The 140,724-nt window shown below is 38.8% G+C and overlaps 6 protein-coding genes and 1 long non-coding RNA gene across 7 annotated transcripts; 3 read left to right on the top strand and 4 right to left on the bottom strand.

The window, feature by feature from the left end:
• Positions 1-21,619: 21,619 nt before the first annotated feature.
• On the top strand, positions 21,620-70,429 carry LOC105703948 (AF4/FMR2 family member 4). Its single transcript, XM_023431710.1, has 8 exons — positions 21,620-22,575; positions 28,242-28,350; positions 40,192-40,299; positions 46,669-46,989; positions 54,597-54,863; positions 60,244-60,495; positions 66,146-66,304; positions 70,047-70,429. Exons 2-8 carry the CDS (start codon positions 28,258-28,260, stop codon positions 70,110-70,112), a joined length of 1,266 nt encoding a protein of 421 aa, XP_023287478.1. The 5' UTR covers positions 21,620-22,575; positions 28,242-28,257; the 3' UTR covers positions 70,113-70,429.
• Positions 70,430-72,931: 2,502 nt separating this feature from the next.
• LOC105703943 (GRB2-associated-binding protein 2) lies at positions 72,932-78,218 on the bottom strand. The gene is made up of 6 exons (XM_012432751.2): positions 77,892-78,218; positions 77,134-77,449; positions 76,776-77,057; positions 75,988-76,704; positions 75,755-75,894; positions 72,932-75,589 (listed from the first exon to the last, which is right to left on the bottom strand). The coding sequence occupies exons 1-6, from the start codon at positions 77,970-77,972 to the stop codon at positions 75,344-75,346; spliced, it is 1,782 nt and encodes a 593-aa protein (XP_012288174.1). The 5' UTR covers positions 77,973-78,218; the 3' UTR covers positions 72,932-75,343.
• A 10,472-nt stretch (positions 78,219-88,690) lies between these two features.
• Positions 88,691-108,354, bottom strand: LOC105703884 (CREB-binding protein). The gene is made up of 25 exons (XM_012432635.2): positions 107,419-108,354; positions 105,256-105,411; positions 103,101-103,309; positions 102,642-103,019; positions 102,129-102,417; positions 101,709-102,020; positions 101,303-101,626; positions 100,999-101,211; positions 100,559-100,919; positions 100,252-100,424; positions 98,317-100,166; positions 98,064-98,221; positions 96,456-96,536; positions 96,141-96,275; positions 95,580-96,056; positions 95,306-95,471; positions 94,760-94,936; positions 94,441-94,674; positions 94,129-94,359; positions 93,918-94,037; positions 93,526-93,827; positions 92,981-93,439; positions 92,558-92,888; positions 92,063-92,465; positions 88,691-90,818 (listed from the first exon to the last, which is right to left on the bottom strand). Exons 1-25 carry the CDS (start codon positions 107,498-107,500, stop codon positions 90,343-90,345), a joined length of 8,097 nt encoding a protein of 2,698 aa, XP_012288058.2. The 5' UTR covers positions 107,501-108,354; the 3' UTR covers positions 88,691-90,342.
• Positions 108,355-121,252: 12,898 nt separating this feature from the next.
• On the bottom strand, positions 121,253-126,317 carry LOC105703889 (membrane-associated progesterone receptor component 1). The gene is made up of 3 exons (XM_012432643.2): positions 125,197-126,317; positions 124,636-124,782; positions 121,253-123,526 (listed from the first exon to the last, which is right to left on the bottom strand). Exons 1-3 carry the CDS (start codon positions 125,531-125,533, stop codon positions 123,411-123,413), a joined length of 600 nt encoding a protein of 199 aa, XP_012288066.1. The 5' UTR covers positions 125,534-126,317; the 3' UTR covers positions 121,253-123,410.
• A 288-nt stretch (positions 126,318-126,605) lies between these two features.
• On the bottom strand, positions 126,606-134,133 carry LOC105703888 (WD repeat-containing protein 19). Its single transcript, XM_012432642.2, has 20 exons — positions 133,881-134,133; positions 133,325-133,704; positions 132,804-133,014; positions 132,580-132,692; positions 132,097-132,514; positions 131,757-131,990; positions 131,403-131,528; positions 130,726-131,023; positions 130,454-130,652; positions 130,292-130,389; positions 129,883-130,165; positions 129,459-129,687; positions 129,137-129,389; positions 128,738-129,048; positions 128,518-128,667; positions 128,346-128,442; positions 128,048-128,254; positions 127,701-127,987; positions 127,550-127,626; positions 126,606-127,389 (listed from the first exon to the last, which is right to left on the bottom strand). Exons 1-20 carry the CDS (start codon positions 133,893-133,895, stop codon positions 127,266-127,268), a joined length of 4,110 nt encoding a protein of 1,369 aa, XP_012288065.1. The 5' UTR covers positions 133,896-134,133; the 3' UTR covers positions 126,606-127,265.
• LOC105703890 lies at positions 127,272-127,715 on the top strand. The gene is made up of 2 exons (XR_001104406.2): positions 127,272-127,417; positions 127,575-127,715. It is a non-coding gene; the product is annotated as an uncharacterized LOC105703890 (long non-coding RNA).
• Positions 134,134-134,480: 347 nt separating the features above from the next.
• LOC105703945 (caseinolytic peptidase B protein homolog) lies at positions 134,481-139,281 on the top strand. The gene is made up of 10 exons (XM_012432760.1): positions 134,481-135,169; positions 135,246-135,298; positions 135,364-135,553; positions 136,073-136,323; positions 136,413-136,503; positions 136,662-136,869; positions 136,979-137,111; positions 137,180-137,392; positions 137,462-137,759; positions 137,824-139,281. Exons 1-10 carry the CDS (start codon positions 134,809-134,811, stop codon positions 137,967-137,969), a joined length of 1,944 nt encoding a protein of 647 aa, XP_012288183.1. The 5' UTR covers positions 134,481-134,808; the 3' UTR covers positions 137,970-139,281.
• The last annotated feature ends 1,443 nt before the right edge of the window (positions 139,282-140,724 follow it).

Raw genomic sequence — 140,724 nt, forward strand, 5'->3', positions numbered from 1 at the left:
ATAGTATCATTCCCATTAAGGGAATATTATCTTCTTGAATTATTGACAAAAATGTAGAAAGTAGGATCTTGAAGTTGAGGACATCCTTAAATTAAAAGTATTTCTACTTGCTAATTAATAACACTTATTTACATAAAATGTGCTCGGTATTTATTTTCTAAGCAAGACGTTTCACTTTTAAATGACGACAAAGATTAATGATAATATATTTTAGCGGGTGGCTTTTACTGTAGCTTTATGCAAATTTTCAATCTTGCATTGATACACCCTTTCCTTTTTGGGACATCTATTAATTCTGCATCTCCCCTTCTCTTTCGCAATTAATACTTGGTTGACAGTCAAAAATAGCGTTCCGTTCGTTACGTAACTTTTTATTTTACCGCTGAAACCTGTCGATGTTTTATATGGGATTACATAAACGATTGTATACCATGAATACAAGTCATGTTAAAACGTGCTGGAATCGACTTTTAATCGATGATTGACAAACAATAGCGTCAGTTTGACGCTATATACATGCATTCCAATGAGCTTTTATTCCACTAATTTCCTGACAGGTTAACATTCACTGTTAGTTATAAAGAATTTCATCGATATTTCTTTGTTTTTGACCCCCTTTTGAATTCACCTAACGTCAATGGCAAAGAATTCCGTTTAGATTTTCTCATGAGTTTCTTATAATGAGAGGTAAATTCTTGTAAAAACGGTAATAAAGACCATTAATAGTTTCACTTTACGTTCCAACAATATGTACACACCATTCGGAATTCTTGGTAAGACTCCTATCACCACAGAACACTATACACGTTATTTTATATCATACAATATTATGCACTTGAAAATAACTTTCGTATATAATACATTACAGGTTTTAAATAATACTCGCACATGTCGTTAACTACATATTGTAATACATAGAATTGATATTCGACAAATAATAAAACGAAAGTCCAGATGAGGTTGATCACCTTAAAAAAATTAATCATGTATATTAATAATATAAGTATAATATAAAAATAGTATAATATAATATAAAAATACAGGTATTGACCATAAAAAAAAGATTAACCAAATGCATTTCATTACAAGAAAATAAATGCCTGGCAATTACCACACATTATGTAGATAATATCTGTTTAGATCAACGTAGTCAACTTATCAACGTTTTTTAATTACTTGCCATTGCCACCACTTAAACAAAACGGAGAATTCTTATATACGTGCAATAGATGTTACGTAGCATTGCATCTTTTTACCATACCGTTTATGGAATTTAAATCTGAACCATTCAAAAGGTGTAATATCACGACTCCGAATACTTAAAAAAAACTAAATCTTATTTTGTAACTATAAGGATTTCAATTCCAATGAAAATGTTGATATTGATATCTACATTTATTTATTCATACAAAATAGCCTCGTAAATGCGTCGTGCAATTTGAACAACAAACAAGAAGAAACTTGTAAATTTTTAAACTTGGAAATTACTGAATGGCAACCTTGACAGCATTTCATCAATGAACTCCGACCACGCCGGTTGTGATACTCAGCTGCTACAAACGGTACCGTTAGATCATTCGGACGCTGACCTACCTCAGGTACAGTTGCGTGTAATAATCATCTTGACTTATCTCAACTGAATCGGTAAGGTCGAACTCCCCACCCAAAGTGGATTCCACGAAGGTCGCCATCTCTCGAAGTTAGTATCAATGATCTTTGTAACCTGACATAACTCTTAACATTGGAGTTAACGAGGGATTCTCGTGTAACATTTTTTTCAAAAATCGATTTTTTCAATAAGTACATCTCTAGTTTGGACAAAAAACTTCCCTAGTAGCATAGAAAGATTTCTAAATATTTGCTTGTAATCTTTGCTAAATATCTCAAGCGACAGATTTTTTAAGATTTCTTATACATTTTATTCGAAGATATCTGAAATATTAATTAACNAAAAGTTTGTAAAAAAAAAAGACAATCTTGTCCCCAGAGACGAATATTAGATTAGAATTCAAATTACATTTTTGATTATTAAAAAAATCCATTTAATAGATGGAGGATCTTAATCTCAATTTATATTTAATAATACGTCGGTATGATAAGATTGCGGGTCTTGGAAAGAAACTTTGGATTACGGTACGTTACAAGTGTTGTAACGTCGCTTCGTTTCATTCCTTCAATGTGGAAACTTTGTCACCTGAGAATTAATCATTAAAACGTAACGCAATCCAACATTTCGCACCAAGACTTTCGGTTACGTCCTTTCATCGCTAGAAAATGAAAGTCGTTGTTAAGCGAATATGATTTTAGGAAATAAGAAATACTTGAGAAATAAGAAATGCTTAGGAAATCAGAAGTAAGAAACGTAAGCGGTCATTGACAAACGTATATACCGAAGAATTACAACAAATTTATCACCTCCTCTTTGATACCCTATAATTAGTGAATCGTTACATTTTTTTTTAGTTTTTAGGTTTACTACCCAACACCAAAATGTAGTCAAAGTCTGTATAATTTATCTAATACTTCTTACGAATTAATAAACACACTGAGACGTGAAATTACGTATCTCCAAAAATGCGGATTTAAGATTTCAAAATTAACCAAGAAAAAAAAACTTTGCGGCATAGCTTTGGAAATTAGCTTTTGGCCAAGTCGACTATATATTTTATACCTCGTAAACTTTTTATCATATTAATTTCAGGTGACTCATTCTTGAAATAAAATGGATAACCTAATCGCCCAAGCTCATCGTGAAACGTCCCGTTCCAAAAGTGTTTCGCAAGGATTGCAAAGCAAGGACAGCAAGGTGCAAGTAATGAGTAACAGTTTAAAAGGCCCCCAGTAAACTCATAAAAACGCAGTTGCCATAAATCTTGGAATCGTTCACCAATAAATCATTTAAAACGAAAGAATCCCCGATTTTTTCTCTTTTACGCGTATCTTAAAGCGAGCCATTATTACAATTGAGGAACAAGAATATTCCACGTGGTTAGGAAACTTCAGTAGTAAAGATAACGAGACGTACCAATTACACAAAAGTAATAAATAAATTATGCATCTTTTTAAAGTAATTAAATACAGACGTAATGACTGCAAATCGTAGGAATAACTAGCAAAAGACTTCAATGAAGTTTCATGTTCACTTAGCGAAAAAATTACTTTCTAAGTGAAATGAATTACTTGCGACCATCGAAACGAGTCTTGAAAGAAATTTCTTAGCCCTTCTAAAATTAGTTTTATAAGAATCATCGGTGTTGCATCCTTAATGATGGTTAGTATCGAGAGGACATGATTTCCCGAAAAACATGTTATGCTCAAGATTGTTCTCAAGTATAGAAAATATTATTGCAAGTTGTACCACTTTTTGAATAAAGTGTGGTATTTAACTCAAACTACTTATTATTTTGATATAAAAGATGATAATAGAGATAATGGTAATTCCATTAAACTTCAGTCTGTCAAGAATATTATTAACTTCTTTGAAGTCTTTCTCTCTTTGAACCGATCAATTACTCATTTGTATATAGAGTTACTATAACGAGTAAAACGAACTCGGTGAACTTCAGTTCAAGAAAATTGAGTCTTGTTCAAAATTTATCTTAATTTCGTATGATCGACCCTATAACTGATCTTGTCATTGTAATCAGTAAAGTATTTATCCGACTCAACAATTTATTTTCTGTTAAAAAGTGATTTTTCTCTCGGTGTGCGTAACCATGACTGTTTAATTACTATTGGCATAATTGATTGGTATTATTACTACTAGTATTATTACAATTTTTTCAACCTTTAATGTATAACTTTTTTATGCATCAAGAGACATCCAAGACCGCAAATAGCTTTTCAGACTCCATATATATGACACACTTGATTTCCCTGAACGTCTTATATAGAATTCCCTCCACAGAACTGCACGTGTCCAAACATTTCCGAGGACATAAAAGTGACAAGTCAGAACATCGCGTAAAAATCGCAGTGAAAAAACGTTAAAAGTATCTATACTTAACTTTAAACACAGCCGTGTCTAAAAAACCGGAATTCCCATGAATATCGGTGGCAGGAAGCTTAGTTCCTCCCAGCCGCGTCTACGTTTCCAATAACCCCCGTCTAACGGCGCTGGGATCGCGCCTTTTTCTCTCCTCCTCCTAGAACAAAAATCGGACACTGTGAGGTAAGTGTCGGAAAGGCCGAGTTACTCGAAACGCTCGCAATATCGTTAACTTTCTTGCCGATCGAAGTGACTCGAATCTCCACGAACGAGTTTTCTCTGAAGGAGCGACACGCGAGAAACCTCGAACCGAGCCAGTATTTTCATCGAGAACGACGATTCGCCCTGGACTTGTTTCTAAAACCCTTACGAGTCCCGGCCGACGACAGAGGGTGTTTCGGTCCCTCGGACTGGTGCCGATTTCGAATCGCGCCGACAGTGTCTCCTTCTAGCGACGACTCGGGAAACCCGGAACCCAACTCCCGAGACCCGGATAGAGGACGCGAGCCGTCGGTAAAATCGACCGGTCAAGGATTCAGGAGGAATTAGTCCCGGGGAATCCCGGGGAAAGATTTCAGAAAATGAACGAAAGTCGACTCCCTCGTTTCCGCGGTTCCCTCCAAGGGGGAAACGAGGAACATCACGCGAACTCCGCCATTGGTAGTGGGGCTCGGCCAATCGACGATCTCGCATCCGACACGTTCCGGTCGCGCTAAAATCTCCTCTCTTATGTAAAGAGTCACATCCTTGAGGAATTTTAAAAGGCGATCCTTAAAGGGGCGACCACTTTTTTATATACCCTTCTGCCACACCTTCGGTGCTCGTCGTGATTATATTAGTATTCATGTTATTCGGGGTTATGCAAGAGTTTGGGAAACAATGTATTTTCTTATCTGTTTTCAAGAACTACGGATAAATTAACGCGACACGTTTCTTGTTGTTAGTGACAATATCGCATTTTACAAATCACGGTTTCGTCCATTTTTCTTATGCCAGATTTATTGACATTAAATCCGTACGAAGTTAAACACGTTACTTACCCCTTTTGGTAGAATGAATTTATTTTTATTTGAGTCAACTTTGTGAATGTAAGTTGATACGTTTTCATGAACTACGGATAAATTATCGTGACACGTTTCTTGTTGTTAATAACAATATCGCATTTTACAAATTACGGTTTTGTCCATTTTCCTTATTTATTGACATTAAATCCGTACGAAGTTAAACACGTTACTTACCCCTTTTGGTAGAATGAATTTATTTTTATTTGAGTCAACTTTGTGAATGTAAGTTGATATGTTTTCAAGAAATACGGATAAATTAACGCGACATGTTTCTTGTTGTTAGTGACAATATCGCATTTCACAAATTACGGTTTTGTCCATTTTTCTAATGCTAGATTTATTGACATTAAATCCGTACGAAGTTAAACACGTTACTTAACCCTTTCAGTAGTAAGAATAAATTTTTATATGAGTCAACTTCGTCAATGTAAGTTGATATGTCTAATATGTCAAATGATGGGCGCTTTTACGTGCACCTAAAGCACCGGTAGAGTTAAAGCGACATGTACTTTATTGTTATAAAGTTGAATTTAATATGCAAATTTATTATATTTGTTTAAAGTACTGAATGTCCTGATTTAATGTTGAAAATAAATAGGTTCTATCTATTTCTGAATTGGAAGGTTGATAATCGTGAAATAGACGTTCATACAAGAACATACAAGAGTCAAGGGAAGTTGAAGACAGGATTTTGCAAAATGCGTGAGCCTTGTAAGCACATGTGCACACACGTTAGGTTCTGTCACGCTAAATTGACATGTGACCCTGCATCGAACATAGGCTAATACTCACAGTAGTAAGCAAGGTTAACAACATTCACAATATTATAATGCAATACCGGCAATACATCGTAGGACTTATGGGCACTGGTATCGATCGCAATTTTCAGAACCGGTCGCTCTCAAAACTTGTCTCGCAAGGTATTAAATCTTCTCCACGATCTGAAGAGCAAATAGATAATGATAAAAAATTGTAAAACGGGGCCAAAGGCGGAAGCAACGAAGGTTCTATGAGATAATTCTCATAAAAAGTACCCGTGAAACATTAAATTCTTGATCTAGCCATTCATGCACGTGCAATATTCGTCGAGACCAAACATTATCATAAATAAAATGGCTCCCGATTGCAAAACTAAATGATATGCACCATGCCAAAATTACCATAAATTTATCTACTCAAATTGAAGGAACCTCGAATCATTCGCGTGGGCAAGTATATAGCGACATTTTCTGTTAAAGAAACTTCGTCAGAAGTAGGACGAATCTCGATTGCCGTAACATTATGCACCAGGATTCTCCTCCAGGATCTACGTTAAATATTCTCAGACGCCCAAACTCGTTTATTCGGGTTGCCAGGATCGCATATGCAGATTTATTTCACGTGGCATTTCGCAAAGCACTTTCTATGGAGGCGTAAGCATCAAAGGAGAAATACCGATCTCGATCGACCAGGACACGTGAATCAAAGGGTTAACGCTCTCTGCCGTAACGCGGTTCCTGTATTCGCATTAGCGTTAATGATCCTGCATGCAACCGGTGACAAATGGGACTTTCTCCGGGACCGGGAGAGAATTCTCCTGGATACGTTTTCCCTGAAGTCCAAGGTGACACAACCGGATTTCGTTATCCAGAATATTGCGAGCCTGTCGTGGACCGTTCCCGGTAACATTAATCCCAGAAAGAGTAAACTCATCCCTAGATTAATTGAAATCCAACAAGGAAGGTGTCCCAGATCGATCTCTCCGATTTGATTTCTTTTACAATATGTAATAGTAGACTAAAAACTAAGCTACACGTATTTTTTTTTATCTGCCATTAAACACTTTAAGGGGGTGAAACCACCATCCAAAGTAAGGCATGTCAAGGGGTCATGAAATCCAACAAGGAAGGTATCCCAGGTCGATCTCTCCGATTTGATTTCTTTTACAATATGTTATACTAAACTAAAAATTAAGCGACACATATTTTTTTTATTTGCCATTAAACACTTTAAAGGGGTGAAACCACCATCCAAAGTGAGGCATGTCAAGGGGTCATGAAATCCAACATGGAAGGTATCCCAGGTCGATCTCTCCGATTTGATTTCTTTTACAATATGTTATAGTAAACTAAAAACTAAGCGACACGTATTTTTTTTATTTGTCATTAAACACTTTAAGGGGGTGAAACCACCATTCAAAGTAAGGCATGTCAAGGGGTGATTTGGCAGTTTCACCCACAAGAACATAATATTTTTTAACCAATCCAATAGGAAAAGCTTCCTCATAACGAGAAATGAAAAATATAATTTTCTGAATTAAAATAAAAAAATATTAAGGGGTGAACCAACCCTCACAGGCCTTACTTTGGATGGTGGTTTCACCCCCTTAAGGTGATGTGGAAGTGACGTCGAAGAGGTTTTGTTTATAAAACTTTACTCCCAACTCGGTATATAAACGAATGAGCTTTTGGATGGCACTTTCACATCCCCTTAAAGTGTTTAATGGCAGATGAAAAAAAATACGTGTCGCTTAGTTTTTAGTCTACTATAACATATTATAAAAGAAATCAAATCGGAGAGATCAACCTGGGATACCTTCCTTGTAAGTAGATTGGTAAATCCGAAGTCGTTTAATATACTTACGTTTCATAAATCTCAATTATCGATTTTAATATGCAGGTTGTGCATACCAAAAACAGGATATACGTAAAAAATGCTGTTTTTCCGTTCTCTCGTGAGAAACACTAGCAACTTAGACTTTTCAATTCCATAGTTTCTTTTTTTTTTAATATCCTATATAGTATTACTTTTCGAATTACATAACGTACCATGGGATGCAGCTATTCAATGATATGGTAAAACGACTTAATAAATAAATATTTAAAAATCGGTAGGCTTGGAAAACCTTAGACACTATCGAACCCTTTAATATGCAGGATGTGTATGCCAAAAGTACGATATACGTAAAAAAATGCTGTTTTTCCTTTCTCTCGCGAGGAACATTAGCAACTTAGACTTTTCAATTCCATAATTTCTTTTTTTAATATCGTATATAGTATTACTTCTCGAATTACATAACGTACCATGGGATGCAGCTATTCAATGATATGGTAAAACGACTTAATAAATAAATATTGAAAAATCGATAGGCTTGGAAAACCTTAGACACTATCGAACCCTTTAATATGCAGGATGTGTATGCCAAAAGTACGATATACGTAAAAAAATACTGTTTTTCCTTTCTCTCGTGAGAAACATTAGCAACTTAGACTTTTCATTTCCATAATTTCTTTTTTTAATATCGTATATAGTATTACATTTCGAATTACATAACGTACCATGGGATGCAGATATTCAATGATATGGTAAAACGGCTTAGTAAATAAATATTGAAAATCGATAGGCTTGGAAAACCTTAGACACTATCGAACCATTTCTGACATCTGAGTCAGTGTCAGTATCACGATTCAAGTGCGCGCGGTATGTATATCTAAATTCTCTCGTTACACGAGAATCACTCAAATCGATAGCCACGAATCGATCACTGCAAATGCGGTAGGACATTGGACTTCGGCCTAGTAACAAGCAGGAGGTATCGTAAAATATCTCTCGAGGGCAAAAAACTTCGGTGGTGTTGTAACTCTTTCGACATGGGAGATTTTTACTCCGGAAAGCGTAAGGTCTACTACTATAGATATCTTGTACGGATATAGGTGCATGTAAGTGCACTTTGGATCTAATAGAGAACACCGTTAATTGCTGGAAATTTTTTAATGGTTTCCTGTTATAAATATGTACGTAGAGGCACACTATATTTCGGACGGTACTCCGAGCTAGTCCTTGATATAGCATACATATAATTCTGGACACTTGAAGTCATTGGATCGGAATAATTTGATATAAAACTGCATAATGATTGATTCCATTTTACCAGGAAGAAAAGCTTTTAAGTAATGCTATGGTACATTTGGATTAGGTATGAAATGTGTTGCAGTGACCTCTTTTAATTTCGAAATATTTAAATTTGAATTTAGGTCGATAAAAGTTAATGACGTAGTATATCAACCATTAAATCATTTTCATAATGTAGTATCTAAACCTACTTCGACTTATGCTATTATTTAGTAAGACTTACGTCACATTTGTTACGGACGGATAAGTCTGTCACAAATTCGGCACAAATGTTTCGACACCGCTCACATCGTGGAATTTAAAAACGCCATTTAGCGTTACTGTCTTATCATTCCAGGCAAATTTAAAAGGTTTTTATTTTAAGAATGAACGGCTGATTGGGAAATAAAAGCAAAATTGCACAACAAATTCATCGGGCAAAACTTCATGTAATTTATAGAGAAGACTTACATAAATATTGTATTTCTCCGTCTCGATAGTCTTATCAAGGACCTCGGAGGATACATCATAATTACAATTACGGTATATTTTCAACTACATTATCAAATCAGTATTAAGACATGACACCTGTACACAAATCTGCATAAGGAAATATAACATCAATGGCGTTCTAATCCAATGAAAACATCGCATTTATGATGAATTCAATAATAATCATAATTAAATTTTCTAAAATAAGTACATAATTACAATGACGGTATACTTTCAACTACATTATCAAATCAGTATTAAGACATGATACCTGTACACAAATCTGCATACAGAAATATAACATCAATGGCGTTCTAATCCAATGAAAATATCGTATTTATGATGAATTCAATCATAATCACAATTAATTTTTCTAATATAAGTACATAATTACAATGACGGTATACTTTCCACTACATTATCAAATCAGTATTAAGATATGATACCTGTACACAAATCTGCATACAGAAATACAACATCAATGGCGTTCTAATCCAATGAAAATATCGTATTTATGATGAATTCAATCATAATCACAATTAAATTTTCTAAAATAAGTACATTCTTCGTTGTTCATGTATCAAATTAAATCCTGCATTTTTGGGGGGATAATTAGACTAGCAAGAAAACGTAGGACAGTTCCAGAAATATGAAATCATTGTTAAATCGTGATAATTGCAAAATTACTCAACGAAATATTTATTCCTGAAATTGTGGATATTCCGGAACATGTGCTACTTACATATTGTATAAAAGCTGTAAGGATATTTGTACTCTTACATCATCTACAAAACAAGCCCTTGGCCTACCATTGCGATTTCATGAGATGAATACTAATGAAAGATCATTGAACTTGGATCACGAATTGCCGAGCAATTCATATTCCTTTGGACACTAGTAGAATGCTATCAACGTATTGTTAGCGTACTGTCAGGATGTCAACGGTCAATGACGTAAGTAAGCCTCGGTAACAGGAATTATCGTAATACAAACTTGCCGAGCAACAAGTTTGTTCTACCCAACTAAATGTCGACGACATGACGAACGTTTGAAACGTTTTATGAATAAAAATATTAAAGCGCGTACATTCTTCTTACTAACAAAACATCATACATTTGGAATATTTCCGTATAACGACAGGTAACCAACTTCAATTACCAAAAGCTCATTTACAGCGTTTTCGAACGTGGGATTACGTTTCTGTCGCAAATTAATTATTCATAATTCCATGCAGTGTTCGATTCAATATCTAATTTGCATTTTAATACACCACATCGCATACGCTACACTTACGAGCTCGCAGATATTTTACAACATAATTTGTCGATGGAAACAGTTACGGTCTAATAAATGAAATTTTAAAAAATCGTTCATGAAACATTTTCAATGTTTTGGAATTATTATCACTCTTTTCTGTAGCGCTGTTGATTGTTTCTTTATGCGTACGTAACGAAATGTTCATCGCGGGATTTGAAGTACTTTGGTAAATATCAATTATTATTTTTTTTTTGGATCGAGCCCCACTGATTTCAAAATCATGTCATTGCAATTGTTACGTTAGCCACTGAGTCATTTTAGTGTTTCTCATTATGCGTCAAAGACCCAAGGTCGCGAAATGGTACTTCATTGCGTTTTTCTTTTTCACCTTAAATTTGTTCACCTAATTACATAGTTCTTCATAAAGCAAAGTTTCGTAATATTTAGGATGACGGGAACTTCCCTTCATGGTCAACCGAGCGTAACAGTATTGCAAAAAGAACTTGCTAAATTAAAATTCAAGTTCATTTCAAACTTAAACCATATCATCATAGGCGAGTGCAGTTCAAAGTAATTAATAAAACTATATTTCTCAATATCTTTTTTTCTGGATTAGAAACATGTTTCATCAACGATATTACACATACGCGCTACTTAACAATTAAAGGATTCTTACCAATGCAATTCACCTAGGATATAAAATGAACAAAATATATTTGAGAAATTAAGTAATGGAGATTTCCACTACAACTTTATTGCATGTTATGACCTATTTCTCAAGGATATGAAATAATTCTGAAAATACACTTCTCCTTTATGTGAAGTGCGACTATCTATCTACCATGATTTAAATTATGTAACGACTTGTTTAAATCCGTGTAAAATATTAATTTCGTTACCGGACAACCTTATTGCGACCGGATGTTGCCGTCATCTCAGGGAACAGAAATAAAAATGAACGAAAGATTTTAATGTTATTCCACGTACAGGTGAACGGATTCCTCGAATTTCTCTTTGCAGGACAATATGGACTTTCAAAAGCATATTATTGCTCGTCATAACCAACGGGTTCCAAGAAAAAGTACCCCATCTGACGTAGATCCGCTCTGGACGATTACATAACTAGATATATTGTGTAACATCAAAAAGAATTCCAACAAATTCAGTAGAGAATGTTTTACATTTTAATGGTCGCAGTTATGTATTTTTCATATTTTGAAGAAAAAAATTAAAGAGGATAATGTTTTCTATGGAAGAGATCGACGAAATTCGGTATTGAGGCTGTTTCATAATGAAAAAGTAAATGTTATTTATGTTATTATTAATAAGGAACGGAATAAATGGTTCAAATATGTCGTCAAGTAGCAAAGAATCAGTACTGATAATAACAACAACAATAACAACAACAATAATAATCATATACATTTAGTAATTAAAATCCATCCTTAGCTACATATGGGAATATTGTCATTGGAATATAATTTTTTAACTTTAGTTAACTAATGTAGTTCTTGACTTTGCTTCTAATTTTATTATGAATACATCCACTTTAAAAAGAAAAGTTTGCTTCTTATAATTAAATAATCCAAAGTGAAAATACACTAGAATATTTAGTAACGTTCATGGAGAAAGTTACATATGACGTGGGTTACATAACAATCTACTGACGTCGGTCATCCTTAATTTTGATAGTCATTACGCCTATGGCTACTGATTCACATACTCTCCATTTGCAGTCACATTTCTAAACATAAATTTACGTAGAATGATGCTTATCCATACATCGTTGGATTTCGTATAACTTTTTTATTGTAGAATTTCACAAGCAGCGTCATCGGTGCACTTACGACAGATTATTTGAATAAATGAAATGGCATTGTTGACGCAAATTAAAGTCTTAACTGTATCAATTGTGGGAAGTTTATTTAGACCATGGTTAATACGTAATATGAGTGACTTGAATTGTGTAAAATATTATATTTAAAATTCTGGAATTTTTCGGAGTATTTAAAACACACAAAAAAGACAGATATCAACGTAACAATTATATCATACACATGTAGACATGTCTTGTATCATACATATATTCATATTTTCACAAATCCATTTTAACTGTGAAGGATGAATTACAAATTATATCCTAGACCGTCACGCATTTTTCAATGATTTCACTTCTAATGGCACACCTCAACATTCCTTTTATTTTTTCAAAAATGAGATCAAAAGACTCCGTATCGTTCATAAAGGCGAATGAACGTACGATTTTTCAAAAACAAATAGAACATACATTTTATTTTTTCAAAAATGAGATCAAAAGACTCCGCATCGTTCATAAAGGTGAGGAAACGTACGATTTTTCAAAGACAAATAGGACACTGAAAGTTTAAAACAAAAGAAAAATGAAGGTCAGAAATATTCTACGACAATGAACAATCTCTTACTGTCGCAAGATTGCGCCACTTCCAACGAGCAGAGAATTGAGAGAATGCATCATTTGCAAGTAACAAGTGAAATTAGCTAGTCGCGTTACAATGTGCGCTGTACAGAACGTGCAGAAAAATTGCAGTTTCTGTTGCAATGTGTACTTACAGTATGCCACTAAGTGTCTAGAAACGTCTGGAAAACTTTTTATTGTCGCACTTAGCAGTTAAAAAGCACTATGACTCATTTTGAAACGTCAACGCCGTAGGATCACTCTTTAATACACAAGTTACATCTGTTAACGGCAATAAGATAAATTAAGTAATTACCTACAGTCAGTTTTGTAAAGATGCTGTAAAATAAACCAAATGTAGAAGTTAGATGTGTACTACACTTCAATTCAACACAGATTTATGTGTAACTAAATAAATTGCATCTGAGCGTAGTAATTGCGGTAATTGTAGTAGTCATTGTTGTAGTAATTGAAACATAACAATTGCGCTTCTTACTGAAATATAAACTAACATCATTCTAACGATATAGTTAATTCATTCACATCATTTTAGTACATGCTACATTTTTATGTGAATTTAATTGCATAAAATATTGCACAACGCCATTACCTCCTCGTCTCCCTAAATGAGGAACGATTTTAATTTAGAAAAAAGAGATGAAGTACGTGTAAAAAAAATTAATTAAAATTCTGTGGAAAACAGATTATCGCGTCAACGATGATACGCGCCACAAAGAACATTGCGTACAATTTAAATGGCGCTCATTGTCAGTCGAGCGATTCGAAACGACTATTTCCCCTGCCTCATCCAGGGTTTTTCCGAGCAGAATTATCGGTTAACATTCTATGGAAAACGGATTAACACGTTTGTCATGATTTTGCGGTAAGAAAAGCATTGCGTCCAGTTTAAATGGCGCTTATTTTTATCGAAGCAATTCGAAATAGCTGTTTGTTCTCCTTATCCATACCTTTCCCCAAATCATCGAAAAACAGAATCGGGTTCATAAAAACCTTGCTGAATTATTAGATTTTTAAAATACACGTTTAATAAACTTAACGAGTCTTGATATTAGCCAGGTCGGTAACACCGATACCTAACTGATTGGCACAAATTTGCAATGCACTTGAAATCCAACAAGTTCGTGAGAAAATCGATTGAAAAATCGACGATTGACTAAACATTTATTAATTATTATTCACCCCCAAAATCCACCCCGTTAGCTTCAAATAATGTCTCCCTAGAAATACTTTCTGCTTAGGAATCCGGATTTGGTAAATTTCCCATTACACGATACTTAGAAATTCTCTAAACTGGGAAACTATGACGGAACGTCGATAATTTCATACACAAATTCGAAATTCATCGCGTCGTACATGGTATACTAATGCCCGGTTTCACTAACCCTCGGTCAAAAAATTAATCCTCGGTTACAATGAATTGTACGTTCCACATTTTAACGATGCGTTAACTTCAATTAACCGCCGTTTAGATTAACCAGCCAAATTCGATCGTTTATCCCCAATTAATCGCACGTCAACCTAGAAACTACACAAACGTCAGGAATACATGGATTACCATAAATATAAATTAATATCTCCTGATGACAAAACAGACGATGTCGTTTTTTATTTTATCTATCATTTCTTAATGATCAAAATACGCTTGAAAATATTTTACATTAATTCTTAATCGATATATTTATAACCGCTTCGAGAGTCCCGGCATTCGTCTTATCCAAAGATCGATAAAAAAAAAACAAAGGCGTGTCAGTTCTATCAGTCATGAATAGTCTATTCCCAGGCAACTCATGAAGTGGAACATACGTTAACTAATCGTCTAAATTAGGTCTATATGTATAGCAATTGTATATCATCTATCATCCAGCTAAAAAAAAAATACGACTCGCAATTTAGTCGAACGTCTGTCTAAATGAATGATTAACGAGCAATTGTCAGTTCATTACTCCAAAGGCTGAGGAATCTCAGAAGAATCTTTTCACTTCCGGCAGAAAAGACTTACTATGCGTCGCCACGACCATCTTTTCAAAGTGTCGAAGAGCAACCATCCGACTGCCACCTCCATCAAGACATTGACAAGTACCTAGGTGCTATTTCAATGAAAAATTGAGGTACATGTTCTTCTCTTGTAGAAGGATTGAGTATTACGAAAGACATTTACTGAGTTTTGTTCCTTAAACTGAATAATTTAAATGGGAATATTAGTTCACAAGGACGATACTAGTTTCGGAGTCGATATCGGATACAATAATAATAATGCAATATAGTTGGAATAACAACAGAAGTAATATTATTCGTGATTTCGCCAAGATATATATATTATTTGTTAGTATAGCGAAAATGCCATGACATACTTGCTTCAGCGCATTGGTGAACATTAAAATTTTATCCTTGACAATCTGCATACTTCAACATCCATGTACTTCATTATGCACGCAGAGATGAGGTTAAACCAATTATTTGCATAGGATACAGTTTTGTTTAAACAAAAAAAGATGGAACCACTTTTTGCTCCAGGACCCCAAGGTCAACCTGCGAAAGAATGGTGTGCAGATACATCAGGCATTACTGAAGAGAAAGAGGGTGACGGATAAGATCTGTTGTATACTGCACTAGAAAACTGTTCTTACATCCAAGGACAATCGATAAAAAATGCATAACAGTATATAGAAGAAACGAATCCAAAAATCTGTCATTGTCAACCGATGGATTAATTAATGATAAAATAATGTTTCCACGTTTCAGTGATTGTTCTTAACTAACACAGCCTAGCCGACCATAAGGTAAACAACTGCAAATCAGTAATTCCAAATTGTAAGTCATAACTTATCTTCCGAGCCCCAGCGTCGTTGAGAACCTAAATTCAATTCTTAAACCATGAATCTTTTTGGGAATGTAACGCAGTTTTAAATTTTTCCACAAACCCAAAATAGGAGTGACCATGAAGATTTTGTGGGAGGGAGTCATCAATTAGTCCCCTCCATGACTGACAACTGTTACCTGTGGTAGTGAGGGGAATAACGCACTACAGACCACCTTCAGTTGCGTGGCGGGTGTGAAGGGAAATCTTGTCCACCCACTCATGGACAACGCACGACACACCCACCTGAACCGCCTCTAATCTGTAACCGACCAGTGATAAGCATGCAATGACACTAAGGAAAATAACGCATGAAGTGTCTGCCCCAAACACTGGTTCAACTATCACCTGTGGTACTGAGGGAAATGGCACACTACAGATATCAACTTCAGATGCGCATCGGGTATGAAGGGAAATCTTGTCCACCGTTTAGTGGACAACGCACGACATACCTGCCAGAAACGTTTTTATTCAGTAACCAACCAGTGATGGGCGTGCAACGACACTAAAGGAAGCAACACACGAAGGGTCCGCCCTAAAAACTGGTCTCGTGGTTGTTTGTGCGGAAGGGAAATCTTGTCTACCCACTGGTGGACAACACACGACCGCACTCAAGGGGGCCAGGTGGACTGGACGGTCATAACCCGCCCCAGTCAGATGTGCATCGGGTATGAAGGGAAATCTTGTCCACCGTTTAGTGGACAACGCACGACATACCTGCCAGAAGCATCCTTATTCAGTAACCAACCAGTGATGAGCGTGCAACGACACTAAGGGAAGCAACGCACGAAGTGTCCGCCCCAAAAACTCGTCCACCCACTGGTGGACACACACGACCGCACTCAAGGGACCATGTGGACTGGACGGTCATAACCCGCCCCAGTCAACATGATGCCACAGACCTCAGTATTCAAAGGCTCCCATATAGCACTCTGTCTTATCACCTCAGTTACCACTTTACTCTAGTCACTTTGTTCACCCTCCTTGGGTCACACACACACTCATTGTCCGAAGTCCATTGAAGCACACACCAACTGATTTCCTCCTGGTCATCCCCATAAGGCAGGGGTCGCCTCCCAAAGAGGAGACGTCTCACAGGTAATCTTTAAGAACTTGCGTTACATCAAGCACATGCATTAAGCCAGATTAATTGACACACTGACAGCTTTCTTAAAACGTCAACAAGGAACTGTACATCGATGCAAGGAAACATCCGCAAGGTTGAAATGATGGATAAATGCGATAACCATCTGTAGCTGAACTTTTATCCAGACATTAATCAATTGTGCATGTATTGCCAAATCCTTTCAACTTTACCTCTGTGATGAATTCCATTTCGTATAAACCAACCTGAAAAGCAGCCCTAGCCGCAGAGCCGATGACAGATCGTAAACCATACCCCTTTTTTGGGAGTTATTCAGGAATTCGCGCTACGTCGATCACGTGCAACGAGATCGGCTGGCCGTCGCGTGGCCAAGCCGTAAAACCGAGACGGTCGGCCATTTTGAAACGAGAATAAAGAACGCCAAGTAACAAAGAAATCTGAAAGTCCACGACAGTCCACTTGATCGTGGGATGGGCCGAGTACGGTTCTTGAAAGACAACGCTTTAACACTTGACTTGCCTCGAAACTCGGCTTAAGCTCGTTCCATTTCGGCGGCGACTAACGATTGAGAAGGCTATGCAAAAAAGGACTCGATAAATCACGCCTTTCCTAGTCGTCGTCCGACAGTATCCGTCTTTTTTCCCCGCTTTTCCGTCCACCAAAATCACTGCCGCGCGAATCACCGGGTCGTTACTTCTGCTGGTCGTTAGACGATCCACTGATCCGCCATGGGCGTTTCTTTAGACCAGAACCTTCGTTTTATGTGTAGTTCAATGTTGAGCATAAACCCCGCTCCAGGTTAACCCTTCAAGTAGATGAAAACAAAACTTTCAATTAGTAACCAAAATACACACCTACTCTGTGATTGATAAAAGTCTAGGAAGCATAAAAAGTACAATGATCCGATACAGTTTGGCAGAAGGGTGACAACAAAGTGATTAACGATTTAATAAGAAATGGAAAATTTCAGAAGCTTGAAAAAAAATTATGACACTGCAAAGAATTTTTTAGATGTCTTTCCGAAATCCAAAGTACTCAGGCAGCCCATGAAGTGGAATATACGTAAATTAATCGTCTAAATTAGGTCTAAAGGTATAGCAAATGTATATCGTGTATCATCCACCTAAGAAATATCTAAAGGATATATATAAATATATATGTCCATTGTGGATGAAAATGATATATCCACTATTGATCTACATGTATCTACTTATTTCTTGACGCATACGAAATATATAATAGCTCTAGTAGACATCTACCAAAGGTTAATCAACATTGAAAATACGTTTAGAAAAATAAAAATACACCTCATGTAACCTAACATTTTTCATACGTACTTAATGTTTATATCTAAATTCCAACTTGATAAAAGTGTTAATTTCGGCCATACTCTGATTTTTTATTTACTTCCTCTTTGACTGGTGACCATACATCATGTTTTTTTACCACTGTGTAAATTATGATGTGATGAAATTATAATTTCTGTACAAATATATATGAATATTCATATATATTATATGTCATATCCGGACATCTAGCCTTTCAGTGTATCAAAAATAGAGTTCATAGATATCTATATATGTCTTACATACGTTCAATAAACATTTATATACGATTAATTTACGGATATTCCACGTTTTGCGGTGCCTGAGTAGTGACACGATATCGTTGATACGATTCGTTTGCAAAATCCTGAAAATCAATAACATCAGTGTTGAACAAAATATTAAAAAAATATCCCAGAATATTTTCCAGCAATTCTGAAAATTTGCACGATGAAAAGAATAAATATTATCACGGTCTCTTCGTTTTCTTTTCTTTTTTATTGTAACCACCAATAGTGTAGCAAACTTCGACGACGTAGACTGCTGTAAATAACAGTTAAAACATTCCGATTTAATCTCTGTATAATTGTTTCGTACTCAGGGCTTGAATGTGGCATGGTAATGACCTTACCCTCGGGGCCTGTCACGCGAGGAAACAAGGTTGAATGAATCACTAGAATCCCATCTTCCTAGAGAAACCTCTTGCGACACTCTAACACAAGTAAATAGTCCTCCGAGGCACGTATGTTCGATTTATCTTTGATAATAAAATCTTGTTAAACATTTTCTAGAAACGTCTTATTAATCGTACAAAACAAAGTTTAATAAGAACTTTATTAATAATACATTTCCAACATTTCTCGATACAGCGACTCTAAAGAGATTCATGAAGTATAAACGAGTACAAAATTCGACACGTGATTACTTAATCCGTAAATGCAAATTTAAACAATTTTTAATAAAACGACGTTACAAAACTTTTTCCAACAAATGTATATGAAAGATTAAGCGTAAAGGTATCTAATTCATAAAGAGCAATACCATCAATTTCCCTCAATAAATGACTTGACCTATCCTTACTCTGGCCAGATTTTTATGTACATTTATTGCTCTAAACGATACAGTAAATGATCTCGGTCGAACTTTTGGCATAATTTTCTTGAAACTACCGACAACGAAGAAAATGATAAATCATTCGTCTTATAAGGTAACGCAAGGACTTGCAACAGTCGGGAATAATTTATTCGGTCAAAGCTCCGGGGTGTACCTACGGGGAATACGGTTCATGTGACCTAAGAGCATATCATTTGAACGAAATAAATTGCAACGGTGTCTTGTGTCAAGAGGACATTTATCTGGACATACTTCTTGTCAGCGCAGGCCCGGTCGACACCGACCTTCCATCGGTACTCAATTGTCCGGCGTAACGACTTTTTGTCGTGGTACTGTCGCAGGGTAAGCGCAATTCGTACTTTCCTAAGCGACGACATGTCTGGAGTAATGGGCATTCTCGCGGTGGCACGCGCACGAAACAAGTGTACAGTCATGGTGGAATTGCCAGACGGGAAAGAGTTGCCGACGACGGTTCTCCAGAGATTTTTCCGTTGCCTCATGTGCGGGAGAACCTCGCCATGCTCGAGTACATGCGCGACGGTCTTACTCTGAAACTCCTCTTAATAACACCCCAAAGGGGACACGAGAATCATCAGAGATGCAAGGACTGAATCGCGGGACATTTACGTAGAAATTAGAACTTAATGACAAAAATGAATGCACCTGTTCCTGCGTCGGCTCTCTTGTACAGAGCACGCGATACCCTCTGCCAAGAGTAACAATAGTCCACTTTCTATACCCTGCTTCCCTACGTCATTTTATCTAATTATATAATAAAAACATTGCACCGAAATCACGCTACCTGTGCGATGATACGCGTTTGGTAAAACTCCTGGCCCATATCGTTTTAAAATTCATCTCGATGAATAATATATTCTTTTCATTGATGTAGATATTCCCATATATTTTATAACGTATAAGATGTAATTAAAATAGCCCTGGTAACACAAAATATTTCTGCTATATTTTATATATATTTAACGAATATCGTACATTTCGTTTCATTTGAATACAAGTATTTTTTAAATATTATCTTCCGAATAGATTATAAACGTATTAAATATATTTAAAATCAAAATCACACGTTTTGCTCCCATAACTGTTTTAAAAAATATGCATTTTTCAGAAAATGGCATCGATTTGAATGGAAAGATACGTATTTTGCTTTAAATTTCGTTAATCAATGTTGCATAAAAAACGCGAATATAAATACATTGAAAAAGCTATACGTATTTCGCTAGATAAACATATCACGAATAAAATAAAAAAAGAATCAAGACGATTGATTGAAAATTGGCGGAGCTAGAGTGCCCACCGATTTTTAAAATGCAGTTTTAAGAAAAACGCGTAAAATAAACGCGCAAAACAAACGCGTAAACATTTTTTTTATTTTTTGAAAATTTCAAAGTGGTATAACTCCTTAAAATGTAGACCGTAATATGACGATTATCATTGATTTCCTCTTGCGATTTCCATCTGATTTCCACGTGACTTCTCGCATTAAAATCCAGGATTTCCTGAATAAATACCCGAAACCGTGGGTTGGTTTTCCGATGGATCGCAATCGCACCTCTTGTTCCTTTGAGAACCTATTATCTTTCATTTCCTATGATAAATAACAATGCGATTCGGTAACAAGGGATGTTCGGCCTTAAAATGTTGACAGTACCATGACGATTTCCAACTGACTTCCACGTGATTTCTCGCATTAAAATCCAGGATTTCCTGAATGAATACCCGAGACCGTGGGTTGGTTTTCCAATGGGTCGCAATCGCACCTGTCGTCCCTTTGAGAACCGATTGCCTTTCATTTCATATGATAAATAACAATGCGATTCGGTAACAAGGGACGTTCGGCCTTAAAACGTTGACAGTGCCATGACGATTTCCAGTAATGTCCTCTTGCGATTTCCATCTGATTTCTCGCATTAAAATCCAGGATTTCCTGAATGAATACCCGAGACCGTGGGTTGGTTTTCCGATGGGTCGCGATCGCACCTCTCGTCCCTTTAAGAACCTATTGCCTTTCATTTCATATGATAAATAACAATGCGATTCGATAACAAGGGACGTTCGGCCTTAAAATGTTGACAGTACTATGACGATTTCTATCTGTTTTCCACGTGATTTCTCGCATTAAAATCCAGGATTTCCTGAATGAATACCCGAGACGTGGGTTGGTTTTCCAATGGGTCGCAATCGCACCTCTCGTCCCTTCGAGAACCGATTACCTTTCATTTCATATGATAAATAACAATGCGATTCGGTAACAAGGGACGTTCGGCCTTAAAATCTTAACAGTACTATGACGATTTCTATCTGTTTTCCACGTGATTTCTCGCATTAAAATCCAGGATTTCCTGAATGAATACCCGAGACGTGGGTTGGTTTACCGATGGGTCGCAATCGCACCTCTCGTCCCTTCGAGAACCTATTGCCTTTCATTTCATATGATAAATAACAATGCGATTCGGTAACAAGGGACGTTCGGCCTTAAAATGTTAACAGTACCATGACGATTTCCATCTGATTTCCACGTGATTTCTCGCATTAAAATCCAGGATTTCCTGAATGAATACCGTGGGTTGGTTTACCGATGGGTCGCAATCGCACCTCTCGTCGGCCGCGGCGCGTCTGGACGGTCTGGCGTCCGCCTGAAGTCGAGGAGTCTCCCTTCTTCCCGGGTTCGGCGGGACAGAGTTAAGTGTAGCGTGGAGGTGGCGCAGGCCCCTCCTGCTAATAAAAGCCGCTCACCTAGCGCCGCCACACAGACAGTCACAGAAAAGTCGAACGAGCAGGAGCGGCGCGGGCTCCCTCTAGGTCCTTAAGTCGAGTTTTAAGTTAACACGAGTGACGGACCCCGTGTGGTGAGTTCCCCAAAGTCTCGTCATCTCGCGGCAGACCCACGTGGACTATGATCTAAGTGCCGCAAAAAGGAATACGCGAGACGAAGTATACCCCCCGCGCAGGAGAGGCGTCAAAAACGAAAGCCTTTTTCCACGCAGGGGAAGCCCGAGAAGTAGCTAAAGAGGACACGCGGTATCTACTCGTGAGTAGTCCTGCTAGGAGAGGAAAGTGTGCGAGAGCCGGTTCCCTCGCGACCGAGGAAAGTCGACTCGCGTCGCGGAATTCTCTGCCAGAGGGCAAGAGGCCGGAAGAGGGTCCTTCGACCCCGGGGGCGAGATTCGGTCGCGAGTCGTCCTTCGACTCCTCTAGGCTTCTTCTGGCTCTTTCCGCTTCCTTCCGATCGCTTTCCGGCGAGACCAATAGGGCGATACGTATAAAGCGATCGCGGGCTCGTTCGCCTGCCGTATGCCGACTTTCCTGGCGGAATAAGTGCGGTTCCTCGATGGCTCGCTGAAATTTTCGAACAACTCGAAGCTGCACTTACCGCCCTGACGAGAGCTGCGCATGTCGGGTGAACGGATCTAATGACGACTGCGTTTATGTCGGTGGTGACGTGGGGTGAAACCGCGGCGTGGAAGTGCAACCTGGGTCGGGAGCAAAACTCGTACCTTGGGGCATTTTAAGATACCAGTGGGAAACTTTTACTTGCCGGAAGTCCCGATAGTTCGCCTGTGGTCCCTCTCTGGGGTCGAAACTCAAGCCTTGTATTTGTATAAAATTGTAATGCGCCGGATTTTCTTTTGTCGGTGTGTCCGCGGTGAATGCGTTTCGTCCAGTTAATTGCAATCCGTCACGGTGCTGAAATAGTTTGTGAGCCGTCACCCCGTTACCGATCTCCGTCTTGTTGCGATTTCACCGTAGGTATATGCGTACTCGTGGAAGTTCTCGTCTGCACCTAGGGTCACCGATTTCTACTCGCTGCCCAGATCTCTATCTCGCGAGGGAAGTGTCCCTGGGGCCCCAGTCCGTTTCCGTGATAATTTGGCGGTAAGTAGAGAGAGTCGAGAAACGAAATACGTATGTTTTTTCTTTGTCGGTGGGATAATTCGTGTTAAGGAGACGTAACCCTTCCTGATCTTGAAGCGGTATCTTTCTAATAAAAATGTTCAATCCCGGGAATCGTTGCAACGACTCGTCCAACAATATTACCAGCAGCTTGGTATCGTTGGAACGAACAGGTGGAATTACATTTTTACGAGATCTTGAACGGGTTTTTGTGCAAATTTGGAAATTATACATTTTGGTCCATCGTCCATCTTCCGGAAGTTGCTTGCTTAAAACCGCAAATGAACTTTTAATTCGAGGAAAGTATCGCTCCTTAATGCAATTTTTACCCATCACGATCACATACGTTTTTGTCTTTTAACTCCCTCTACGTGCGTAAGGTGATGTGAAAGTGGCACCCAACCCCTTTGCCAAATTGTAGACTTAATATTTCATCTTCGCATGCGTACTGTTTTATTTAGATCTGTCTAATGTGACCATTTTCAAAGCGACCTCGAATTACCTTGTCGTGCGTTTCGTTCATCGCTTCCGGGAGCACTTTGGAAGATTCCACATCTTCCACTTTCACATCCCCTTAACGAATTTCGATCAAATTGGAAAGGGGAACCCAAGGAATCTCTTTACCAAATTGTAGACTTAATATTTCATCTTCGAATGCGTACAGTTTAATTTCCATCTATCTAATGTGATCATTTTCCAAGTGAGCTGGAATTCCCCTGTCGCGCGTTTCGTTCTCTTCCGGGAGCACTTTGGAAGGTTCGACATCTTCCACTTTCACATCCCCTTAACGAATCTCGATCAAATTGGAAAGGGGCACCCAAGAAATCCCTTTGCCAAATTGTAGACTTAATATTTCATCTTTGAATGCGTACAGTTTAATTTCCATCGATCTAATGTGACCATTTCCAATGTGACCTCGAATTACCTTGTCGTGCGTTTCGTTCATCGCTTCCGGGAGCACTTTGGAAGATTCAACATCTTCCACTTTCACATCCCCTTAACGAACTGGAAAGGGACACCCAAGAAATCCCTTTGCCAAATTGTAGACTTAATATTTCATCTTCGAATGCGTACAGTTCAATTTCCATCTATCTAATGTGACAATTTTCCAAGTGAGCTCGAATTCCCCTGTCGCGCGTTTCGTTCTCTTCCGGGAGCACTTTGGAAGATTCGACATCTTCCACTTTCACTTCCCCTTAACGAATCTCGATCAAATTGTAGACTTAATATTTCATCTTCGAATGCATCCATCTATCTAATGTGACAATTTTCCAAGTGAGCTCGAATTCCCCTGTCGCGCGTTTCGTTCTCTTCCGGGAGCACTTTGGAAGATTCGACATCACCGACCATATCGGCAACCAATCACGGGGACACCATCCCCACCATGTAGCCGATAATTTTCTCTTTCTCTCTTCAACGGATCGTCCCTCGTATTAGTCAGGATTTTTATGTCTCCCGCTTTCACGATTCATCTCGTGCTTTCGTTACACTCGCTCGCCTTATATCACTGCGCGACCGTTCTTTCCAGTCCGAGTGTTCAGTTGGAGGATTGCCATTAAGTGTTCTTTCTATTCTTTCTTCCTTCTCTTTCTTCCGTGCACTTTCTCCCCACGGCGACTCTTCGACTACGTACAATCTTTGGGAAAATCGTTTTTTAGCCCCTTCGTTGGCTCCGATTTAATTAAGTGTCCTTAAAATCCAAAGTGGAGTGGAGTTGAATTTTGAAGAACGGCTGCATAATATCCACAGAAGTTCTCAGGTTGTAAACAATGGTTTAATTCGTATGTAAATCATTTTTATAGTTACCGTTTAAGTCATCTCTCTCGTGTACGTGCATGTTACAGAAATATACTTGCTGGCATTGAATGTATACAGAAAACAATGCCTTCGGATAATTTCAATAAGCGGGATCTTTCTCGCAGGATTTCATAAGTACGGATGTCCTTCGTGTTAAGGATTCAATCCGTTCGGTCTTGGCAATCCAGTCGAAGGGCAAGACCTTATTTTGTAATTACGCAACGCGTTTCTCAATGATTAACCCATTTTATGTAAACATCTCGAGAATTTCTTTGTACATGCAAATTGACATGTTTATTTACGTAAAATACATTTTGGTACGAATAATGGCCAATTAATTTTTTTCACATGGCCAATTAATCCCAAGTGTCTATTATTAAATGGTAACTGAATGTCTCGAAAGACTTTGTTACAAAATCTGTCTAAAAAATATTTTCTGACAAATACATCGTTTCTCATCTAAGTAAAGCAAATTATAGCAATTAGCGACCGGGATCAGGATTTTATTTCAATCTGATATATTTATCTGTTACAATTTTCACGACACCGATTAATAAGATCTCTGAATTAATTGCGTCTTTCTTCGATCCACGTCGTCCATTTATTTTTCCAAATATTTACATGGACATATTTTTATTTTACGCTTTAATTCTCACTAAAGGCTCTTTAACGCACTAACAGAATTGTTCTATACCGAGGACAAATAAAAATGCTCTTTGATATCCCGTTCCGCATTTTGAAAGGCGGTTTTAACATAAACAGTGTCCGTTCTCCTTGACACTTTCGCACTCTGAGTTTCTCTCTATCTATAGGACGATGTTAGTTTAGAAAACTGCGATAGAACCACGCAATTCAGTCCTCGAGGTACCGTCTGCCAATGAATACTCCAAGACAAGACATACAAGTACTTGACCTCCGAATTGCAACATGCATTACGACTCGTTCTTGTGAGTCGTGCGTGCTGAATCCATATTGAGTCTTACCTCTATTATCCCCACGTATATTCTGCCAACCACGTGCTTCCTGATAATGTCCAGAAAAATCAACCTCGAGGTCGAAAGTTAATTTTAAAGGAATTCTCTTAAAACAACCTGCGACAGACAAAAAGAAATGTTGGAGATTTTACCAATAACAGGAACAAATTTTAATACATCATTTTCTCAAAACAACTGGATCTAATAACCGGGGTACATTTTTTTTTACTTGCCTGATAAAGAACTTAATAAAAGGGTATAATGTCTAAATTCATTGATAGACTTGTCTCAATTTTTCCAAGCAATCATTCTATCAAAGTACCTGTCAAGGCATATCGATGTGATTAAATTCATGGAATTTTAGAAAATTTATATTCGATACGCGTATTCTATTAAGACATTTATTACGCCCAGCAAATTTGCTTATTTAATGATACGTGTTACCTTAATCCTAATGTATGTACATGTAAGGCAATGTCCGTATGCGATGATCTCGGAAAATTCTGAACCTATTATCTTTTAGTTTTTAGGAACATCTAGAGGCAATATGTGGGAAGATTTTAGGTAACGACATTTCGGGATTACAAAAAGTGTCTGAGAAACAAAGGAAATAGTGGAACGAGACAGGGAGCAAGTTTTATAAAGCAGGTACCAAAAATGAACCCGGACGAAGCCAGATATAAAAAACTAATGTATTATATATTAACAAAATTATTTAGCCAAATCAAAGATTTTATTACCAGGTTTTTAGTGCTTTGCGTAATAGATTCGGTCCCTCTTTATCAAACCTATAATGCAATTGACCCAATGTCATCGATAAACTCCCATGTCAGCTACAGTAACAAATGCAGAATCGTATCAAAGGAGAAATACAATGCAATCATGTTATCAATCTGAGGTTTTTAAATAAACATATGTCGTTGCCTAGTCTGTCACATATGTTCTTAACGGGCTTAAGTTTCTTCCGTCATTCGCTACAATTTCACTTCCTCGGGTGATGTTGGATTACATTGTTGGATTAGGTTAGGTTAGGTTAGGTTAGGTTAGGTTAGGTTAGGTTAGATTAGGTTTGGTAGACAGGGGACGCGGGCCGTTCAAAGTCTTATCCGAGAGCGAAGCCAAAAGTCCAGTTTCGAGCGGCGCAAGACGGCCGAGTCGACTTTCGACTCGTCGAAAGTGATAGTTGTGAATCCGCGCTCGAGAAAGGAGCGCCATGTCTCCCAGCCTCTCCTTTTTCAGAAGCGCCGAGTCCTTTCGAATCACTTCCGGCCAACGGCGCCAGTCATCGCGTCCCCAACCTCTGCCAAAATGGCGCCCAGTCAAAATTGGGCCAGGTTTCGAATCTCAGCACACCAACCCGAAGATGAAACGCGAGAGCAATCTTTTTACACGCGTCCGGAATCGTTAAATGTATAATTGCAACTTGAGTTATAGCTTTCCCCGTGGCTTCGAGACGTACCCTTGCAAGAAAAACGTCGATAAACGAGGAAAATCCTGTAATTTCAGACAAATAGCTGCGCGACTTCTTTGCCGGCATTATATTGCTACATGTCTTTATTTACTTTAAATTCCCTATTTTTGTTTTCGGACTTTCATTCCGAGCAGAGTCTTGCGGGTTTTCTACCGCGAGAAAACGATACGTCTTTTATAAGAATTATGTACCTAATGATTACGCACCGATATCGTGATTGAAAATTAGAAGACATGATTTTGGATCGAGTTATTTACAAAATCGGACAAGATATTTTTTGCGCATATTTCGACAGAATTTAACCATCATTAAAACACGAATGTTGACTTTTTCGGCACTCTCTAAGCGTTTGTTAAAGACAGACTTTGACAAAGGGAGGAAATATCGTAATTCCATTAAGTGGCTGGACATGTATACTCTTCCATGTTATTAAATATTCCTATTTGCCTACACACCTTTGTGATCGACATAAATTTCTTTTTTATTAATATAGTGAAATAAATAAGTAGGTCTACCGACCTATACAAGCTATTAATCAATTGTGTTTCTGTTTGTTTACAGAAGAATTTAAGGGAAGATGAAGTGCACATCGGTAGCATTAGTAGCAGCGCTATGCGCCACGTTGGTGCACTCACTTCCGGTACCGGAAGAACAGGGTCTTCAGTCACAGGTCAGTACACTTACAAAAAAACTCAGTATTGTTGTTGTCGGTCCTTGAGATTCATCGCTCCAAGTCTTCGTATCTTTATTTTTTATACTGTCGGTCATTTATCTTAAATATATATAACTTGAAAGCGAAGAATATAGGAAAAGACCTCGAAAGAGTTTAATTAACGCTTCATTAGATAGTGCACTTGATCAGGAACCGAATAAAAAAAATGTAAAATTTGCTATGGGAAGTTTACAAAATTTGTGACATTAATATGAATTCTTATGAAAACGTGGAACAGTTTTGCAGGTTTAGACGATGATACTTTTTTCATAAAAACATTTGTTCGTAGTAATTTATTAAGGATAAAATAGAATTGTGGGTAGAGCTGTGGTTGTAGTCGGATGAGATAATGGACTTCAATGAAGTTATCACGGAATCACTCAAGTCATCTAATTACCGTATTTTATTTAAAGGAGTTTGAAGCGTTCCAAATTGATTCGAAACTCTGAATGCTGCAGAATCTCTTACTTATCCCTTGCTAAATGAACAGTAAATTGATTGGTTTCCGGAATTTTTCTTATGTAACATAATGAGGGATTAATTCGTCCTTCAAATCAAGAAATATTTATAAATCATTCTATGCTACTAGGGTTGCTTGCGACTTCCACGTGATTTCGGGCATTAAAATCCATAATTTCCGGAGTGAACACCCCCTCGCTTCGGGATGCATACATAAATCTCATATTTCGCACCCTCGAATTTTTAATCATCATGGAATTCGAACATTTTCCTGTCATCAGATTTATAATTTTACTACAACCTTTAGTACTAAAAGTGTATGATATTTATGAATTGTTTTAAGTGTATACAGAATACACTGTAGCCAAGGATAAATATCTATCTTGAAAAATAAGTGAAAATCTATTCTTTTTATTTTTTATTTAATTAAAATTCTGAAGAAGGCGAAAGTTACGGGGGGAGTAGATGCGACGAACATTTCGAACGGCGCGGCGTTTAGGTGTATGATATTTATGAATTGTTTTAAATGTATACAGAATACACTGTAGCCAAGGATAAATATCTATCTTGAAAAATAAGTGAAAATCTATATATTTTTTTTATTTTTTATTTAATTCAAATTCTGAAGAATGCGAAAGTTACAGGGGGAGTAGATGCGACGAACGAACATTTCGAACGGCGCGGCGTTTAGGTGTATGATATTTATGAATTGTTTTAAATGTATACAGAATACACTGCAGCCAAGGATAAATATCTATCTAGAAAAAATAAGTGAAAATCTATTATTCTTTTTATTTTTTATTTAATTAAAATTCTGAAGAATGCGAAAGTTACAGGGGGAGTAGATGCGACGAACGAACATTTCGAACGGCGCGGCGTTTAGGTGTATGATATTTATGAATTGTTTTAAATGTATACAGAATACACTGCAGCCAAGGATAAATATCTATCTAGAAAAAATAAGTGAAAATCTATTATTCTTTTTATTTTTTATTTAATTAAAATTCTGAAGAATGCGAAAGTTACAGGGGGAGTAGATGCGACGAACGAACATTTCGAACGGCGCGGCGTTTAGGTGTATGATATTTATGAATTGTTTTAAATGTATACAGAATACACTGCAGCCAAGGATAAATATCTATCTAGAAAAAATAAGTGAAAATCTATTATTCTTTTTATTTTTTATTTAATTAAAATTCTGAAGAAGGCGAAAGTTACAGGGGGAGTAGATGCGACGAACATTTCGAACGGCGCGGCGTTTAGGTGACAGTCGGCTGCGACCAAGCGGGTTACAAAACTTAGTAACTCGAGCAAGCCAGAAAGTCGACCATTAAATTTCCAGCCGGTGTACCGAAACGAATGGCGAGCCGAATCGTCGGGATAGTTCCCAACCGCCGTTCACTTTCGGCGAGTAAACTGGAAAGACCGAAAGGACGCGACGCGAGAACGCAGTGTCACTACATGACGACTTCACTTTTGCCCCTTATCAAATCTCGACTCATCGCACATCGACTCGTGAAAATAGATTCACATTCCATTTCAAAATACAAAGTACGTCAGGGAACGGCACGTATTACCTGGACTCTTGGAAAGATAAAAAGTAATTAGAGCGCTTAACGAATATCCGAACCCTGCGGAGCAGTTCAAAGGGAGGGGAAAAAAAATGACAAAAGTTAATAAGAAGTTAGAGAGGTTTCCTTTCCACGATAATCACTTACCTTAAGGAGGCTTTCTTTGGGCAATTGTAATTTATTTTAAAGACGCATGGTTTTTGCGGGAATTACGAAACGGTATTAAGCTCCTTAACGGTGGCTCGAAGAGTTATGGCGCCCATGCAATGCTTCCGGATTTCGTGAAATATTTCCAATCGCCTAGGTAACGCCATCATGTTCTTTATGTTCGATGGTTCAAGGGTATGTACATATATGACTAATTGTTTGATCATAAATTCTTTGGAAATTAAAATCCGGGAACATGACGGGTTTGAGGAAACAAAGAGACCAGACTTTAAATAAACAGCTGATGACGTACCTATTCACAAAGCACCCCGGTTTAACCGCAGACTTCTTTGTTTGCGGTGAATCTAAAGGATGCTCGAAGTATTTATCGTCTGGACGGTAAATCTTGGAATTCTGGGTGTTCTCGGAATCTTGCGTTATGTTTGTATCGTTTTCCTTTTTGTTCGCGCTCGTGTGAAAGCGAATGTCAAATATCATAAATGGTTTTTTGATGGTAATGAACAGAATGGAATAACGGGTGGTCCTGGGCGGATTTTTCAGGTTTTGCTTCTTTTTGTCCGGGAATTTGTCCATAACGGACGAAATCGTGTCAACTCTGACACGGCTGAGTAGCTGAGTTGACATGAACAGCATTATTTGGTCATTGCTCAACCAGATCACTCGACCGTACAACCACTAAATTATTTGACGATTCGATTTCTCTACGTTGCTTAATGTCCACATTCATGATTCATATCGCTTAAGAAAACCACGCGTTTCACGTAATCCCCAGCGAAGTTGGAACGAAGTCGACAGTTGCGAAATTCTGATCAACAGCTCCTAATTAAAGTGCTCCAATTATACAAAAGAGTTTTCCATTGCGTTCAGAATGTGTAATTAGTTGAGGAAGGTCGATGAATTTCTCGTAATCTGCATTCATCACCGCTTCTGTGAATTTTAATTCCTAATCTCTTTACCACTTTCGAAACGCAGCCACGCGAAGCTCTCTTCGTGGTTAAACGGGACTTGACTTTGCTAGTTTTCCCTCTTAAACTAGACATTTCTTTCCTACCATTTCTTTCAAATGTTCCCTTTGAATACGTGCCAGTCGTCAATCAGGCGTTACTATTGTAACAGAGATTGTAGAAAAAGTTTAAAGGCGAATGAGTGACGTTGCTACGTATGAACTTCAATTGTTACTTTGCGGACCGAGCACTTTACTCTATAACACAGCAAAATGATCCTTATCAAAGTCCTCGTTGTTTGCAACCGTGGCTACGAAACATTAATCCGGGTTCGTAAAATAGATCGGAAATAACAAATACTATCTCTCCCGATCTGATTTTCAAAGCAGACTTACATACGGTTCTTTTAATTTCCGTTTATCTTTATCAGACTAATTATCACACAAACGGTGGTGGATAGAAAACGAATTCCTTATCAGTCTGAGATTGTATGATCACGGTATAAAAAGAAAGGTAAGAGAAAGGATAATTTACAGTTAGATAAATGTGGAAAAGTATATGAATAGCTGTGTAGGTATAATTACAAAGTTTATAAATCACCTACATTAAAATCTTACATATAATTTACGGAGGCCAAAACTTCTCTGGATTTTTAGTTAATATTAAAAAGTAATTGAAACAGCTGATCGGATCCAAATCGCTCTGGATTATGCTTGACTTTCGACGTGGCATGTCCAATCAATTCAATATTTCACTTTATTTGTTGCAATTGCCAAGAAATATTAATGCCACTACCCAAACGAATGAGTGATATACAATTTGTTGTTGGTAGAGAAGAAAATTGCAGCTAAGAACGGAATTTATGTTACCCCAGTGAAATGATCGGTTTTTTGATTGTCGATATGTGCCCATAATTATGAAAGTGGTCTACGTCAAAATTAAAAAAAAAATGAGTTTATCAGTTATTTCACGCCATATTATTTCAAACGAAATTAATTCAATGTAATTTCGAAACAAAAAATATATGACTTAGACCACTTTCATAATTATGGGCACATATAAGAAAAATGTTAGGTCGTATTAATACATCCCAAATTCATTTTAATCTTCTCAAAGAAATAGTACTTTTTTCAGTATCCAGGAAATAAACCTTTCCCATCTGAAACGATCCTTTAATGAATTTTTTCAATATGGCGGTGCAGATGCAATTCCCGAAATTAGAAACGTCAAAGACAATGAACCTCTGTAAGCGATAAAGTACCTTTAAAACGTCACTTTTTCGGCAGGACTGTATATAAATGAATAGTACCTAGAGAAGGAAAGTCTAGTGACGAAAAAGCGGCGCAATGAGCGTTCCTAGATAAAAAAGGGTCGTAGCGACACTCGAACTCACGTCTCGTGGCAATCTCTCGTTGTACAATGTTTCCTTGAAAACCTTCAAGATATACCAGCTTTCGTAATAGGCTTGCCAACTTAAAGAAACCGCTGGTGTGCGTCATCCATAGACTTCGTTACCGTTGCCGTGTTATTTTCGCGTATGGTGCATGCAGTAAAATGATCCCATTACAACGTGACATTTGCGAAGTGGTTCAGTCAGCTGGCCAGCGGCCAACAGCACTCTGGACCCCTTATTATTGGTTTTTGATACTTACGAGACTTTTTAAGAGATTTGTTACAAATTCAGGACTAGGCTTATATATCTTTTTAACCACTGATTATCCTCGACGAACAATGTTACGGCGTAATCTACGCGAAGGTATTAATTTAGGGTACGGGTCAGTTGTTTTTAGAATGTTAAATACCATTTTTATGAGAAATTTGTATGCTCAAATCGTGCACTATATTCCGAGAAGCTATACATCATTCACAACGGTATAATGTTCGTTGACATTTTTCTGTCATGTTATTTTGATGATATGTGGTGATGAAAATATATCCTGGATATTTTGGAGTACTTGATAAGTGTATTCGTAGAGATTCATTTGACAACTTCAAGTTCACTGCATTACCAGAAGCAAGATAGTTATGTTTTTGTTGTCGGACGCAGTCGCGGTGATGGGTTTCCGTACGACCGAGCACGTCATTGGCCAGACTAAAGGAATCGACCGGTCACTTGAATCCTTTAACGCGGATGTACATACCAACAATTGATATTCCGATTAAAAAAATATAAGCTGAAATGAAATTCCCATCCCCGATAAAAATCCTTTCTGATATAATTATCAGTCTGCTGATTGTTCATAAAAAGTTTATAGGAAATGTGCCTCTCTACAGGAGTCTTTTGCGATATGCATACAACATTTTTTTTTACCTTTATCTCGTTCAAATCCGAGTTTATCGATTACCAGAGTGTTCTAAATTGTCGTAAAATTCTCCTGACCCTTTCGTTTCTCATATCAGAGTCTTCGATAATTGTATATCGATCGAAATATGAGAGCTCGACGCCATTTTGGTTCTGATCTGAACTAAGTTAAAAAATTTGTTCCAAAAATCCAAATTTTGAATGTGTCAGGACAATTCTTAGATGATCGGGAGTGATGTGTCAAAGTTTCCGACAGTTTGGTATAATATCCTTAAAAGAAAAAGTGTTGTGTTCGAATCGACTTCACTTCACCTTAAGTTCTCACTGGAGTTCAAAGGTAGTTTCTGGGAAAGTCTGGTTGGCCCATGGCAGAAAGGAAAACGAAATTTCGGGCAAACGTATCCGCGGGGCAAGTTGAAATCCCGGCGTATTCGTTGACCCGGCTCTCGACACTTTCACTGACGTCGAGCACTCGAACACTTTCTTTGGTTGATCGATGCCCAATGGAAAGTGCGCTCCGGACTAATGCGGACCAACGCGAACTAGTCCGTCGCCAAGGGCTTACCAAGACCCGTGTGCGCCTATGAACCATGTCTTAGAAGTGACACACTTTAAACATTCCGGTTTCTCGGGATAAATCATACGGAAAAACATTATTAATCCATATGCACTTATGCGTAATCATGTACTTATACGCACGGAGAACTTCTACCTGCTCGTTAATTGAAGACTTTCCAGTCAAAATCGGCTGAGAATAAACATAAAAAGGAAAACATCTTACCATTCTTCGCAAGGAATGAAATGTTATCTTTCAAGTTATAAGAAAAGAAATACAGATTATGACATAAGCAATAATGTACATTTAGGTAACAGAAGGGCGGAATGATCTTCACGAGGTCGATAGGTTAATACTATAAGGGAGAAGTTCGGGCGCGAAACATATTCATATGCCCTAGTAGCATAGAATAATTTCTAAATATTTCATTGTAATCTTTGTTAAATATCTCAAGCGACGGATTTTTTAAGATTTCTCGTAGATTTCATTCGAAGGTACCTGNTTTTTACAAATATATATGAATATCTATAGACCATCTATTGCAGATATCTACAATATATATATTACGTGCCATATCCGAACATCTAGCCTTTTTGTGTTTCAAAAATAGAGTTCATAGATATCTATCTGTATATTACATACGTTCAATAAACATTTATATATGATTAATTTACGGATATTCCACGTTCCGCGGCGCCTGGGTAATTGTACAAGCCTATAAACAGCTAATCAGTTGCTCTTCAAATGTAAATTAAAATCATCACATAGGGCAAATAGCTTTACTTTCAGTTCACCGGCCTAGACATTTATGATTATCTTTACTTAGCATTGTTCTCCCGCTACCGGTAACCGTCATAATTGCACCAAAGTATTACTCGAGGTAACGAGAACTAAACAATTAGAAAGGCCAAGAAAGGAAAATCCCTAGAGGCGTCGACAAATAAACGGGAGTAAATTATCTGAGCAAACGTTGTCGTAACGTCGACCTTTTTTCAAAGGAAAAAATTAAAACTTTATAATCCCATCCATTTATAAGGACATCCAGGTAACCCTGACCACCATTTTTTTCGGCGGTTTATCATTTATTTTTACCTGTTAAGTTTCTTCAATTGAATTCAATCTTGCCAAACAATGAATCCCTACAGACTGGATAATCAATGGTGAACTTTTAGATAATACTTTGAAGTGATGCTCAAAAAGTAGGTAGGAACTAGAGTGTGAATATACACACAATCAGCTGTTTAAAAGTCTATTTTGAACTGTCTTCAATGGTGTTCACATGATCATACATACACTTGCAAGTTTGAACGATTATTGAGGGAAAGTGAACCGTGAATTCAATCTTCCCAAACAATGAGTAATCCCTACAGACTGGATAATCAATAAAATGAATACTAATTACAGGAGATTAAAAAAGAAACTTAAATAATAAAAGTCATGGGTGCAACTACCGTTGACTTTATTCGCAAAACCAAAATGCTCAAATCAGTACGCGACTTCATGTTATTGAACAAACGTTGATGTAAACTCGTTCAATTAATCCTTAAACAAATAAAGATGCACAGTTTATGTTTAAATACCTCGCAATATTACAACGCAATTTTAACGTAACTTTAGAGATAATGTAGCATGACTGTAGCTGCATTACTTCCTAGTAGTTAAACTATTTTTATTCAGACAAGATTTCAACTTGTGTAGTTACAGCATAATGCAGATACTGTTATTAAAATCGTATCGAGAGCACCAGAAAACGGAAATGCCTTTCCTCGTTTGAGCTCGACTGGTATCGCAAAACAGACACATAAAATTATTTTAAAAAAGGATCCGCAATAATATTTCCCACCACCTTTACGAAATAATTCGTAAATTTTTTCCTCTCCGGATATTTAAGACTTTTGTGACTAGTTTATTCGAAGGTACATGAGGTATAACTTTGCTACTTCTGGCGCATTTCATTCAATGAAAACGACGGAATGAAGTTCAAGAAGAGCAGTGGAAAAATTTAAGATAGATTCTACTTCCGTAATTCCGGTTTCTTACCGTAAGTTCTTAGAGAAACCCGCGGAAGTTTTAAAACTTTTCAACCATTACTTCTGCGGTCTATTGCTTCGCTGATGAAAAAGCGGGAAGTTCGATGCTTGGACCGATCGAGGATAATTACAGATTATCGATATAATTCGGGTCAATCCAGAGATGCCTTTAGACAAGAAGCCAAACTTACATGAAACGCCTTTATGTTATTAACTGACGAAGGTTGGTACTGATTGAAGCTTACTTAGTAATGTATAATTACTTCCTTTTCTCTTGATGTTCCTTTCTCGCCTGGAAAAAATATACAATTTCATTAATTTTTTCTGGTGATCTACTAGATACCTGTAATTACTTAAATTTCCACTGGATATATTTTATATTATATGAACATATATTTGCATATATTTAAATTATGTGAACAATATTACACAGTTTAGAAGTAATTCGTACTCCATGCTTAAATGGAACCAGTAATGTTGAATGTATTGTAAACGAGTTCTGATAGATGAAAATAAAATGATTTACTATTACTTTACCTGCTACTGGAAAGGTAAATTATATTCTGATTTAGGGGAGTCTATATGCAACTGTTATATACATACGTGTTTATTAGAAACATATTAAAAATAGCAAATAGCTTTGGCATAAAAAAGACAACTATATCCTTTTTTTGAACAACTCGAACAATGCAATACTATAATCTATAACAGTACATTAGTCACTTTACTACAATAACATTACAATGATGTAGTGATATTGAAAGACGTTAGAAGTCGTTATTGAAGAGACATTTTCATAGTACCTTCATCAGAAATATATCATTACATTTCATTACGTTTACACATCCTACCCAGGCAACCCATGAAATGGAAATACGTAAATTAGATCTATAGGTAAAGCAAATGTATATTGTCTATCATTCACCTAAAAAAATATCTAAAGGATATATATAAATATCTATGTCTATTGTAGATAAAAATTATATATCCACTATTGATCTACAAATATCTACTAATTTTCTTGACGCATACAAAATATATAATAGCTCTAGTAGACATCTACCAAAGGTTAATCAACATCGTTGAAAATATGTATAGATAAATAAAAAGACACCTCATGTAACCTAACATTTTTCATAGATACTTAATGTTTATATCTAAATTCCAATTTGATAAAACTGTTAATTTCGGCCATACTCTGATTTTTTATTTACTTCCTCTTTGGCTGGTGATCATACATCATTATTATTTACCACTATATAAATTATGATGTGATGAAATTATAATTTCTGTGTCAAAAGCAGCAGGATTTGTCTGCATAGCTGTACTAAACAAGTTCTCAAACAGACTCTGCTCAAAAAGTGTTATGAATTTAATTTTTTTACAAATATATATGAATATCTATAGACCATCTATTGCAGATATCTACAATATATATATTACGTGCCATATCCGAACATCTAGCCTTTTTGTGTTTCAAAAATAGAGTTCATAGATATCTATCTGTATATTACATACGTTCAATAAACATTTATATATGATTAATTTACGGATATTCCACGTTCCGCGGCGCCTGGGTAATTGTACAAGCCTATAAACAGCTAATCAGTTGCTCTTCAAATGTAAATTAAAATCATCACATAGGGCAAATAGCTTTACTTTCAGTTCACCGGCCTAGACATTTATGATTATCTTTACTTAGCATTGTTCTCCCGCTACCGGTAACCGTCATAATTGCACCAAAGTATTACTCGAGGTAACGAGAACTAAACAATTAGAAAGGCCAAGAAAGGAAAATCCCTAGAGGCGTCGACAAATAAACGGGAGTAAATTATCTGAGCAAACGTTGTCGTAACGTCGACCTTTTTTCAAAGGAAAAAATTAAAACTTTATAATCCCATCCATTTATAAGGACATCCAGGTAACCCTGACCACCATTTTTTTCGGCGGTTTATCATTTATTTTTACCTGTTAAGTTTCTTCAATTGAATTCAATCTTGCCAAACAATGAATCCCTACAGACTGGATAATCAATGGTGAACTTTTAGATAATACTTTGAAGTGATGCTCAAAAAGTAGGTAGGAACTAGAGTGTGAATATACACACAATCAGCTGTTTAAAAGTCTATTTTGAACTGTCTTCAATGGTGTTCACATGATCATACATACACTTGCAAGTTTGAACGATTATTGAGGGAAAGTGAACCGTGAATTCAATCTTCCCAAACAATGAGTAATCCCTACAGACTGGATAATCAATGGTGAACTTTCAGATAATACTTTGAAGTGATCCTCAAAAAGTAGGTAGGAACTAGAGTGTGAATATACACACAATCAGCTGTTTAAAAGTCTATTTTGAACTGCCTTCAATGGTGTTCACATGATCATACATACACTTGCAAGTTTGAACGATCATTGAGGGAAAGTGAACCGTGAATTCAATCTTCCCAAACAATGAGTAATCCCTACAGACTGGATAATCAATGGTGAACTTTCAGATAATACTTTGAAGTGATCCTCAAAAAGTAGGGAGACACTAGAGTGGATATACACACAATCAGCTGTTTAAGTCTTTTTCGAACTGCCTTCAGTGGCGTTCATATGAATGCTCATACATACGCTTTCAAGTTTGAACGATCATTGAGGGAAAGTGAACCGTGGAGTCCAGTTAAGCAATACAAGTCTGCTAGTCGCGGTGACCATTACATCTGGATCACTTTATTTGCGATTTTATGTGAGCATTGCAAAATGCAGTTAGAGGCTCCACGCTTCGTTTGCTTTGCTCGCAGAGAAGGTACCGTGATCCCTAACAAAAGTGCCCGTGGCACTTAACAAGGTACCAACCGCAAGGTTCACGGTAACTTCTTCTGGGCCCAACCTAAGCGTAGCAACACTTTCCATCCAAAGAAACTTCCAGACAATCGATTGATGTTAGGGGATTTCGAATCGCTAATGTGACGTCAAATATTAAAGAACAATAATGTCATATCGTTATAGTCATGACTAATTGTATCTTAACAACATAAGACACATTTCATTAAGTTTTCTTCAGACTCCTCAGTTTTGACTTAACTTGTTGAGAACGCAAAATAATTGTCATAAAAGGCTTGATTTTGAAAGGAATTTATCGAAAATTAACAGACATCCCGAATGAAATTGAAAAATTAATAAACCATAATTATAATACATTTGTTGATTAACGAATTTGGACATAGGTACAAACTCTAAAGGATTCGAAGTAGGTAAACATTTTTTTTCCACCGTGTAGTTTAATTCCATTGCATACCGATGTCCTTTTTAGGTAACAAAATCCGATATATGGCAGAAGTTTATATATTATAGATTATTATAGAAAATATTTGGAAGATTGACTTGTGGTATTTGTATATAAATAAAACCAAATTTAAAAAAAGATAAAACTTTTGCATACTCCCAATACATTGTTCAAAGCCTCAGTTTCGGAAATGAACAACAAATTGGGATCGCTTCTAATAATATTTATATACATGTCTAATGAACGGTAGGGTAAGGTTAAGGAAGTCTCAATTGGAATAACACCTGTGTTAGGATTAAACTTTAAATTAATTAAATTGAAAATTGAAAATATAGTGAAATGTTAACTGGAGATTACGAAAATGTGGAGCGTATGATTCTTGAGGAATAATTAGAATAACTCGGTTAAACTGAGCGACTGGAATTTTTGTATAATAATTGACAGGCCGTAGAAAAGATGTGTATACAAACGTTTTAACTTAAAAATATTTTTCAGGTCCTCGATCGATTAGTAATGGTCGAAGGCGCAGCTGATAACGAAGAAGCTCTCAGGAGCAAAAGGACAATTGGGTTACTACGGCAGCTATTTCCGGGAGTGTCTCAGGTAAGCCAATCCTTAAAATTGTTCTAGTTAATATTTACATTAATAGTGATAGTCGATCTGACAATCAGACGTTACATATGATCGTTTCACAGCCATTTCTTGGACATCGTACTAAGACCACCTGAATGTTATCATAGTAATAAGGACTGCTCAGACGTGATACTCTATTCTGACGTTTCACGCCTTACTAATACAAATTAACAATGTTTTGGTAATATTGATATCAAAATTAATGTAAGAAGTATATGCATATATACACAATATGGACATCTATATTTACTAATTTATTACCGACTTTGACCCGACTCTTAAACATTGCACTTATCTCAGCTATTTACTCTACCTTCACATATGATAACGGTTCTATAAAAACCATCGTTTTTTAACACCAACAAAAACTTATCGTGCATTTCACATGAATTTCAAAATGAGTTATTTTAATACAAAATTTAATACTTCTTGTTCAGTTAACTCTGACAAATTTCACGAAACAGATTGTTCCGAATGTTGAATTGTAATTTTGCTAATTGATAATTTGCAAAGACGCATTGTCAGGTTGTTGAAAAAAATTGACGGAATCAGTTTAAACTACAAATCGATGTACAAGACTGAATTCATCTGAATCTTCACATGATAAAGAAATAGAACTTTTATTTAATGTCAAAAGCATAATACGATATTCAAATCATGCAACTTTTTGTACTTCACTTCACCTATTATTGAGTGTGTGTGGGGGGAGGGGGCATTATCAGCCATTTAAAAAGTCTAATCATTGTCTTCTCATTCATGATGGATTAATTTCCTACATCGTCATAGATGAGTCATTTGAGTTCTTCATGAAATCTCTAATTTTGAGATAAAATAAATTGTGATCTATCGATCCCTTACGAACTCCCGGACATGAGTCTATTTGACATAATCCTAACTAGACATGTACATTTGGAAAGAGAATTTTGTTAATTCAATAAAGGTGTTTAATCGGTGACTTTAAATTCCACAATATTTCCAGAGAAAAGCTCACTTAATAACATTTAATCGCGCACCTCAATTAAAAGAAAGACACGAATCAAAACAAATTTTTATGAATTTACATAAGGAATACATGCAGCTGAAATGAAAGAAATAGTTGCTGAAAGTAAATGTTACCTTTAATAACTGAAATTGTAATTTTCAAGTTCGATGACTTCTTGGATCATAGTTTTGTTGGTACAATTTTTCCATTATTCTTTATTTCTGAGGAGCGGCAAAAAATTGAAGGACCATAAAAAATAACACATTGTGAGAGTATTCAGAAGAATTCCTTTGTCAGACAAAGATTGCATTAAGTCGTGACTGTCAGCAGACATACATTGAATTAAGTCTTGACATAAACTATGATAAGACAAGTGCTATTATCCACATGCGAACGTCAGGTTCGATTCAACTTACACATATAACCGCTACGATACGTACAAGTCCGTGCAAGGACTTGTAACAATTATTTAAACATACGCAAGAGTCGCATTTAGAGTTCCAGCTGCTCTTCAGGCCCAAAAAATTAAATAGACTTTTTTAACTTATTTATACATATAAAAGAATTCCATCGATGTTTCCTATTAAAAGTGTAGAAAAGTGTAGAAAATGTTTAAAATTCCCATTAAATCTAATTACACCACACTATCTCGGTATACTCGTTTTTACAGTTCCTGAAGGCAATATTTACAATTTCGTATAGGGACTTATAACTACCGCGTATGGGAGCATAATTTGGCCTCAACATGTAGCAAGTGCGCAAATAAACAGCCCATTGTCAGCCCGAATTTGAATGCATTTATTACTGGGTTCGAGATAATTAGTACATACATTAAACGTCAATCACCGTATGTACTTGTTACAGCCAGTCTGTTTTCATACAAGAACTTTTTAGTAGACATAGTTCCCTAGTTACTGTTTAGAGCCTTGAGAAAATCATTAAATTAGCATTTCGGTGCATATTGCACCGTTAAAAATAATATATGCGTACACTAAATATCACGGTTTTCAGGTCGTTACTGCTGCACGGTCCGTTTTAAAAGAACACAGTTGAATTTCTTACGTAGAAGTCTAGGTACATACTTAATTGCCATAATGACATCTAGATATTTTGTGAATGTCGTACATTGACAAATGAATTACATAATTTAAATTGCACATATCAACAAATCGGGTGCTTCGGATCGTGGTTCATGATTATTAAAAGCACGTATTACGTGTAAAATAATGAGAGTCTTGTGAAAGGTCCAAAATGTGGTCGGACTTATTGTTAGTTGTTGCGGAGACACATCTATTCTTTGTTGAACTATAAATCGCAATCAATAGTACAATCCGCTCTGCTACAATTGTTCGTCATGATTGACTGTCAAACTTATGATCAAGCATTGTTTCTTTTGCCCTCATCTGTACTACTGCTCGCCAAACAGACATGTCTTCTCCATCAACCATCAAGTCCCACAGATTTTGGACCTTTCATAAGACTCATCTTAAATACTTCTAACAATAAGCTATTCAGCGTATGACGGAAAAATTCGTCCTACGAAATCGCCATATTTTCATAATACACTCGCGCATATTCAAGTAATACGTCACATATCAGCTTTATACTTTTTATGTCACTCAAACCCAAAACGAGGTTATCTTTTTAATTCTTCCTTTCTATACGTTTACTTTATACGTGACATGCGAGAAAACTAGGTTACTTAGGCGTGATATAGGGAAAGTCGTGGCACAACTCGCAGTGAAAGACTCTGTCTTTTGATTTGTCTGCTCCAAATGCAGCATGGCATAGCGCCTGTCAAACGAGGCAACTAACGAGCAGATGAAACATCCCTTATTAGAAAATATATCATTATAAAAATTTCTCTTAAGAACCCTGTTCATCAATGCTTTTAATCACGGTTATTAATAACGAATAAATACCACTAACGTGCATTTCTAACCATTTAACAGCGTCGACATTAATTGAAATGACGAAGCGTCTTGCCGTCCCTAAACGCAAGACCTGAAAAAAAGATCTCTAGTTAATCATCCTTTCATCGAGGCGGGGGTAAAGACCCTAATGACCAAGTGATGTTTCATCTCTTAAATGCCGCTAATAATTATTGCAAAACCTCCGCTATCCATTTCAGATCCCGTCTATCCGAAATGATTGGCCTACATTTTTAATTCCCAAGTTAGAAGTATACCAATGATGACATCGATCACCTTAAATTAATTTGTTTCTTTTAGTAAACATAAAAACCCCGTGAAGAGTTGCTTTTTGATGTTTTCGATCTAGTTGGATTAATTAACGGCAACCCGGAAAAATGAAACCTCTTGAGGTAACAAATGGTATTTTCTAAATCCCGAGCACCACTTCGCCAGGGCCAGACTTAACACATAACGCGTCAAACTCATAATCGCATCTCGTTAAGCCGACATTCTTCCCGTGAAAGTCACCAACACACCGTGAAGTTCTCACTCGCTCACTAGTTGCATTCTCTTTGTTCGGTTGCACCGTGCGATCGTCTTGTAGGTACGTACAACGGAAGACATGAATGCCGCCCCTGTAGATACGGCATCGCCTGTGCAGGTTGGGAGGGCATTGATGTCTCCCAGTGTACCTTGCTTACGCGTGCGATCGTCACGCATCGCAACGTCATCAACGGACCGAGGAGGGCCGATGTTGTGCGTTATGAAGGCGGAAGAGAGAGAAACATAAGCTTCCGCCCCATTCGAATTCCGGAAAACATCCCGGTCGATTTACTCACGGATTTTCCACTCGTTCGAAACTCTCTTAAGTTTACGATCTCCTGTGAATAAAGGCTAGCGATCTTAGTAGAACTTCATCTTGCGGAAACAACAAGACGTTAGGATGACGATTTCTGAGAAAACTACCGCGAATTTCAGAGTTTGACAATTTTATAACGCTCCTTATAACGTTTTTTTTTTTTATTGTCTTACAATATCGTCCTGTAGGAGAATTGTTTTGCCAGCAAAACTGCCTGACAAACAGAAAAAGTAGGTAAAGCAAGTAAAAAATTGACGGGTTAGGATAATACTACGGATGCATATGTAAACATTTGAGAAATAGGAACTACGTGAAATTTTATACAGGACTTATTTTCAGTCTCTACAATTGTTACCTATATCAATTTTCTTACTTACATAGAGGAATATGTTCGGAAAGATATGAAGACTGAGCAGCGTTGTTAAGTTAAACTCCATTTCTATTTTATTATATCCTAGTGCGTATTCCGATGGGGCGAGAAAAAAGAATCTTATCAAAGCCTTATCTGGATTTCGGATATTTCCTATTTGCCCATCGTTGATAAACTTGCACCTTGTCGAGCGGCCAGACACAATAAGTGAGACAGAAAGACGAGACAAGACAATGGAAGTCGATGGCATGCAGATTATCCTTGGCTGGAGCTCCATACTCGAACGAAGTGAAAGCTAATTATTTTTACGACATGGAAAATAAAAATGTACAGGACCGCGCAGAAAGAGCTCGATAGCCGAGGCAGGTCGTCGGAAATTTCTGAATCAATATGAGAAAATTTATCTGTGAGACTTCGTCGTGATAGCATCGTGCAATCGACATGATAGGTAATTCCATCTAGCCGGTCGCGGATTATTAGGGTAGAAATCGAATACTTTCCAACGAATTATAAGAACCCATCATCGTCGATATTGACGACGTACTGAACTGTACATACATGCCTGAAATGCATATAAGGGGAAAGTTTATGCTGCCGTCCTAAAATTAGCTCCAAAAACTTCCAATTATTAATTACAAAAAATCAACGGAGGGAAAAAAGAATGCTAGGACTATGTCTTCTGTAAATAATGTATTTAAATTGCAATATACTATCTATAACTGCTAGTAATATTTCAAATGTAGTCCAGCTATTTGTAAATAGTCCGTAATTTACCGCTTTCTTGGAGTTTCAACAGTTGTAATTATGCCCTATTAAGTAGCCAAGGTGCCAGCTATTGCACATAATTATGTGCATGAAGAAATTATGAATAAGGCTATCAGACCCACATGCATTAACGTCGGTATTAGATTTAGATAAACATGCCACATTTGAATTCTTTGTCCCTATATTTGCAAGGCGTCATAAGACTATTTCTTCTGAAATGAAGCATAAACATATCAAAGTTATTCTAATTTGTTAAATAGAAAGAGTGGGATTGATTGCACTTCATGTCATAGAATTCGAAATAATGCTGTACGTACTATTAAATTGATCGTTCTTCAAGATAATATGGAAATTATGAGGTCAAGTCTTACTTTCATAGCATGTAGAAAGTTTACGACAGAATTCCAAACCACGATATGCAAATATGGAATGCTTAAAATTTCGTTGTATATTTCAGTCGAGATTTGTCTAAACTCTAATGCGTTATGTAAATTGATGGAAGTAATACTATTATAAAAATGGTAATTATTGATATCTTATAAATGAATGTACCATCCTTTAAGCACCAAAACGATGTTATAGGTCAACAAGATATTTATGTCATGCATTTATATCAATATTTACCTAAACACTGTGTCTCAAAATTCGTCATGGACTCATTTATCACGCTGGATATTCAATTACCATAACCATAGCTTTGCATTAATGCACATCAATGGAATCGTAGTCAGCACGGAAAAGCACCTTAAACCTACTTACATATATTGGGTTCAAATATCGCATAACCCGAATTTCCAAATTCACAGAATCTCACAAAACCGGGTAGAATCTTTAAATCTATGAACTTTACCATTCGTAGCTTACCACGTTTTAAACGCAGCCTTAATAATCGTAATTACCCACGATAACAAGGAACCCCTACGAGATCACAATTCGAGTACCACGTAATTCTAAAATTGAACGAATTGGAAGTAAAATTAGAAGTGGTAAACCACATTCCGAAGTTCACGATCACCATAAACGTGAACGACCTAACGATTACGCGTAATTGAACGGAGACCTATAGAACGAAAAGATGGACCAATCCTCCTGGACTTTACACATGTATAAAATGGCAATCTTCTGAAGTAGACGTCCCCATCAGGAGGTTGAAGAACATATTTAAATGCTTCGCCATACCGAGCAATTAGTATCAATCCATCGATCACAGTTTCGATCATCTGGAGGATCCGCCGCATCGATACATTGGGTTTTATCAGATTCGTTGTCAGTCAGTCATCTGGATCGACCTAAACCTGTCGAAATAAGCATAGAAACCCCCATCTGTATCTTCTGGTGCACCTCCATTACCGCTCGTACATTTCCATGAGAAAAGTCACGACAACCGTGACCGCCATGACCGACCAACAGACAGCCTTGACCAGGATAGTTAAGTCCTCTTGTTTTCTAGATAGTCGAACAAAAGGTCAGCGCGATTACATCGGAGGTCATCCGGATCCTCGGGCCGATCGTGCTGCGGGGGGTCTTAGGAGGAGGCGGGGGCGGGGGCTTAGGGGGCGGTGGCGGGCAAAGTGGCGGGCAAAGTGGCGGAAACAGCGCCGGAACCATTGTGACGGCGAAGTCGCCGTTCGACGATGACGACGGAGACGATGCCAATGGCAGCGATTTATCCGCCGTCAGCCGAGGCGGCTCCAAGGTCTCTATATCCTTGCCAACCTTCCCGCCGGACGAGGCCGAGGACGAAGAGGGCGAAGACACTACCACCCCTGGCGCTGCCACTACCAGTAGCGGTACCACGACAAGTGCTACCGCCACCACCGATGCTACAGAACCCTCGGTACATTTGTCCTTGATTACCTCGAACGAGGCTCAGGAACGTCGAAGGCCTCCGCACTTTTGAGACTGCTGCGAGAGCTGCTGACCCTAAGAACCTCCTTTGGCATGATCCAGCTCTGTCTTCTTTCGTCTTACTCTCCGGGCTTCCGTTGACGTGCTTTCACCTCGGCTTACGCTTACCTCGCTTTTGCTTACAAGAAACTTCGCGACGTCGTAAGTAGCTTCGGATTTAATGCTGGGAAACGAAAAATGGTACCTTCGGGCGACGAACCTGGGGGGCGATCTGTACATTGTCACGACACCTCTTGTATGAAACTCTTGTTATATCTGATCTTCGTTGCCTTAAGGTCAAGAACGTCGAGAATCTCTCGAGCTGAAAGGTGGGAACTTCTTTCCAAGAACCGTCGTTCACCAAACGCTCTTCGGTCTTTCTCTCTTGGTTTCTCTCGACGGCATCAAAGGCGGCGAAAGTTGACGAAATAGGAAAACTATTATCGCGTTATCGTTAATCCCGTTCTGCCTCTGCTTTCTCCGGGTGGACTTATCTTCACTTAGAAGCTCCACTTTCTTATACTCATCTTGACCTTCTGAATGTTTGGCGCAGTTTTGAGGGCCACGTGATCGCTTCTTACGACTTCGCGTCGATTCTTACGCGTCTTTAATCGACACTTCATTTACCTAGTTACCTGTCTTCCGTCCCATATGTTGTGTAGGAGAGCATGAGAAAGACGATGAAAGGGAACGTTGAAATGAAATCTCACCATCACTGCTATTACTGCGGAATCCCTGGTACCGGTGACCTCGACTATCTCGGGACAGTGTTCATGACCTCGAACAAGGTCGAAGAGGAAGACCTCCACGTAGAATGAGTTGCTGTGAGAGTTCCTGAACCAAAGAATGTTTTCACGTGAATGAAACTTTCCTTTGTTTAACCTATTCCGTTTACGTCGACGCCCTGATCATCACTTTGTACTTTGTACTTCGTGCTTTTTACTTTGCTTTCGTATACTTTACCGAGCGCTTTTCTTCCTGCTATCGCTACCTGGTCTACGTTTTAACACGTTTTCTAATAAAGGTAAATAATAAAAATACAAATATGTCCCCAGCGGTTACGTGGTAACCTGAAAAAAACGTATCTTTACGTCACTGGCACTAAACGTGCTAAGAGCTTTTCATTCCTTCTCATAAAGAAGATTAGGATTTGTAAATTAAACACGTCTGGAGATGTGTACAAGAAATATCGAAGCATTATTGCTAAAAAAATCAGCGCAGAATTATGCTTAATAATTTTGCAGATGCATGAGCGGATTCTAATCAAGATTCGCTAACTTTGGATCGCATTCGTTCTTCGTATTGGTATCAATGACTGTAACCTTGTAAATAATCTTTCGACAAGTTAAAAAATTTCTTATAGGAATTACCAAGACTTTTAACGCACTAATCGTACGTACAAATCATAAAAGATATTGGATTTCCCCTTGTCAGACCGCAATTGTGCGTACCGCTGTAATATTGCTGAAAGTAGAAGCCTTTTCTGGTGCAATAATTTGTCCAATTTCTTTCTTCTTTCATCTTGTGCACTCAACTATCGACTCAGTAACCTAACTACACTTACCTGTCACTCTATATAACGTGTACACCTGTGCGACGCGTCTTAATAAAAAAGTATAAGGTACTGGAGGTAACATGGTAATTGTAATTGCGGTATAATTATCAGAAAGATCATTGAAAAAAAAAAAACGGCAAGACTTTGATCCTTGTTATTAGCGCCGTTATTTCTACGTAATCCTTGGTAGATTTGATCTTGAGCACGGTGGAGTCGTTCTTGGCCTCGATCAAGTCGGTTAGCAATTGCTATTAGCATTGTCTGTGGAATCTGCTCTGCGAAATTGCAACAAAAAGCAAGAAAAGCGTAAGTTCCTATTTTTGTAGAATTCTCTTTCTCATTATGTCTCCATTGATTTACCTATGTTTTCTTATGCACATTTACTCTTCAATTACCTGACGCATCTCTGTAAGCGATTTCCTTTAATAGAGCCAAAAGTGGTCATTAAGAATAGGAAATAATCCGGAACGAGGTCTTTAATATTATCTGTTGGATGCAATGCACCAATGTTAATTCCAATGACTTAACGTAATTCCGTTTATTATTTAGGGTATCGGACTAGGTTTTCTTATTCTCACTCATTCATTGAGTTTCGTCGTTAGAAAGAAGAAGAAACGATTGACCTCGGTCTATGAACTTATGAAGTTCAAAGATCTTAAGGTGAAGTGAAACACGTCGAGCAACTTGATCGACGTCGATAAGGAAAATTTTTCTAAATGCCTACGTTGCCGACGTTGGTTTTTATATTGACAGCTGTGTCGAATTATATTGGATATTGTACCAAATGGTATACTCCACCTGTCGTTTTCGTACAATAAATATCAAGAAATCAAAGTAAAACTCCAGAAATCCTCTGGATTCGTGCTTTCTGGGGCCCTAATTGACTGCAGAGGGACCCCCTGCGCCATCTGTGATTTCAAGGTCAATTAAATTTTCGCGCCAGGACCTCGTATTCCCATCGTTTTAGCATAGAAGCGCATACAACACTTTTTTTGCCTTTATCCCGTTGAAATGCGAGTTTATCGAATACCAGAGTGTTCTAAATTGTCGTAAAATTGTCCTGACACTTTTGTTTCTCATATCAGAGCCTTCGATAATTGTATATTGATCGAAATATGAGAGCTCGACGCCATTTTGATTCTGGTCTGGGTTGTTAAAAAATTTGTTTGAAAAATCCAAATTTTGAATGTGTCAGGCCAATTCTTAGATGATCACGAGTCATGTGTCAAAATTTCTGACAGTTTGGTCGAGTACCCTTAAAAAATAAGTGTTGTATTCGAATCGACTGATTTTAAGGGGGTTTCACTTCACCTTAACGAGTCTATTTTTACGCTTACCACCAACAATCGGTAGGAACCAGTTCAATTTTACGGTTCGGATGAACCGTACAATTTTTGGATATTAATGAAGGAATAGAATGTCTTTCTTTTCCCGCAATGTATCTGAATTAACCTCAAGAATGTACAAAATTAACACGAAACAATAATTCCTAAGGAAACATTGCTTCTCGTATACCATTCGAGCAATACATCGCGGAAAAATCTTGGTTCTGGTCTGGGCTAAGTTAACAAATTCTGTCCAAAAATCCAAATTTTGAATGTGTCAGGACAATTCTTAGATGATCAGGAGTGATATGTCAAAGTTTCGGACAGTTTGGTCTAATATCCTTAAAAAAAAGTGTTGTATTCGAATCGACTGATTTGATGGAAGTTTCACTTCACCTTAAAATTTGTTCTGACGTTTGTCCAACTGGAACCATTTCTGGAATAGGCTTCCGAAGTAATGGAGTGATTTCCCTGACGTGGATGACAATTCTTGAAGCTTTCCTTCCATTTTGGATGGCTTCTTCCTCTCTTTCTCTGTCTTCTTTTAAGCTGACTGCAATTCTTGTTACACCGATAACCAACCTTTTCCGCAACAAGTTAATTACAAGGTGAAACTGCTGATAATGGCGCCTGATATTACCGAGGAAAGGCCATTGCATCACCCCAAGGCTAGGATTATCCTTGAGAAATGTTCTCTGATTACAAAGATAACTTATAACCTACAACAACCGAAACCTACAAACAACCATCTTGTGTTTTTATATTTTCGGGAACACGAAAATAAATGTAATAAAGTCTCCAGGTTTTATTTCCTTAACGGGAAAGTTTCATAAAAATTGTACGCTTTCAGTGTATAGGAACGTATTAATATGTATTTTATACATACAACGTAAGACTTGCTTACGCTTTTGTTTAAATCAAAGATCTTCGGGGAACTGGTGCCAAAGTCGGTCTCTTCGAAATTTGTTGATCTCTTTACGATGTTCTTATCTCTAGCTCTAATTTATTCCTTTAAGTACTCATATTAATGAATTTTACGTAAATTAACCGTCATTGTACTCTATACTCTCATTCTTATTTTACTGGGAACAAACTCTTTTTGCGTCACGAACGGATCTGCGACTGTCCACGTGATGCATCCCTCCCAGACTGGGGGGGACGTAACAAAACAAATTGGAATTGGAAATAAAACTTCCTACATATGCGCGAAAAAAATGCTTGGTAACTACCACCTTTACGTACCTCCGAATTATTTGAATTTGAGTGTAAAGACAGAACAACAGAAGCAAAGTATGATTGTCATACTTGAAATGTATTTGCTTTTAAAGCGAAGTTTTAATATCTTCCAAATTAATTAAATCGAGCACAGCTATAGAACGGCGAATCTAAGAAAATTGAACCGAACATTTTTTTTCGCCTAATTTCTACCACGTTACCTTGGAACCGTCAATACGCATAAACGTATGTTCATGTAAATAAATAAATGGCTCCGCCAAACATGTCATATTCGGTTTGTTTGCCAAGACTATTTTTAATATCGTCTAATATTGTAATGATCAATCACTGGAAATTGATCATAAGTTGTAGAGTTCCGTTAATACTTCAATTGTGAATTTTGAAATCGTTATTTTTAATAGATTTTATATTACATTTACTTCAATTTGCACATTGTAAGTATTTACCGCTGTAGTTTGAGACATCTTAGAAATAAATTGCTCTTCTCCTTGGTTTCATTTTGCGCGTTATGAACGGTAATGAATTTTGAAATCGTTACTTTTAATAAATTTCATATTACATTTACTTCGATTTGCACATTTTAAGTATTTACCGCTGTAGTTTGAGACATCTTAGAAATAAATTGCTCTTCTCCTTGTTTCATTTTGCGCGTTATGAACGGTAATGAATTTTGAAATCGTTACTTTTAATAAATTTCATATTACATTTACTTCGATTTGCACATTTTAAGTTTTTACCGCTGTAGTTTGAGACATCTTAGAAATAAATTCTTTTTCTCCTTGGTTTCATTTTGCGCATTATGGACGGTAATGAACTTTGAAATCGTTACTTTTAATAGATTTCATATTACATTTACTTCAATTTGCACATTTTAAGTTTTTACCGCTGTAGTTTGAGACATCTTAGAAATAAATTGCTCTTCTCCTCGGTTTTATTTTGCGCATTATGGACGATCTTAGAAATAAATTCTTCTTCTCCTTGGTTTTATTTTGCGCGTTATGGACGGTAATGAACTTTGAAATCGTTACTTTTAATAGATTTCATATTACATTTACTTCAATTTGCACATTGTAAGTATTTACCGCTGTAGTTTGAGACATCTTAGAAATAAATTGCTCTTCTCCTTGGTTTCATTTTGCGCGTTATGAACGGTAATGAATTTTGAAATCGTTACTTTTAATAAATTTCATATTACATTTACTTCGATTTGCACATTTTAAGTATTTACCGCTATAATTTGAGACATCTTAGAAATAAATTCTTCTCCTTGGTTTTATTTTCCGTGTTATGGACGGTAATGAATTTCGGGTTATTGACGGTAACCACGTAATGTTGTTCATTCTTTTTTTTTTCAATTAACTTTATTAAGCGGCAATCAGCTAACATTCGCCTCGGAATTGTACGAGCCCGGATTCTACGAAACAATATATGACTTGTTACCCAACAAATCCGGCACAGCTGCAGTTGCAAGGAAAGGCACCCGTACAGCGAATGCCATTTAACAAACTGTTACACTTAACCACAGGTTGGGTATTATGTTATTCCGCCTAGGTAAGCAGGCGATTACGGAGAAACCAAGATACTCGTCTCGAAACAAAAAACAGTATGATACCCCCACAGATGGGTTCCCACTGTACAAGAATTTGTAACTGCCTCTGGGAATCGATTTATTTGACGCAGTGCTATGTAGGTAACAAAGGGCAATGGAATTTATGACCCATTTGCAATTGTTATATTATCAAATACAGTTATTAATTGCTAGTTGCAATATGCTCATTTTCATAATTTTTATTAAATTCTTGTATATACAATACTTCAGTTCTTTAGTTCTCTTTTAATTTTGTTTAGTGGAGGAAACAATAAACTGAATGATTTATTTAATACAACTGTAAAAGCAGTTATAATTCTTGTACGGTGAGAAAAGTATTATTGTTGCACTGAGAGCATTTAAGTATACGGGACAGTGATTTAATTTAAATTTCATTCAGTCACAATTGTACTTTAATGGTAGTTTAAAGTACAATCCGTACAATTATTCTGTTTTAACAACACATTTCATAAACAAATTGACTTAAATGCTCTAAATACCTGTTACGTAAAGTGAAAGGTTATATGTTTAATTTATCAAATATATGATTAATGTTTTTACGAATACTGGATTATATTTTAGTATTATTAAAGTGTCCAAATCTATACTCGATTGAAGATGACAAGTACACATAGGAAATATATTCAATCACTTTAATTCGTATGTGAATCTAATATATTTATTCGTTTCCTTTAAATCGTGGAAAACAACTATACTACTTAATGTACGACTATTTCAACACTTTGAAGCAGTATTTAAAATCTGCCTTATGATTTTGTATTTTAGATAACCCACGCAATGTAATTAATTTAAATGACGTTAAGTAGTAATGGTATCCCCACGACACGTCATAAAATCTTTGTAATTAATAAACATAAATATTTCCGTCCCCCTCTTCGGCAGTATTACACAAACTTTCTAATGTCACCAGGGTCGAGAGTCGAGGCTTATATCTTATCATTCTGACAGAATAAACATTAGATTTCCTATTTCAAATCACGTAGAGTCTAGGGAAAGCTATTTTGTTAAAGCTGATTCCATCGTAAAAATTACATAACAACATTAAATGCGGATAATTAAAGTATCCATTAAATCACACAACACTAAACACACTACAGTAAAACAAAACTATAAAATGTTTGTCTTTTGATTCATCCAATGTTTTTCGTTAAAATCTTAACTAATTTTGTTCTACATCTTGAATCGAGTGTTAATTTGCACCTATACAATATTTAGTCGGATAACTGTCCTTACCAAAGAACATGTAGACATACCATGAAATGCATAAAGTATCATGGTTAATTTCAGGACAGAATAAACATTAGATTTCCTATTTCAAATCACGTAGAGTCTAGGGAAAGCTATTTTGTTAAAGCTGATTCCATCGTAAAAATTACATAACAACATTAAATGCGGATAATTAAAGTATCCATTAAATCACACAACACTAAACACACTACAGTAAAACAAAACTATAAAATGTTTGTCTTTTGATTCATCCAAAGTTTGTCGTTAAAATCTTAACTAATTTTGTTCTGCTTCTTGAATCGAGTGTCAATTTGCACCTATACAATATTTAGCCGGATAATTGTCCCTACCAAAGAACATGTAGACATACCATGAAATGCATGAAGTATCGTGGTTAATTTCAGGACGTAAATCCGCAATCGTAAAACCTCTGCATCTTGAATCGAGTGTTAATTTTCACCTATACAATATTTAGCCGGATAATTGTCCCTACCAAAGAACATGTCATGAAATGCATGAAGTATCGTGGTTAATTTCAGGACGTAAATCCGGAATCGGAAAATCAAGTCCAGGAAGCTGCAGCGGAATCGCAGAACAACGAAGTTAGGGTGCAGTTCACCGACGACCAAGAGGGTGCGGCAGCAAATGATAACGCGGCGCCAGATTTGCCACCATTGGACGATATTGACATCGTTGATGAGAATCGCAACAAGAGGTTCCTCAACTTCGGTCTTTCGGGGGCCACGGGGGCACAGGCTGCCGGGGGAAGTGGTGGATCTGGGAACTTCCTCTTCGATATTATCAGGGTGAGTTCGAGTTTCTGGAAACAGTCCGGAAGCTCTGTCTTTCGGGATGGTTTCTTTTTCGAATTTCAGGGCAGAATCTCAAGGAGCAGTCCAGAAGTGAAGTAAGGACTCCCAAATCGTTGACTTCGGACCTTTTTCGCAATCCTGAAATGAGATAATATCCTACCTTCATAGACCCCTAACCTTCGAATCCCTGTAAATAGGAACTCTGCAATGATAGAGTAAATGTACTTCCTTGAATGTCGATGATGTTGAAAAGGATTGAATGCATAATTACTTTTTTCAACGGTCCGAACGACTGCAGGCAGTTTATTGAAAGGTCTTTCCTGAATCTGGTTCTTAATTATTCTGATTTGATTTTAAGCCAATAGAAAGAGTCTCTAGTAGGGTTTGTTTTAAATGAAATCTGATCTCAGATCTTTTCTATAAAGGAAAGGATAAATTCATTGTGCAAGCTTTAGTTGGTTCGGGGTGGTCGATCATCTGTTCGAAATCGTGTTCCTGTTTCTCTTGGCGGAGGAAGGACATTGATCTTGAATCTCTTACAAACGGGACAGAATCTTATAGTTAGAGAGTTCTTTCTCAAACGTTGACGATTCTACGAAAACATTTCAGTGAGTTGCTGTATCTAAAAAATTACATTTTTGTTTAATATTCTCGCAAAGGAGTTTAGTTAGATTATTTTTATTTTATTTTGAATACGTGTAATGAATATTAATAACAATACTTATGAAGACTTTAATCCCGAAATACCCTCGAAAGAGTTTCTCGGTCAAACTTTTAAAAAAATTGATAATATGTTTCTTTCTAAAATTTTTTTAAGTATTGGTTTGATATGTTAAATTGATGTTTCGATGGGAACGTACTGAAAGTATTAATTTAAGAAAGGTGTAGTCAAATTAAAATTGAGAGTCGTGAAGTAAAAAATGTCAGGAAAAAAAAAGAAAATTAAACGTTTTTCAAAGAATCTTGCGATCGAATCTGTGTCCGCGCCAGGAAAGAAAATCTCAGACTGTTCTCTTGATAAGTCGTTCCCAGCACGGTTGGAATTTTATAGCGCGGATTTCATGGAAATACCAAATTTTCGTTTTCTCCACGCTTGCGTCGTTTCTCAAAAAAAAAGAAAATCGCCTGTTACGTCCGAAGTACGTTTCTCTTTACGAACCTCTCCGGTAATTTTGATATTTACGGAGAAACTTCACGAAGGGTCCCCTTAGGCATGCCGAATCGATTCTAGCTATCGATCGAGAAATCAATAAGTCTAACGAGCCGTCGTGTGCCGCTCGATCGGCAGAGTAAGAGGCCGACGCGTAGACCGCAAGCGCACCTGGCGTGGACGGTGAAAGTCAACTTAGAATCGGCGCACATGCTCAAAGCTGTCTCATGATTGCTTATTCGAAGGTATCCGACCTCCGATCGCCGAAACTTCGCGGTTAATTACGACTATGGGGATGCTACTCACGCCAAGCCGACGTCGCGTCTACTTGGACCTCGCCACGTCGCCAACATGGCCGCCAAGAGAAGCGTCATCCGGTTGCTAGGTAACGAGCGCCGTCAGCCAATCGGACGACGCGATCGAGAAGTGGCTAAACTTGAAATGCACCTGTACTTCAGAAGTGTGTACTAAGAATTGTAGCCAATAGATGGATGAATACAATAAGACTTTTATATTAAACTTTCCTTTATGATGTTAAAGAGATGAATAAACGAAGATTGTTAGAAAAACATGCAGATTCAAAATACAGTCAAAACGTAACATTCGAGTCACGTAACGAATTATCATTGCATCTATTAACTTCACTCGTTCGCTTTCATTGAAGAAAATGGAGGGGTAAGACGGACAGGAAATATAACTCCGGTTAGTACTGATCTTACGGATAAAGATAAATAATACTCCCCGGGGAATTATTTAGAGAAACTGAATTCGTCTCTTCAAATTTTATGTTTAGTTAATAAAAAAGCGAATTCGACCATTCTTAGATGATCAGATGAATCAAAGTTTCGGACAGTTTGGTCTAATACCCTTAAAAAAAAGTGTTGTATTCGAATCGACTGATTTGAAGGGGGTTTCACTTCACCGTAAATGCCGTAGGATTCGACTGACCCGAGTTTAGAACGGTGGAACGAGTTTTTGCCGTCTCTGGACTAGACGTTCTCGCCGTCTGCCCGCCTTTATGACAGTCAGCCGTCTCCTGGTGTCGTTCGCTAAAGAAACAGTACGCGATTATCAAATCCCCAGTCGAAGGTGCGATACCTCGAAGCGATTACCGAGCGGGAGCTTGCAATTTACATTAACCACTTAGCAACTGCCGAGTTTACACGTTTGACCCGTTTCTTGCATTCCTTGTCGAGTTCCCCGTTATTCGCTTCAATTTGCACGCTGCTGATAACAGCGGGAAATTCGCTTTGGGCTCCAATCACCGCGAATATAATTTTTAAAGCGTAATTTAAAAAAAATTATAGGATACCCGTAACCGAATGAGAAACGAAGAATTAAAGAATATCGTTGGTCCGGCAACACGTCACGGTGTGAAAACGAAAAATTGTAAGCATGATAAATCTATCGGTGGTTTTTATTGTTTTGTAAAAAAAATGGGGTGGAGTTTTATCGGATACTCGTAACCGAATGAGAAACGAAGAATTAAAAAATATCAATGGTCCGGCAACGCGTTACGGTGCAAAAACAAAAAATTGTAAGCATGATAAATCTATCGGTGGTTTTTATTGTTTTGTAAAAAAATGGGGTTGGAATTTTATCGGATACTCATAAGCAAATGAGAAACGAAGAATTAAAAAATATCGTTGGTCCGCCAACACGTCACGGTGTGAAGACGAAAAATTGCAAGCATGATAAATCTATCGGTGGTTATTTTTGTTCTGTAAAAAATGGGGTTGGAATTTTATCGGATACTCATAAGCAAATGAGAAACGAAGAATTAAAAAATATCAATGGTCCGGCAACGCGTTACAGTGCAAAAACAAAAAATTGTAAGCGTGATAAATCTATCGGTGGTTTTTATTGTCTTGTAAAAAAAATGGGGTGGAGTTTTATCGGATACTCGTAACCGAATGAGAAACGAAGAATTAAAAAATATCAATTGTCCGGCAACACGTCACGGTGCAAAAACGAAAAATTGTAATCATAATAAATCTATCGATGGTTTTTATTGTTTTGTAAAAAAAATGGGGTGGAGTTTTATCGGATACTCGTAACCGAATGAGAAACGAAGAATTAAAAAATATCGTTGGTCCGGCAACACGTCACATAAATACACAGTGTCTAATAATACATAGTAAGTAAATACAAAGGAAAGTTCGAAGCCGAAAAAAGTTAAAACGCTAGTTACTTCTCAATTACACAATAAGGCCGCAACATGGTCGAGCTTGTATAAAATATAAATAACATTTATACCTTGCACAGTTCGAACATTCCATGAAAAAATGAAAAGGGAGAGAATGAACGATACGCTTCTTGGATAATAGAATGTTTCAATGATAAAACGTCCAAATAATTAAACATTCGGATAACGAGAATTCTCATTTTTACCATACGATAGAAATTCTGGCATTACAATGGTTAATGTAACCAGAATTCTGCGGCATTTTTTATTACGCTTGTGGAAATTTATACGTGGTAATCCTTAAAACTACTTTCCGAAGATTAAATTCATTTGTTGCTCAACGGATTTATCGTTAAACGGCAGGAGGTTAGTTGCGTTAACCTAATTGCATCCTCTCCTTAATTTTACTCGGACCGTTTCAACCGGCTTCTTCGGTCTTTGTCGTTCCACACGGAAGGAAATTTATCGCTACATTACCGATAATGGACCACCACGGTGCCTTGAAATCAGCCGTGTGCAACTGATTTCGCTAAATTTGCTGTGCAATTGTTACGAAATGTTACCATTGCTGATATTACAAGAAATTACTTTAGTGGTTAGAAACGAAACCTAGAGCAGTTAGGGTTAATGTTCTGTAAAGTTATGTTGCATATAGCTCTTTGAAGATTGATAATACCGTGTTTGTCCCGTGTTGATCGGGATAAATTAATAACATCCGAAAATTAGTATATCCGTGCCAACAAACCAGTTATACATTCTATATCGTGACTGCAGAAGCAATGGCGCTACAAAGTGACTTACGATAAGCTAAACAATAACCGACTTTTATAATATATTAGAACGACAAACTCGGTAACCTACAACATCTGCAAATGAATAAAAGTTGTTACATCGATATGAAAGTAGATAGCATGAAACATGACGTGTCAAGTCATCGGAAGATCTTCGTCTAGGACTTTTCGCAACATAGTATTCATCTACGTTCAGTCCACTTCAAAAGTCACTTCTCGTCTGCCCTCTCGTTAACTGCATTAGCATCCTCTGCGAGGCGCCACTTCGCCTCTCGTACAATTCTCATAACGTCGAATTTCTATTCAAGACATTATTTAATGTAATCAAACATTTTACATCGAATACTTATGCGTTCATTCCTTGACTCATCTACGTTCACCGAAATGCGTTCTATCAAGCAGATCTCTATCGACCATCATCGAGTCCCCAACCACTCTCGATATCACGTCCAGAATGACCAGAATTCCATATTAGGCATAGGAAAACATGAAACCAATTACATGCCATAAGATAATCTATATCCACCTTTCTCCTCTTTACAGTTAATGAAATTACATCGAAGATCACCCTCTACCATCTAACACATCCCCGCATCCTCACATGTCCCTAGCGATCTCGCTTCGTCGTCCACCCACCACCACCACTCCCGATATCAGGTTCAGAATGACCAGAATACCATAATAGGCATAGGGAAACATGAAACCAATTACCTGAACCATGAACCAGTTAATGCAATTACATCGAAGATCACCCTCTACCATCTAACACATCCCCGCATCCTCACATATCCCAAACGATCTCGCTTCGTCGTCCACCCACCACCACCACTCCCGATATCACATCCAGAATGACCAGAAAACCATAATAAGCATAGGGAAACATGAAACCAATGACATGCCATAAGGTAATGTATATCCACTTTTCTCCTCTTTACAGTTAATGCAATTACATCGAAGATCACCCTCTACCATCTAACCTAACACATCCTCACATGTCCCAAGCGATCTCGCTTCGTCGTCCACCCACCACCGATCCCCCTTTCGGCTCCAAGCGGCTGCGGTCCAGTTAACCAAACTTTTCCAGCAAGCCGGAATTCGAAGGTTTGCAGCAGCGAGGTCGCAGTCGCAGTCGCAGTCGCAGCCCCCAGGCCAGCGCACCTCTCAAGCCCCGGGAGCGATGCCCGGTACCCACGCGGCCCCGAATCGAGGAGCGTTGAATAAAGAGAGAAACTCGTGTGTGTTCCCTAGCAAGCAGCCGACGGGGCGGCAAGAGCGGCGGGCACGGTGTACCGAGTCGTAGCCGGTACCCAGAGCCTGGGCCTGGGGCTTAGCGCCTCCCGCGAAGTGGGCCCCGCGCCCGCGTCCGCTCCCGCTGCCGCCCCTGCCGCGCCTGCTGCCGCCGCCGCGCCCGGTGCCCCAGCTGCCGCCCCCGCCCCAGCCGCCCCTGCGCCCGGAGGCGCCCCACAGCCACCGGTACGCCAACCCCGCAGCCTTCCGGCCGTCGCCGTCGCCCCGCCGCGGACGACCGACGCGAACGCCGCGGCCGGACCGTCCCGAGTCGAGGCTCGGCTTTCTTTACCTTCTTTACCGACACACCGGACTTACCATTAGAGAGTACGGCCCGAGCTGACTCTTGCGGTGGCTCGCTCACCGTTGCGTTTCCATTGGGACTTTGATCTTGGACTCGGATTTTCGATGACGCCGCTTTTAACACTTTGACTGGTAACTGCTCCAAGTTGGGCGGTATGCGGCCCGCAATAACGATCGCTGGGGACTGAATACTTTTTCGCCGAGCGCGCATTTGCGTCCATAGTGTACACCGATGGCTTGCGCTGGACGCACATTTGCGTCCATAGTCTACACCGATGGTTCTTGCTGGACGCACATATGCGCCCACGGGCCATACCGGTGGGTTTTGCTGGACGCATATATGCGCCCCTAGGCCACACTGATGGTTTGTGCTGGACGCATATATGCGCCCATAGGCCACACCGATGGTTTGTGCTGAACGCATATATACACCCATAGGCCACACCAATGGTTTTTGTTGGACGCATATATGCGCCCCTAGGCCACACTGATGGTTTTTGCTGGACGCACATATGCGCCCACAAGCCACACCGATGGTTTTTGCTGGACACACATATGCGCCCATTGTTTTATTTTTAACATTTCGCGTCACATATTCTATAAAACATTCTTATATGGTATATGACTTTAAATAAAGTCCCTGAAATTGTTGTTTCACGATTCGGCATGTCGTGAATGTGCACAAAAACAGGCGTTTTTAACAGATTTCTGTGATGCTAATTAGATCACTGATTACTAGGTTAACGCTAAGATTGCTAGGCACGATAATGTACATTATATGTATACATATCTACGTGTAAGAGCATTCATATACGATCAAGAGACCGGAATTAAAGTCCGATGGAAACGTAACTAAACTTCTCTACGTTGGGAATACTTTCAAATGATATTTTTTCTATTAAAAAGTTTACAATATTTATATTGAGAACACCAGCGTATCCTTTATTGGATCATTGCCTTAATAATTGATTTTGATCTTCATTGTTCATAGACCAACTACGAGAAGTATGCGATACTCCGTTGAGAGGACCGTCAAAAACGGACGTACACAACTGCACTGCATCTTCTATTTTCTGTACTTGCACCTGCAAGAACGTCTTTTCTTCAATCTGCTTACTAATCGTAATGGGCTAATGCATGCTACGCTTGTTGGGTATTTGAAATTCTAGATCATCCGGTAATAAAGCTGTAATGTACTTTAAAAACAAACTATATTTTGATGGGCAAACATTCTATCATTAAATGCGCATGTATCCAAAATTATAGTGCAATTTATTGAATTTTCACCAGACGCACCGTACTGGTGAATGGTATCATTTAGATATTTTTATTCTAGTAGTATATAAATAACTTGAATCATTGACAAATCATTTGGGACTAGGCGCATACTTAGCCTTGAGTAATCCCTTCTATTAATGTAGATACCACTTGGAAAATTATTTTATTCCGATTTATTTCGACGTGCACATTTGGACAATCATTCTTAATTATTATAATTTCTTATCTAAAAATCGCCCTTGACAATAAATTCAAGTAGGTAACTACGCGACCTTGCTGTACCAATTAAATTCCAATTTATTTTCCATGAATTTTTATAACTATATTTTCAAGAAAAGGAACTATTTCAAATGTCAAATTTGCATCTTTATCATTCTACTTGAAAGTCTCATAAGAATATTCAAAATTCAAAGCAATTGTTCTGAACTTCGTAGTAAAGTAATGTCGCCCAATCAATTTTTCGTGACTTGCTCTAATACACTAAAATTGACTATTTATTGCTAAACAAAAGTCTACTATTTACTACTGAATCAGCTCACCAATCTGAATTGATTCATGGGTACTTCTGCAGATTTTGCTACTGAAATCTATCCTACTCAAATATTTACTAAGATCTCTTTTTAACCTTTATCCACTATCCTCTCCTCTACGCGCATTGCAACTTTTTTCTTTCTTTCCTTTCTTACGCGCAAAGCTCTATTTTGAATCTGCCTCTTTCTCCACTCTCTTTTAAATACTCTTGCATGGATTGCACATCAAGATTTCCAGATTTTCTGACAATTTAAGAAAAATTCAGTTATCTTCCTCTGCAACGTAATTCCTCCCCTCTGTTACAGAGGTTAGTCTCTATTATTTCCAAGAAATTAATTAATACAAACTGAAGCTATCGCTATTTATTTGGCTGTGTGTTTATGTCTTGGAAGAGGCTCTACGAATCTGAATTCTTGATTAAAAAGAAATACATGGCACGGAAAAAATTTTCTTCTAATAATTATAAGTCGAAAGTTCTAATAACATTAGAGAAATTCGTGTTATATCCAAGTTTTTTTGAAAACCATGAATTAAAGCTGTCACAGTCAAAACTTAAACAAAAAAACAATGTAAGTAAAACTACTTCATATGTTTTTAAGGCTGCGCAATATATATTATCTGAGAAGCTCTATTTAAAGAAAAAAAAACTTAGAAGCGTGTAGGTAATGAGTTAAAATGACAACATGTCAGTAATTGCTTAGTACTCTATAACCGGGTAATTAATATCCATTGTTTCCGTTCAAAAGTCAAAATGAAAAGACTTTTGTTTCTTTATCAATGATACGCTGTGATCTGTGTCCTCTTTTTGAAGCATACGTTTATAATAAAATTGAGTTCATGCATTCAATTCTGAATAATTTCGACATCTTTTGACGTAAAAACAGAAAAGAAACTAATCGCCACTTACATTCATACGTTGCATAGTACTCGCTTTCTAATTCTCATTGAAAATCTTAACGTTTTATATAAAGGTATAGATACTGAGTGCATGAAACAATGAAGTCATAGTTTTTATACGACTATTTTACGTTCTCGAATTACTATGCACTACAAACCAAAGCATCTCAGATAAGTATATTTCAATTGTGCTCAACGGGTGACTTCTTTGCTCTAAACAATTCAGGCGTCCAGCAATTGTGAATATGAAATAAAAAAATTATCATTAATTTTTATTTCGTATTCCATGAGCTCAAAAGTGACTGCGGCATGATACGTAACTTGAATAATGGAATTTCAGTGGTACACGTTCATGGAACATTTTTTCCGTGCATTTAGCAGTGGACTTGTATAAATTTCCACAACTTTTCGTTGAACAACTCAGAGGTCTAACGAGATCTTGATATGCGATGTTGAGTGGTGCATTCTTAGCATCGAAAATTTTCCTATTCCGCCCGCTGATTTCCCCTCCACAACAGTACGTCTCTTCCATGTTCAAACCCGATCATTAATCGGAAATTTCCTTTCTTTTCCACATTTCTATCCAATCGTTCCACCCGGCCAACGGTCCCGACGCGACACCGACATCCGACTTGATACATTCGACGAGCCGATCAACAGACATCTCGACAATAATTATGAAACAATAATTAGAAACGGTAGTGAGACCTCGGAAATGTCCGCTTTGGTAGAAACTTCTCTGCGATATGATTTTCTCTTCATTCATGCTTGCCGCCTCTTCGATGCATACGGAGAAAGAACCCTCTCGAAAAAGACATTTCCTTAAAACGAGAAAGTTTTAGAGAACAAGGAAGGAAGAACAAACATTATGGCAATTCATTGATTGTGGGAGATCATATACACGTGCAGTAATTTTATCCCAATACTGTGAAATATGTCTTATAATTAAAGGGACTGATTTTATAAAGCTCAATTAAGGGGACGTTAGCAAAAGTAACATGTATGTGAGAGCATTCGTAAATGTTGCTTTTAATTAAAAACCGAATTTTTTAATCGAATATATATGTATATGGATTTTGTACAAAAACCATTGTACACAATTTCAGAGTTTTTTTTATAATAGTTTGGGATGTTTAGCAAATTCGGTCGAATTGCCCTTCCTTCCGTTTAACAAGGAGACGTAGCAATTATTAATAACCGAGTAATTATTTTCTGGTACGTCTTTTCTCCGTGCATTGTTGGGTTCATAATGGAGCTATCGAATTTACTAAAATGGGGCAATTGTTGCTGTAATTCATGCTTTGCCAGGTTCCATAAAACTTCAAACTCATCGACCTGAGATTTACGAGGTCTCACTATGCTGCTTTTTGGTTGTTGCATTGCAATTGCAATGGAAATATGGATCTCTAATTGATTATTACAGTCGTTCGTAATGCATCGCCATGTACAATTGTTGACAATTAAAACTTGTCAGACACCGTATCACTTCAAATATATAAATGGGTTTCTGACCAAAGAGTATGAAACACTTAAATTTGTATTGTTCTACGTAGCTGCAACAAAATGGCGATTCACGAAACATGCTTTTTCCCTGAATATTGATTGTACTGTGATGCCGTTAATAATTGCGGTTCTTGCTTTAATATGTTGGCATTGTAATGGTACATACACGGATTTTATCCAATGAAAAAAGCTCCAAATGATCAGACAAGGCTCGTCGAATTAAACCGAAATGCTTGTCCACCTCCGACAGTAATGATGGCATAGCAAGAATACAAACTACAATGTACGAACTGCGACGTCGAATTTGGCAAATTTTCAATAATTTCATTGTCTTGTAAAAAATAACTATCAAACCTTATCTACCACGGGATAATTCACTTAGATTCGGTGTTACGTTTCATCGTTAATTCATAAATCTGGAAAAAAAAAACTGTCATTCGATCGCCACTCTTTTAGTAGGAAATTATCTAATCTAATATAACAAATATTAATATCTGTGGTCAGTTTAAAAGTCAAAGTATCCATTCCAAAGTTTCCGATATTTCTATAAAGAGAGGTGGTACCGTTACAAATAATACGTGCATTCTCTAATTACGTGTCAGATAAAACCTTGTAGAGCGTCCGGAACCACTGTAAGCATCTGTTTGATACTAAAAATTGGTTACCAAAGAGAATAATAGTCTTCAGATATTCTAATTAACCGCCTATTAAATTTCATAACGATGAACACAGAACGAATTCCGACGGAAGAAATTTCAGGATTTATCTACGCTCATCCTTGCCGCAATACCTAAACCGCAATGGCATGCAACGCTTTCGCGCAGTCGAGAATGACTAAAATCAAAGTGCACGACGTAAATCGGGATGTTTGAAAGTCTGTCAAATGGACGTCGGGGGTCGTACATTGATTCATCAGCGAGGGCGATTCTCGTCTAAGACTAACTTACGGAAGTACAAACTTACGGCACTAGGAAGCGAACTCTCATCCACGCACTCGACCACTTGTACTTAGAGACACGAAGAGAGCCGAAAGCACACGCACTCGTAGGCAGAGAACGGTTCGTTGATGCAACGTAAAAAGGTCCTGGGGAAGATCTTTACCGGGATGATTGTTGGATGGATTGGATCGAGGAGCGCGTAATGGATTAGTCACAGGATCGGCGGATTTAGCCAGAGGAGTATTTAGCCGGCTCGATGGATTAGCACCCACAGTTAGCAGTAGTGTCGGGAGCGCTGGAGCTGGACGTGGAGCTGCAACTCCCAGTAAATCCCGAATATTCCTGGCCTTGAAACTACACCCAGCCGACCTCGATCCCCCGAAACTAATGGCAGGCTAACGCTGTTCTTGCAGCTTGTGGCCGGAAGTGGCAGCACGGAGCAGGCGGATGCGGCGAACGCGGCGGCGCCCGGAAGAGCCGACGGCACGCAGGAGGCGGTGCCAGGACCGATCACCAGGCTCTTCGTCATAGCCAACCGTGGCATCTCCAATCTCGTCCAGGACCTCATTCTCGTGAGTTCATTTCGATTCATGTACTTTTTTTTTATATATAACGTATCGATCAGGATCGATCACCAGGCTCTTCGGCATAGCCAACCGTGGCATCTCCAATCTCGTCCAGGACCTCATTCTCGTGAGTTCATTTCGATTCATGTACTTTTTTTTTATATATAACGTGTCGATCAGGATCGATCACCAGGCTCTTCGGCATAGCCAACCGTGGCATCTCCAATCTCGTCCAGGACCTCATTCTCATGAGTTCATATCGATTCATATACTTTTTTTTATATATAACGTATCGATCAGGATCGATCACCAGGCTCTTCGGCATAGCCAACCGTGGCATCTCCAATCTCGTCCAGAACCTCATTCTCGTGAGTTCATTTCGATTCATGTACTTTTTTTTTTTATATATATAACGTATCGATCAGGATCGATCACCAGGCTCTTCGGCATAGCCAACCGTGGCATCTCCAATCTCGTCCAGGACCTCATTCTCGTGAGTTCAATCCGATTCATGTACTATTTTTATATATAACGTGTCGATCAGTACCGATCGCCAGGCTCTTCGTCATAGCCAACCGTGGCATCTCCAATCTCGTCCAGGACCTCATTCTCGTGAGTTCATTTCGATTCATGTACTATTTTTATATATAACGTGTCGATCAGTACCGATCGCCAGGCTCTTCGTCATAGCCAATCGTGGCATCTCCAATCTCGTCCAGGACCTCATTCTCGTGAGTTCATTACGATTTACGTACTTTTTTTTTATATATAACGTGTCAAACAGGACCGATCACCAGGCTCTACGTCATAGCCAACCGTGGCCAAAAACTTTGTGAAATGTACCTTTAGAAATGCGAGGGACAGTTCCGAAGAGATTTGCTTCCCGGAGTGCTCATTTCTCCGAATAGGAACTTTTCAACGGCACGATCGGGAAAAATGCCACGTAGGACAGCGTTTTTAGAGAATCAGGCTTCACAGATGATTAAACAACACGACTCAATCGTATCGAGAAGAATTTTCTTTCTCTTATTTGATTGCGCGTTTGTACAATGGCGGACATGAATGCCTCCCCTGCAGGTACGACATCGCCTGTGCAGGATGGGAGGGCATTGATGTCTCCCAGTGTACAATGTGAACATGAATGCCTACCCTACAGGTACGACATCGCCTGTGCAGGATGGGAGGGCATTGATGTCTCCCAGTGTATACGTTACATATCATTACGAATCATTTGGATAACGCTTACCCAATGTGCCCTTTCCAGCCATTTAGCGATCAAATGAGAAATACGTAATTCAGTTCGTCGTTGAAATTAATCCCGACGTTTTGCGATCAAAGTGCACAATTCTTTTTTTATTTCCTAGTTTAATTGCGACAACTACCTGCCTTTCTCTTTCCAGCTTTGGCACATAAAACGGGTTTAGTAAGTAAAATTCAGTATGAATAATTTCATGATTACCGGTTGATAAAGAACATTCCACATGTTTACATCTCGCGGCAAACGAAGATCGAAGTAAATTGTTTAGATGTTCAGAAATTGAAAAATGCTAAAAATCAATAATAAAATCGCATAACAACTAGGAAACATTGAGGGTTATAAGCTGCTTAAAAATGCAATTAAAAATCTTCCAAATGTTCAATCATTTACTTGTGCCCGTAATCACCGACATGTAGACCATGCTCAAACTGTTGTTTTAACTTAATAAGCTGTTAACTTTAACCATCCGTTGCCAAGGCACAGAAAAAATATAATTGTTCCCACTTTTGGAGTATTATACACTTATTTACCCTATATACAATTCCGGAAATTGTATTAATTCAAAACACAACCACTTACAAATAAAACCTAACACCTGAAAATTTCGATACTCCTCATAATAACAAAAAAACGGTTTTCCACCATCTCGGCTTCTTAACGGATAGAGAAAATTGATTAAGTACAGTACTTATACCACGTATCCACTAAGCCAATATATCCATTGACATTTCAGTTCTTTTATTCATTTCATTTTATCATTCTTTTCATTTTATCATGTTCATTTTAATCAACTTAATGAATATTGACGATTTATGGAGCCTCATTTTCATTAAGTTGATCAAGACAATTGGTTCATTAAGATTGGACCCTGATTACGGAAAATTTCGAGGCAATCGAGCATCTTCGGAGAGACGGTTATTCGGTGTTCCAGATATAACGAAGAATTATGTAATGGCCTTTGAATCTCGATGGAAAGCAAAAATACTACACTACTTTCTCTACGAAATAGCTCCTCCGTTTGCCGGCTGACTTATGCAAGCGCTGCGACCGTCCGCTCCTGGCACGCGAGTCCAGCCAAGAGGCACGAGGGGTAATCGGGTCGTTCTACTGACAATTTGAGACGGATCACTTTTCCACTTCTATATTGATCATTTCGCCTTTGCATTGAACATTGAGCATATAGAAATGAAAAGAATAATGGTATATAGGTATGTTAAGGTGAAGTGAAACCCTCCTCAAATCAATCGATTCGAATACAACACTTTTTTTAAGGGTATTGGACCAAACTGTTCGAAACTTTGACACTTAGCTCGTGATCATCTAAGAATTGTCCTGGCACATTCGAAAATTGGATTTTTCCAAAAAAATGTCTAACTTACGATAAAATACTACGATGCAATTCTATAAGCTCTAGGGAATTAAAATCTACTAATGAAACTTTGGAAGAACAAATGATAGAAATCGTATTGTTAATAAAGCAGGAAGGACATCCGTTATTGATCCGCCATGATAAGTAGATTGGAAAGGAGGACTTGCTCTAATAAGAAATCTTTATTCACTTTCGCGATTGAATCCCTTGACGGATTCCTTGACGTAGAACCGACCAAAATATTTCTGCATTTAATTTCCGAATATATCAGAACTTTCTCCTTCAAAGTAAAGCAGGTACAGTGGTACACTGGGAGACATCAATGCCCTCCCATCCTGCACAGGCGATGCCGTATCTGCAGGGGAGGCATTTATGTCCGCCATTGTACACTGGGAGACATCAATGCCCTCCCATCCTGCACAGGCGATGCCGTATCTGCAGGGGAGGCATTCATGTCCGCCGTTGTACCATCCGGTTAACGTAAATCACTTCCATACGCTCGGTAATAATTATGCGGTCACGCATTTGGTCATCTAGAACCAAATTGTGATCCAACTTTCGAAATCGTCACGGTTGCATGAATCGATTCGAATCCTAGCCTCGCAATTAGACAAGAACGATAAAGTTAATAAGAAAGATGCCGATACTGATTTGCTTCTACAGGATAAAAAGCTTCCGCTCGCGTATCCTTTTGCAATATTACATAGTGACTCATGGTTTGCCTGACGAAATTTTACAAGTGTCTAAAATTTCGTCAGGCAAATTCTCTGCTCATGGTCAATCTCTGAATCACGTGAAGTAAGGAAATTAAAAACTTCATTTGCGGTAATACTTATTCTCTAGGTCAATATCGAGATCGTTCGGTATGGTCAATTCTTCGTTCAATAAGCCCCCAACACCCATTATTCTTTCGATTCAATCAATATATTCAATTTTAACCCCAGCGCCCTGAAGGTTCACTATTTATTAATATCCTCTTGTCAAATGACTTAACAGATAAGGATCTTGCGAAAAATATACTCCGTTCAAACAGAACATCTAAAACCGATAATTAATTATACATATCCAGCTGTATCAATAATGGAAAAATTAACTAATTAAGGAACGTATTGGTTTTCCAGCGCCTCGCAGCCACCAGCGAACGCATCGTCAACTTCAAGGCGCGTCTGATCACTTCCATCATCTAGGAAAATTGGTCTCGAAGAAGTTCTGGGAGGCCAGAGAATGAAGCCGGGGTTCCCTGAGGATCAGCTACTTTTTCCGTATCTGGACCACGGGTACGACGTCGACGGCCCTGGGTAAACCTCTCGGCCGCACCTTGTCCCCGGGATCCACGCAGAAGATCGTTCCGGAAGAGCCTCAACCGAGATGACCGAGCTTCACCGCGGACTCCTTTATCGTAGGACATTCACCTCTGTAGCTGCCTCTGCGATCTGCCTTACCCTGCCTCTCAGCAAAGAATTCAGAACTCTCCATAGAAGCCCAGAAGGATACGGACGTTCGATGCTCGACAAATAGTACGTTAGCCAATGGATGGCGGCGCTGTAATCATCTCTCCATCTCTCTTAATCTTACGGCGATACACGGCGAATTGCATTCTTTCTTTATCTTACCCGCAATACTCGCCTTTCTTTATGCGTCTCTCTTCTTCCCATACATGAGACATCGTTGGTTAACACGTGCGATGCTCGACAAATAGTACGTTAGCCAATGGATGGCGGCGCTGTAATCATCTCTCCAACTCTCTTAATCTTACGGCGATACATAGCGAATTGCATTCTTTCTTTATCTTACCCCCAAACTCGCTTTTCTATATGCGTCTCTCTTCCTCCCGTACATGAGACATCGCTGGCTACACATGCGATGCTCTACAAATAGTACGTGAGCCAACGGATGGCGGCGCTGTAATCATCTCTCCAACTCTCTTAATCTTACGGCGATACATAGCGAATTGCCTTCTTTCTTTATCTTACCCCCAAACTCGCTTTTCTATATGCGTCTCTCTTCCTCCCGTACGTGAGACATCGTTGGTTAACACGTGCGATCTCTCTTCAACCCCCTCTTCTGGTTTGTAGCCAACTTTTAGAGCACCAAGCGCTAACATAGGATCTGGGCTTCTATGGGACTTCTGAATTCTTAGCTCTCGGTCCTTTCCTTCGATCACCTTGAAACTCCCGTCTTTTGTCTCGAAGTGTCCATAGACCTTGCTTCCCTCCACTCGCTCTTGACTTCCGCTTCACCCGGTCTGGTGGTTGGCTCCGACCACTGGCAACCGTCTCGAAGCGCATCCGCAGGAGTGAGTCCTCCGTGAGAATACTTGCAAACTCTGTACATAATCCCCTGCATAGTAACGTCGGATCCTTTTTACAAGTTAACGCAATAATCTCACGAGGCGTCTATCTCCGCTGTCATTCCTAATGGGCTGTCTATAAGTCGAGGCGTCACCGCGAGATGCCGTCCGAGCTCCCCCAGGACAGGGATCGGCGAGGAAGATTGAAGGAAGAATCCGTAATCCGTTGATCGACCGATCAACCGTCGCCCCCTGGTGCCAGAAATTAAAACCCACTTCCTGCGCACCCTCCCGAATGCGCGATCCTTTCCCCGGGATTTCGTCGACCGCCAAAATCCCGGAGATGGGAAAACGTTCCCTCGTGCTCGCGAGTAACGAGCAAATAAGGCTTCGTCATTGGGTGCATTAAGAGGAGACAACTGTTGAGTGATCGGTTAGCGCTCATCTGCTAAATGGGTACGTTTACTCAACATGTTTACTGATCAGACCATTCTGATCGCCATTTTCGGTAGAAAATCGCAACATGTTCCCAACTCATCGGTCACCGCTTTTCTCCTCTGAATGCACCCATTCGAATCGAACGAGCTGACCTTTTATGTAAATCAACCCTGTTATTTTCTAGTGTAAATAAATATTATTGTAATAATAATCCTGTTTCTTAGAAAAGGTCGATCGCGTTTTCTTCCAATCCCATCCAGTTATCGGGGGCTATGGGAATGTTTCTAGCCTTTCCTATGGTAAGTACCGTGTAACAATGTCCAAGATGAAACACGGTACCTCAGGAGATAAGATGATAATCGTAGGACATCCCAAACCTGTTCAAATCTACTTAGAATAGGATAATGACCTCATAAAGTCTGAAAATTCTAACGTGACAGGGACAGGGTATGCCAAAGTGTACGTATATACAATTAAGGTGATACGAAAGGGTCATTCTATATATGTAAAACAAAAATATGTATTAAACTTTTCTCCATATTGGGTGCACCGAATCATTTGAAACATCAGCAGGTGATTATGAAGGCCCTAAGGAAGAACGTAGTGCTCATGAAATGTGATTTTTTCTCCCCAAAAAATGTATTCTTGGTTCTAGTCTGGCAAGGAAACATTCCCAAGTGTCCGGCGCCGATCTTACTGATTTTTATATATGTTGAAGAACACAAAAATCTAAGAGACACGTGTTTTTTTTTATCTGCAATGGTCCACATTTAAAGGGGACCAATATAGTGACAAAGAATACAGGAGACATCTGTATTCTCTGATAGTGACCAATTCACTGTACATAAATCGTGTGAACGTGCTAATTCATCAAAACATCGTAGGTTTTCATAACATGCAATTATTTATAAATAAATTTAAAAAATAGTTTCAGATTGAAATTATTTCGCAACAGATTCGATGACGATATAACCCAATAAAGATAGTCGGGATATACCAATATACCACTTACATCCATTGTTTTTAACCGATATATAAATGTTTATTGGCAAAAAGCAAAAAACACGTATTTCCTCATTTTTCGTGAGCAATCACATGGCGTAAGTGGAGCTTAAGTAGGAATGCTTGTTCAATAGATGTCACAATAAAATTTCGCCTGAAGGTTAGTTCACCCCCTTGAGGTGGTGTAGCATTCCTGGACAATAATTTTACTATGTATATATCACACTTTCATATCACCTTAAACATCATGATTGGCACATTTTTCTAGGTCACTGATTTTTCGTAAAAAGTGCTATATATTTTTATTGCAACAACTTTATAGCTAATATTTAAGACGCGTTCAATAATTCCAACAATATCGATGTCACAAATTATAGATTACTTATTTAAACGGTACCCTAATACATAAGAAATATTAATAATAATGAGAGCAACCCCTAGTATTGTACACGGTTACAATATATTTCTTTCGATTTTAAAGGTTTAATAAAGTAGAATCAATGTTTTAAAAAATGTCGACGTAACATTCAATAACGAAATAGAGAAACAAGAAAATGAATGAAGTGTCACCTTGGAGACAGCTCAATTTTTACCTTTTTATTTTAATTTATGAAATACTCAGGTTGCTCATACAATCCTGAATGTTCTACATGTCATCCAATAAATTATCATAGATGTAATAACATTTGTACTGCAATAGTGCAAACAAGTTTCCTATGAAAGGAAATAGAAGTATATCTCAAAATGTCTTTAAAGTATTCTTCTTTTTTTACGATCTTAGATTATTTGTATAGTATGATCAAACATACAGAAATATGATTTTCAACAATTAATTAGATTAAGACATGAACTGCGTAACCATGCAATCTCCTTTTCTCAGTCATTACTAATCAAGTAGTTCATTAATACTTCACAAATAATGTTCTATCAACCATGCAAATAGTAAAGAAATAAAATATACATGAATATGAAATCGTTCTTCAAGCCAAAAAGTAAATGAAACCTATTATACTCATATTCATTAAAAGAATACTTTTAATAATATCAGATTGTTGATATTTTGACTGAATACCTCTAAATCGAAAACCCTATGTGTTAGAATCATAAAAAGTTCGCAATATTGCCGCTATAAAAATAAAAAATGAATATATACATATATATGTGTGTATATACATATATATTCGTTCATATGCGTATGACACGAGCGGATATATTTTACCGATAATATTACTAAGTTAATAAATGTTATTCTCCTTCGCACATTTAATACGAACTCGTATTATCTTGTAAATTGTTAATTCCTAAATATAATTGTCGGTAACTGCTGAACACAGCGAGATCGTTGTGCTTGCGCCTATCATAATTTTCAAAACGAGCATTAAAATATATTACATACAATTTCAGGCGTGGACTGGAATTTGGCTACTCCGTAATACTACTTCACATGTTCGTGCATTGTAAATTGTGCATAAAATATCTGTCAAAAAATAAAATCATCTAAAATTACAAGTTTCATTCTGCATATAATTTTACAGCACATAACTGCGTTTTAATTACTCCTATAAACGTATTTCATCCTGTAAAATACAATGTCGTATGATTCGTCAGATGAAATAACCACTAAAAATATAAAAATACTGGGAATAGAAATACTCGGCAAAATATCAATTTTAAACATGCGCAAGTAGGTGACGTAAATAAATCTCATTAATATAAATACTAAGTCGCAAACGTTTTTACAATGATATAATTGAGATTAAAAATCCCACGATTTAAAGAAATTAGAGTATGTATTGACTGGAGTATATAGATCCTAAATATAGGTAAAAATCCACTTAAGCTCGTGTACAATATATCATGTGTACAATTTATCTAACCGTGAAAGTCTATATTTTCGATCAAAGATTCGAGTAACGACATATAAATAGACTTTTTAATTCGTTGCACATTCAATGATAATAAAATGCCGTTATATTATATTGTATAAAAATTCGGTGTATAAAAATGCGTAACTTCCCGCCACTAATCTTACTTATGATTCTGTAATGTCTTCTTAAATTATTTTCCATACGAAATGTTTTAAGAATCTCATCGTGGGCACTTCCGTATTGTGCCTAGTTTTACACTTAAGCCTAACATTAAATTTTTGGTCCTTTAAAGTATTGCTATTCATCGCTACATAACCTATATTCTTCCCTTAGACTCTGATATTTCTAAAAAATCTTGAGTAAATCCCAACAACATGGTAAAATTGAGTTTTCATTGAACATCATTAAATTTCTTCTAATGTTACTTTGCAAAACCTCCTAAAATTGGCAGTTTATTAACTTCAAATATTTATGAATATACGTAATAAACGTAATTCGTAACCCGACACAGCAAGCTAAGTGTTACGAGCGAAGTTCACTAAGCAGGCCTAAATTTATAACCCATAGCATCTTGGACAATCATCATAGATAGTCTATTTCTCTCAGAAATAAATCGTGATATTGCCGATTAATTATGGATAAAAACAGCATTCAATTCACAAATCACATAAATATTTAAATAAAATATTTCCCAGATAATAAAAAATCATTACCAGCGTTACATCTATCAGTGTCGATGCCCTGCTTCAATGATTACCTAGGATGCCTGCTTTCTAATTCCAAAGAGCAAAGGGAATAGCTCTACATAAGAAATCTCACGCTACGTCCGCTCGTCGGAACATTGTTTCCGCTCCTCTTCGACACGTTGTCTAGTTCGATTAAAGGCTTCAGTTTTCAAAAAATCCACAGTCTTGTAAACCGTGGTATTCGGAGGTGACTGAGCTGGTGACAAGGTTGAGGAAGAAAAACTCTCTCTTGATTCCAGATCGAGATCTAAGTACTGCAGAACTACCAAGCGACGATTGGAGGCGGGAATAAACGTGTTATTATCCTGGTAATAATATATCTGTAAAATATAACATTACGAATTAATATTCCAAAGCAAGAAACGTCATATTGTTGCCAAATATTGCAAGTTTTAATGGCTCAGTAGTAAATAAATTTTTAGAATTATTCATGCATTAAGGTAATATTTTACACTCCTTAAAATGTTCAAGTGCAATAAGCATACCTCCTCCTTATCCTCGAAGGTATTTGTATCCTCATCGGATGTGGATTGATGACGAGTCGATAAGGAATGTGATGGAGGTGTAGGACTGGGAGCTGCTCGCATTCTACCCCTCCCAGGTGGAGAAGCGAGTTGTAGTGGTCCTGTAATCATAAAGAAAATCATTAGCAACACAGATAAAGTATGACTTACGCTTTACCTATAATTTTAATTAACTGCATGTAAAAAGCACTTACCTTCTAATGGGGATTTATTTAAAGGAGGTTTCAGCTTTCGATTAATACTAGGTGGTTCAGCAGGAGAATGTTCAGTAGAACTCGGATCTGGCACAGGCAAAACAGGGCCTGGTGATGGTTCGTTACTTATAATAGACGTAGAATCACTAGTTTTTCTTCCTGGTTTCAATTCTCTATAGACTATGGGAGGAGGTGGAGCCACTATTGTTGGTACAGACCCAGAAGCATCTTTAATAAGTGGACTTGGCAAGTTTAAATATGTAGCTGTTGTTGAGCTTTCCGAGTAAGGACTGGATGGTTCATCTTCATGAAAATCATACCGAAATACACGATCATCTACAGTGGATGGAGCAGCATTAGTATAACAATGCTTGCCCGGTCGTCCTATTGTATTAGTGTCTGAAATTGTTCCAGGTTGATGAGATCTCGGAAAGTCGTATGTTTCATCCGTTAATACAGCACTTGCAGGAGTCGTAGACGCTGGAGTAGCAGGAGTTGTCGGTTTAGAACTCTCTGTAGCACCGTCTAGATTCAAATAATTATGACCAGGATTTTCTGGTAACATGTGAGGTGGTTTTGGAGGTCTTGGAGGTGCTGGTATTTTTTCCACAACAGGAGGTGTAGCAGAATCCACAATACGAAGTTTCCCAAATCTTTTCCTCACGCTCCAAGAACCAATTTCAGCATCACTTAAGCTATGGGATGGTTTAGACTCACCTGCAACAAGTCTTGTAATTTAGATTAAACTAAGAAAGATGATACAATTCTTTGCGTACATTGACAATTACCAGAACAAGGAAACGTTTCCCAATTAACGCTAGGTACAGGAGCAGCCCACTCATCATCTGTAAAAACACTTTCCGCATCAGTCGTTGTCGGAGATCTAGGTGGAGAAGGAGCCAATCGTCTAGGCGCATCATAATGTTCAGGGCCTTGCCCAAAGGCAGAACTGAGAGAACTAGTATCGTTCAGTCGGCGACCAGAAATACATTCACTGATAGGAATATAAGGTCCAGATATCGTACTAGTAGGTGAAATAGGTGGAGACTCTTGCGATTCAAACTGAAACACTGTAAATTTCGTCAATAAATTACGGTTACACGTTAAAGGAAATCACGTCATAACGATCGGGTACATTTAACTTACTCTGACATGGTTGTTCTTCATCTTGGGTGTACGCTTTTAGCCCACAAACTTGACAAACAGCATCAACCCATTTATTCATATCCATCTCACTTTCAGCGACTAAATAGTACGTTCTCTTGGGCGTTTTAACATTAAACATATATTGATATTTTTGTTTCCTATTCTCAAATCTCAAACCTGCATCCACTTGCTCACACTGATCGAGATCTATGCGACCCTTTAGTTTCCGGCAACGCCTATCCGTATAATATTCAAGAAAGTACTGTCCAGGCAACTCCCCACTGTGACGCAGAGCAAACCATCGTTTTCTCCATCTCTACAACCCAAAGAAAAAACCCCTCTAAATACATAAACAAAACCAAAAGAAACCTGATAAAAACAAAGACCAGTAACGGAGATGCAATGTTATTGATTCGACTACATTAAATCTGACCGTTAAACTATTTCAAAAACATCACTTAAACCGCATTCTCTTTTACGAGCAACCATGAGATAAATTTCATAAAATTCGGATACTGAACTATAAGAAAACTGTCAATGAGCAAAAATTTTGAGGTTAGGAAGATCTTATTATTAAAAAAATTGGTCGAAACTCGTGTGATGAAAAACAGAGCATTGACTTCCGAAATAGGTTAAACCAACGATATTTGGTACTTTACATCAAAATACGCGTACGAAGGAGCCGCGTAACAATCGCGGCTTTGTACAACGTAAACAATAGCATCTCCTCGAGAAGAAATCTTGCCAAGATTACCGACCGCTCGCCAGAGTTTTGTGGGCGGTGATTTGATCAGCCATCCTTCGTGCACAATTTCTTGAGTGGTTTTGAGCACCTCCATGTCCTTCTTCCTCCTTAATTGCACATCAAACTTGCTTAGACATTGTTCTTGGACGATTGACACCCAACCGACAGAGACATGGCACTCATGATCATACTCTTTCCGTCTACCTATCTATTTTTAGACGATACACTCGCAGTCCACTTTCACGGACATACCGTTGCAAATCTCGCTTTCCATTCCCTATCACTCAATTGCTGCTTCATGCATTTGTCTCTTTCTTCACCCCACCAATGTAACGATATGGGTATACTTCAGACGAAAGGACAGTCTTCAAACTATGCTCCAAACCCTGTGAAATACTGTGAAATAATCCCGAAACGATCCCCTTCCTAGTTGAAGTCTGGTTTATGCTTCCGTCCTAACCTTAACTTAACCCTTACTTAAGGACTGTGTATCCACGATAAAGAACTCTATTGAAGTCTTTGTCAAATCTTTTATGACGGAGTCCTACTGAACGCGTTTGATATCACACAGACCGCGTCGCGTTAACGCGTCGAAGATGAACAACCAATAAGAACTGTGCTTAATCAGGTGCGTTATTTCCATCGCAGTTTTCATTGGCTTTTCATCTTTGACACGTGACGCGCCAGCTCGTTGGAATCATAAACATAGGATATATGGACCCTGAACATGGACGTTAGAATATATGTCCAGAGAATAAACTAGCGGACGAATGCCGAAGTAAGAGAGGAACACGTTGACACAATAGAAGGTAGCCATATTGTTGTGCCAAAAGCATCAATGCTTACTGAACTCTGTGTGGCAAGGATGCAGAGACAGCCAAATCTATCTGGGACAAAGCTTGCCGTGTATTCTAAAACGTGATGAGCGTTTTAGATTACACTATTAAATAATTCATGCTTACATGACATGATACAAACATTATATTGTTGAACTTTTAATTATAGTACATGCAAATATGAATGTAATACACATTTAAAAAATATAGATAGACTAGAGTCATTTTTTTTACTTTTAATGGCTTTCCCTGCTACCTATAACCCACTACCTCTCAACAATTTTCAATTTACAAGGTATGTACCTTTATTTAAAATATTACTAGACCGGAAGTACTAGTGATCTCGTTTTTTCGTACAGCGAATACGTACTTCAGCGTATACACCCACGTGAGATGAAAGTGCGAGAAGTGAATGCTCTCGTCAAAAATACATAATAAACGCCCTGTTCCAGAGTATGCTATGGACGTAAAAATACATCCATGGGATATACTTTGGGGTATACGAAATCGTTAGTTCTTGGTCCATGATGGCGCTGATATCCTGGCAGCCTGTGTGAAGTTGGCAACTAGCCGTCTATACTTTTATAGTCAAAGCCCCCAAGCATCTCTGGTAATAAATGTTATTAAAATATATGAATTAGAGTTCCATTTACTTCCAGCTAAAAATGTTTACGTACAACTTCACGGGAATTCACGTGATCTTGCCGAGAACAGGGCCGAATTTCATTAATCCGATAGCGTCGTTCGAGGAAACGAATAAGAGGTTTCGATTGACCATAGAAAACGTAAAACAAGAAGTTCCTCCTCTCCGGTATTTCTCTACAACCAATCCACCTCTCATTTACTCCGTAGCAAATATTGAAATTCTCATAATTGCTCTAAAAAAAACGCTGTGGAAAAATTACCGATAAATTACCAGGAATTTTTCATCGTTCCTGACGTAACTTACCACGTTTAGAACTCTATCCACGAGAGCAATGACGTATTTCAGTCTCTATTTTACAGACCTTAACCTACCACAGCGACTCTGGTGGTCAACAGTTGTACGAAAATCGTAATGAAATATCGATCGCTTTATAACCTAACAACCGTCTTGTTACGACAAAGCAAATATGCCAGAAAAAGTTGTCATATTTTATAATTCTAGTTCCCACACTTGAGAACTTTTCTGCGCCTGGAGAAGAGAAAATACAGTATAATGATTGCGTAGAGTAGATAGAATAATGCAACAGATGAATGATTACATAGCATAGGAATTATACAGCAGTATTTTTAACTTTCAAATATTTTATACATATCATTGAGATATGTATAAAAGGACATTGATCTTTAAAATATTTTAGAAGCTATGCCGATTCACATGAAATTTAGCACGTAATGTATATCGACATGAAAAATTAAATATATATATTTTTTCAATAATTTTTGTTCAAAATTAAGACAAAGACATGTATGTATGAACAACCAGTGTTAATTTTTCGACGGTACAAATATTGTCGACCTAATAGAGTATTAATCATCGAATGATCATTTTGCCAATACAAGCTGCTCATATATAGGATCTATTCAGTTTATCTGAACATTTTTAGTGTATTTTTTTTTATAATAAAATAACCAATGAGGAACTTCTACCGCTCTCTACGATGTTCCCAAATTATAATTTTGTAGTATTAATAACAAGAGAAATTACCTTCAAGCAAGCCTTTTTAAAAGCTTTTATATACATCATTCTAACATATTCCTGGATCTAATAATTTCCCTACGTGTCATCACCTAATAATGCTTAATCCAATTTTTATGTAAATTGAAACATTTACACATACTGGTAGAAAATGGCAAGAGTACTCCATCAGTCTTTTCTTAACATGTACCATATTTTGAATAATAAACTCACGATAAGTATCTTGACATATAGTGCGTACAATTGCGTTAAATTACCGTTGACTCAAAATTGTCATATTTTGAATAGTGCATTTTACAGCAACAGTATCCAAATTGAAATTCATTGCCTAAAATTTGAAGAAAAAAAAAAAAAAGAAAAGTCAAAATCAGATCCACTAATTTTCTCAATTCACAGAATAAAATGTCAATTACCGTCAAACTCACTATACTCAAAAGTAATAAAAGAAACTAAGGACACTTAACATTTTATCTCCTGGAAGCCTATTAATCGACTAATCGAATATCCGTGATCGGCATTTACTTCCACATTCGCCGGTAGATAAAGGGTAAAAATAACATAAATCCCATAACATGTCGCCTCCACCTCTGCCAAAAGAGTTTAAAAAAAGCGACAATATGATTGACATGCATTCGATGCAACAACTCTGAGAGCATAAAATTTCGCACCGTTTATTGTATAAAATCATTAAATGCCTTGGCAATAATACTACAAGAAGACAGTTATCTAGTAGCGTGATCCTTGTAAATTGTACATTGATAATCAGTAATAATCGACATCACTATAATTATCATTATTGTTGTCCTCGTTAAAATTATTACACATCGCTGTTAAATTGCTCAACGTTCAAAACAGCGCATCCCTTATACACACTTAACAACATTTGTGTCTTAGATTCTCCGCATTTATACATATGTATATATTCATATATTTATACGTCGTGTCTTATATATTTTCTACATAGGGTAATAATAGATCGGTAATAATAATCATTTACTATCTATCCTCTCCCTGTCCGCTTGACTCTACCTCTCGTTTCCTTGCACTCATGGGTTCGTTCGATTTTTTACGAAAGAGGACGCTGCGTTCGTGAGAAAAAAAAGGGCTTCCAGAAGTACCGGAGAACAAAGTAGAGTCGAGCATATCGAAGAACGTTTTATTAAATAATTACTTTACAGTCCTAAGTAAAGTAAGATCGTCCAGGGTCGTTGAGACGAAGGTCAGACCGAGCGTCCAACGCGTCACAGTGTGGGGTAAAAATCGCTAGGGATTTATGGGGCTCTATAAGGGTAACGAGCAAATCGTTGATCGTACCAGAGATGATCCCTGATCGTACGCATCGGAGGGAACGTCTAGGGATCTTTTCAATTTGCGCTTAATACACTAGGTATACCTAGAAGTTCCCTCCCGGCTGCCTAGAAAAACACGACGCGCTGCTCTTGGGGTGGCATATCCCCCAAATCGTCGCGTTCCGATCGATAGCTTTAGCCTCTTAGAAATCCGCTATGGGAGGAGATACGTATAAAATGTTACTCCACCGTCGAGTAAGACCGCGATGCCCGACAACGACTCGGACGGCCCCGAGATCCACTTACAAGGAAGGTATCCCATGTATCAATCTCTCCGATTTCATTTCTTTTACAATATGTTATAGTAGACTAAAAACTAAGCGACACGTATTTTTTTTTATCCGCCATTAAACCCTTTAAGGGGGTAAAACCACCATCCAAAGTTAAGCCTGTGAGGGGTGGCTCACCCCTTAATTTTTTTTATTTCAATTGAGAAAATTATATTTTTAATTTCTCGTCATGAGAAATCTTTTCCAGGTGGATTGTTAAAAAAAATAATATGTTCTTGTTGGTGAGATTGCCAAATCGCCCTTTGACATGCCTTACTTTGGATGGTGGTTTCACCCCCTTAAACTGTTTAATGGCAGATAAAAAAAAATACGTGTCGCTTTGTTTTTAGTCTACTATAACATTATATAAAAGAAATCAANCACCCCTCGCTGGCCTTACTTTGGATGGTGGTTTCACCCCCTTAAAGTGTTTAATGGCAGATAAAAAAAATACGTGTCTCTTAGTTTTTAGTCTATTATATCATATTATAAAAGAAATGAAATCGGAGAGATCGGAACCTGGGATACCTTCCTTGATCAGAGCATAAGGCGACGAGGCTAAGTTTGTTTTTTTTATTACCCCTTCTCTCCTTTTGATACGTTCGTATAATCGTTACCGCGCGATATTTACGGCTTAACTTTTTAAATCGATTCTTTGATACAAGGTCGAAGGCCTTGTATCAATATATCACCCCTAGATCGTCCCCCTAGCGACACGAGGTTTCCTAGGACTTCTTTTCGACATTTCGGGGCTCTCCGAATTCTTAAGTACACGGAATTTTGGTGCCATCGGGCAAGAGCAAAGAAGTAGAGGGAGCGAGAGAGAGGAAGTATGGATTTTTGTCGGGGCGGCTTTCCGTTCCAGTCCCCTCGCTTCTGCGTTTTTAACCCGTAATGGCTGACTTCGAGTCTCCCTCCGCCGCCATTACGGAGTTCGCGTCGCTCGGCTATTTATTGCTTATTATTACAAAAAGCAATTCTCTTTACTCTCTCTTTAGAAATAATCACCCGGATATGATAATGACTCATTCGATTCCCCTTAGAGGACTCGATGGGATTTTACATATTCACCAATGACTCGTTACCCGCTACTTGACTTCGCAATGACTGTACAAAGAGCGAATGGGAAAACCAGAGGGACCGTTTTAGCGGACCCGACTCGACTCTTGGATTTGCACTTATAAACTTTTAATGCTACTTTACGCACTTTACCGATTAGAAGTTTACCTAACAGAATCAAACCACAGTCTCGAGATAAAGGCGTAACGAATTTAACCACGTGTGTACCATGCAAGCTTATTTACAGGAGCGAGGTTTTTGCGAGGATTGCTTAAATCACATTTCACGATATTTTAAGTCTCTTTTTGCCCTCCGAGCAGTTGTAACTTTTGCTTAAATATTCATTAAATATGAGACATTTCGTTTTCCTTCCCGAATATTTTCTAAGTTATTTACGTTATAGTCTTGTGGACCGATTGTAATAATTGCTTTAATCAGTGGTAATGGCATCTGAAGTAGGAAATATCTCGAAAATTGAATAAAGAATAAATAAAACGTTAAAGCACATACCCAGTGACGGATGAATAGAGATCAAAAGGAATTAAGATTGATAGAAAAGTACAAAAGACACTTGCACTTGTTGCGCTCCTTTTTATAAAGCGGTTCATGCGAAGGCATTATCTGAAAAGTAAAGGCAGTGAGTGTTCTTCCTGTCGAAAAGATGTCGAACAATACGAATTGTTGATGGCCAATCACTCGTACATTGTGGACGCGTTAATGTAAATGTAATCCGACAATTAACGAATATAAAAAGTAATGCGCGGGATGAATGTGTGGAATAACATTTTCGATTCTTGACTTAATTACATTCCTTTTATCATTAGATCCGCTCTGAATCACTGTAGTAAAAGGATTCTTTTTCAAAATGACAAAAAGCAAATTCCAAACTTTTAAGGAAAATAAAATGTATAAACATTTTCGTTAGGAAATGTCTTAATAAGAATACTACTAAAATTATTAGAAATTCAGTAACTCTCAGGGAAACGCAGTATAAACCACTAGATATATTAATAATAAGTTATGATATTAATATAAAAATACTTAGATGAAATTGAATTTGAAGAAAAGTTAACTCACTCTGTTAAGAAAATTCCAAGACATTCGTTTAAAAAACTAGCTCGCAAGCCGAACGAATAATGAATGCAAAAAGAAATTGGCCCTAATTGATAGTTAACAAACTATCCGGGGACATTCGATTGTTACTGCTAATTTTACAATAACGTATCGTGGATGTTTATATAAATACTGCTCTAAACACAGCCATGATAATTAAAGTATGTTTGGGTTCGTCATCACGGGCACTTCTTTTGCTAGTAAAATTGTTTATTAATTTACACTCATTGCCGTTCATCGTTTTACGGAGCATTCTTATCGATAAGGATAGGTACACCGGATGCGCGATTAATGCTTTCGGAGTGGTAGGAAAATGTCGACGCGCGAATAAAACATATTCGAGGATGTTAAAATTGGTTAATTGAACAACCACATATATCGCCAAAGGTCTCGTTAAATGTACCAAAAGCTTGAATCGGTCACTTTCCTTTGATTAACCTGCGACTTTATCTCTTACACCAATGATCATTAATCGCCTGACTTCGGAGCCGGCCAAGAGATATCACCAAATAACGAATAAAAATTATTACTTAAATATAAAATAAAAAACCATTCTGAGAAACTCCACGCCTCGTTCACGCATCAATCTTTCAGCCGACGATTTTCTCCAGAGAAATATCAAAGTACGAAAGCTCCTTCGAACAAACTCCACCATAAAAGAAAATCCGATTCTTTCATTCATTATTCGTTATTTGTTATTCAATAGGTTTTTCTAATCTTGACATACCGGACACGGTACGTCGAGGTTAAACGTAAACAGCAGCCTTTCTGTTGCATTTTTTGTATAAAAAAAAATAAAAGAAAATATTGTCAAGCAGAATGAAGGAGAAATAAGGTGTCGGCATTGATTTTTGAGGAAAATCGACAAAGTTTCGCGTCAAGTAATTTTTTGTATTAAAAAAAAATATAAAAAAATCAAAGAAAATAATGTCAATCAGAATGAAGGAGAAATAAGGTGTCGGCATTGATTTTTGAGGAAAATCGACAAAGTTTCGCGTCAAGTAAATTCCGACACGCGAGTTCGACCAAGGTCCTTGTATTTTCTTTTACAAGATACGAACACGCGTTTCGTTTTCGTTTCTCATGAAAGGCATTTAACAAGTTTTTGCAACGAAGAACCATTTATACAAAATCCATGGCTCAAAAGTACTCCTACATTTGTATTTCACTGTCTGCACGCCATTCGGATCATTGAATGTGTTTCGCCCGATAATGTAAATAAAAAATCAAGGAAAAGATCTACATAAGAATCTCGTGAACGAGAAATCGTGCAAACGAAAAAAATCGCACAGACGGCTTATCGATACTTTTGACTTTCATCAAAATCTTCTTCTGGGCAAACGCAAGAGAAAAGATACTGCTAACGTCTACCTCGATTGTTGCGTATGTGGCGTGGGTATTATTTACAGAACATAGTAGCATGCATTTAGCGAAAGAAAGAGAGGAACGTTAGGATGACAGAGGCGGAAAGAGAGAGACTGCATACCGTCAGAGAAAGAATGTCAACTTATTGCACTCTTCCTCCTTCCATCCAGTGCTCACTTAACACATTCGCGACCGCTGACGTGAATTCACGTCTTTTCAAGTTCTATTCCTGGTTGCCGATGACGTGAATTCACGTCGTTTTAAATTCTATTCCTGATTACCGCTGACGTGAATCACGTCCTCCTTAGTTGGCTAATTGTTACCCGGCGTGGCGCACAAATTTTATTATTTTTATCCTTGCTTTAACAATACAAATTTGCGGCCAATCAGTTTCAGATTTTCATTATTTTCGCCGGTACTTAGTATTTGAAACGGAAAAAATTTGCTGCTGACGTGAACTCACGTCATTTTAAATTCTATTCCTGATTGCCACTGACGTGAATCACGTCCTGTTTACTTGGCTAACTAATTGTTACCCGGCGTGGCGCACAAATTTTATAATTTTTATCCTTGATTTAACGATACAAATTTTCGGCCGATCAGTTTCAGATTTTCATTATTTTCGCCGGTACTTAGTATTTGAAATGGAAAAAATTTGCCGGTCCGTGAATTAACGTCTTTTCAAGTTCTATTCCTGGTTGCCGCTGACGTGAATTCACGTCGTTTTAAATTCTATTCCTGATTCCCGCTGACGTGAATCACGTCCTGCTTAGTTGGCTAATTGTTACCCGGCGTGGCGCACAAATTTTATTATTTTTATCCTTGATTTAACGATACAAGTTTGCGGCAACCAGTTTCAGAATTTCATTATTTTCGCCGGTACTTAGTATTTGAAACGGAAAAAATTTGCCGCTGACGTGAATTCACGTCTTTTCAAGTTCTATTCCTGATTGCCGCTGACGTGAATCACGTCCTGCTTAGTTGGCCAACTAATTGTTAACCGGCGTGGCGCACAAATTTTATCATTTTTATCCTTCATTTAACGATACAAGTTTGCGGCCAACCAGTTTCAGAATTTCATTATTTTCCCCGGTACTCAGTATTTGAAACGGAAAAAATTTACCGCTGACATGAATCACGTCCTGCTTAGTTGGCTAATTAATTGTCACCCGGCGTGGCGCACAAATTTTATAATTTTTATCCTTGCTTTAACGATACAAGTTTGCGGCAACCAGTTTCAGAATTTCATTATTTTCGCGGGTACTCGGTATTTGAAACAGAAAAAATTTACCGGTCGCGAATGTGTTAACAAAAATTCTCAAAGATAGATCCGTGAATATATTGACAATTGTTTTTGAAAAACTCAAGTCAATTCGAAGCGCATTCAGTCTCTGCACAGTCACGTGAGCCGTATGTCGTGTCGAATGTACTTCATGCATCACACGCATGTACGCATGTACAAGCAAGCATGTACCTCCCTCCACGAGGAAACAAACATGTAACTGCGTGAAAGAGCGACCCAGGGCAACGTGTCCATAACCATGATCAACATTATCCAATCAATCGTCCTTCCTTTTTATACATTTTCTAAAATCATAATTTTAATCAAAGTATCCAACATAATTACGATTTGTAGACTTATAATTCCTGATAGATTACGCTGTCTCGAATAAAGCAATGTCGATCTACATCGGTAAGGGACGTTCATTTTCGACGATATTTACATAAATGACATCACCATGTCGTGGATTAAATTTGCTTTCTGGAATTTCATTTTGTCAATTGATTTAGCTGACACGAGATACGTTACCTCTTCGATTTTTCTTCGCTCAACTATCATAAGACCTATTATTTCTATACAGTACGTGCCGAAATTTAATCCGAAGGTCAGTATTAGACAATCTAAGGTAACGTACAAAATCTACGTTATTACGACAATTGCCATTGTTATTGGAACAGCGTGTATTCCGGTTTCAAAAAGCGTTTCCAAATTTGATCAAGGGCTTTCGTACGGATTAAAAGGTGCGTTCAAAAGAATCAACACGTAACGTAGTAATATTAACATATGTAAGTAATACGTCATGCTAAGTACGGCATCAAAGGTGAAGTAAGTTAAATGGAGATTTATACAAGCACACACCCTTATGGAATTTCGTCGCAACTAATCGTCTACCCAACAGACCTCAAAAAAACGGCTTCTTCGAGTAAAGACGGTCCTTCCTGCACCACGACACAAGTGACCGAGATGCGCATCAAAGAAGTCATTAAATGAATTAATTCACAGATCTATTCCGGGCGAAACGCTCAAACTAAGTTTGCGAAATACGTAGAATATCCTTTATCAGAAATCCCACTTCTCCGAACGCGACCCGCAAACGCTTTTCCCCTAAAGAAAAAGTTCCCATCTCCCCACGACCCTTGGAAAATTGCCACGTGGCGTAACCATAACCATCCATGACGAGTAGTTTCGAAAAATAAAACAACCTGGCAAGAAAGAAATTCCTTCTCCAATACAACATGCACTCGCATTAACAACCAAGCTCGACATCGTTCTACCACCTTGATCTCGGATGAGAGAGACCACGGAAACCAAGTAGCCTAAAGGAGACGATAAGTTGCCATAAGACGATCTAAGCGAGAACTATCGGTTATCAAAACGTGTACCAGAGCAAAATCGAAGTAGCAATGTCTAGTCAGTCTCATTTTCGGCCACAGCGACGTTACGCGGTCTCGATTCGATTCGAGTCGTCCTCCCTTTCCGGCGGCGCCATCGGGAGTCCTGGTAGTGAGGACCGCCGTCGACTGGCGGCGCTGGCGTCGAGTCGCGTCCGCGATCGCGGTCGCTTTCGCGAGGTAGGGATTTACCGGGCCAGCTTACTTACGTGCGGCCACCCTTAGGAGGCGATCTTTCCCGCGGCCACCCTTAGGAGCCGATCTTTCCCGCGGCCACCCTTAGGAGGCGATCTTTCCCGCGGCCACCCTTAGGAGCCGATATTTCCCGCGGTCACCCTTAGGAGCCGATCTTTCCCGCGGCCGTCCCGAGAGGCGCCGCGAATCCTGGCGCCCGTCGACTCGGCCGCGACCGATCTTCGGTGCTCTCCTGATCGCTTGAACACGGGTAGTCAAGAAAACGAGGGGAAAAAGAATTACATTTAGAGTTTACTATGGTACAGAGCACTGGCATAGTCACGTAGTCATAGTTACGAATTAGCGTCGTGCAACACGCGCGTGCGCCGTATATCCTCTCTCTCTCTCTCTCACTTCTCTCGCTTACTTTCTCACGAACGTTCCAAATATTACAATCATACCTCTATGCTCATCCTCGTAGCAGTAATAATGATCAATAAATTTATAATAGGCAGGTAAATTAATAATAATAATTATTATTATCATCATAATAATAGGTATAGTATGTACAGAGCGGTTACGGAAGGGCCCGTTGGAAGCTATGTCGTGCCATAGCTACACATTTTGATTCAACTGTACACGCGGGTCCTTCGATTCAAAAAACTCTTCAAAATTAACACGTCTTATAAATCCTCCCGTACTAGCAAATAGCAGCCTGTCGTGTGTCTAGGTTTGTATGTATGTATGTACGTACGTACGAGGGTGTACGGGGGTGTAGCGGGTGAATTTCTAATTTTTGGTTGCGACCCCACTTTCTTTTTTTCATTTCATTTCTCCTCCTGTCTGCCTCTCGCGTCAAGGGAATAATAATGGCCGAATCACGCACCACCGCAAAACGAGGGTGTGTCTCCTCCTCTCCGAGATTGCTCGGTGACCATCCTCGTCACCGACTTCCGAGTCCCGAGGGAGCCTAAGAGCGCGACCCTGACGGCCTCCGAATTCGATATCCTTAACAAATGGCCTTAAGTTAACGTCACTTAACTTTCGTCTAAATTCTCCTTTCATCCCTTACTTACAATTACAAGGTTGTCTCGGCTCTCCAACGTACCGACCCCTCTTTTCATACAGAGTTCTTTGTTTCGTTTACTATATATCTTTGCGTTTTCTCGATCACGGTGTAATAATAGTGGCAATAATAATTAACTGTATACTTGCTACGGTAGTATTTGAACTATTAATATTAATTAACGTTAAGTATACACAACACATTTGTACGATTTCACTCTTAGCCTGCGCGAGCAGCAGCGAGGCGGGTCGGGGGTCGCAGGGCCGAGGAAACGGGGGACAGGGGGGGGGGTCATTCGGTTTCTTTCGTGCGGACATCGCGAGCGTCCCCACCCGGCCCGACCCGGGGTGGGTCGGTGGGGCCCGGAGGGAGGAGAAGGCCCCGCGGCCGCAACGCCGGCTACCTTCCCGCCGCGCCGGTCCCGCGAGTGGCGCGGCGATCGCTCTCGCGCGACGCTGCGTGACGGACTTTCGAGCTACCCTAGGTTCGTTGGTATCCCAATATCTAGTGGCGCCGGGCGCGATCGACGCCGACCCCGCACTAAATCTCTGTTTCTCTCGTTCTCTCGCATTCACTCTGCTTTCCTCTTACGCTCGCTCACTCTCTCTCTTTCTCTCTCTCTCTCTCTCTTCGAAACTAGGAACGAAGAACGGATGGAAGCTTGTCTTTGCCTTGCCGCAGGCAGTCCGTGTACGCGAGCTCGAGGTCGAGCCCGACCCTGGGGCCGGGCCCCTCGCGGAGGCAGCGGCGGCGAGGCGGCGACGGCGCCGGTCCGGCAGGTAGGTGCCGACGGCGCTCGTCGGCCGTGGCCGAGTCACTTACGTTAACCGACGACGATGACGACGACGACGACGACGACGACGACGACACTAACAGTCACTACAACCCGTCGACGAACTTACAGAGCTGGTCCTGCGGCGTCATGGGCGTCACCTCGCTCGAGTCCGCGCCACTGGCGGGCGGCGGGGCGGGCGAGGGATGGTGGGGCATGGCGGGGGGGTGAGCCGAGGGCGCGCCTCCCGCGCCCCCTAGCTGCGAGAGCATCATCTCGCTGGGCCCGCCGAGCTCGTGGGCCGGCGAATGCGTCGGCGTCCCGTGGCCGGGGTGGTGGTGCGGCGAGGGCACCGGACCTGCCCGGGGCGACGGCACCGGCTGGTTCCGCGGAGACGGCACCGGCCGCGGCGACGGGTTCGGCTGGGGCGACCGGATCGGCGGAGGCGAGCGCACCGACTGCATCAGCTGCTGCTGCACCGAGATCCCCGGCGGACCCATCACTCCCTGCGGCGACGGCACCGGCGGCGGCGTCGGCTTCAGGCCCGGTTGACCGTACCCCTGCTCGCTGAATCCGCCGTAACCTGAGGATGGACCGATTGCCGTCAATTTCGGGGCCCGATACTCGCCGCGAAAATGGGTTGCGTTAGTCTAACTGGGAATCGTTCGCGCCGTAGTTATCGAATTTCGACGCCGTAGTTCTTATCAAATTTATACGCCGTAGTTCCTATCAAATTTATACCCCACGACGGTCACCGGTAACTGACCCGTGGACGTGTTTTAATGCGATACAATTTGCGTGACGTGAACGAAAAGTCTGTAAATTTCGTGGCCCGTGTCGTTGAACGCGTTGAGAACTATTGGCATTACCCCATTGCTTCGCTTTTTGATAACATTTTTTTTTTAATGGTCAATTGGATACAACAACGTAAGTGTAGGTACCACTGCAGCGGGTAGTTTAGTGAAAATAATGTTTAAGTAATAATGTGAAAAATCGCAAAGTTAATTACATGTGCTTTTTAAGCTTTTCGTTGCCCTAAACTTTCACGATTATTTCCTCCGAATAAGGTAGGAATTTGTAAAAATTACAGATTCTGTGTGAACAAGTTTCAGACTTGCGACGAACTAAATGTGTTCTTTGATTCGTGCAACTGTAAAATTCGTACACGACATTGCCGTACCTAAATAAGAATTAACCAAGTCAAAGTATTCCTATTTTTTCTCCCCAGGAATCACGCTCATATTTTACTGCGCACGAGTTCCTAGAAATTCGGTACAGCATTTAGTAAAGCGAAAATCACTCAAAGCGTTGGATGACTTTTCTGAGCCCTTCGATTTAAAATACCGACATTTAAGATCAAGGATTCCATGTTAATAATACCAAGCAGATGTACGGCGAAAAGAAATTGATAGCACCGTTGTTACTTTACTTCTGTACTCATCGTCATAACTTGCTTCCAGTTTCTTCAACTATTTTGATTATTCTAACCATAAATGACTGAATTTGAATCGTCACGTTTACTAAGGCCAACTTAATCTACAATAAGGATTTCAATAAACTATATAGTTACAAATCAACAGGAATATTATGCTCTATAAATTCATCTGTTTTAAATTCCATATTTGTTAAATAAATCATACATCAGTACTTCTCTGTTCACTCATAAACTTCAAATTATAAATTTTGTTTAAGTCGATTAGAATATTCAACATTTTTTAGACGAAGCTTTGCAAAATTAAATAATTCCTGCATTTAATAAATTTCTATTTCGATTCAATTGAACGTTCGAGTAAAGGCAGATCCGCAATGATTACATTTAAAACTTACCAAGGAGAGATGGCCTAATGGGCCTCTGCTGACCATAAGGTGGAGCTGGAGGTTGCGTAAAAGGTTGTTGCTGTTGCTGCTGCTGCTGCTGCTGCTGTTGTTGCTGTTGCTGCTGCTGCTGCTGCTGTTGCCGCTGCATGGCAAGCATTTGCTGTTTATACCATTGCTGCTGCTGGACGCTGGGTCCTTGACCCGCCTGCTGCTGCTGCTGTTGCTGCTGCTGCTGATTTAGCATCGCCTGTATTTGCATTCGACCCTGCTGCTGCTGTTGTTGCTGCTGCTGCTGTTGATGCTGCTGCTGCTGTTGTTGCTGCGACATCATGTGTTGCAAGCCAGGTTGTTGCTGTTGCGGTTGATTAGGACCCAGTGGACCGACGCCACCACCGTGTTGCCCAGTCTGTTGCTCAAGTGAATAAGGTTTGCTCAAGGGAAGTGTTTACAAAAATAATCCCCAACGAAAGCAACGGAAGGCAAAATTCTCAATATTATACATACCTGTCGCTGTTTAATAAACGCGGCCATCAACGGAGGATTGCTCTTGAGTATATGGAGTATTTGGTTTTGCTGCTCAGGAGTGTTTGGACTCCTGAGAGTCTGCATGAGTTGCTGCAAAGCATGCTTGTGTAACGTCGCGGCACCGCCTTGAGCCTGAGGGCCAACCTGACTGACAGGTCCACCAATAACACCCGGTTGACGCGGCATTTGGCCCCCCATCCCCATTCCTGGTTGGGTTTGATGCTGCTGCTGTTGTGGCTGTGGCATCAATTGTTGTGGCGTTTGCTGCCTAAGGCCAGTATTCTGCTGCATTATCGCGTTCGGTTGATACCTACGACACATTAGGGAGTCAGTACAGAGAACGCTAGACTTTAAAAATGTCTATTTAGAAGGTTCTCGAGAAATCATCGAGATGACCCTTACCTGGGCGTCCACTGCTCCATGGAAATGAGATGCGTACTACTGGGATTGGGCATCTGGACGGGCATTGGCCTTTGTATCTGCGGAGGAGGCATGACACCACCAGTCCCTACACCACCGCCAACACCTACGCCCACACCTACGCCGACTCCACCACCAGGCGTAACTTTACCGTAACCCACGTGGGGTGCCTGTTGCCTGGCGGCCTCCTCCTGGACTTGCTTCACGACCTGAAGTACGTGAGCGGGAGGTGTCTGAGTCCCAGGCTTAAGGCCGATACCAGGTTGGTGTGGGGTGCCTGGTTTGAGACCGAGGCCAGGTTGGTCGGTGGCTAGTCCACTGGCACTAACGCCCGGTTTCATAGCTACTCCTGGTGCCATGGCATTCGAAGCCGGTGGACCACCTTGTATCGCCCCCACCGGACCGCCAGTCGGCCTCATATTCATCACAGCCATTCGTCTCCTGAAAACAGAGAATATTTTACGGTTTACAGAATTCATATAAGGCTCCCACTTTTCGCAGCAATCAGGGAGGTTAACGCATTCTACCTCAGGAGTTGCGCTTGTTGCAATCGGTGCTGCAGTTGCTGCTGCTTGAATCTGCGCTTAATATTCGCGCAAAAAGGTACAAGACACTTGCCCTCCTGGCAGTGTTTCGCGTGGTAATAGCACAGGGCTATCAACTGCTTACAAATTGGACATACAACGTTGGTCTTTCTTTTACAGACATTCGTGTGCGTGACCACGCGTTTCATCCTCTGGCAGCTAGGCAGTCGACAGTTAGCATCTCTACATTGGCACGCATGTACCAACGACTGAATGCATCTCTGTATCGACAGTTTTCGCGCCTCCTGTTTGGACAAAGGCATAACAATAGTCACAATCATGTCATGAGGGTTTCAATATTATTTTAAGTTAGTTTATTAGCTCGACGTTCATACCTGAGGGTTGGCTTGTTTGGCATCGGCCGGCGATGAACCATCATCCAAGTCTAATCCAAGTTTCTCCATGTGATGAGGATGACCGTCTTTTTCTTTGCAATTTACACACAAGTCAAAATCCTAGAAACAGGCAATTGCAGAATTTACAATCGGAATAAACGTGTTGGTTAAATGGAGGTGCGTTTAGTTAAGAATAAAATCTGCAACTTACATCACAAACAGTACAATGATATCTCGTCTCCACTTGGCTTTTACAGTTATTACAACTGTAAACGAATTTATCTTGGCCCTGGTTGTGCAATTCGTACAACATTGACATGGAACTGAATTTCGCTCGCCTCAAAGAAGAAAACTCGTAATGCCTCTCTCTGGCCATTGTAAGAAAAGCGTCGCGGCCGTCCATGAGATCACAATTTATAGCAGGATCAGGATCTTGAATCGGCTAATAAAAAGAATAGTAATACAATGATACAATCCACCCAGGACAATTATCTCTATTTCAAATAAAAAAACGTATACATACTGCTAAGCTCGCTGCGCTTTGAGCACTGTGTAACCTGATGACAAAGAAAACCTCCTTATGCTTCTCCATAGTGGCAAAAATCTTAGCTGAAAGGTCATTGCCAGTTTGAGGTGTATTCGACTTTTTACTATTTTTGCGCTGATTCGCTTTAGACTTATTTGATTTTTTCGCTTTCTTTTGTCCCTTCTTCTTTCCATCAGGACCCGTCTCCGAATCTTCGGACAATGAGAATATCTAGAAAGAAAGAATTAAAAATTACGTAATTGCTCGATCAATTAAAGCCTCCGTCATACTTATCGAATTATAAACAGAAACTTACTGCATTAGCAGCAGCCGCAGCAGCTTCCGCTGCTTCGGCTTGCTTACGCTTCTCTTCCTCCTCTTGGTCAAGCTCTTTAATACTCTCTTCAAGTACATTAGGCCAAAAATCGCCTTCAAAATATGGCAAGTCTGCAGCTGAAGATAATTTATCTTCCATAGCTTGTTTCAAGATGTCCTGCAAAAATATGCGATATCAGTCAGGTAGTCATTATTTGACCAAAATATGTAATGAAACAAATTACAGTACGATAAATATAGATTATCAAAAATCGATAACTGGAATTAACATTAATCCAGGGGTTGTAACCCAATTAATCCTGTGTTCTGGTTTATATAATAAAATAAGAACACTAGCTTGTTTAGGTCTTACTTTAAGTCTCATCTGACACCCAAGAGCAATCATTCACTCCCAAGGAACACTGAGACTATTCGTGCGGACTTTCGAGAATAACAAAAAAAACCTTCGACCCGCACCACGATAGAACTGAGTAACAAAATACATAAGCTAGCAAATACTAGTACTCAGTCTAATAAACGTAACTACCTTGTAGTCGAGTACAATTCTCTCCACCATGCCTTTGTCCAGCATTTTCTTGTACCACTCTTGTAACCTCTTCGGTTTTGGAATTTTCTGTTCCTGGGGATGACAATGGAAAATATAGTCGTCCCCTTCCGATGGTGGACAAGCCCATATGTGAGCCATCGTGTACCTAGAAAAAAAAATATATAAAAATACACGCTCAATTAGCCGATTTTCGTAACGAACACCGGATTAGTAATTACTCGTGCTTTCAAAGCCGTAGGCACGCATGTCTTACCCAAGTTGTTTCGCATAATCCAGGTATCCCAGGAGAATCTCATGATAAACGGCAGTCCGAAATTGCCGTGGTCTGAAGAAGTGCACCGAATCGAGATAAGCGATGTAAACTCGCCTGGTATTCGGCGCCGTACAGTCGCTTCCGTACTCCTGCACGTGCATGCCGAAGAAGCACACGTCGGTACCGTCGACTTCCTCGAAGGCGAACAGTGCTTTCGCCCGATAGGGAAATTCACCGGGCATGTCGCCGTTTTCAACGAATCTACTCCGCATGCCAGGTTTCACTTCCACGACCTTGTCGCTAGAAGCTACCACCCTGATAGCGACTTCACCAGCGCCAGCCTCTTTCTTTTTCAGGAAATTATTTACGCGAGTCTCGATGTAAGTGCCCAGTTTCGTCATGGGTAGCCGTTTAGCGTTAAACTTATTTTCTTTACGTTTTTGGCATTTTTTCTTCAGGCAGTTATCACAGGTAAATCTGTGGGAAGGTCGACGATTTCATGTAAACAAACTTTCAAACTTTCTCTACACTGTTACACGTGGAGTTGACACTTTCACTCACCCTAGCGGAGAGATAGCTTCCATGTGGAGCACGCAGATTTGGTGGACCTTCCTACCGCAATCGGTACACACGACGAAAGGCTCCAATTCCAAATGATCGTTCTTCATCTCCTGGAATTGCTCCTTCTTAATGGCACTAAAAGCAAGGAGTTAGTTAAATCTAAGCTGTCGGTTCTACTGTTTACAAAATTCTCCTCGGGTGCAAAAACACCACATTTTGTTTGGGACATAAAATGATTTTGGCCCGACAATAGCAGAGCCTTAAATTATAATTAAAACTGATAGCGATAAAGGAGAAGTCAGTAAACCAACTTACGTTTGAGGCTGCGTTGGATCGTCTCCTAACGTCACGGTGTCACCGGGAATGTCGTTGAAACATTTCTGACAGAAGGTGTATCTGTCGGACACAAGACCATATGTCTTTAGACTAGTTTTTTTCAACAGCACATATACATCCGAATTTCATTAGCCAATTCGCCAATTTGTCACGCGTGTATAGTACGTGAGTCCAGTGCATCGTGTCCAATTTTTCATGTCCCAATGGATCGTGTTCCGCGTGTTGATCGGCCAATTATGAAAGTAGGATTTGTATTCATGCATTACATGTTTCGTTTTGTTTATTTCGTCAATCGATCGTTTCGCATCCGGTATTTTCAATCATTTCAAAGTAAGGGTCCATTGGAGCGATTTCATCGTTCGTTTTCGACGGACGTGTGACGTTCTCATTGCGACACACGTGTGATTTTTTATTTTTTTTTTTTGCCAATTGCCAGTATTATTTGCAATAAACGGTGTTTATTGAGTTTAAACGCCGAGTTTTCCAATATTAGTCGTCCAGTATCCGAGAATCAATTTTCATTTTATGGAGCAGTGGAGTTGAAAAGAAGCAAGAGGCACGGGCAACACAAGAAGCAAGCGGCAAACAAGGATTTGTGTGTGCATTATCCACGGTAGAGCGGAGAGAACATACAAAGAAGAGAACAGTACCATATGTTAGAAACAATTATTATCTAGGCATCTTTAAGAGAATGGCATTGCACATACCCGAGATTTAGGCCAAAAAACCGATTCAGTATAGTCATTATTAAGATATGTAATTAAATTATATAAACCGTTGACTCCCTTTTCAATATATTGATTTTTCATAGATTAATTTCCATACGTTTGTTCACAAAAATCAATTAACAACGCAGGAGCTGCATTTGGGAATTGAAGATAAAAACTAAACGGATCAATGGCCAAAATGAATAGTTCTTCGAGTATATGCATAGTTAGGTATACGCCTAGAATTTGTAAGATCTAGTAAAATAGTAAACTAAAAGTTTTATGGAATCCAACTATACAGGGTGGGGGAAAAAGTTCCCAAAACGTCCTCAAACGTTTTAAGATCAAACATTATACGGACACTTTTGAACCACCCTGTATTGAAAGAATAGAGTAACTGAACCACGAGACTTATTTCCATTGTGTGAAAAAGTGGCAATATTTCTTGTTGGATAGGGGACTGGCCTGAATCGACTGTAAAGTCAAATCAGGTTAATTAACCTTCCTATTAATATCGCGTAGTCAGGTACGAATTGCTGCCACAAAGATCAGCTCCGATAAAATGACTACGCCACGATTGTTTTACTGGTGGTTCAGTTATTGAAATCCATAATTTCTCCGTCCCAATTGAATTATTAATACCAATAAAGAATAATCCTTAAGAAAAACATACCGATTACTTTAGTCAGTCGCAGGCAGTAATTGATTATCGAATGAAATTAATAAAAAAAAAAAATACATATTTCATGTACCAGGACCTCACCGCGACTTATAGCATATGTAAACACTACAGTATAACCCCAAACATGCACTCTGTACTAATGTAGGAGAAATTATATTCTATAAAAGTTAGGAAAATGTAATTCATTAATAAACTGACCTATTCTGGTAAGAATAATACTTTGCATCTCTGGGAATCGTACATAATTGCTTCCCATAACAGCAGAGAACTTGAGGATTAAAGGTGTACTTTCTGCCACAACAGTATCCTAAAGCTTGCATAACAGGATCTATTTCCCGTTCGAAGACCTCGGACAGCTGTAAACCACAAATCACAACACGTCTCGTAAAATAGTTACAAAAACGGTATAAACTGCCGGTAGAATCGGAGATTTCTCGAAAAGTACCCTCACCTTAGTACAGCACTTGTAAACCTTTGACATCTTACGATTGTACAGCCAAGCATTGTCAAACATCATCCATACGTCGTCGACGTATTCCCATGGATCGCTATACTGACCCGTGTCCAGCTTTCTTTTAATCGTCGACAAATCCATCGGCTTCTTAATAATGTCAAAATAATCCGGAATCCCCAAAGTAAGGGGGTCAACGGGCTGTCTGAACGGTATGGATTCCGGGTCTTGTCTATAGAGTTTTTCCAACGTTGGCATAAGAGCTTGTCTCAACTCATCCGGCTTAAATAGGCACAGGCGTTTCTTGTCCGTCGTAGTTCCACTCGGCTGAATAGGCTCGGGGACCATAGGTTTGACATCCGAGGACGTGTCCTGGCTGGACGTGGGAGTAACGGGTTCCTCCTTGATGCAGGGCTCTTCTTTTACCGTCCCGTCCCCGGACTCCTCCATGGATTCCGTCTTAATCTCATTTTTAATGGCCACGTCGTTATTGACGCTCTTGCCTCCGTCCATGGTGTGACCATCGGAACAGTCTTCTTGTTTAATCTCCATCTTGATATTTTCCTCCTTGATAGATTCCAACTTCCCCTTGTTGTTATTGGTGGGTGGACTAGGCGAGTTATCACGGTCCAAGGCCGCAGTGATCGCAGCCATCTGCGAGGACATCGAAGAACTTCTGGGTGCGTTGAGTGCCGCTCTTTCCTGGGACGTCATGCCTTTCCCTAAGCTGGCTAGTCCCGCCGGTGAAGGGGTCGCCACAGGTCGCGGAGGAGTCTGATTGGCGGAGATAGTCTGATTGGGTGTCATCAGTGAAGGAACTAGAGGAGTATTCGGAGTGGATGTCGTGGATTGAGGTCCGTTCGTCGTCGGCGCCGTTCCCGGACTGGGACCACTCGCCGTTGGTAGAGGTATGGCCTGCGGCGTCGTTGCAGTGATACCGTTGTCGCTAGGAGTAGAAGCAGACAGAGGCCTACTCGTAGGGAATTGCTGATTTTGCTGCTGGCTGTTCTGCTGCTGCAATCCACTGAAAGGAGATGGCGCTTGAGGCATAACCGCCGAGGTAGCACTTTGGCTAGGAGTATTTGCAGATTGTTGAGAGGCCTGTTGCTGCTGTTGTTGCTGCTGCTGTTGCTGCTGGGCTGCCTGAGCTTGTGCTAGTCTCACCTTCATGATATCAGGGAATTGATGTTGAGTCTGTACAGGGGAGCTGTTCGGTACACCGGAGGTTCCGTTGGACGTTGGGAATTGACTAGTTGTCACTGATGTCGTTGTTGTCAAATTAGTTTGCGACATTTGTGGTTGTCCAAAAGGACTGAGACCAGGATTCGGTACCATGTTCGGATTGGACGTCGTCTGACCGTTCGGACTTGGTCCAGGTGGCCCGACTAACATTCCTTGTTGCTGTTGTTGTGCCTGCTGTTGTTGGGCTTGCTGCTGCTGTTGCTGCTGCTGAGCCTGTTGCTGTTGGGCTTGCTGTTGCGCCTGCTGTTGCTGAGCCTGCTGTTGCTGCTGTTGTTGCTGTATTTGCTGTTGCGTCTGCGGAACTTGTTGAGCCTGCTGCGGAGGTTGCTGCGGAGGTTGTGGCGGTTGTTGCGGCTGAGGTTGTTGTTGAGGAAACTGCAGCCTGCTATGCTGTATACCCATGTTTAAAGTTCCTAACTGGCCCATACTGGGTGAATGGCTTCTCAAAATAGGTGGAACTGTTCCAACAGGTCTTGACGGAGGAACGGTCGCACTTACACCGGGTGGAGCACAAGGCCTCAAACCAGGACCGTTTCCTCCTGGAGGTTGTGGCTGTTGTTGTTGCTGTGCTTGCACTTGTTGTTCTTTACGCTTTTGGCGCTTTTCGTCTGTTTAAATGAAACAAATATTGTATAATTCATATCGAATTAATAATACAGAATGCAAAATATTGTTTCTATTAGAATAACTCACCGAGTTCTTTTTGGATTTTATATATCTTTTCAGCTAACAAGTGGTAATACTCTGATCGCGAGTTAGCCATCTCATACATATCGCCCTCGACTTTTTTCGCATATGCTACCAAGTTATGCATCCTTTTGTCAAGCATGGCTTGTGGATCAGGCGTTGGGAATATTGATTGAACCCTAAAATAAAAGAAGCATGTACCCCTCGTGTTCCTCAGGCAATTTATTACTATAATTCATGGAACGCAAAATGTAATGTTGAAAATCCTACAAAGGATATATTTATGGTAAGCGAAAATAGAACATCGACTTACAGCTTATAAACAAGATGATTTCTGAGATCTGGCGTCACAGACTGATGCCAGTCTTTCGTTCCCTGAACAGGTGTTGCCGTCACTTGCCCGGGTTGTAGGCCTCCTGGGAATTGTAGAGTAGATAACCTATTTTCTCCCAAAATTCCGGGTTGACCAGAATCGTTGAGACCAAATAGTTGCTGCATACTGACTGACTGCTGAATATTCGCAGCAGCGGCTGCTGCAGCAGCAGTCGGACCAGTGGTTGGTGCAGTTTGATTACCGGCTCCGGCCACCGCACTTGGATCGGAGCTCAGTGGAAGAGACACATTTGGTGCAACTACTTGTTGACCAGCACCAACAACTGGTTGCGTAGGTCCAGCTGCAGAAGAGCACAACATTTGAGCGACTACTTATAAGATACGTTCTCGCCGAAGAGCACAAATTTTTCAAATACATACTTTGAGTCTGAGGTTGAGCCAATCGAACGTTTGCCATTGACCCTGGTGGTCCTTGCATTCCAGGTCCAGTCATTCTCACACCTCTACTTACTCCTTGTCCCGGTAATAAGCCAGGAGTAGTCGTTGGACATTGAATACCTAAGGCATCGTATGCTCTCCTCATGTCTGATGGACTTGGGTTAGGTTGATTGTTAGTTTGAGTTGCCGGCGCTGCTGGTAAGAGGGCAAAATTATCGGTAATTAAAGCTGGCAAAAACCGAACACGGAGTTCATCACGACTATAATGAAACCACATAAAATTTACCTCCAATAGCGTTTGCGGCTCTGTTCTTGTCGGCATGTTTCAGCGGCAAGCACACTGGGCAGTCACTCCGCGTACAGTGCCTCCAATGATTGATGATTTGTCTGGATGAACTACAGTGCGGTACCCCGCAATTTTTTCCTGCCTGACATGTCGTCATATGATGTAAAACGTTCTTGATAGTTTTGCAATGTGGCAGGGTACATTGCCGAACTTCGCCGTTCGTTTGATTTTTGCGTATCTGACATCTGTGTGCATGAAGGAGAAGGATGAGCTGCTGCTGGATCAGCTTTCGCTGTTCCGGATCTACCGTTGGCGGAGGAGCACCTAAAAACAAACGACATTACTTAATATGTACATACAACTATAAATTAAACTTAACCAAATCTTATCGTGTCATCCGTTATACCTGGCTGAGCACCGGTTCCAGGCATTTGACTTTGAGTCGCTTGTTGAGGTCCTGGTTGTCCTCCACTAGGTGCGCCGGACTGGGGTTGGGCAGGACTTGGTGCCGGTGTTTGCGCTTGTTGCGCCATTCCACCTTCCTGATTGCCGACTACGTTGGTAGATCCAATAGGTCCTGCCGATCCACCGAATCTATTAACCTGCATTGACGTCATGTTCGTTCCGACTCCTCTTGGCTGCGGCGACACTACACCAACAGGATTATTATTGCCAACGTTAACTCCGGGGCCTGGTCCTGGTCCACTGCCTGGAGAACCTAAGACGTATTTTTAAACCCGTCACAGAGTATACTCAAAGACCTTCGAGTATAAATTGTGGAAATTCCGGACAGTTGTCGACGAACTAACGAAAGCTGTTCACTTACCATATCCATAGGAACTAGAAGCACTCATTTGTCCCATGTTGGGCATATTCGCCATATTAGGAGGTGCTTGCATCCTTGGGCCCCACTGTCCAGGACCGACGATTCCAACTTGGTGAACTTGTTGGTGCGGGCTCTGACCACGTGTCGGTCCTACCATATGAGCCTGCTGCTGTTGCTGAATAGCGACCGCTGTCGCGTTAATCATTCCAGGACCATTTTGCGTCTGCGCGACCCCGTGCGGTCCGGTAGGATGGTGTATGCCTTGTGCATTTGGACCCATCATCGTAACCTAAAGTCAACACAATAAAAACTAAATTAAACTTTTCGCCTTTTGATTATCATATTACTAATTATGTACGACATTCATTCCTCGTTTCGTTACAACATAAATTCAATATACTGCAATTTTCGTTTTCAGAAGCCTTAAAATAAGTCGAACTCGGAGAACTTCGATAAAAGTCATTTAGCATACACCATTTGCGTAGGTAACACAGTATATAAAAATGAGCGTACCGTATTCAATGGTTGTTTGTTTAGACTATTGGCGACAATTAAACCACCCCCGGCCATGCCTCCCATATTATTGTTCCCTGTAGCGCTCCCAGTCATCACAAGGCCAGAATTCATTCCTCCTGGCATTGACATTGTAGGATTACTGCCGGCCATGCTCATAGACGATTGAAGCCCTCCCATAGAATTAGCGATTGACATTTGATTGTTTGCGAGAGAGCTGGCTATGCTGCTGGGTAGACTGCCAAGACTGACCACCATCTGAGAGTCGACCACTCCTTTCGAGACCGACACGTTAGGAGGTGACTGCAAGTTCGGACTCTTGCTGCCCAGAGAACCAGCCGCCATGACCAATGAATTTGCGACCAGGTTCTTGTTACCCTGTCCGAACACATAAAAAATACATTAAAAGACGTTTCTCACTCCGGGCACTAATGGCATGCTAAAATACTAGCTGCATACCTGCTGCTGAATGAGGTGGTGAGACAATTGCTGTTGCTGCTGCACGTGCTGCCGTAGCTCCGAGTCGAGAGCGCCGTTCTGTTGACCCGACCCTGGTCCCGTCCCCGACGGTTTGGCGCTCTCAGGTGCAGAGCCCCAAGACCCCGATGACAGTAAGTCGTCAGGAAGATCATTTTCAAGATCAAACATATCCGTGTTCGTAATGTAATCTAAGAACACATTGTAGAATTAGTTAAACCACTCTTAGTCGTGCGTTAAATATGATAAAGAGAGGATGAATTATATATATATTTTTTCTTTAAGTTGGTCGACATCTCTATACCGACATTCCTTCACGTATAAAAAATCAAATCAAAAAGGAATGCAAACAGTTTATCCTTTATCGTACACACTGAATAGGAGGTAACTCCTTTGCCGAGGAATAATTACCAGTGAAAAAGACGGCATTGTTAATGCGACACCCTTAACCCGAGAAGGATGGCACGTTCCTCGCAAAGACTAAACACCAAGAGGCAGAGCACTGGGTGCCTCTTACAAAGTGTTAGTACCTTTCGGTTAAAAGCGCCTTCGAGTTGCGTTATAAAAAAAATATGCCGATATTTCTCTCATCCCATTCGGCAAAAAGAGGGCATATTTCATCCTCACTCGGAAGTTACCTCGCGATGACACTTATAATAATGCATGATATACCAAAGATACCAGAAATACTGTTAGTACATTTATGAAGGTATGGGTAGTACCGTCACCGTAGCTACGATTCGAAACGTGTTTCATTTTCCTTTCCTACTATTAATGGCTACCATTGTACAGTATCGCTGTAGCGTTCAAACTACCCGCACCAATTTTCTTGTATACAAACTCGCGTGGGCAAAATCTCAATTTTCAAAAAGTTTAACCTTTTTGGCGAACTTCCATGACCGACCATGTATCGACCGATACAGAAGAGGGGTAGATATGCGGAGTAAAACAAATACAAAAAGGTCCTACTGGTGACACTATGTAAATATATTATATANAAATAAGACATGAGACATACACCGCATGAGCAAAACTTAACGGAGCTTACATCTACTATTGTGTAAAAAAAGAAGGAAAAAAAAAAGAAAAAACATCTCACAATAAACTCGTGCTTAACTACAGAAGCAGCAAAAGCTACTGACGGCAAACCGGATAGAATATCATGCTCAGAAGATCAAGAATAAATGTATCCCGCAAGATTTTCAACTAAGGGTGAATTACATAAAAAAAACCGAGCGTTAACGTCCGTTTGCGCAGGACCGAAAAATCAGAGAATCGGCAAGAACAAAAAGGTTCTCCGTAACGACGGATATAGATTAAGGTCTGCGCAATTAAAATTCGACAGTCCTCTAAGGACCTCTTAAACTGTGGATAATAATTACACTAAACATCCGCAGATTTTTTCGCGGATAACCCTGTCTCTTGGCTGCCCACATCCGAGGGTTCCTACGCCCCTTCCCTCAAAGTCACGAATTATCCGTCGAACTCTAGACCAAGCCTTTTAGTTAACGATTCCGTGTTATTAATACCATAATTACATACCGATATCTCCTCGACACAGGCGAGTCTCACGGTGGGACCCAAACATGCGATTCCCCCTGGTTACTCTCTCCCTGCATGTAAACCGTCAGAGCTCGGTGCATGTGTGTCGCATGTCTGTTATTTAGTACAAAAGTGGGCATCTTTTCCTACTAGCCGGAAACTAAGCAGGAATCAACATCACGGAGGGTTCTCATTGTAACATCAAGTTTGGACGCCAACTTTTACTTATGGCCGGTTAAATTCCCGCTTCGCGAAAGGCGCCGCGATACGGACCGAGGGAGAAAAACGAATCGCCCGAACTCCACGAGTAGGAGTAATTTTTTCTTTTCTTTTTTTTTTTCCCCCTTAATTTTTCTCCTCACCCGGCGACGTTCTGGATAGTCGAGACTCTGGGAAAATCGCGCGAGGGGAACCGAGGAGAACGGGAAAAAAAAAAATATATAAAACGCAAGAAAGGACGAGGTGATTCCCTGCATTTTCGGCGGCAAAAACCGACGGCTCGGAAATCGATGAATGATGGACGGACGGGCGAACGGATCTTTGGCAGTGCTCGAATGTCGAATTCTTTTGCATTTCTGCTTTTGATAATATTTACTTTTTTTCTGGGCGGTATGGTTGTTCCAGTGTGGCTGCAGCTGATGCTGTTGCAGATGTAGCTGTTGTGGCGGGCCTTGCATTTGTTGTACGTTACCACTGCCACCTCCCCCGTAGTTTGTATAAGCATGGTGCATCATTAGAGGCGCCATACCCACTACATATATCACAGTTCATGATTTAAGATTGCGGAAGGACTTCCTAGGTTTCTCTCAGAATGTAGCAGCTAAGTTGCAGAAACGGCCCCTCCGAAAGCTAACAAACAACCTCCGTGTAATGTGTAATTATTCGCTGTCTCAGGTTGATCTATTTCTTTTTCCTTTTCCCTATATCATTTTCCGTTCGCGCGGTGTCTTTCCTTTTTGGTCCCAGAACCTAGTCTCTAATAAATACCCAAACTAGCCCGAATCGCGGTTTTGTTTTCTAGTCCTGTGGCTTTTCAACCTACGCCATACTAAAGCCTGAGATTCCTTCTGCATTGGGCAAAATTTGCATTACGTTTAGAAATTACGCTTTTACTTAGGTACACTCTCCAATGTGTTACGGTTACTCATGCTATCGACCGTTTTTTAATTACCTGCCCACCGCAACTACTAGTCGGCTTATGTAAAAAACAAAAAGGAAGACGGAAAGAACCAAACAAACAAACAAATGGCGTAAAGGAAAACGTATGCAAGGAAAGCAGTTTTTGTTTCTGCAACTTGGTTGCACTCTGATGTAAGCTACATTGTAAACCAGCGAACGATCAAACCAAAAGGAACGAAGATGCATCTCTATCCGTACTTGAGAACGTATACCTAGATTCTTGCAAGAGTTTGACGAAGCTTTCGCAACCAAAGGGATACAGTCGAATGAAATGCACTGGGGGACGTAATAATACAAAAACTTATCGATGCTTAGCACATGCGATCAAAATGGTTCTCTCATATCTATGAAACATTCATGCATCCGGCGTGCGTTGCAAATGTTAAAACTACAGAGAGAATGATAGAGAATGTATGATATATAATGTATAAGAAAAAAAAATATATATGTATATTAAAGGGGAGAAGAAACATGCAAGTAAAGAACAGTGGAATGTATCTACAGAACGAATGGTCAGTCTTGAAAGACCAAAATTACATATTCCAAAGCATGATTCGCTTGGGTGATTTCGAACCTCCGAGCAAGTTATTTACCTGAAACGACAAGAAATTCTGATCAACTGACTCGTCAATGGAGAGACGTAAAAACATCATTTAAGTAAGTTTGAAGTAACGTTAAGAAACTATGACATACGAGAGATCGCCGTACTCGGATGACCCATGTAAGCAATTTTAGCTTTCATGAAAAGTTCACAATATAAAGTATGATCTAACCTATGAATCGACAAAGTGCATTACGCATATTCGATGTTGATTTTGGGAAGTAGCGACACGCGCAACAAATCCTAGAAGACGAAATAACAATAGCCCGATTAGTTTTTTGAAGCACAGTATTTGGTAACGCTTCATAATTCATTTTCACACACTTTGCATATCTTTAACACGTCGTCTCTACTTTGATAAGTAACAGTGAGGTTAATTACGTTAACGGACGTATCAAAATAAAAAACATTCATACATTTTATATCCTCACAACTCCGAGGGAAATGTACATTTTAACGCTTTTCAACCTAAGCACGTCAAAATCTAAGAAACTTTCTATCATACAAATCTTTGGATCTATTTTGACGAGGCTAAACGACATCCGTTAGAATAAACCACGACAAGATACAATAATTTCTGAAAATAGGCATCGAACGTGCCATAAGCTATCTCTAATAACGGACGATCGAAGCTTTCGAGTATTCGAAAGACATTCAAAGCGATGCACGCAAGAGGCACGAACCGACTGGAGCACGATCGCATGAAACTTAGAGAAACGATCGATCCACCAAAGAGTAACCGCACAGGTGGAAAGAAGTCGAAGCAAGGTACAATTTGGAGGGCTTCCCGCCGTCCTCGAAGGCAGAAGACGGAACAGCCGACGCTCGGAAGGCCTCTCCGATGGAAGAAGGGAGGCTGGACGACGACTTTGGAGGTGAAACTGCTCGGAGGCTCGCATCAACGAAACGGGCAGAGAAACACGGCTCGGACGACTCCGGGGCAGCGCTGAAGGGGCCCGAGCTCCCGGGCGAACTTACCCGAGGAGTCCGAGGGCCCCTGGAAGGGGTCGGCGAGCTTGGGCCGCTTGCTCGGCGGGCCGTCCACCAGGTGGTCGGCCATGGCTCCTGGGGCTGGCTCCTCTCCCCGAGGTGTCCCCTGGTCTCTGCGTGGAGAGCGGGCGCTCAGCCTTGTGCGCGCCTTCCTCGAGCGCTCAGAGCGGTCCCGGCTCGACGGCGGGGCGATAGCTTACGGATTTCGAATTGGGGTCCGCGTAGTCGGGCATAATAACAATAAGGAGAGACTTGGCGCGTGGAGCGTCCCCGAGCACGCTTCGGGCCGCGATCAACCATCGGGCATCGTCGGGGTAGGACCCCGCGCTCGGCGAGCCCGCGGGGGCCCGCGCGGGTACGACGTAGGGCGCACGGTTCCGCACGGCTCCGCACGGCACGACACGACACGACACGACACAGGGCTCGGCGCTTGTCAGGTCCCCGCTCGGGCGGACGGGCCAGGAGGCGGGCTCGCGTGCGCGCGCGGCCGACCCGGTCTCCGGATATCGGCCCGGGGCCCGCACCGGGTCCCGCACCAGGTCCCGCACCAGTTCTCGCCCCGGGTACCGCGGCGCGAGGACCCACCGTCGACACGGACACGGAGGGACACGCGACGAGCCGCGGCGCCGCTCCGTCAAAACCCCGAGGTGACGGACTGGCTGCGCGCACGGCGCTACCTCGCGGCGACGGTATCGCTCGAGAGGCTCGCTGGCACCATCTTCCTCCTTCTCGAGTTGGCTGCCACTCGCGGAGACGGCCGCGCGAAATGACCGCGCGCGAGGACGGCCCGCCTTCCCCGCACCAAAGTGCAGAGGCGGACGCGAGGCCGCGAACGCGATCGAATCAACCGGGCTCAGGCCGAGCACCGCGCGCCACAGAAATTCGCGAAGGAAGCGATCGCGCGAAGGTTCCGCACCGCACGAGTATCGGCTCACGTAAAATGGCGGCTGCTGTTGATGAGAAGTTTTTATACGCTTGTCAGAAAATGTCCGACTGGCTCGAGACGGCGCCCGTCGCTCCAGCCCGGCCTCCCCATTGGTCGGCCGAGTCACGTGACCCCGCCGCGGGCTCCGATTGGCCGGCGCGCCGTGAGCCACCAACGCCGTGGCTACGGTCACGCCGCCGGCCTTGCAGCGCCGTGGCGACCCCCCGCTCCTCGACCCGCCGCCGTCGCTCGGTCGCTGCCGTACAAACTTGCTGCCGCATTACCAGCATTGCCGGCGCGCGGCCACGTCCGGGCGCGTCGACCCGCACGGCGCCGTCCCCGACGATCTCCGGCTCGCGACTGCGTCTTCCTCGGGGAGTGCGACTCGTTCGTTCCGTGACGCGCGCTCCCGCAGCCCTTAGGATCTCCCGGCGCCTTGCCTCTCTCTGCTCGGAATTAAAACCGCAACGATGACGCTCTCTCGGGGCGTTGGGATCCTCCGGACGCCCGGACGTGAAAAAGTTCCAGTGCCGCCGAAACGTAGGGTCGACGCTATCGATCACGAAATCGGATGATTCCGTTACTTTCCCCTACCTTGTATCGACGCCACGAGTCCTGGCTGCTCCCCGACTCGACCGTGGGTCGTCTCTCGGATCTCGCGGAAAAGTGTCGCGGAGTCGGTTTGACCGCTACTCGTAAAATTACATTTCAAAGAAAAGTGATAGAGCAGTCACCCCGAAGCGGTGCAGAGCTCTTTGGCGAAACAAACGTCGCCCCGACGTTCGGGACACGCATCGCGGAACGTATCCCGCTACAAAGTAGCGCGGTCGGTAGATAAACGCGGTCGCGCGTGGCAACAAAACGCCTTGCCAATCCGCGTCTCGCCGAAGGCGGCAAGGTGAGCAGTGCCGTACCTACGTCCGTATACGTATTATATTTTCTCAATGATTTGTCTTTAACGAGAGTTCGGAAGTTTTGAACTCCCGTAAAGGGTGTTATTTCGTAGTCTTTCAAGAATTTTTAGATCGAAAGTAGCGAAGAAATTTTATTATTTCTGCAAACGTTGCCTAATTTTTATCGGTATTGTATTTTCTCAAAGATTTGTCTTTTACGAGAGTTCGAACGTTTTGAACTCCCGTAAAGGGCGTTATTTCGTAGTCTTTCAAGAATTTTTAGATCTAAAGTAGCGAAGGACTTTTCTTATTTCTACAAACGCAACTTGATTTTTATCTGCATTGTATTTTATTATATTGTATTTTCTCAAAGATTTGTCTTTAACGAGAGTTCAAACGTTTTGAACTCCCGTAAAGAGTGTTATTTCGTAGTCTTACAAGAATTTTTAGATCGAAAGTAGCGAAGAACTTTTCTTATTTCTACAAATGCTGCTTGATTTTTATCAGTTGCATTGAATTTTCTGAATTTTTTTAGGTAGTCTGATAATACCTTGAGATTACTCGCAAAAGTAAATGCCGCATTAACCTCTTATTAAATGGATATATTATTGCATAACATCTTGAGAAACACTCGGTAATAGAGATTACATGATTTGTACAATAAGAGTTTTTTTTTTTTTTTGAGCGAACGATCGTTTTTTATGCGATGGTTAACCATGCTCCAGTGATCGTGTACATAGTTGATTACATCACTGGAAATTATCTTTAGTTATTTCTTATGTCGGTCGAACATGCCTCCTATCGAAATCATGGAACGAATATGTTAATTTTATTCTTTATGAAATGGAAGGACAGATAATTCGACAAATTGCCGAAAACTTGAAGAAAAAAATGAACATTTCACTGGTTTCTTTAACACACCCTAAATATTTATCAATAATGATCAACCTTCAAAGAAACAGCATCTACTTCAGTCGACAAATTATACACTGGTATTCTCAGGAAGAACTAATTAAAAAACAATATATCTAATCCAGAAATTACATATTTAACCCTCCTGCACTGTGACGTAAGTGAACGTTTACATAAATGTACAGTGTTGAGTTTGCCTAAAATCGAGGGGTTATTCATTCAGGATATCATTGATGTTAATGCGAGAAATCACGTGAAAATCCGCTGAAATCGCTGTAAATCACCAAAACATTGTCACGTTTTTAAAGCCGAATGTTCCTTGTTATCGAATCAAATTGTTTTATCGCTTGAAATCAAAGGTAATCGGTTCATAAAGAAGGAAATCGTTTCCAGTTTTTCGAATGAATAACCCTTCGCCTAAAAAGTATTTATATATCGAGGGGTCATTCCTTTAGGAAATCATGGATTTTAATGCGAGAAATCACGTGAAAATCCGCTGAAATCGCTGTAAATCACCAAAACATTGTCACGTTTTTAAAGCCGAATGTTCCTTGTTATCAAATCGCATTGTTTTATCGCTTGAAATCAAAGGTAATCGGTTCATAAAAAAGGTCATAGTTTCCACAGATTTTCGAATGAATATCCCTTCGCGTAAAAAGCATATATATATATATCGAAGGGTCATTCCTTCAGGAAATCATGGATTTTAATGCGGGAAATCACGTGAAAATCAGCTGGAAATCGCAAGCAAAAATCGCTGGAAATCACCGAAACTTTGTCACAGTTTAATCGCCGATCGTTCCTCGTTACCTAATCATATCGTTATTTATCGTATGAAATCAAAGGCAATCGATTCTTAACGAGGGAAATCGTTTTCACTAATTTCCAAGTAAATGGTCCCTCGGTGTAAATACATATCGCGCAACGTTTAATGTGTAACACATTAAACTAATAAACAGAAACAGATATTAAGTCTCGGCATTCGAGTACATTTCATGCTCTCGGAAGGTAGCCGCGTCTACGTTAATGAATGCTACGCTAATGAATCACGTTTGATGTAACGCGTTAAATTAATAAACAGAAACAGATATTAAGTCTCGGCATTCGAGTACATTTCATGCTCTCGGAAGGTAGCCGCGTCTACGTTAGCCTGAATTTCGTTCCACCTACGTTCGGACGAAGTGCCGAGAGGAATCCCGCGAATTGGCAAAAAAGTATGGGGATTTATCCCGAGTTCGAAAGACTGGCCGGGTTTCCGCGCTTCCGGAGCAGCGGACGCACTTGCCCGGCTACGCGCCTGCAAGTGGGCCGGCGCGGTTGGACAAAGTAAGCGCGGGCAAAGCGAGGCGCGCATGCACGCGTGCTTTGATCGCGAGCGCGCGACTAACCGAGAGCGGAGTTTCGCCAGGCGAGGTGCACCGCGCGCGCCGGTGGGGCGAGTCGCGTGCGAGGGACCCGGCCCCGTAGCGAAGGGGCTCAGACAAAGGGACCCCCGCGCTCGATCGCCGATTTCCGCGAGCGGCCTGGCGCCGCCGCGGCAGAGATGGGCAAGGTCGCGGCCGGGCGTCACCGAGCCGAGTGTCGGCTCCTATTGTCCGCGGACGCGAGTCGCGTGAACATCTCGAGCTTGGCAAACCGAGTGGACGTCGCACATCTCGCGGGTTAAGGTGAGGTTAAATCTCCTCCAAATCAGTCGATTTGAATACAACACTTTTTTTTAAGGGTATTACACCAAACTGTCCGCGGGTTAAGGCGAAGTTAAATCCTCTTCAAATCAGTCGATTATAATACAACACTTTTTTTTAAGGGTATTAGACCAAACTGTCCGCGGGTTAAGGTGAAGTTAAACCCCCTTCAAATCAGTCCATTCGAATACAACACTTTTTTTTAAGGGTATTAGACCAAACTGTCCGCGGGTTAAGGTGAAGTTAAACCCCCTTCAAATCAGTCGATTCGAATACAACACTTTTTTTTTAAGGGTATTAGTCCAAACTGTCCGCGGGTTAAGGTGAAGTTAAACCCCCTTCAAATCAGTCGATTGGAATACAACACTTTTTTTTAAGGGCATTAGACCAAACTGTCCGCGGGTTAAGGTGAAGTTAAATCCTCTTCAAATCAGTCGATTATAATACAACACTTTTTTTTAAGGGTATTACACCAAACTGTCCGAAAGTTTTACACATCACTCCTGATCATCTAAGAATTGTCCTGACGCATTCAAAATTTGGATTTTTGAAAAAGATTGTTTAACTGAGCCTAGACCAGAACCAAAATGGCGTCGAGCTCTCATATTTCGATTAATATATAATTATCGAAGACTCTGATATGAGAATCGAAAGGGTCAGGACAATTTTACGACAATTTGGAACACTCTGGTAATCGAGAAACTCGCATTTGAAGGAAATTTCGATTAACATATAATTATCGAAGGCTCTGATATGAGAATCGAAAGGGTCAGGACAATTTTACGACAATTTAGAACACTCTGGTAATCGATAAACTCGCATTTGAACGGGATAAAGGCAAAAATAGTGTCTTATGCGCTTCTATGCTAAAATGATGGGAATACGAGGTCTTATATTGATTACGAATCTTGCGACTTCAAATAGCCGTTATCAGCCGTTATAAACAAACGTCAAATGCACATATATGCATACATTTGAAATATCCAAGACTGATTTCGAATGTGCGCGGATTTCTGTATGCGTAAAGCGCATTCCTCTTAATAGCCAATGAGAATCTCTCTTAGAGGTAAATAGGTGGAATCTCATTGGCTATTGATGATATCGCTTATGCGCTTTGCACGTTTAGTTTAGGGTAATATACTTCCTGTCCGCGTAGAAAACTCGGGACGTATAATACGTTGTGATATACGTGTAGAAAACCACGTATGCATTCACCACGTGGTGCATTCAGAGGAGACAACTGTTGAGTGATCGGTCACCGCTCATCTGGTGAATGGGTACGTTTACTCAACATGTTTACTGATCGGACCATTCTGATCGGGATGTTCAGCAGAAAATCCCAACATGTTCCCAACTCATCGGTAACCGGTTTTCCCTCTGAATGCACCCTTTACTAGAGTACGAAAATTCTCGGTAACATTAAATTGGAGAAGGTAACTGTGAAACATACCGTAAGTTACCGGGAACATTGAGAATTTAAGAGAACGTTAATTTTGTTATTTATACTTTAGGTTTCTTCGTTTGAATAACTTTCTTTTTTTTTTTCAATCAACTTCGAAGTTCAAGCTAAAGAGTAATAATTACTATTAGAAAATATTGATTATAGGGTCGTATTCACCTCCAGCTAAAAATATTCACGTATCTACAACTTCACGGAAAATTCCATGCGATTTGTTTCAAACTAACTGACATTTCATTCTGCGATGGAGCGAATGGGAGGTTTTGATTGGCTACGGAGAACGTACAACGGAAATTCCCCTCTACGATGTTTCTCTATAGCTAATCGAAGCCTCTCGTTCGCTCTGTTGAAAAATTCAAATTCTCATAATTTCTCGATAAAAACGGCTTTGGAGAAATGACCGATAAGTTACCGGGAATTTCTCTTCGTTTCTGACGTAACTTACTGGATTTAGAACTCTACCCTTTACTTCCCACGTATTATACTTACCCAACCCTGTCAAAGGCAATCGGTTTTCATTGAAGGAAGTCGTTTTCACGGATTTCCGAGTGAATCCTCGATTCGAACCACGGCCACGGCCATGGGCACGACCGCGAGAATGGTCGCGAGCTCGGCCAGAGCCACGCGACACCACCAATTTGCGCGCGCCAGGTTTCTCGTTTCCTAGTGGGACATGCAGCGCCCTGCATTCGATCGGGAGCCGCATTCAAACAGATTTCGAATGGGAAGGAGGCCGAGTATCGCTTAACGGCGTGGTAGCAGACAACGTCCCGGTGACAGCGGCTCTTTGTGATGCCGAGAAGAGAGAGAGAGAGACGGGAGGTATAAGAGGAGAACGGGACACTGTTCGCTTGGGCAGCGGATCCGTCTCGCCGCGGTTTCGCGGTCCTCCTCAACTAGGTATGTATGTACATATGTACGTACGCGGCACGCGACGACTGCGCTTCGCGAGGATGCATTCGCCCATTCATGGACGCCCACCGTGCGTGCGCTCGAGCGGCTGATTTGCGCGGGAACTGCTATCGAAATGAGATGATGCTCCCATTTTCCGATACTCAACGTTTATCCGGTAGGGTTTGTAAACTTAAGGGGATGTGAAAGTGGCATCTGAAAGCTCAATCGTTCATATAACTTTTCTACGAACTGAGTGTCTCAAATCGTTTCAAACTTTAAAACGTGAATATGTAGACCCTAAAGTAGGTCCTAAAACTCGCGAAATTTTATTTTTTATAAACTATTTTTAAAATACCTATAAAGAAATTTAAAAAGAATTGAATTTTCATGAGTTTCAGGACCTTCTTTAGTCCTCCTATTCACGTTGTAAAGTTTCAAACTATTCGGTTAACCGAGTTGGGAGAAAAGTTTTATAAATGAAACCTCTTCGACGCCACTTTCAGATCACCTTAAGGAATACGGTCATTTTCTTGTACAGGTAACCCTTCTATAACACGGTAGATAGATTCCTAGAAAATGCCGTGTTGGGTGAAACCGGGTTGTATGAGACACAGAGCCAGGACAAAAATGGGGGATTACGTTCCGAAAACCTATTAAAAACAAACTTTCTTTTTTATCTCCATATAAGCAACTTAATTATGGGTNCATATTTAAAAATACTACATAAATATTGTGTTTTTTTTTCTTTTAATTTTTACTAGGAGGAATTACCGAAGCTAAAAAATTTTCATTCTTATATTATATTATAGCCTCATATTTAAAAATACTACATAAATATTGTGTTTTTTTTTCTTTTAATTTTTACTAGGAGGAATTACCGAAGCTAAAAAATTTTCATTCTTATATTATATTATAGCCTCATATTTAAAAATACTACATAAATATTGTGTTTTTTTTTCTTTTAATTTTTACTAGGAGGAATTACCGAAGCTAAAAAATTTTCATTCTTATATTATATTATAGCCTCATATTTAAAAATACTACATAAATATTGTGTTTTTTTTTCTTTTAATTTTTACTAGGAGGAATTACCGAAGCTAAAAAATTTTCATTCTTATATTATATTATAGCCTCATATTTAAAAATACTACATAAATATTGTGTTTTTTTTTCTTTTAATTTTTACTAGGAGGAATTACCGAAGCTAAAAAATTTTCATTCTTATATTATATTATAGCCTCATATTTAAAAATACTACATAAATATTGTGTTTTTTTTTCTTTTAATTTTTACTAGGAGGAATTACCGAAGCTAAAAAATTTTCATTCTTATATTATATTATAGCCTCGTATTTAAAAATACTACATAAATATTGTGTTTTTTTTTCTTTTAATTTTTACTAGGAGGAATTACCGAAGCTAAAAAATAAGCTAAGGGTTCCGGGAGAATTTCCGGGTTCGCGAAGTGTTCCATCGCGGAAAAAGTTTGGGAAAGTATGGATAATACAGACGTTTCCGTGCTCGTCGCTCGCGTCCAGGCGAGCGAGGCGTTTTCTCCCGTAGGGGTGAAGTCCCGCCGGTCGACGGCCGCGCCGTATCAAGTCCGAATCTACCCCGTCTTTCCAACGCCGTTCCGTCAACCCTAGGCAGGGGTTGACACCTGATCGATCGTCCTCTCCCCTTTCTTGCCCCCGCGGAACCGACGGATTAAGACTTGCGCGTTAATAGTATTCCACTCTCGGTAAACGTAAACAGAGAATTTCGACCACGAATCCGCGACTCTAGGTGCAATTACCGCTTACCGGGCCGGGCATGGCGGTGCACCTGTTCGCTAACTGCGAACTTTGCGATCATCACCCTATCGGAAACTCTCGAAATCCCCTTTTTCCGTAAATCAAACGTATCTTTTGTACGCTCCAGAGCATTATCGCGTATTTCCCTTCGGATAGTTTGTTTCGTTATTTTCTATTCTATATATAATATATATGTGATGGCCCTTTCATATCACCTTAAGAAGCTCGCTAGAATAGAAAATAACGAAACAACCTATCCTTTATATATATATGGAAGAATGAAATTTTGCGAGCATCGCGTTCTTATATATATATATAACATTTTTCTCCAAACTGGGTGCACCGAATCATTTGAAGCTTCACCACGTGATTACGAAGGTCCGAAGGAAGAACGCGATGCTCGTAAAATTTCATTCATTCAAAAGAACATTTTTTTTTATTTAGCCTACACTAGAACCAAGATCACATTTTTTTTTTTTTTTTCGTGAAATATGAAATTTCACGAGCATCGCGCTCTTCCTTAGGATCTCCACAATCACGTACAGGTAACCCTCCTATAACACGGTAGGTTCCTAGAAAAAACCGTGTTATACTCATAGACTCAGAGCCAGGACAAAAAGGGGGGATTACGTTCCGAAAACGTATTAAAAACAAACTTTTTTTTAATTCCATATAAGCAACTTAATTTTTATNAAACAGAGAATTTCGACCACGAATCCGCGACTCTAGGTGCAATTACCGCTTACCGGGCCGGGCATGGCGGTGCACCTGTTCGCTAACTGCGAACTTTGCGATCATCACCCTATCGGAAACTCTCGAAATCCCCTTTTTCCGTAAATCAAACGTATCTTTTGTACGCTCCAGAGCATTATCGCGTATTTCCCTTCGGATAGTTTGTTTCGTTATTTTCTATTCTATATATAATATATATGTGATGGCCCTTTCATATCACCTTAAGAAGCTCGCTAGAATAGAAAATAACGAAACAACCTATCCTTTATATATATATGGAAGAATGAAATTTTGCGAGCATCGCGTTCTTATATATATATATAACATTTTTCTCCAAACTGGGTGCACCGAATCATTTGAAGCTTCACCACGTGATTACGAAGGTCCGAAGGAAGAACGCGATGCTCGTAAAATTTCATTCATTCAAAAGAACATTTTTTTTTATTTAGCCTACACTAGAACCAAGATCACATTTTTTTTTTTTTTTTCGTGAAATATGAAATTTCACGAGCATCGCGCTCTTCCTTAGGATCTCCACAATCACGTACAGGTAACCCTCCTATAACACGGTAGGTTCCTAGAAAAAACCGTGTTATACTCATAGACTCAGAGCCAGGACAAAAAGGGGGGATTACGTTCCGAAAACGTATTAAAAACAAACTTTTTTTTAATTCCATATAAGCAACTTAATTTTTATTAAAGATATAAATGTATGTATAACACAAAACGAAAAAAAAAAAAAAACAAGAAATATTATCTTCACGTAGAGGCACTATAGTTTATTATTCCTCCCCGCCATTATTTTAAGGTAATTTAGGGTTTAAATATGTTAAACAAAAATCATGTTATCCAGTGCCGTAGGAATACAGTGTTGTACAAAGGTTTTCGCAATTTTCTTATCGTGTTAGAGCGAAACCGTGTTATAGGATCGCGTGTTGTAGGATGGCTACCTATAGTTGTGACATACGGAGCAATCGTTGAACAATTTGATCAGTGGTATGTCTGGTTGGAATAGATTTACAAAAGTATGGACTTTAAGGTGATATGAAAAGATCGTTCTATATACAGATGAAACATAAAAGCATTTATACAACTTTTCTCCAAACTGGGTACACCGAATCATATGAAACTTCAGCACGTTATAATGTACGCTCTAAGGAAGAACGCGATGCTCGTGAAATTTGAATTTTCGTTAAAAAAAAAATTCGCCAGGATGCATGTGCCCATTCATGGACGCTCGCCGTGCGTGCGCTCGAACAGCTGATTTGCGCGGGAACTGCTATCGAAATGAGCTCCCATTTTCCGATACTCAACGTTTATCCGATAGGGTTTGTAAACTCAAAGAACACGGTCATTTTCTTGTAGTTGTGAGGTACGGAGCATTCATTGAATAATTTGATCAGTGGTATGTCTGGTTGGAATGGATTTACAAAAGTATGGACTTTAGATTTTTCATTTGAAACTTCAGCACGTGATGATGTACGCTATAAGGAAGAACGCGATGCTCGTGAAATTTGAATTTTCGTAAAAAAAAAAATTCGCCAGGATGCATGTGCCCATTCATGGACGCTCGCCGTGCATGCACTCGAACAGCTGATTTGCGCGGGAACTACTATCGAAATGAGCTCCCATTTTCCGATACTCAACGTTTATCCGATAGGGTTTGTAAACTCAAAGAACACGGTCATTTTCTTGTAGTTGTGAGGTACGGAGCATTCGTTGGACAATTTGATCAGTGGTATGTCTAGTTGGAATTGATTTACAAAAGTATGGACTTTAAGGTGATATGAAAAGATCGTTCTATATACAGATGAAACATAAAAGCATTTATACAACTTTTCTCCAAACTGGGTACACCGAATCATATGAAACTTCAGCACGTTATAATGTACGCTCTAAGGAAGAACGCGATGCTCGTGAAATTTGAATTTTCGTTAAAAAAAAAATTCGCCAGGATGCATGTGCCCATTCATGGACGCTCGCCGTGCGTGCGCTCGAACAGCTGATTTGCGCGGGAACTGCTATCGAAATGAGCTCCCATTTTCCGATACTCAACGTTTATCCGATAGGGTTTGTAAACTCAAAGAACACGGTCATTTTCTTGTAGTTGTGAGGTACGGAGCATTCATTGAATAATTTGATCAGTGGTATGTCTGGTTGGAATGGATTTACAAAAGTATGGACTTTAGATTTTTCATTTGAAACTTCAGCACGTGATGATGTACGCTATAAGGAAGAACGCGATGCTCGTGAAATTTGAATTTTCGTAAAAAAAAAAATTCGCCAGGATGCATGCGCCCATTCATGGACGCTCGCCGTGCATGCACTCGAACAGCTGATTTGCGCGGGAACTACTATCGAAATGAGCTCCCATTTTCCGATACTCAACGTTTATCCGATAGGGTTTGTAAACTCAAAGAACACGGTCATTTTCTTGTAGTTGTGAGGTACGGAGCATTCGTTGGACAATTTGATCAGTGGTATGTCTAGTTGGAATTGATTTACAAAAGTATGGACTTTAAGGTGATATGAAAAGATCGTTCTATATACACATGAAACGTAAAAGTATTTATACAACTTTTTTCCAAAGTGGGTAAAAGTATTTATACAACTTTTCTGCAAGCTGGGTCCATCGAGTCATTTGAAACTTCAGCACGTGATGACGTACGCTCTAAGGAAGAACGCGATGCTTGTAAAATTTTATTTTTCCAGAAAAAAAATAACAAGTGTTAACAATTTTGGCCGGTGCTAAAAGGGTTAAATAATCGAACGGAAAACCATGAGCTAAATAGACGCGTATTTCATTGATTTCGTCACTTGGTCTCATCCGCAGTGGTCGAATACTGTGAGACAGTATCGATATCGGCCTATTTCATCACGCGCTCATTGCAGTAACGAGATAAGGGAGTTTGGAAATCATATCGCCGTAACGTAAATACTTTTAGAAACTGGAAGTACATTCTCTTAAGAGGTAGTTTAAAATGTATAGCAGGGACAATTTTCACATAAAGTCAATAAATTATGTTAACAATACTAATTGAAGTATAATTTTCTCTTAGAAGATCACAAAGAGACCCCTAGTAACGACTGAAATTGCTCGACTTAATTACATACTTTATCGAGTTTGACGGCAAATGATTCATTTGATTGTACATAAATATAAATAATAAACTCATCTCTAAACTCGGGGATTTTCATATTATCCTGCAACGAAGTCAAACTGCAGAAACAATCTGCCAGACCAGATATTACAATTACAACTTACCAATATTATGCCTGATACCAAGAAAATATTCAATTCAATGACTTAAAATCATCAAAGTCATTAAGTTGTTTATTTATTCATATTTTCATTCTTATATTATTGGTAGCAGACAACGTCCCGGTGACAGCGGCTCTTTGTGATGCCGAGAAGAGAGAGAGAGAGACGGGAGGTATAAGAGGAGAACGGGACACTGTTCGCTTGGGCAGCGGATCCGTCTCGCCGCGGTTTCGCGGTCCTCCTCAACTAGGTATGTATGTACATATGTACGTACGCGGCACGCGACGACTGCGCTTCGCGAGGATGCATTCGCCCATNCGCCCTCGAGTGGCCGTTTTACGTCCTGAACGATTGGTCCCTCTCCGGCTGTGTCAACGTGAGCCGAAACGCGGCGTTAATATATATGTACGTATATGTATATATAGAATGAACCTTAAGTTCCGATAAGAATTATGACGAGACGTTATCTCATGAATCTACCCGAAGTGATAAAGGAACCGATAAGGCTGTTTATATGTTATATAGAACATCTGGGCGAACGATTTGACGATTCTCCGCGAGGAAATTCCGGGCGTAGAGGCGATCGCGTCGGTAGAGTATGGAAGGAACGTAAAAAGGTCATGCCTACGTGTCTCGGAAGTTGACTCGGTCGCGTGCCATTACTCCCACCTTTAGCTTCTAGTGATGGACTCGAACGAGGCATCGACCTGTGCGTTCAGGTAGATCTCTTGTACGATTTCGAAGTGGCTTCATGCCACGCGTAGCAAAGAGGTCGAACCGTTTCAATGTATCACCTGTTTTACGTTCTTGATATCTCCGGCAAACGCTATTTAATGAATTAAATTGAAACTTTAAATAATTTAGTTATACCACTGTCGAAATAACGTGTCCAATATACAGGATGAATATTTAACGAATTTATAAAATGATATCCGCAGAATGACTCTATGGATTGTTTTTTTTTCTTTTTTTTGTTTTAGATATAACTATTGTCTAATTTGGAATTGTTTACTTAGAAAAGGCGCGTTAAATAAGGCACACCATGGTCGGCTTATTTTATTTTCATTAAAGTTACCTGATTTCGTAGTGCCCGGCGCGACGAGGCGTTCCTTTCGAAAATGTCAATTGGAAATTATGGTTTATAAATATGATGTTGCAAGGAAACGATTCGCATATGAGTATTAAGAAAATAATAGCGCTGCAAATGGCTAAACCATTTTTTTTTTTTAAGAAAGAAATTGATATAGTGTTACAGATTTTTGTAAAAATACCGAAAATAAATGCATTTTATTCAAGGCATAGATACAGGCTAGAAACTAATGTAAATGATAAGCTCGTTTTTGTAAGGTATGTCGAAAATGATTGAGATTGTTCTCAATTTTCTTTTCAATGCAATCACTTATGCCAATTGGGCGAATAAATTAAATCAATAAGAAATTCAACGCCCGCGACTTTTTATTGTAAACAATGATTTCAAAAGAGGACATGTCGAGAACATGATGTTAGTCATTGTTAGTAACATTGATTTGATGAAAAAAAAAAAGCATAAATTAATTAAAGTGAAAATTTAAACTTTGGATAAGGTAACTCAAAAAATCTCTTCTGATGATATAAAGTACGTTTGCTACATTCAATATTGCTCCTCGTGCACGTCGCACATAGTCCTTTCTTTTTTCTTTTAAGAATATGTACTGTTGCTACATTAGGTAAAATTGTATAAGTAACCCGTACCAACATTAAGATGCGAACAATAGCCTTTAATTAGTGTTGCAACTTCTGCTTTACTCGCAGCATGGTAATTGTTCATCGATCCGCGTTGATTGAAATTTACAAAAATTATATTCACGTGTCTAAAAGTAACTCTTCGTCAACTAAACCATTTTTACATTTCATATTTTAAGGTAATCGAAACTTGTGGAGAATACGTTAATCAGTGAAATTCATTTAACAATTGAATTTTTTTAATCGAGGCCCCATTTTTGGTTCATGTCTTGAATAATTTGCGACTTATGTATGAAAAAGTGAACTATTTTAGACTTTATATAAACAATACGTTGTGGTTTCCCTTTCAGCAGGTTTTATTCAAATGTACATATATGTGAAATGCATAGCAGTATTTTTTCAATGTATTCCCCACTTTTCTCGAAAACCATAACGATACAATATAGCTACACAATGCTGAGTTGTATAAAATTTCTACATTACCAATATAACGTTATGTTACACAAAAGTAATTGCATATCAGGAGTTCATCTAATAGTAGGTATGCACGGTTAAAATTTGCATACAATCCTCAACAATGCAATAATGTCATTACACAAGTAAACGGTGATCGAATAATAATGTGTAATTTGTTATCAAACTTCCGACTTTATCGCAAAGACGATGAGTTATAAAAATTCTATGGTAGTTAGATTCTTTTTCAATTATTATAAGCTTGGTATTCGGCACAATTATGGTATATTCATTTACCTACAATATTTTCTATGATCAAAGTTAATATTTATAAATCATAGTAATTATGAATTTTACGACATATTAAATAAGAAATGTCGTACGGATAGATATGCTTAGGATTAGCCTTTCGCACAAAGTCGTAATACCATGCATTCGCGACGTATATACCATGTAATTCATGTCTCATTAAAAAACACTTTCGGCGTAAAAAAAAAAATGTTCAGTTAACCATGAACTTGTTTGAGATGCTATCGCGTCTCGTGATTGGATCAAATCACTTTTTAGAATCTGTTGTTTGTAATTAATGTATCACTTACTGCTTAACCCCGGATTTATGAGAATGGATAAATATAAACTGAACTTGTAGTACTGTGATATAAATATGAGATAAAACATGATAAATAAATTCACTTTACAGGCTTGTTGTAGAAATTGCACATTGAAATAAATTACACGGGAAAGTACATACGTATACAAGACGCTCCGTAAAAATACAATTGTATTATTATCGTCATTCAATATAGATATCATTTCCAGGCCATAACCATAAATGTATGGGACATCTTGTATATAATTATATATCTGTTTTGCATTTGACTCTACGATGGTTCATTCACAACAGAACCAAATACATTTCAGTACTTAGTTTGCTTATTATAAGTTTTTAAACGCTCTTAGAAAATATTTTGTACAGATGTTAGAGAAACATTCAAAGTACCTGAAGAATATCATTCTGACCGAATAAAAGGATACTTAAATCAAGTCTTGATGTGTAACTTAAGGCCCAAATATTTGTATACATCTGGCGACAGTAATTATTTTGCTTTTTGCTCGAATATCTTCACAAAGAAGTGATACATCCTGCAAAATATTTGCAACATTTGCGAATAAGAATCCTGAGAATTTCGATGATTGTGTGTGCGCAGTATTTGCAGGAATATATTTGACTGCCATGACATAAACGAATGGTCATTCATTTTTAAGTTTACTTTCGCTCTCTTGTTGGCTTCCTTCGTCTTCTTCGTCTGAATAATTTGTTGGCGTTTCTCCAGGTTTCAATAATTTTCCAACATAATCGTACCTCTCTGTAAAGCAGAAAATTATTAGCGTTTAATAAAATTACATTAATTGTGTACGTTTTCTATTACATATAAAAAAATTGTAGTTTAAAATTAAACGTAACCTATGATAACGTTGATGGATAAATATATTATAACATTTTATTCAGTTACTCCTTAATATACGTTTTAATATATGGCATTTATGCATTAAAATTTATCTTTTTTTTTTTTATTATATTTATATAAATCCATATTTTTTGTGGAAAGTGTTTGTTTACATTTTTGTAGGCATATGATGTTCTTACATAAATAATAGCCATTAAAGAGTGTAACTTAAAGAAATATAAGCTATGACAATTCCAAAAATATTAAGTATTTTTTTCCTTAACGTTATGCAAAAAATTAATTTTTAAATGTTTGAAGTTAAGAATTTGAAGTTGAAACATTGTTTCAAAATCCCGAATTATAGATTAAATAAAAAATGTATTTAAGATAGCAGAACTTCAGTAATACCTGCACATTAGAACACGATGCAACAATTACATTAATATCTCTACCAGATCAACAGAAAGTAGTATATCAGAAATGCAATGTTTAACTAAGAATGGACTTCATTCATATCAGCAACATAATTTCCGTTCGAAACCGGAGTTGTAAAACTCTAGGCCTTGAACTTTGTTCCTATGTAATTATACTTTGTAATGAGGAGACCAAGGATGACTAGTCAATTCTGAGATTACAATAAAGTACAGGTACAGTAAAAGATAAAATACATTGTACAATAAAGTTGTCAAATAGCATCAGAAAAAAAATGTCTATTTTAGAATTGAGTTTGTATCCATTTTAATAATAATACCGTTAATAATATCTTTTATCAACCTTTTATTATTTGTATATTTGTATTAGAAACCGTTCACTTTTATATTTGTAAAATATTTTCTAACATGCTGTTCAATTTAACAATATTTCTAAGATCACTGTTGATGGAATTAGAAGAGAGGAATTTTTCTATTCTTTTTTTTTTTAAATTGATAGTTGGTTTCAGTAAAATTGTATTATTAGAATCAATTATATTCCCGCAATATGCTAATTTAACTTAATCTCATGCCGCTTCAATTATTGCTTTACATTACCTTTGAATTGTGCTTCCCATTCCAAGACCGAATTCATTTGTGCAGTGTCTAAATCACTCAAGTCATCGTACTTGTCTTGTCCAGTAACGTCAAAAGTGGCCAATCCCCGGCTGGCATCTCGTCCTCCAAAAGCTGCATAAATCCCTCCTATATAATAAAAATATAATATGAATAACTTCTAAAGAAATCTTACCAAGGATTATAAATTATTTTTTATATATTTCGCATACACGATAATTATGTTTAAGACCCCAAATAAAGTATTAAGTAACAATTCAATTTACTGTAAGCAATTCATCAATTTCCTTCAAATCAAATAAAAGGCGCATCATCCAGTTGAAAAATAATGCTTCTCATATTCAGCGACGGTCTTTGAACATTTTGAAAGTTTATTTCGATAGGAACCAATCCGCAATTAAAGGCTAACCGTATCTTTGTGAATATTGACGATTTTCTAAATTGATCGCACCGAAATAAGAACCAACCACTGGTCGCAAAAACTAATAACCAAGAAAAAAAGTATGCGATCATACAATGAATGAATAGCAGTTATCCGCTTACCAGGACCATAGAATCTGGAGCCCTTGGTAACGTCATAGACACTACCGTTAACAGCTACGCAGATACGTCCATCGGGCCCAGTACCGTCGTACTTCTTCAGTTCCTCGAGGGTGAAATCTCTCCTCATTTTAGGCAATTGTTTCATGACTGTGACTTGTGGCTTTTCTGGCCTTATTTTGCTCTTGATAATCGCATAAACGAGGGAAGCGATTATCGCGACTAGGGTGAGGTTAAGGGGACTACGTACAACCTCGGCTACGAAGCTCGCGAAGAAGCTCTCCTCCTGGTGATTACCCGTAGGAGGGTCCGCCAATTGCGGGACCTCTTGTTCGGCCATTTTAACCACCAAGTACGGTATATATTTGAACGTGCAGGAGTAGTTTTATCGCGACGATATCACTGACGTCGACGTTGGTATCGCGGATAAGCACCAGCGGATGCGACTCGAGGCCTCGTGGACTCGCGGAAGGTAACGGAAGAACTTCTGGCTTCTCTCGTGCCCGACAACCTGTCGACGTCGGCGCCTGCCGAGCGGCGAGTCACGTCGAGCTGCGATGAGTTGCGGCGGTGAGAACGTTCGGCTGCCGAACGACGCCTACTTGGCTCCACTGAACGCCGCTGCTCGCGGCTAACCTCTACGAACGAATCGCCGCGCTTCGGGCCGCCACTAGTGACCGATGCGTAAGCGGCTCCGCCTCGATTCTAATCAAGTTACGGAACGCTCGGCGAGTGCCGAGAGAATTAAATCCAATTTCTTATACTCGACTTGCACATTATCTTCAACGAATATGGTTGCTTGATCCCTAATAAACAAATTTCCCCGTTTTACCTTGCATGCAATCCGGATTCGGGAGTCACCGGTGTCCCGTTAGACGCACTTCTTGAAGTACCCCTGAAGGTGCAATACCGATGTGCGCGTCAAGGGGCGATGGCGATTCTTTAAACCGTTTACTTTTAAGAACTTCTTGCTTATCAGGTGGAGAAACTAAAACGCAATCGGAGTCTCGAATCGCCCAGCAAGTTTGCGAGAATTGCAGAAACTAGCGTCGCGGTTTCGTCGGTCGTCAGGTGATCGTTGCATCGAAGGTCTACTGGGAAACGGAGCGTATTATTACACCCGGTTCGGTCCAGCTGTTTTTCCAGAATCACGTCAAGTCATCCTATGCCGTCATTCGAATCGTACAAAGTGCGCGCGTGTCGTACCAGGTGTATGTATGTACATATGCACTCGGCGCAAGCGGTGCAAATTTGAATCAATCAGTACGATCATGTAGGTAGTGCTCTAACGATGGTAAAAAGATACGAAGCGTGGAATGGTACTCTCGAGTACTCTTACATTTGTCTAACCTGCTTCGTATATTTTATGTGAATACATTATGCAGCAAAGGTGGTAACTAAAACGCAATAAGTTCATGGGAATAACAATTGCAGTGTTCATGGTTTTATTTGTCTTTTGATAACAAATTTCAGATGTACAGTCCTTTTTACATGTTATTTTTTCAAAGCACAGCATCAAAACCAATATGTGTATACTTATACTAGAGCATATGTTCAATTGTACTTAAACATCGGTACTGTCCTTGGACGGAAGTGTAGATTTAAATTAGTTAAAGTGATACGCACACGGAAAGCAATTGATTATTTAAGTTGCTAACATTAAAGGTATCGTGTTGGCATTTTACTCAAACAACACATTAAAACAATAGGAAAAATCTAATACTTTCTATCGTGTATGTACAAGAGTTTATATCTATTTTCGTGTATCACATGTTGTCTTTGTGGTCGATAGATAAACCAACTGAAAGTCTTTTACAAATTAACATATGGTACAGTTTTTCACATTATTAGATCAATTCTCATTATTTTGGTTTTTATACATTAAAGAAGTGTTTGATTTTGTGTGGTAACAAATAAATAAAATAAATATTGATATGCACTAGTCAACTTATCAATTATTCACTCAAATCTTGATCCGCTAAGATTACAAGTGTCGTTTCTTTTAATTTAATCCATTCGGGTCATTCGTTAAAACTGGCTTAACCAAATATGATACACTGAACTATGTATAATTAGAATCTTATTTTTCTTTCATCTTGGATATCAAGATATGGACGGATATTAATTTCAGAAGATACCACTGCTGGATCTACTCGTTCCGAACACATTGGACAAGTATCTTCTGTTTCAATGATACTAAAAGAACATTAATATTACTGCTGTGGTAAGAATATTTTTAAAGTACATTTTGATCCCTGTTATTACGATATCGTGTGTTCTACACACAAACGTATACACGTTTAAGAAGAATTCTCTACATTGCAATAATATGGATGTAAAATATAAAAAAACTTACCGCAAAAACTCTGATCTTATCGCAGGAAATTCACATTTTGGACAGACTGTGAAGTCATCTTCAATGATGTGTCGGCCCTGATGAAAATGATATTTTGTCATATTCTTATATTACATTGTACTATTAAACAAAAAATGTGTAAAAAACAAACCGTTGCAATACAAAATGGTATTGTATTCTTGCATTTATCACACATTATTTCCGTTTCAGGAACTTTATTTTTGCAATAAGGACAAGGTGTCAAAGGTTCGTCCTCTATTTCAGGATCTTTGGATTTCGGTGGTTTTCGTACAATTGCTTCAATTTTTTTACTATATTTTGCATCAATTTGTAATCTGTATTCAGGACGCATAAGCATTGCTGCGAAATTGAACGCAGCATGCTTTAACCCAGCTCGATGACATTCTATAACTGTCGATGTTAGAATTGGAACTATATCTGAAAACATCAAATGTTTATTACTTTTGTTAAAGTTATCCTGGATTACAGTATACTTACGGGATGGAAATTTGGAAATATTGTTAGCAACCCTTATTAGCATCCTTGCACTCCGTAGGTGATCATTCCTTTTTACATGTAACCGTACCAAAATGTAAGAGTGCAAAAGTCTTAGATTGTTTTGCATTTCCAAGGGTATGTTGATTTTATTTCTTTTCAACTCTTGATACATGCCAAATAAGACATCATGAGCATTCCTATAATTTCCTGTATAAAGAAATATTTTAGTTTTAATTATTGGAAGAACAATTAGCCGAAAACTCTTCACATCAATAAACATGCAATTCTTTACAAGTACCATTAATTTGCTCCTCGTTAGCTATTATTATTGCTGTTTTTGCTGCCTCTTTATATTGCTTTCTGGCCATATACAATCGAAACAGGTACTTGGGATCCTACACATAATTAAACAATAGAAATTTAATTTCAGTTTTATAGCATTAATACTGTTTTTAAGAATCGTGTTATACCTTAGGTAAACCATCTCCTCCCAATAAAAAGTCTATCAATTGATTAGCAAGTTTGTCGTCTTTTGATGACGCAACTGTGTCAATAGCCAAAGTCAAAGCATTATCGTCGTCTGCAGCCAATTGTGCAGCTTTTAATAAATGCTTCAAAGCCTAAAAAATCAAAATAATAAATGGCACTGTAATATACCATTTCAAAAATTATATCACTACTAAACTGTACCTTCTGAAATTCTTTAGCATGGAAGTAATATTTCCCCGCTAAAAGGCTATTTTTTTGTGATTCAAAATAAATGGCAAGGCTCTTGAAGTCTTCCTTTCTAACATTATCGTCGTCAAGGGTGTTTACCAGAATTTCCCCATATAATTCCATTTTGCTATGCTGATTTGCGAGTTGAAATGCTTCATCGTGACAGTTTGACAAAATTAAAAATTTAATGGCCGAATTATAGTCATTCATTTTTTGGAAATATCTTGCAACCATTTTAGCCCCTTCAATACTCTTTGTTTGCTGCACTACTTCAACACTTCGGGCTGCAGAGAGTATCAAAACTTATCATAATTTTAATATAGAATAGTAGTTGTAAGAAGAACGTTAAGGAAATATAAAAAGAAACATCACCTGGATTGTTTAAATGCTCAAGATTAATCCTGATAATATTATCATAATCTTTAGCAGTTTCATACGCTGCAGCGGCCTCCTCATATTTTCCATCGGCTTCTTTTGCTTTGGCGTACTGTATATTAATTTTAGGCGATAAAACTTGTGGTAAAAGTTGCCCAACTTTGTACCAATTTTTCAGTTTTATATATGCCGATGCTGCTTTCTCAAAATATTCCGCCTTTTCATACAATATTGCAGCTTCACTAAATTGCTGCGAATTTGCGTAAAGTTATAGAATTTAGTCGAACGTATTTTTTAAACACTCATTAAACTATCATACCTTCATAGATTCTAGGATTTCGGCGCATTCCTTTCGCAGTGATCGTGGACTGTCATTATCCATGGCTATGCCAACACCTCGTCTACTATCGCCACATCTAATAGACATCCTTGCAATTCCAGCAAGACATTGAGTTCGATGATTTAAATATTGTGAACTTGAATTTATATGGGCACCACAATCCACTAGACCTCTTTCGTAATTTACCAGAGCTTTCGGGTAGTTGCCACTATTATCGAAAAATTAGATTAAGAGTTTTCGATAATGATCTGAACCTTATATTTATAAATGACATCGTTAAACCTTTTGCTACCAAGATCCGCTCCATTATAGTACCACCAATAAATTGGACCCCGCACCAAATGTATCGATCAATGGGTGCTGGGTATATCCAGCATAAGGAATGAAAGAGTTAAAAACCTACGTGAATTCTAATTGCTGTGCATATTCTCTGGCAATAAATGGTATTTCTTCAGGCTTTAATTTTTGTGCTAAACTCAATGCCTGCTCCCATTGCATTAAGTCTCTTCTCAGATATAGTGCTTCGACGGGTTGTGAAGATTGTAGGAAAAATTTTTCTGCTTGATCGTAATCACCAAGTAAAGTACATATGTGACCGGAGAGCAGTGCTAGTTCATCCACGTTATTTAATTTCTGTAATGCCCACACCATAGATGCGTCTTGTATGTGCTGATAGACACGAATACCTGTAAAGATAGGTAATTATACATATTTGATGGTGTAAGTGAATGTAATTATTAATTTAACTTTTATCATTTATTGCTGTAATATTAGGCAATTTGTAGATATATTGTGCTACGTATACAACTTACCCAGGTCTATATTTAAATTTGACATAGCACTTTTACCCAATTTCAACCAATATTCTTTTTCATTGAGTTTCTCACACGTGTCCCATGCCTGTTGAAATCTGTACACATAAAAAATATATTTAATTCCTTCGGAGAATATGATACAACTTTTTACTCGCATACCTTCTGCATGTGATTTGATTATTAAAGATTTCATCTATCCGCTTAATTTCCACGGCATTACCCACATCTTCGTGTGACGATAAAACGATCTGCGTTAATTTACTTCCAACTGTACTTAAAGTTAATTCACCTGAATACATTAGCGTTGGTATCGTTTCTGAAGGTAATTTTGTTGTGCTAATTTTGATCACCTTCACACCTGTTATTAAATGTAGTGCGGTTAAAGTCATAGCATTTAAGGATAATTATAAACGTTTTCTTTGTGAACCCACCATCAACGCAATGCTTCACAAAAATATAGGATACAATGACGTTCTTGTTGTACACTCCAAATATTGCACGTTCAAACAAATTTTGATCCCAAATGATGCCTTCGATCGAATCCGGACAATCTGGTACTTGAAAAGTATTTTCATTTATTGGGTCGTATACGTAAACGTCGGACTTGTCATCTATGAAGCACAGCTGTGTTCCGTTTGCGTCTAAAAAGAGCTCTCTTATTCCAGTATTATGAGAGAATTCTGTGGAGTTGTTAAAGCCCTCAAGAGAAAAATAAATGATTCGACCCATCTGAAAAATATAAGATATTTAATATACGCCATATAAAAGCTTCCAGTCCAGGAAGGTTTAACTTTTGCCAATGGCTTCATTGTCTTTTCTAATATGTTCTTTTAGTTTCCGTTGCAAAATTAGTTCTCTTTTACCAGTTACTTCAAAGGATTATTTTTCATGCATTACATGCGAATAAAGGAGCGAAGGAAAAATAGTATATACAGAATAAATCGTGATAATAATGGTCGGGACTGCGATCTTCTATCCTTTTATAATTATTGTTCAGTAACCATAAATATAAAAAGGGAATGATGCAATAGACTACTTATGAACATGTTGCTTTGATTCCCTAATCTAATTTACAATATTATTTTTTAAATGGAATCAATGTTCTTACATCGTTACCAAAAACCAAGAAGTCTGGAGATAGTGCATGGCATGTGATCTTAACATCTGAAACGTTAGAATCAGGAAACATCTTTGACTCTTTTCCACTGTTGATTAAAGTTTGTTCAGTTTTAATCTGTAATAGAAATAAGGAATTGTATATTATATTCCAGAATTTTAACTCTGTTTATATTGTTTTTAAATACTTTAAGGAAACATTATCCTATTCTTTAGTGTTTTTTTTTTTATTTAAAACGATATATGTTTGAATTAAAAACTACGTTTAAAAATATAATTATTAACATTCACTGAATCAGCTGCAGGAACAATCGTTAAACGAGGGATAAGATATATTGTACTGTACCGATTGCAGTTGTAATTTCCCATCGAATAAAACCGACACATAGACTTCGTTTAAACGTATACTGTCCACCGTTGCTAAATAGTCACGTTCGAAATGCATTGATATGTTGTACTGCTCAACTGTCAAGTCCCAAAACAATGCTCGATTATTTAAAGCAACTGCTAGATGCGTTGGTCCTACTGCTAGAACAGATGGCTCTATAATTGTATTGATGATTTGTGGGTTTGTTTTATTCTGAAAAGTTAACAAAGTCATTTCAGGCATATTGTACATTCAGTCTTAAGGGTGCACGCGCACGCACATACACATCCTTAAAAAATATATAAATTCTTTTTTTTACCTTATTTAGAGTATATAAATGCACTACAACTTCAGTTAAACTTGTTAAATGTGCTATTCGATTTCCGCATACGCTGATTAATTCAGGTATTTGCATGAGGTAAACTAAAACATTTCCACTGTAAGTAACTGCTGCTATCATCGATCCATCTGCTGACCATTCAATCTGGCTAATTCCCGTTTCTCCTGATATCGTTATTATTTTATCAGTTTCTTCTAAATTTTGAAGATGGTGAACTTTCAATGTGTTATCTCCACAAGTTGCTACTTTGCCTGTGACCGGACTTAATGCTATATGGCTTAATGAATCTCTATGGTTTTTTAATTGAAACAATTCTTGGCCCACTTCTTTAATGTGAGTTGATATGGCAATAAAATACCCTGCCTCAAAACCAACTAATATGTATCCATCTCCATACCTGAAAATTAGAAGGATAAGTTTTTTCACAATATATAAAGAAACATTTTCCATTAAACCACTTACCATTTGTAAGTAACAATCGGTCCATAACGTTTTTGAAAGGCTAATTCAATGGGATTGTCTGGGTCCAGAACGTTATATAAAAATAATGTTGTTTTGCTCACAATGAGAGATACCTACATAGATAATATAAAGATAAATATACATCAAAACTAGAAAGATATCTTAACATATTTACAACTAGAGTCTTTATACTTAAAAGGCAATATGATTTTGTATTCACTTACAGTGTTTTCACCACCAATGCGATGATCCATTTTCATTTCACTAAACTGTACATCTGAAGGATCCCCTTGCAGTGGTATTTCTCTACGTGTATCTCCATCGCTTGTACTTATTGTTAAAACCTTATCTTCACTTGCTAATGCAAGTAATCCTTCCATTGACCAAGCACCACACAATATGCGTTTTTTGTGTTTCCCCAAAATTGGAATGCGTCTAAAAGAAATTAAACATTTATTTTTTAACACAAAGACTCAGAAGCAGAGAAGAACTAGTATTTATATTATATATAAAAGTTATTGTAGAATCAAAAAATCAAGAATTCAATCTAAGAAATAATTGCAACAGAATGCATCACAGTAAGTATTGTAGATTCTATCAAACGTATGGTAACATGACAACATTGTTTTATTTAAACAAAATAAACTTAATCTCTTTGGTAGAGATGATCGGTCACCATGTGGTATTGACATCCAAAAATAATGTCTCGAAAGAAAAACTGAAAACTATTCAACTTGAATGATACCTTGAATTATTATGATCATAGAAGGCCAAGTTTCCCTTCTGAGTACCAACTGCTAATATGCAATTTCTTTTAGCCCACATCATACATGTAAGTGCATCTCTCACTCCTGCATCAACTTGAGATTTCTTTCCTGTCGTTGCATCCCATAGTATTATACTGGATGAATTACTCGATATGATTGCCAAAAGATCTCCATCTGCATCCCACCCGAATCCTGTACATAACCCAGGAAGTTGAATGCATTCTTGCATTTCTCCTTGTCTATTAAAAATGGCAACGGTTGAATCACAGCCTGTTGTAGCTAAGTGTGTACTATTATTGGATCTCCATGCAACGTACACATTGCCCGGTCCATGTGGTTGGTCTAAACGATATAAAACCTATACCGCAGAGTTAAAAACATTAATCATAATGAAAGATCAATACAAATTGAATCGTAGCAAAGTATAACGAGTAGCATATATACTTTCAGACCACTTAAGGATATGTATTTTTGTGAATAGATATGTAACTTCGCATTTCATTGAAATTAAAGTTGTCAAAAAGCATAACCTACCTTTTCATCAGCCATTATATTAGCTATTTTCTTAATCAACTGACGTCACTCGACAGACTTGAAAGCATTAAGTACTTATGCTACATATTTGTTATTACAAAATTAGCTTATAACTTTTCTCATAGTTGCGATATTGATTTACTGAGAAAACATTGTTTCACCTGCTATTCACCGTGATCGCCATGTTGTTTACTTAATGCTATTCCATAAGTTAAAGTTTTACGAAAGAATTCAGAAGTCCACAGGAGCCTGATTCTATGTTACCGTTTGATGCTCTAAAAGTTGCTAACAAACCAGGAGTGGGGGTAAAACAGAGATCACATGTGTGGCCAATGGTATCACATACGGGAGGAAGAGAGACGCATATAGAAAGGCGAGTTGTGTGTAAGATAAAGAAAGAATGCAATCCGCTATATAATATCGCTATAAGATTAAGAGAGATGGAGAGATGATTACAGTGGCGCCATCCGGTGGCTAATATACTATTTATCGGGCATGAACGTAAGAATATATGGATGGAGCCCAAGCCAGAGGTGAGAAATGCCTGGAAGTGCCGGAGTAAGTAAAGGGGGAACACGTTCCTGATTGGCTGAGATTTTGTTACACAAATAAATGTCATTCAACGTTTTATTTCATTAATTCATTATGATTTTTTACATTGGAGTTCCCTAGAAAGAGAAATTATACAATACGGAAGATGATATTTTATACATCTTGGTCTAGTTGCGGAGTGTGGTACGAAATGTGATGATATAAGTTACAAAATGACATATATTTTGATATCCAGGCCAATTCCGAAAGTACTAGAAACAGGAGGAAATAAATTCCTATGTGAAGTCATTTAAAGTAGCATTTATCAGCATTCATTAATCACGGCATATGGAAGGATGATATGAATATGATTATAATTTAAAAGTAGCTGCTAAAAATGGACAAAATGTTACGGTTATATGGGTGGAAAGAACTAATTACAAGAAATGTGGTTAAAAGAGAGGGAATAATGGCGTGTTTTAGTGTGAATAAGAACAAATCCATTGTGAATACCTTTTATAACAATGATAGACAGTCTTTGTACCTTTTAAGAAAACTCCATTGGCATATTGATCCATTAGTAAAAATTGTCAAGCCATCCAATTTCATATTTCCTTCCTTACTACATGTGTTTGAAAGGCAAAGAGAATATAGAAGAAATAGTGAAAATTCGAGGCGGCAGTATAGACGTTGGAAAATCATTTTAAGCAGTTTTGGTGTAATCATTGCTTCATGTGATGCAACAAGTTTTACTAAAGGTTAGTATCACATGGAATTGATATTGAAATCTTTTTAAAAGATCATAAAAATGTATCAAAGAGAAATATTTTTCAGAAAAGAGACTTTTTAGAGCAGCGAAATATGGTAATATTCCTGATCTTAAAAGGGTAAGCATAATAAATGTGTTGAAACAAATTTTGAAAGTAATATTTAGTACATTTTTGTCTAATAGGCATTAGCAGATGGGGTGGATATAAATACAAGGCACCCGTTGGGATGGACAGCATTACAAACTGCCGCAATTAATGGGAAAGTAGATGCAGTACAATTTTTACTGAAGAATGGCGCAGATCCTAATGCTGGAGATCATTTTATTAACGTATATAAAACTTCTAAGGAAAAGAAATTAAATACTTTAGATGGTATATTTAATGAAATAGTACATTTAATGTTATATTTTTAAAATTTTTCATTCAAGTATAATTAGTTGATTATATACAATTTTAACCGTTTGAGTATCAAGCAGCGCAATCGCGTTTCTTCTATCCTATGTCTAAAACTGCCAGCGCTCTAGGTTGCAGAACCGACCATAACAACATGCTAGACATGGAATAAGACGAGTGCTATCGCGCTGTTCAGCATTTTTGAGCATGGAATAAAAGAAGTGCTATCGCGCCGCTTGGCAATTTTTTTATTAGGAAAGAGCAAAGACCTGTGGCACTCAAACGGTTAATGAAATAATTTTATTGTATAGTTATCTGATCATGATATATTTATTATTAATCTGAAATCAATTACTTATTTGTATTTTTTAATGTGTTAATGTATTGCAATGATACTGTAATTCTAATTCCATATTGCAGCAGTACTGTACTAGTTAAAACAACTTATTGTTTATTATTAATATTTATTGCTAATTCATATTTTTTAATATATTTTAGTGCTCTTGACCTGGGAGGAAGAATTCTCAGATCGGCTAAATAAGAGAGCTTCATTCCAAGGATTTACAGCGCTACATTATGCTATATTAGCAAATTGTAAAGAATGTGTAAAAGCATTGTTAGATGGAGGAGCAAATCCTACTATAGAAAACGATGCAGGTCATCGCCCTATTGAATACTCCAGAGATGACGAAATGAATGAAATGCTTATCAAATCTGCTCTTGAATTTGATGAAATTCAGAAACAAAAGGTACAACTGTTTTTGACAAATTTTTATGATTTCAGTATTTTTGTATTGAGTTTCTTAATGATGTGATAAGTAAAAAATGTCTTTGTTAGGAAGCAGAGGAGCGACGGAGATTTCCACTAGAGCAACGTTTGAAGCAACACATTGTTGGTCAGGAAAGTGCAATATCTCTTGTAGCATCAAGTAAGTTCATTGTGTAATTAAATACATTTCTAGATATTTAAATTATATAATAATAACAACAACAACAATAATAAGTAATATTATTTTTCAGTTTTTAAATTATAAATAATAGTCCTTGTGAATTTTAGTTCTTAATTATGATCTGAGTATTTTTTCAGCTATTAGAAGAAAAGAAAATGGTTGGATCGATGAAAACCATCCATTAGTATTCTTATTTTTGGGTTCATCTGGTATTGGAAAAACTGAATTAGCTAAGCAAATAGCGGCATACATTCACAAAAATAAGACAGACGGTTTTATTCGTTTGGACATGTCCGAATATCAAGGAAAGCATGAAGTTGCTAAGTTAATCGGAGCTCCACCTGGGTATCTAACAAATTTTTATTATTTTAAGCAATTTACATTTACTAAAAAATACTCAGAAATATCTGGTTTTTAATTATTGTAGTGTACAGTCATGCATTTCTTATTTTAGTTATGTAGGGCATGACGAAGGTGGCCAACTAACTAAGATGCTGAGTAAATGTTCTACTGCAGTGGTACTATTTGATGAGGTGGATAAGGCACATCCTGATGTATTGACAGTGCTCCTTCAATTATTTGATGAAGTATGTATTTGAGAAAACTTTATGAATACGGTAAATACTTTGAATCTAGCTATTACTAATGCTCTCAGGGTCGATTGACAGACGGAAAAGGAAAGACGATTGAATGCAAGAATGCAATATTTGTTATGACATCAAACCTGGCGAGTGATGAAATAGCGCAACATGCAATGCAGCTTAGAGAAGAAGCTGAACGAATGTTTGCAGTTAGACTGAATAAAGTTTCGGATGAGGATCAAGAACCAGAACACATTGAAATATCACGTAACTTTAAGGATAATGTGGTAAGTAGAATCTTTTTTTTCCAGATAGTCCTGTATTTTAGCGTAATACCTTTTATTCACAATTTTCAGGTTCGACCCATTTTGAAAGCTCATTTTCATAGAGACGAGTTTCTGGGTCGCATAAATGAAATCGTTTATTTTCTGCCGTTCTCTCGATCGGAACTTATCCAACTTGTTGCTAGAGAACTGGAGGCTTGGGCTGCTCGAGCACGAGATAGACATATGGTTGAACTAAAATGGGACCGAGAAGTATTATCTGCTTTAGCTGATGGATACGATGTTCATTATGGTGCTCGTTCAATAAAACATGAAGTGGAACGCCGAGTAGTTAACCAATTAGCAGCTGCTCATGAACGTGGTCAAATAGGTAATTAGAAATTCATTATTATTGCCAATAGAAGAAATAAAATTATGAGTAGGATATTTTTCAGGAAAAGGATCTTGCGTTTTGCTGAAAGCAAAATGGCATGATGATGGTGTAAGCATTGGCCTATCGGTTCGACCTGCGGGAGTGAAAGAGTTTACAGATATCGTGGAACCGGATTATTTGATGAGTAATACTAATTATGTGTTTTAAATCTGATGAAATGAAAAATGCAACAGGACACCTAGGACGTGACCGTGTAGATTATGTACAGAACAACGAAGCTAATTTCGTAGGATGCGTAAATTTATAGTTTTATTGTATTTCAATGAATGTCGCATTACAATGTTTACTGGAAAATTCTTATATAATGTCCTCCTTTCTAACGGAAGATTTAAAAATGACTGAGTTAGCTTTAATAAACCGTTAATGTACCTATGATTTGTACTTACCATCTGTTACTACCAAGTAGTATCCTCATATAAATGTATGTTTCTTCATGGACGAGCTGCATGTGATATAGATTTATTGTAATACCACATAATAGATTGAGTTGGAACATGATAAACCAAACGTGATGGTGTAAATATCTTTATTATTTTGAACCAATCACATAGGATACATGACAAGAAAATAAGTTAAACATCACATTTAAGGTGTAATATAGTTCATTGCGTTTACCTCTAAGTGAATGAGGTAATTAAATCGGATTCAGGGGGATGTACTGTAGATACATTTGTTTGACTTGTACCTTCAGAAAATCAAAATCTTGTCCATTCCTTTCTGTTAACATCTACGAACTTCTGAACCCCATATTTCATTTATTCAACATTGAAAATAGTACGACACATCGTGTTAATATATATGTGCTTTGCATACATATAATATATAAACAATACATTTTTCATAATGTATTAATACATACATACACATGTATATGTATGTGTTATATATGTATCTATAGAAATACTGTAGGTATATGTTTAAGCGTACAATATCGGACTCCACTCTTTTGATAGAGCGTTTCTCATCGGTATAATTTTATATAGCTTCTTATATCGTCATATAATATATGCATATATTTAACAGCAATAAACATTAACCTTATCTTTTTTAAATATAACTGACGTAAAGCTGGTTGATCTGCCTTCTGGAAAATGTATCGGAACATTTTATCAAATGTTTGATAAGTCATTCCGATATGCACGTGTTTCAATCAGTCTACTGTAAGAGACTTGTTCCTTCCTTATATCTTTCCCATCGAAATAGTTGCAGGCATGGTTTTCCCGTTGGTTCGAATTTTTATTTTTTGCCATTTGGATGGCCGGAATATTTTGGTTGACGAGCGGTACTGTGCCTTACTGGAAATATGTAATTCGATGGGAGAGATTTAATTTAATGAAAAAATGGATCAACTGGCTTACAAGTTTACCTTAAATGATGAAACGTTCATCCAAGTCCCGTCAAATTTTATTCGAAGTGTATTTCAACTGAAGAAATGTGTTAATAAATACCTATAAATGATGTATTAACATTTATGTTTACTACTTGTATAACTGTAACGTGTTAATTTAATGTTTTCAATTAAGAGAAATTAAGAAAGAATTAAATATGCATATGATATATTTGTAAGAACGTAGTAAACGAATGTTTTGTATATGAACGCATCTCTAGATATGTGAGGTTACTTCTTACGTTTTGACAGAATTCTTATACATACATGTATATATATTAAACATGTAAAATGTTTCTTAGGGCACTTTTACATCGGGGCTTCAAGCCGTCAAAAATAATGTTTACCGCAAATATCGTGTCTTGAATATATCTTTATAGAACGCGCGCAATACGAGACTTGTATACAATATAACTTCTATGTTTGTACGTGTCATCGGTGCACCCAGGCGTTCAAGATTGAAAACACTTAAAACAAAATTTGATGGTAATTTGGCAAACGTTTAATAGAGTATATAAGAGTTCCTTGAAGTTTTAATCTTCTTGGTGTACACTTTTTAAGGTAACTTTATAATTCAGAGCCCAGGTGGGTGTTAACACCGTTAAACATTAATATTTAACAATGTTAAAATCGTCCACTATAAAAGAGGCACAATGATTGCCGTAAATTAGAAATAGTGGAAATATCTCACTGTTAAACTTTTTACACTCGATGGTGCTTATCAACTGCCACAATGTTCTTTGATAACATACATAAATACACGCTACCCAAAAATATTAGAAAAATATTTGTTCCTTTAAAAACCCTACTTTTATTGCTACATACGTAATTTTCAATGTATTTTTCTGGCATTTCGTGTAATTTATAGGCATTTATGCACTACAAATGATCAATCATATAAAGTATAAATTCCGAGTTAAGTGTGATTTATTAATCCTTTTTATTAAATGAATCATTTATTCGATTTTACCCACACGTATGCATTTAATGTATACCACCAACCACACATATGTCGTTTCAAAATAACTGTAACATAAGTTTATATGTACAGTTGGTGGTATATATTGCGTGCATATGTGTGGGTAAAGTCGAGTAAATGACTGATTAATTTAATAAAAGGGATTAATACGTCATACTTTACTTAGAATTTATACCTCATTTTATTTATTATTTGTAGCGCGCAGTTCCTATAAATATTACATAAAATACCAATAAATCTATTGAAAATAGTGCATGTAGCAATATAAGTAGGATTTTAAATGAATAAATATTCTTTTTAAGTGTTCTTGGGTAGTGCGTAATTTCGATCGGTTCGATGTATGCCATCGAAGCACTGCGCTATAACCATAATAAACCTGTTAGATACATTAATAATTATCACAAGTGCAAAATACTAATTTCATTGATACTCTTTACAGACTTCTGGTTGACGTAATCCTTGGTTATGCAGCTGCCCTAGTAGCATAGAATAATTTCTAAATATTTCTTTATAATCTTTGCTAAATATCTCGAGCG

This window comes from Orussus abietinus, unplaced genomic scaffold, assembly GCF_000612105.2.
Source record: "Orussus abietinus isolate OABI.00-Male unplaced genomic scaffold, Oabi_2.0 scaffold155, whole genome shotgun sequence".
In the NCBI taxonomy this organism is placed as follows: Eukaryota; Metazoa; Arthropoda; class Insecta; order Hymenoptera; family Orussidae; genus Orussus; species Orussus abietinus.

What these genes read in the sequence shown, in the direction of transcription:
- LOC105703945 (XM_012432760.1), top strand. Translation starts at nt 134,809, where the DNA reads ATGGACAAAATGTTACGGTTATATGGGTGGAAAGAACTAATTACAAGA. An exon ending in TGCAACAAGTTTTACTAAAG is followed by an intron (nt 135,170 to 135,245) that starts GTTAGTATCACA and finishes AATATTTTTCAG; the next exon opens with AAAAGAGACTTTTTAGAGCA. An exon ending in AATATCTCTTGTAGCATCAA is followed by an intron (nt 136,504 to 136,661) that starts GTAAGTTCATTG and finishes GTATTTTTTCAG; the next exon opens with CTATTAGAAGAAAAGAAAAT.
- LOC105703889 (XM_012432643.2), bottom strand. Translation starts at nt 125,533, where the DNA reads ATGGCCGAACAAGAGGTCCCGCAATTGGCGGACCCTCCTACGGGTAAT. An exon ending in CTCCAGATTCTATGGTCCTG is followed by an intron (nt 124,783 to 125,196) that starts GTAAGCGGATAA and finishes TTTATTATATAG; the next exon opens with GAGGGATTTATGCAGCTTTT. An exon ending in ATGGGAAGCACAATTCAAAG is followed by an intron (nt 123,527 to 124,635) that starts GTAATGTAAAGC and finishes TCTGCTTTACAG; the next exon opens with AGAGGTACGATTATGTTGGA.
- LOC105703888 (XM_012432642.2), bottom strand. An exon ending in GCATTGGTGGTGAAAACACT is followed by an intron (nt 132,693 to 132,803) that starts GTAAGTGAATAC and finishes TTATCTATGTAG; the next exon opens with GTATCTCTCATTGTGAGCAA. An exon ending in GGAAATTACAACTGCAATCG is followed by an intron (nt 131,529 to 131,756) that starts GTACAGTACAAT and finishes TTTCTATTACAG; the next exon opens with ATTAAAACTGAACAAACTTT.
- LOC105703948 (XM_023431710.1), top strand. Translation starts at nt 28,258, where the DNA reads ATGAAGTGCACATCGGTAGCATTAGTAGCAGCGCTATGCGCCACGTTG. An exon ending in TATTTCCGGGAGTGTCTCAG is followed by an intron (nt 40,300 to 46,668) that starts GTAAGCCAATCC and finishes CTTGTTTTCTAG; the next exon opens with ATAGTCGAACAAAAGGTCAG. An exon ending in AAGACACTACCACCCCTGGC is followed by an intron (nt 46,990 to 54,596) that starts GCTGCCACTACC and finishes GGTTAATTTCAG; the next exon opens with GACGTAAATCCGGAATCGGA.
- LOC105703884 (XM_012432635.2), bottom strand. Translation starts at nt 107,500, where the DNA reads ATGGCCGACCACCTGGTGGACGGCCCGCCGAGCAAGCGGCCCAAGCTC. An exon ending in ATGGAGCAGTGGACGCCCAG is followed by an intron (nt 92,889 to 92,980) that starts GTAAGGGTCATC and finishes AATGTGTCGTAG; the next exon opens with GTATCAACCGAACGCGATAA. An exon ending in CATTAGGCCATCTCTCCTTG is followed by an intron (nt 90,819 to 92,062) that starts GTAAGTTTTAAA and finishes GTCCATCCTCAG; the next exon opens with GTTACGGCGGATTCAGCGAG.
- LOC105703943 (XM_012432751.2), bottom strand. Translation starts at nt 77,972, where the DNA reads ATGGAGGTGCTCAAAACCACTCAAGAAATTGTGCACGAAGGATGGCTG. An exon ending in GGAAACGTTTCCTTGTTCTG is followed by an intron (nt 76,705 to 76,775) that starts GTAATTGTCAAT and finishes GACTTGTTGCAG; the next exon opens with GTGAGTCTAAACCATCCCAT. An exon ending in AAATAAATCCCCATTAGAAG is followed by an intron (nt 75,895 to 75,987) that starts GTAAGTGCTTTT and finishes TTATGATTACAG; the next exon opens with GACCACTACAACTCGCTTCT.